The 144,179-nt window shown below is 39.3% G+C and overlaps 1 protein-coding gene across 3 annotated transcripts; it reads right to left on the reverse strand.

The window, feature by feature from the left end:
* Positions 1 to 4,285: 4,285 nt before the first annotated feature.
* ARMC3 (armadillo repeat containing 3) lies at positions 4,286 to 98,160 on the reverse strand (the record flags this gene model as incomplete). 3 transcript variants are annotated; one of them, XM_079700658.1, is made up of 18 exons in its annotated part: positions 4,286 to 4,495; positions 8,473 to 8,635; positions 10,461 to 10,661; positions 25,986 to 26,081; positions 26,496 to 26,597; positions 27,291 to 27,388; positions 29,779 to 29,947; positions 30,764 to 30,900; positions 35,260 to 35,509; positions 59,041 to 59,146; positions 59,248 to 59,400; positions 65,522 to 65,705; positions 67,918 to 68,112; positions 70,722 to 70,897; positions 71,143 to 71,211; positions 82,381 to 82,506; positions 89,584 to 89,701; positions 98,113 to 98,160. In XM_079700658.1, 18 exons carry the CDS (start codon positions 98,158 to 98,160, stop codon positions 4,286 to 4,288), a joined length of 2,601 nt encoding a protein of 866 aa, XP_079556784.1. The 3 variants fall into 3 exon arrangements, with proteins under 3 accessions (XP_079556784.1, XP_079556783.1, XP_079556782.1); XM_079700657.1 differs by having other exon boundaries at positions 25,986 to 26,093; XM_079700656.1 differs by having other exon boundaries at positions 25,986 to 26,102.
* Between the last annotated feature and the right edge of the window lie 46,019 nt (positions 98,161 to 144,179).

The raw sequence follows: 144,179 nt of genomic DNA on the forward strand, positions 1-144,179 counted from the left end.
AAAATTGGCCTCATGAATCACTGAGTTGATCTACTGTCACCTTTCTTATATAATTATAATTAATTATATATATTTTTAACATTTTATAAATTTTGTATCAAAATATATCAATCATCTCTATTTTATAGATGAGAAATTCCATAAAGCCTCATATACTGTAAGAATTGATGAAGCTATTGGGAGATAATTCTCCATGGATCTCCTTCTTTTCTGCATGTCTTACAAACAAAGGCTTCCTGACTGCCCTTTGCTCTAGACTATCTCTTCAAGAATATTAGTGAATAGCCCAGGAAGATATAGTGAAAAGGGCAGATGCTTCCTGCCTATGTATTGTAAAAGCTAGGTTCTCTGAGCTCAGTGTTCCTCTCCTGGAGCACAGCCCACCATGCTTGCAGGCATCCATCTGGGTCTGTCCACATTGCCCCCATGAGACTTGGGAGCAAGGGGACCTGACACAATATGCTGTCTCATGCTGCTTGCTGTGCAGTGAGGAGTAAAGTCCTTTGTCTCTGACCCAGGTATCTTGTGTCTTATGCCAGCAACCATGAAACAGTGGCAGTTAGCTTGCAACTGGGGTGAAATCTCAGACCCTTCACGCTTCAGAAGATAGGAAAATTTTCTTTTTTAGAGAGCTCAAATTTGTCCTCATCCTTACTGAAAAATAATGCATCTGCTCTGGCATCCATCGGATTAATATGAAGTAGATCGATCTTAGAACCCAGAGAAACCAAGGAAGACAAAATGCCCTTGTGAGAGTCTCCCTTCGATGCTTAGTCAAGGTGCCCAGGGACTAGGCTAAGTACAGCCCTCTCCATGTCCATACCCTCAAAGTGCTCATCATTTAAAGCAAGGGTTGGCAAGCTGGCCCGTGAGCCAAATCTGGCCCACACCTGTGTTATTAAAGTTTATTGTCTAGAAGCATCTACTGCTGCTTCTGTGCTGCAATAGCAGGGTTGAATGGTCGCAGTAGAGACTGTATGGCTTGCAAAGCCTAAAATATTTACTATCTGACTCTTTTTTTAGAATATTTTTAAAAATATATTTATTTATTTGGCTGCACCAGGTCTTAGTTGTGGCATGTGGGCTCTTAGTTGTGGCATGCAGGATCTAGTTCCCTGACCAGGGATTGAACCCAGGCCCCCTGCATTAGGAGCGTGGAGTCTGGACCACCAAGGAAGTCCCTACTATCTGACTCTTTAAGGAAAATATTTGCTAACCTCTGATCTAAAAGAAGAGACAGAGACATGAAGAATAAAGAATTCCCTCAAAACATGCTAGAGGCCAAGGTATGAACAGAACATTATGTGAGAAAAGAAAAGAAAGCTATAAATGCGCACATGTACTCACATATAGGCATGTACAACCCCGCCCCTCCATGTACACCCACACCTGTCATTTACATGCATGGTCTTACTTCATCCTTGCAGCAACTTTATTAGGCATATAGATTAGGAGCATCACCTCTACAGAAAAACTAGGTTTAAATTTAAAGATTTGCCTATTACTAGCTTAGTGACTTAGGGGTAAGTTACTTAACTTCTCTGTGCCTCACTTGCTAAACATGGGTCATATCACCTATACATCATAGGGTTACTGGAAGGATTAAACGAAGGTGTAGAATATAGCCTCTGACACATAGTAAACAACATGTAACTATTTGTTATCATTTATCTCCATTTTCCACATGAGTAAATGGAGGGCCAGAGAGGTTGAGTAATTTTCTCAAAATCACATATTAACTAGAAGAAGGTAGATGCAGAACTTAATCTCAGCTCTGACTCACAAATCCGGGCTTTTTGCCACTATTATTCTATTGCTTGTCAATAATAAAGGCTTATTAAATTTATAAGTAAAATCACCACAATAAAATTTCTTTACCTTTTCCAACAATGCTTTCTATTTTTCAAATTGTGATTTGTGGCTTATTGGCATATCCTACAGGTCTTTTGCACTGTGTGAGTTCCACGAGGGTCTTACTTGAATTCACTGTATTAATATATTCATGCCTGACACTCGATAGTTGTCCTTTAAAGTCAAGTCTACTTTTATTATTAAAATAATGATGTTTCTGTCTTTAAAAGCATACGCCTAAGCAAAGGTTTTGCTAGTGATCTATATAATAATAAGGTAATTTTAAATTAAGAATAGTACTTTTAAATACTAAACTCTAGATAAGTGATTTGATACTATTGTATTGCTCTAAAAATATACCCAAACTGGTGATATGTTCCGTATAGTTTTCATATTGTCAGTTTATCTTACCCTTATTATTCAACTGAGCTAAAAAAAAAAAAAAAAAAGAAAAAACCACCAGTAATTGGTTTATAGCCTTTCTAGGAATGGTTCTAAGGGAAAATGTACTGTCTCCTGAAACCCCCTATCTCTTATCTCCAGATTACTTCCTTTGGCACAGGGATAGTATGGAGAAATCTTGCTGAGAAACGTGACTATTTAAAGAACTTCATGTCAATAAAAAGGAAAAGTCAGTATCCATTTGATTTGACATATTATTTTGAGCTTCTAGAAAATATCTTCCATGACTGACAATGCTGCTTCTTTGACAAGGAAATAATACATGTGCAATCTGATGTGTATTTACTAAAAGTGTAGGGCAATTATTACCTAGAACCTAAGCGAGAGAGACACTATACAAAAAATCATCTCTAAGATGAAAAAAAAATGTCTCTTTGGTCTGCACCAGACTAAAAAATGTGGTGTCTACCTGAACAACATCTTAGTGGCTCTGCATGGAACTTTTCCCTCATTCCATTTTGATGTTTTGGCCATTGGCCTATGAAAACTATTTCCAGAACTTGCCAGGAGGTTGTTTTCAAAGATGTTATTTTCTATATTGCATTTGTCATCTGTATGAAGCTCCCAAAGAAGAATTCCCCTGGTCTTTGTTCCTCTTGGGAAGCTGTTTTGTGCTTTTATCTAGTGGACCCTATTACCAATCATGTAACTGATAGCATTCCCCTCTGCACTGGCTGCTAGAAAGTTTTGAGTCAAATTTTCACTTACCTCTAACAAATACGCAGGATTTTCATGGGCTGCGTTTTGAATTCTAAGCTTATTCCTGGCCTTGTCAAACTTTCTTTCCTACACTTATGCCTGTTTTTCATTTATTTTTATCTTGTTACATCTTATGTATCTTTTTAATCCACTTTGAATGCTTTCTGGATCAAGAGAGACTTGGAAATGCTTAGACAGATATGTATCCTATAATCTGTGCTCTCTTCATGAAACTGGGTGATAAATATAATGACCACACCATTTGATGTAAGGAACCTTATTTTGAAATAAAGAATTACACATTCTTTGAAATTACACATTGGTTCATACAGAATAATCTTCACTTTAATTTCTAAAATCAAACTCACTTTTGAAAACCTTCTAGCAAAATGATTAGACGGGTCAACTTTAGACTTAAAGCCTGGCTAAGAAAATGTATACTTCATGAGATTCATTTTCTCTTGCCATTTGAAATGGGTGCTTGCTCCCCATTTTGTGCTCAATGCTGAAAACACAATTCCTCAGCAAAGATTTACTTTATACTTATATTTCAAAATTTTCCAGAAAAGAACTTTTAAGTCATGTAAATTTGAAGTCACATTTTTGTGACTCAGCATTCAAATGTGCAAAAAGCATATCAGAATTGTTTTTGACTGAAGGTATGTTTCCAAGTCAATATAGACAAGTGCAGTGTATGGAAATAGTTTTTGGAAATATTTTTAGTTCAGTGAAGTATACTAAAGTGTTCTAAATGATAAATTTGGGAAAATACAAAAAAAAATTTTAGAAAGGAATTTGTGATACTAAAATAGATCTACAAATATTCAAAATACCAATAATCTTACTTTATGGGAGTGAGACAAGGCTACTGAAGACACAAAAAAACATGGACTTGATTTAACCAAGTCTTCCTGGAGCATCCGGAACATGAAGAATGACAGTCATAGGGCACCGTCCTGGGAACAGTAGCTGGGTGCTTCTACACATGACTCCCAAAGGGCAGAGATGCTCCTTAGGAAACAGCGGGCTGGATTAATTTCGAGAATAATAAGCTTTACACAAGTGTAATCTGATCTCATCAGACTGAATGCTTGCCAGAAGCCTGAACTCAGAAGCACGACCAAGTCCAATCCTAGTGACCTCATTTCTACACAGGGAGAGCATTTCTAATATTTTTATTTAAAGAAATAGTGATAAAATCTACCGGTGAACTTCACAGAAAGCGTATATAATGAATTTCTTGTTTGAACACCTTTTGTGTTCATCTGGAAGTTTAGAGAAATCTGTAAAGGTCTGCCTCTCGGCTTCTTAACTTTATCAGTGCCCCTGGATGGAACATGAGGTCAACTATGTAAGTTTCCAGGGGAGGGAGAGCCCCAGTCACCCCCTTTTGGGATTCATTCATCAGCTTGACTTCATTCCAGGCTCTGCCGTACTCCCCGCGAACCAGAGAGCAGCCGATGCCAATTCTGTCAGCCAGAGCCTGTGGGGAGAAAACGCGAGATCAACCAAGAGTGAAAAGGGGGAGGGGCGGAGAAAAAGCCTTGGTTGAAAGACCCACCTTGGCCGAAGGTGAAATATACACTCTTGCAGAACAACAACAACAAAGTGCTTAGAAAGGAGGCTGGAAAAAAGGTGGAGTGTTGTGATAGGAGTTGGTAAAATGTGATAAGTTCCCCTGTTGCTCAAGATTCTGTGGACTCAAAATCTCTGTGTAGGTCCTGCTGGGAAGGGACATTTTTCAGGCAGTTGCGCTGCATCGTATCAGCACAAGATTGATAACGTAATTGGAGAAAAGCTGTTCCACGGGCTTTCAGCTCTAGTGCATCTATCAATCTTTCCACGCTCCTGGGCTGCTCCTTGGGTGTGATACGCAGTGGGATGGAATGGCAGGACTGGAATGGCGGGGACCTGTTTCTAGCCCATTGGTTCTGTGTGGTGTAGACAGGTGTTTTGGAGCCGGAGGGGCAGAACTGTGAGCGGTTGGGCCTTCTTGGGCCGCCTGATGCCCTGTCCTCAGGGGTTGCATATGTTCCTCGGAAGCTGTCTCTTCAATTTGTCCTGATTTTAAAAGCACTTTTTAAATAATCTGGAAACTTCCTAGCCACGTCATAGTGGATAAGAGAGCTGGCTTGTGGGACCTCAGTTCCCAGACCAGGGATTGAACCCAGGGCTCCAGCAGTGAACATGCCAAGTCCTAGCCACTGGACCGCCAGGGAGTTCCCAGAGTCTGAGTTCTTAACCTCAGCTGAGTTGAATCTGGAAGTATCTATTTTCTTTGTGAAGTAGGAAACAAGGCTTAGGAAAGAAGGCAGATGTGGGGCACAGCTGCTGAGGAAAACAGGAAAAGACCGTGGCCAGGAGCTGGAAAAGATGGCCAGGCAGCACGTACATCCACCACCTTGGACCCTGAATTGGCTGTGGCACGTCCCACCGTCGCGTTCTGCAGCCCGAGTGTCATTGTGGGAAGGGCATGCAGTTGGATTGGTCCAGTGTGGGCATGCAAGGCGGAGGGGCGGAGGGACTGGGGCACGAAGACGAGGGCAATCAGTGAGCAGGTTACACGGTCTGTGGACGATTTATCTAGGCTTCCATGGAGAAAAGGAGCTGGAAGAAAACGGGAAGATGAAGAGTATATGTAGGGGGAGTGAACGCTTTGGGAGGAATGGAAGGATAACACGTTCTACCAGTGAGTGCTGGTGTTCAGGATTCAGTGGTAGGCAAGACCTGGGTGATTAACTGCATGACTGAGGTGAGGTGTGAGGGTAATGAATTCAGTCTGCTGTAACGTTATGAACTGAAATGTTTCCCCTTGAGATTCCTGTTTTCTTTCTGAAGGTGGGTCCCTTAAGAGGCAGTCATGAGGGTGAAGCCCCCATGATGGGAATTGTGCCCTTATTGGAGGAGGAAGGGCCCTCCCCCTACTCTGAAATATAAGGATACGGTACGAAAGCAGCAACTGCCGACCAAGAAGTGGGCCCTCACCAGACACTGAATCTCCTGGCACCTTGATCTTGGACTTCTCAGCCTCCAGAACTGTGAGCAATAACTGTTATTGTTTAAGCCACCCCATGTGTGGTACTTGGTTATAGTGGCCTGAGAAGACTAATGCAGTGCCTACAAGACACACAAGGGCAGCTAGCTACAGGGTAAACAGACAGACCTGGAATCAGGAGCGGCTTGTGGGACAGAGGAAATGATCTAGAAACCTGAGGCATGTAAGTCATATTTAAGGTGATGTAGGAGGATGCCCTCACCAAACGAAGTATGTAAAGGGAGGAAAGAGAAGAGCCTGGGACAGAACCTTGAGTTCTGGGTCAGGACCCCAACATTTAAGACAAGGGTGGAGGAAAAGAGGTCTCCAAAGGAGACTGAGATGAAATGGCAAGAGAGGACAGAAGTTACTAAAGCAAGTGGTGTTAAAGAAAGAGAAGGATCAGTGACAAATTCTTTCACGTATCAAGCAAGACAGAAAACAGATCACTGTGATCCTTCTTGGGAGGGAACAAGGGCCAGACTGCAGGGAGTTGGGGATGAAACTGAGGTCAAGGAGTGACTAGGAGTTGAGACGAATCAGAATTTTGGCTGGGAATGAGAATTATCTTCAGATAGAAGCAGTATGGTAGGTTTTGGCTCAGATAGGCATGGGTTCAAATTCCAGCTGTATCTCTGGTTGTCCTTGGGTGAAATTCCTTCTCTAAGTATCAGTTTTCTTATCTTTAAAACAAAGGTAGTAATTTCAACGTTTGGCATATTTGAGACTCTTCACAATTATATTTATTAAGTGCCTGGCACATAAGCTCAAAATGATGGTGGTCATGGTGATAGGCGCTTATAGGAGTAGTTGTAGATATAATGAGAAAAGATCTACGTTTTCTCCTTAAATGTTTTGGACTTAAGTTTAGATTTTAAAGGTAAAACAGCTAGTAGAGAGAAAGAGATTTAAGATGGGAGAGGAGAATTGATAGAGCAAGAAATCCAAGGAAATAGGAAAGACTGGCATTTGGATTATAAACAGAATTGGCTTGGAACTGGAGGTAAGATGCAATGAGGTCTATAGGTGTTCAGGAGAGGTCAGGAAGTTTATACATTTAAGTCTATGGCTCTGAAATAATTTCCTCAGCTTCTGTTATACTCCAGACACTGGATACAATGGAGGAAAAAAAAAAGATCACCCCCTCCCTTAAACCTGATCCTGCCCCAGTGTCCACATCTCTGTGAATGATGCCATCATTTCCAGTTACCCTGCCCAAATCCTGGAAATCATTTTCTTATTCTCATGCAGTTTCTCACACCACCGCTAGGCAGTCAACAACTCCTTTCAGTTTTATCTCTTACATCTCCTGCCAAACTCACCTCTCATTCACAGCCTCCACCATGGCTTTAGTATCGGGCTCCAGTGACCTTCCAGTCGGTCTTCCCGTCTCCAGTCTTTCCCCCATTCTAGTTCATTCCCCATTCTGTTGCCTGACTGGTCTTTCAAAATCACTTTCCCCTTAACTTTTAGTGGTTACTCACAGATTTTAAGATCAAGTACAAACTCACATGGTGCTTTACTGTCTGGTGCTTTAGCCTTATCCAACCCCTCCCCACTTTTCTGGATCCAGACCAACTACTCTACATCCCTCAAATGGACCACTGACTCTCATACCTGTTATTTTAAATAAAATATTTGTATTGTTTAGAACACCCTTGTCTTCCTTCTTTACCTGCTGAAATCCTATGTAGCCTCTAATTCTGAGGCCACATATCACTTCCTCCCTTGAAACTTTCCCTGACGTCACCTGAGAACCTGCAAGTCTGGCTTAGGTCCCCCTTGAATGCAGAGACTGTCACTTTATTTATTTATTTAAAAAAAAATTTTTAAATTAATTAATTTATTTATTTTTGGCTGCCTTGGGTCTTCATAGTGGTGCGCGGGCTTCTCACTGCGGTGGCTTCTCTTGTTGCAGAGCACGGGCTCTGGGTGCATGGGCTTCAGTAGTTGTGGTGCGTGGGCTTCAATAGTTGTGGCACTTGGGCTCAGTAGTTGTGGCTCGCGGGCTCTAGAGCGCAGGCTCGGTAGTTGTGGCACACAGGCTTAGTTGCTCTGGGGCATGTGGGATCTTCCCGGACCAGGGCTCGAACCCGTGTCCTCTGCATTGGCAGGCAGATTCTTAACCACTGCGCCACCAGGGAAGTCCCGAGACTGTCACTTTAGTATCCATATATTCCCAGACCTTGGAAGAGGCCCTGGCCTACAGTAGGTGTGTGATAAATGTTGAATGAATATGTTTCCAATAGTCTGGTGAATATACGTGTGTGTGTATGTATATACACATACATATATATGCCAAATATAAGTACATCTAAATGATAGGATTAATATCATCCAGTTAATTGTTAGCAGCTGGCTCACTCCACAATGATAAAGACAAAACATTTTTACCTAGTGGGAAATGAGCAAAATATCTTAAATACCTTGAAAAGCAAAGCTCGATGGTAGAAGATTCCTTTTTTGATCAGTCCAATTGGTACAACATTGGATTTAAGTTGAAACTTTAGTTCACTTATATGAAGTTCCCAGCTGAAATCATGTAGTTTTTCTTTTGGAATTTTACCGCCCATTTTTTCTGCCACGTACCTGTGTCAATTACAGTGAGATTGAATCAATCAAGTTTAATATCTCACTTTGGATGCTTTGAGTATAAATATCTCTGTAATTATACTTGTAAAAGATACTTTCCCTCTGATTTTTGTTTGCTTTACTTTAAAAATGTATTTACTATAAGTTAACATTATGTTTACTATATTTAAACTATCTTACATAAACTGAAATTCTAACATTTCATTCAGCAGGAAGAAAGAAATGAATGCTAATTTTCCCAATATTTATAGCAAGATACAAATCAATATCACACTACATTTGTATCAACACAGTTTTTAAATGTTATCTTACTCTTGGAAAGTATTTTCAAATGTTTGAATCTGAAATCCAAGGCATTGTCCTGACATGTGGTCCTTCTTTTAAGGAATTTAAACTCAGAGACAAAGGCAAACATACAGGACCATTGTGAACCCTGAGGTTCACAAATCTTTTCAAGTTTTATCATCTTTTTCTTTTAAATTTTATCATTTTTTTTTTAATTTAGAGAAAGACATGGCATTTACATAACACTGAGGTTAGAGGAGAGAGGAAGAGGCAAAAAGGGGAAAATTACTAACAGTTAGGCGAGGAGGTGAGGTGCGGGGGTGTGCTTTGCCTGTGAGTTTCTCTTAAGACTAGGCTCTCACTGAAGATGTCAGTAAGCACACCTGCAAAAATCCTCTGTCAACTGAGGCTGCTACATCATGGAGTAAAGGCAGGATTGCCCATTGTAAAGAAAGAATTTCCTCTTGCTGTACGTGGAACCAAGCGAAGAAGAACAATGGTGAAAACCAAGAGAAAGGATTAGGCAGAAAACTGACCCTCAGTGCCAGCCAGGTGTCCTGTAACAGCCTCTAGGAGCCAAAGGCATGGGGACACATCTCTGTATCGCTCTCTTGGTGTGGGTTCAGGTTAAAAAAACAATTATTTGGGAATGATGAAAACTGTTTCTGATAGGAACAAAGCATGAGGAAATTTGACAAGTGTTGAAGTGAGCTAAGTCAGAGTTCTGCTTGAGTCATCATTTCTGAAGGACACCAAGGAAAACTTCGGTAGCCAAAAACGCTCCCTTCCAGAGTCGCCTGACAAGAAGTCAGTGATCTGGCGGCTGTGTTTCTTGCAGTTGTCACATCCAGGTTTGGTGCCTGCAATTCACTTCTATTTGGAGAAGGTACAAGCCCCCACGGAGATTGCAGCTGTTGCACAAGCCAGGAGCTCACGACTGTCTGGTGTCAGTCACGAAGGCGAGCCTCCATTTCTAGAGATTTCCTGTCAGTCATAAAGTCAGGTTCTCAGCCTTCTCTTAGCGGAATCAGATTAAATGCTCTCATTTAGAAGGCGACCTCACTGGCTTATACAGCATGCCGAACCATCTCTTAGAATACCCACAGTCCCACTTTGGAGCAATGTGAAACACAAAATATCAGACATATAACATAAAAATAAGGGATGGCTCTTTGTATTAGAAAACAACTTGTGAGTTTACAAATAATTCAAAATAGGATTCCTTCATTCATAACTTCTTTAGGATCACCCTGAAAGATGCTTTTCCTGGTTTAGCTGGAGAATATGACCTAGGCATTTTTCTTTAAGTAATTTCCAGCTCCTAGCTCTGATTCTTGGCAGAAATATGATCTAAAATAGAAATGGAGGATTTATTTCCAATTCATTGTGTTTCCGCTTCAGAGTCAGAGGCAGGGTGCTATACAAGTTCGGTTTTATTATGGTGTAGTTGTTTGAAAATTGGCTAAAAAGTGCAAATCAGTAACATCAAAAACATTTTTCAGAAATTGAAAATGTGTATGTATATATAGACACTTACTTTGCAAGAACCTCAATCTGTTCCTTTATACTGGTGATGGGAAGTATGGATCTGGTCACTTCATACACATAAACACAGAAGTCAGGATCAGAGGGAGGGAGCCATTCTTTATCAGGGCTTCCTTCTCCAGTCAGTTCTGGTGCTACTGCAACCTCTTCCTCCTCCTCCACTTTTTCCTCTTCTGTTTTTCCTCTGCCTTTCCTTAGAGAGTAAACAATAGCAATCAAAATCACAGAGCGAATAAGCACTAACTGTGCTCTGAGTTGATCTGAAGAGCATCGCGGAAATACAGTATTTTATATATACCTCAACAACAATACCATACAGAGTTTTCAAATTTTCCATGACAATGATAGAGTTTTATAGTCTCTATATTTTGCCGGAGAAATTATTTTTCAAGAGATTACTACATGGCTGATATATATTATAAAAATCATTGCTTTTCTGTACCGTTGCTTATCAAGATATTTGGTACACTGTAGGTATGTAATAAATATTTATGAAATTGGGAAAAAATAGGTTGCCTCCTCAGAGAGTCTATGCCAGTCTTATATCATCTCTTGCTTCAGTTGAGACCTTCTGCAAGAACAACTTGGATCCCACTTTTAAGAACAATTATCCAAAACATGGAAAAAGACAAAAACAAAATAAGGATGGCATGGAATTTCCATGTCATGCAGGGGCAAAGACTCATGCAAAGTTTATCTAGGGAAACGTATTTAGTTCTGTACTTAGGGAAAATAGAATGTACTTAGTAAACAGTAAAGATACTGTTTAATTAAAAGATACTCTTTTTTTTTTTTTTTTTGCGGTATGTGGGCCTCTCACTGTTGTGGCCTCTCCCGTTGCGGAGCACAGGCTCCGGACGTGCAGGCTCAACGGCCATGGCTCACGGGCCCAGCCGCTCCGCGGCATGTGGGATCCTCCCAGACCGGGGCACGAACCCGTGTCCCCTGCATCGGCAGGCGGACTCTCAACCACTGCGCCACCAGGGAAGCCCCTAAAAGATACTCTTAATGAAAAGTTCCAGACTTAGAGAAGTTACTAGTTAACATACAGATTTTTGTTTAGTAGAGGTGCAAATTATTTCTGTTCCATGGAAAAGATACTCCCAAAGGTTAAAATCTTTTTCTAACATTCTTAATTAATTAAATTGGATATAAATGCATATATTCTCAAATGATCTTTGAACCAGTATTAATATCTTACTAACTCTCTCATGAGTGGAACAAAACAATGACAGGGGTTCTCATTCCAGGTAACAGGGAGTAAGCACACTTCACCCTGTGTCTCCTACTGAATACAGTCATAAAACCTGGACAGGGTGCATGCAATAGCTATTTGAAAACTCTGAAAAATAATTCACAGCAGGAAGATCGGAGAAGACTGACATTTGAATGACTTCAGAACTGACGGTGAGCTTATATTTTAATTTTCCTCCACTATTGTCCAAGCTGAACTAAACACAGCCCCAAGTCTGGAAGTGGGCATCAGCACAAAGAGAGCCCACGGAGAAGCCTGATTGAGAAACAGGAAAGAGAGACAGTGGAGGAAAACCCTTTTTTATTTATTTATTTTTCTTATTTTTATCCATTATCTTGTACCCCGTCTTCTAAGGAAGCTTGTGACGGTGGTGGCAGCGGCGACATTAAGGTCCCTAAGAGTCTAAAACTGCCTTATACTTGCTCAGTCCTCCTGCTGTTTGGCTATGGACATGGATGCAGTCATGGCAAGAGTGTAGCAGCGCAGGGTAAATAAAGGTTTTTTTGGCTTGAGGACCAAAAGGGAAGCTCCAAGGAACCAAAAAAGACAAGGGAGATCATGGAGAGGGAGGAGCTCAGGAAAGCAACCCTATAAAATGGTTTATATATTCCTAGGCTTACTTCCAAGCTGTGTGTGCATAGTTCTTTTTTTTTTTTTTGTGGTACGCGGGCCTCTCACTGTTGTGGCCTCTCCCGTTGCAGAGCACAGGCTCCGGATGCGCAGGCTCAGCAGCCATGGCTCACGGGCCCAGCCGCTCCGCGGCATATGGGATCCTCCCAGACCGGGGCACGAACCCGTATCCCCTGCATCGGCAGGCGGACTCTCAACCACTGCGCCACCAGGGAGGCCCCATAGTTCTGATCCTAAACGGCACATACATAGATTTTGAAGATGGAACTATGATATAAATTACCGCTCAAGTCCCATACTGGACACTATTTTGCACACATGCAGGGCTGATCCAAATAGCACCGCAAAGCCTTTGAAAATGGGACTAATGGTGGAATGACAACCCACAAAACACTGGTTGAAATTTGAAGACTGAAAGTATCTGGGCCAATTGACTGCTAAAACACACACACAGAAGAAACATTCTTCTTAGAATAAGTGTAAGACCCATAAATAAGAACTGAAGGACTCATAACATAATATCACAATCTATATAATTACTCAACATATGAAGAACCAGAAAAATCTGACCTCGTATGGGGAAAGACAATCAAAACACATCAATGCTGAGATGACTCAGCTGTAAACTGTTCAAACAAGTAGGTCAAACACTCTTGAAATGACTAGGGAGTTAGAAAGTCTTAGAAAGAAATAGAAGATAAAAAACTAGAATTTGCAGCTGAAAAATACAATAACCAAAACTTAAAAAAACACAATTTCCTGAATAGGTTTAATAGCAGAATGGAGATAACAGAAGAAACAATCTATGAACTTGAAGATAAATCAATAAAAATGATCCAATCTGGACAACAAAAGATTGAAAAAGCAACTGACAGAGTCTCAGGGACTTGTGGTGCAATAAAAAAGAGCTAATATTGGTGTCATCATAGACTCAGAAGAAGAGGAGAAAGAATGAAGCACAGAAAAAAAAAATTGAGTAAATTAGGGCTGAAATGGTTTCCTCAATTTGCTTAAAGACATAAATCTACATAGTCTAGAATTTCACAGACTTCCCTGGTGGCACAGTGGTTAAGAATCTGCCTGATGCAGGGGACACAGATTCGAGCCCTGGTCCGGGAAGATCCCACATGCCACGGAGCAACTAAGCCCGTGCACCACAACTACTGAGCCTGCGCTCTAGAGCCCTTGAGCCACAACTACTGAGCCCGTGTGCCACAACTACTGAAGCCCGCATGCTAGAGCCCATGCTCTGCAACAACAGAAGCCACCGCAAGGAGAAGCCCACTCACTGCAACAAAGACTAGCCCCCGCTCACTGCAACTAGAGAAAGCCAACGTGCAGTAACCAAGACCCCTCACAGCCAAAAATAAATAAATAAATATTTTTTAAAAAGAAAAAGAATTTCAGTGAATGTCAATAAGGTACACCTAAAGAAATCCACTCTAGACACGTTGAAATCAAACTATTGAAAACTAAAGACAAAGCAGATGACGTGATTGCCTTTGTAGAAAATCCCAAGGAATCTACTGAAAAAACTCCCAGAACTAAGAATTGAGTTCATCAAGATCTGAAGATATAAGAACAACATACAAAATCAATTATGTTTCTATATAGTTACAATGAACAGGTGGAAACCAAAGTTAAAAACCAAAAAAAATTTGGAGCACTTACAATTATGCCAAGAAAATTAAATCCTTAGGTATAAACTTCTAAAAAACATGTGCAGGATTTTTTTTTTTTTTTTTGCGGTATGCGGGCCTCTCACTGTTGTGGCCTCTCCCGTTGCGGAGCACAGGCTCCGGATGCGCAGGCTCAGCGGCCACGGCTCACGGGCCCAGCCGCTCCGCGGCATATGGGATCCTCCCGGACCGGGGCATGAACCCGTATCCCCTGCATCGGCAGGCGGACTCTCAACCACTGCGCCACCAGGGAGGCCCCATGTGCAGGATTTGTGTGCTGAATATTAAAAAGTGCTGTCAAAAGCAATCAAAGAAGGCCTAAATACATGATGAGACATCCTGTGTCCATAGATTTAAAGATGCAACATATTAAAGATGTAATTCTCCCCAAATGATCTCTAGGTTTAATGTAATTCCTATCAAAATCCAAGCAAAGTTTTTTTGTAGAATAGAATATCTTATTCTAAGATTTATATGGAAAGGCACAGGTGCTAGAATAGCTAAATCAAACTTGACAAAGGAGAATAAAGTGGGAAGAATCACTTTGCTTGATATCAAATCTTACTGTGTAGCTACAGTAATCCAGATGGAATAATACTGGTGGAGGGACAGACACACAGATTAATGTAACAGAACAGAAGACCCAGACCCACACAAATATGCTCAACTATTTTTAACAAAGGTGCAAAAGCAATTCAATGGAAGAAGTATAGACTTTTCAACAAATGGTGCTGAGCAGTTAGACATGAATGATCCTTGTGGTGATAGAACTGTTGATTATCTTAACATGAACCTACCCATGTGAGAAAATTGTACAGAAGTTAATACACACAAAAACACACACATGGGGCTTCCCTGGTGGCGCAGTGGTTGGGAGTCTGCCTGCCGATGCAGGGGACACGGGTTCGTGACCCGGCCCGGGAAGATCCCACATGCTGTGGAGCGGCTGGGCCCGTGAGCCGTGGCCGCTGAGCCTGTGCGTCCGGAGCCTGTGCTCCGCAACGGGAGAGGTCACAACAGTGAGAGGCCCGCGTACCACAAAAAAAAAAGAAACAACAACAAAAAAAAATACACACACACACATGTAGGAGTAAAACTGGGGGAACCTGAATAAAATCATTGGATTGTATTAATCATTATCCTGGTTGTGATATTGTGCTATAGTTTTGAAAATGTTATCACTGGGGGAAACTGGGTTAGGGGTATATGGGCTCACTCTATGTTATTTCTTACAATAGCATGTGAATTTACAATTATATCATAATCTTTTCAATTAAAAAATCCATTGACCATGCTTCTGTCATCTATTATTGGACTCTATTCTGTTCATTCATGTCCCAGTCTATCCCTTCATCAATACCAAACTATTTTGGTTACTGTTGCTTTACAGTAAGTCATAAAATCAGGTAGAATGATTCAATTTTATTCTTTTTCAAAATGATTTTTCACTATTATAATTTATTTACCTTTCCATAAAAGTTTTAGAATGAGCATATCTCTATCTACCAAAAATGCTGCTGGAATTTTGATAGAATTGTATCAAATCTAGATCAACTCACGGAAAACTGACATTTTCACTATGTTGAGTTTTCCAACACATGAACATGGTATATCTCTTCACATATTTAGTGATTCTTTGATTTCCTTTGTGTTTTACAGTTCTCAATATATAAGTTCTATACATGTTTTGTTTCATTTTCTCTTTCACTTTAATTTCATATTTCATTTTTCAGCCCTATTAAAATGGTATTAAAAGTTTTTGGTTTTCAATTTTTCATTGCTGGTATATAAAAATATAATTGATTTTTCTGTGTTGAACTTATATCCTGACATGTTGCTAAACTCACCTATTAGTTCTAGGAGTTTTGTTTGTTTTTAAGTGGATTCCTTAAGGATTTTCTATTTAGACAATCATGTTGTCTGCAAATAGGAACAGTTTTTCTCTCCTCACTTGTCTTGTTCATGATCTTTGCAGGAAAGCAACCAGTCTTTCACCATTAAGTATGGTGTAAATTTTTTTCTTTTTTTCTTGCGGTACACGGGCCTCTCACTGTTGTGGCCTCTCCCGTTGCGGAGCACAGGCTCCGGATGCGCAGGCTCAGTGGCCATGGCTCACGGGCCCAGCCGCTCCGCGGCATGTGGGATCTTCCCAGACTGGGGCACGAACCTGTGTCCCCTGCATCGGCAGGCAGACTCTCAACCACTGTGCCACCAGGGAAGCCCAAGTATGGTGTAATTTTTGTGGATGCCTTTTATCAGGTTGAGGAAGTTCCCTTATATTCCTATTTTGCTGACAATTTTATTTTTTATCATGAATAGATGCTGAATTTTGTCAACTGATTTTCTGCATCAATTAATATGATTATGTGCTTTTTCTTCTTTATACTGTTAATATGGATTATATTGATTGATTTTCAAATATTGAACCAGCCTTGCATTCCTGGGATAAACTCCTCTGAGATGAATTATTTATTCTCTTTATATATTGCTTTGATGTGCTAATATTTCAGAAAGGTTTTATTTTCATCTATGTTCATGATGGATTTTGAGCTGTAATTTTCTTTTCTTATAATGTCCTTGTCTGGTATTGACATTAGGATAATACTGGTATCATAACATGAGTTGGGAAACATTCTCTTTTCTATTTTCTGGAAAAGATTGTTTAGAGTTGGTGTTAATTCTTGAAATATTTGGCAGAACTCACTAATGAAATCATCTGTGTCAGGAGATTTCTCTTTTGGAAGGGTTTTATGAAATCAACTTCTTTAATAGTTAAATGATGATTTTGGCATCTGTTCCATCTTTGGTGAGTTTTGATAGTTTGCAGTTTTTGATGAATTGGTCCATTTCATCTAAGGTGCTGAATTAAAGTTCTCATAGTACTGTTGACATAGTTATTGACATTTTAAAAGAACCAGCTTTTGATTTCATTGACTTTCTCTGCTGTTTTTGTTTTAAATTTCATTGATTTCTGTTTTTATTATTTTCTTCCTTTTAATTGTATTAGGTTTATTTTTCTAGATTCTTGAGGTTAGATTATTGATTTATGACCTCTCTATCTAATACATTTTAGTAAAATAAATCTCCCTCTCAGCATTGCTTTGGCTGCATCCCACAAATTTTGAAAGTTGTATTTTCATTTTCATTCAGTTCTTTGTATATTTTAAGTCCTTTGAGGCTTCCTTTTGTCCCAGAGATTATTTAGAAGTTTATCATTCAATTTCCATTTGCTTAAAGATTTTCTTCTTGTCTTTCTGTCATTAATTTCTAGTTTGATTCTGTTATGGTCAGAGAACATAATCTGTATGATTTCAATTATTTTAAATTTGCTGAAGCTTGTTTTATGACCCAGGGTATTGTAAATGTTCCAAATGCAGCTGAAAAAATGTGTATTCTGTTGCTGGTGATGGAATGTTCCATAATATGTCAATTAAATCCTATTTATTTCTGGTGTTGTTCAACTCGTTTATATCCTTGCTGATTTTAGGTCAAGTAGTTCTATCAGTTGCTCAGAGGGGCATGTTGAAGTCCTCAACTATAATTTTGGATTTTTCTATTTCTCCGTTCTGCTCTATCAGTTTTTGCCTCATGTATTTTGAGGCTCTGTTGTTTGGTGCATATACATTGGATCATTATGTCTTCTTCATAGATAGATTCATTTTATCATATGTAATGTCCCTCTTTGTCTCTAGAATTTTTCTTTGCTCTGAAGTCTACCTTAATACATATTTAAAAAGCCATTCCTGTTTTTTTAAAAATTAATGTTTCCATGGTATCTTCTTCCATCCTTTCATTTTCTTTTTTTTTTTTTTTTTTTTTTTTTGCGGTACACGGGCCTCTCACTGTTGTGGCCTCTCCCGTTGCCCAGCACCGGCTCCGGACGCGCAGGCTCAGCGGCCATGGCTCACGGGCCCAGCCGCTCCGCGGCATGTGGGATCCTCCCAGACCGGGGCACGAACCCGTGTTCCCTGCATCGGCAGGCGGACTCCCAACCACTGCGCCACCAGGGAAGCCCCATCCTTTCATTTTCAACCCACCTATATTGATACATTTGAGTTTCTTTAAGCAGCATGTAGTTGAATCATAACTTTTTAATCCACTCTGCCAATCTCTGCCTTTTGATTGGCTCTTTTCCTTTTTCTTTTCTTGCCTTCCTGTGGGTTACTTGAACATTTTTTATTTATCCATCTTGATTTATTTACATTGCTTTTGAGTGTAGCTCTTTGTATTAGTTTGTAGTGGTTACTCTAGGTATTATAATATACATATATTGCTTATCACAGTCTGCTGGTATCCACGTTTTACCACTTTGAGGGAAATATGGAAACCTCACACCCATGGAGGTCTCTTTACTGCCTCCACTTTTAAATACCATCGTCTTGAGTATCAGATGTTTTTATAATTTTTGTTTCAGTCATCAAATATGATGTATAAAGCTCATGAGGAAATAGTCTATTGTATATACCCATATTTCATCTCTTCCTTCTTTCTTCCTGATCCTTCTAGATTCTTTCATTATTTTCTTTTCATTTGAAGAACTTCCTTAAGCTAGCCAATCTGTAAGGGTAGGCCAGCTAGCAATAAATTGTTTTCCCTCATCTGGGAATGTCTTTATTTCTCCCTCTTTATTGCTGAAGGATAGATTCATCAGATAGAGAACACATGGTTGATTCTTTTAGCACTTGAAAAATGGTGTGCCGTTTCCTTCTGGTCTGAGAGAAATCTACTGTCATTCAAATTGGTGTTTCCCTATAGGTAATTGGAATTTACACCTTTATGAAGTCTGGATCCCGTGACTCAGGTGGGCTTTCTTGGGTGGAGCAATGTCTTATGAGAAGCATCCTATGCTGTGCTAGCAGAGAGACAGGGAGGACTAGGAAGTCTGTGTGTGACTTCTTTCAGCCTTTGCTTATGTGTATCTTTTGCCTGCTGATCTTGCATTGTATCCTTTGCTATAATAAATCTTAGCCGTGATTATATATTTGAAAGCCCCAAAATGGGACTAGGCTAGTGTAGGCAGGTAAATCTCCTAAATTATGTATTTACAAGTATGGAGCATTCTGTTCCACTAGCAGTAAATTAGGGGTGGGAATTATCTTTAAGTATTATTTGAAGCATGTTGTGGGAGGAGGATCAACTAAAGTCCATTTGAGTTTTCCCTTTAATTTAAAGAAAAAAATACAAAAATAATCCAATCAGCTGCTATTGGAGAATTACACAAAACTCTATAATCATAACAAATACTAAAAAAAGTTTTATATTTTCTAATCCAATATTCTATTTACTACAGCCAAGGAAAGAATCTAATCATGCATTAAATGCACTAACCATATATTGTGATAAAATCTCCAAGCAAAAATTACTACTTTCCAGCTATATCATCTTAACCCTTTTCCTTTTTTGTAAGATAAATAAACTGAACATCTTAACATGTGTAGTCAGATGTTAGTAAATTAGGAACTAATGCTGGGAAGGTCAATTAGAATGGCAAGAAAGCATAAATAGGTTTACCTGTTTTCTAAAATTACAGGGTAGCTTTGTAAGATTGGAGATCTCGACCCTGTGATTACTCAGAGCCACCTATGAAACAAAGCAGGTGTAGTTCTCCCTGAGCATGCTGCCTGAAGTGAGAAGAATCATTTGGTGTGAGAAGATGACGTCCAGTACCCTGGGCTAAGCGCATCAGAGAGGGAGATCTGACTGAGTGATTAAGAAGAGATAATTTATGGGAACCCCTGAATTGTAATTTCCTGCTGCTATAAATAGAAGTATTTCACTTGGACTTCTTTCCCATGAGGGCTGCCAAGTGGTGTAAATAAGGGCTTCAGTACTTAAATGAATTTCATTTCTACATAAACATGGAAACAAGAGCTTGAAAATTACAAAATTAACTCCTGTAAAATTAATCTCCAGAAAGAACATCAATTTATGATTAAAGATATAAGAAATTCTAGCTTTCTTGCAGAAACTTTAGCAAAACTACCTCAGAGAACAGAGATTTACTGTGAGAACCCAAAACAATAAGGATATTTTCTATGTTCACAGGTGGATGAGTAGGTAGATAGGCAAGTAGAGAGAGATAATTGGCTCAGAATTGTGTATTGACATTATCAAAGTTTAATCACTTGCTCCTTCTTGATCCCATCAACTATTTTTTAAAATAAATTTATTTATTTATTTATCTATCTATCTATCTATCTATTTATTTATTTATTTATGGCTGCATTGGTTCTTTGTTCCTGTGCATGGGCTTTCTCTAGTTATGGTGAGCGGAGGCTACTCTTCGTTGTGGTGCACGGGCTTCTCATTGTGGTGGCTTCTCTTTGTTGTGGAGCATGGACTCTAGGCCCGTGGGCTTCAGTAGTTGTGGCTCACAGGCTCTGGAGTGCAGTCTCAGTAGTTGTGGCACACGGGCTTAGTTGCTTCACGGCATGTGGGATCTTCCCGGACCAGGGCTCAAACCCATGTCCCCTGCATTGGCAGGCAGATTCTTAACCACTGCACCACCAGGGAAGTGCCAACTATTTGAATATATAAATTATAGAGCAGAGCTGGTGGGAGAGATTTAAGTCATGAATCCAGCCCACTTGTGGTTTCAATTTAGGTGAGAAGATTTTGGTATGTGAAAAATAATCACAATACCATGTAGCATTCAATAAATTCCACAAGGAATAAAAATTAGAAACTGAAGCAGTTCAACACTGAACAAAATCTATTCCAGTTAGGTGTCCTGTTCTACCCAATCTATTCCAAAACGATGAGAAGGGAGTATTGCACAAAGTGGAGATATGATTTATTCTGGTCTTAGGAAGGCACATCGTGTGTGTGTGCGCGTGTGTGTGTGATGTGTGATGTGTGTGTGTGTCTGTAGTTTATTTTGTTTGTTCCACTAGGATGTAAGTTCTATTAGGGCAGAGGTATTTGTTCACTGCTATACTTCCAATACTAGAATAATTCCTGGCATCTAAGTGCTCAGTAAATATTTGTTGAGTGAATGAATAAATTCAAGAAAAGAAGGTCAGAAGGTATTTAAATGTTACCAAGAGACAATATGTGTTTTTGGAAGACTTTTGAAGTCAAGTTTTAAGGGAAGGGGGAAAAAAAAAGGTAAGGTATGGGTAAAAAGAGGGTTTGAGAGAAATTCTTTTATTTTTTAAATTTTAATTAAAAATTTTAATTGTGTATAATTAATCTGTAACATTATATTGGTTTCAGGTGTACACCACAATGATTCGATATTTCTATACATTGTGAAAGGGTCACCAGCGTACGTCTAGCTACCATCCATCACCATACAACGTGAACTTTTAGGATTCACTCTCTTGGCAACATTTACATATGCTCTATATTATTGACTATATAGTCACCATGCTGTACATCACATTCCCATGACTTTAGTTTATAACTGGAAGTTTGACCTCTTGACCCCCTTTACCCATTTCGCCCACTCAACCCCCCTTCCCTCTGGCAACCACCATTCTATTCTCTTTATCTATGAGTTTTTTGTTTGTTCATTTGTTTTGTTTTTTAGATTCCACGTATAAGTGACATTGTACAATATTTGTCTTTCTCTGTCTGATACTTTGCTTAGCATAATTCCTTCAAGGTCCACCCATGTTGTCTCAGATGGCAAGATTTCATTCTTTTTTATGGCTGGTGGTATTCTATCGTATACATATACCACTTCTTCTTTATCCAGTCATCCATTGATGGACACTTAGGTTGTTTCCATATCTTAGCTGTGTTAAATAATGCTGCAGTGAACGTGGGGGTGTAGAAAATTTTCAAATTAGTGCTTTCATTTTCATCAGATAAATACCCAGAGGGGGAATTGCTGGATCATTTTAATTTTTAATTTTTTGAGGAACCTCCATACTGTTTTCCATAAAGCCTGCACCAATTTACATTCCCATCGACAGTGCACGAGGGTTCTCTTTTCTCCACATGCTGGCCAACACTTGCTATCTCTTGTCTTCCCGATAGCCAGTCTACCAGGTGTGAGGTGATATCTCATTGTGGTATTGATTTACATTTCCCTGATGATTAGTGATGTTGAGCATCTTTTTATGTGCCTGTTAGCCATCTGCATGTCTTTTTTTGAAAAAATGTCTATTCAGATCCTCTGCCCTTTAAAAATCAGATTGCTTTGCTTTGCTACTGAGTTTTATGAATTCTTATATTTTGGATATTAACCTTTTTTTTTTTTTTTTTTTTTTTTTTTTGCGGTACGGTGGCCTCTCGTTGTTGTGGCCTCTCCCGTTGCGGAGCACAGGCTCCGGACGCGCAGGCTCAGCAGCCATGGCTCACGGGCCCAGCCGCTCCGCGGCATGTGGGATCTTCCCAGACCGGAGCATGAACCCGTGTCCCCTGCATTGGCAGGCGGACTCGCAACCACTGCGCCGCCAGGGAAGCCCCAATTTTGGATATTAACCTTTTACTGGATATATGATTTGCAAATATTTTCTCCCATTCAGTAGGTTGTCTTTTCATTTTGTTGGTGGTTTCCTTTGCTGTGCAGAAGCTTTTTAGTTTGATGTAGTCCCAGTTATTTATTTTTTGCTTTTGTTGTCTTTGCTTTTGGAGTCAGATCCAAAAATTGATTGCCAAGACTGAAGTAAACAGCTTATCATCTAAGTTTTCTTCTAGGAGTTTTATGGCTTCAGGTCTCACATTTTGAGTTAATTTTTGTTTATGGTATAAGATAGTGGCCTAGTTTCATTCTTATGCATGTGGCTGTCCAGTTTTCTGAGGAAAATCATTTTAAAAACAAAAATGTTTTAGGAAGTCATTGTGATGGGATCAAGATGACCTAAGTAGCAGAAATGTTAAAGTATATGTTGTAAAGATCTAAAAGTCTCCAAAGATGAACAGACTGGAAGGATATGTATTTCATATCCTCCTATTTGGGGACAGAAAAACACACTTCTAAGTGTGTGTAATAAACTCATGTGCAATCAACTTAAATATTTATGAAAACTAGACTGAATAAAAAATATGGTATAGATAAAACTTGTAATTCCTTTCACGAATGGGTATAGTAGTAAATGTTTATTGTAAGGAGAATGGTCTTTACAAGGAAAAGCTTTAGAAAGCATTACACATGTTGGTTTCTGTGAAGCCTAGGGAAGTATCAAGAAGGTGTCTAGATAAACAAAATATAAATTAATCACCTCTCCTTTGAGTGCTGTGCCATAAAAGAAAGTGCAATTAAAACCTTCAAAAACAGAAATAAGATGGTGGCTGGTCACCTAATGAGAGCCTCTTGCTCAATAATTTTAATTTACATGGTGTATGGTAATAATATTCATCAGGAAAAAGACAGAAGTCCGCACTTTCACTTTCCTTGTCTGGTACCTCACACACAGTTGACTGACTTGTCTCCCATCTCTCCTCTCCCTTTCAAAAATTCAGCCACTTTGTGGTTCTAGATGTCTCATTATTCTTTGTCAATATTGCTCAGTATCTTTTTTGTCAACATTAAACATTCTCCGTGACATTTTCAGATGAGTAGAGTTAAAATATTTTACTCTATGTCCAGGGGTCTTTAACAGTCACAAGACAAGAAAGGTTGACCAAAAGATAAACGACAATGAGATTATGACCAATCTATCCCCCAGTGGACCAAGGGCTAAGAAGGGGAAAGAGCCTGGACACACTGATCACTTAAATAAGCCAGGTGGATTCTTCCCCAGGAAGCTGAGGAGTTCAGGAGACCACAGGGAGACACCTGCCTCAGAGCCAGCTTTGTCCTGTCAAGCATGTGAAGATAAGATGGTCTCCCCCACAAATATGCACAAGAGACGCAGATTGTACTTGATTATTGTTGGGCTTTAGAACTGAAAGACTGCCTTGGAATTGGGCCCAGATTTGGTCCCATGGCAAGTCAAAGTCACATATAAGCTACAGTTATGGGTGAGGCGGCAACCAAAAGAAAGTCAAGGAAGGTAACAAAGCAATTGTAAACAGACACTGTGCAGGTGGAGAGAGAAAAAGAGAGAGGGAGAGACGCAAGCAGACTAACGGTTTATCTACTTTCCTCCCAGCTCATGTCGTGCGCTGGATTCTGGGGATTCTTCTGCATCCCTGCAAGGCTGGAGTGGGTGTGGGCTCCCTGCAACTGTTTCATCCGATAGTACTAACATTTGTTGAATGTTGTTTACTCTGGGCCAGGCCCTGCTCTAAGCCCTTTTCATTCATTAACTTATTTAATCTTCTCAAGACACTGTGAGGAACAGACTACAGTTTTTTTTTTTTTTTTGTTTTTTGTTTTTTGTGGTACGCGGGCCTCTCACTGTTGTGGCCTCTCCCGTTGTGGAGCACAGGCTCCGGACGCGCAGGCTCAGCGGCCGTGGCTCATGGGATCAGCCGCTCCGCAGCATGTGGGATCTTCCCGGACCAGGGCACAAACCTGTGTCCCCTGCATCGGTAGGCGGACTCTCAACCACTGCGCCACCAGGGAAGCCCCAGACTACAGTTTTGTTTTGTTTTGCATTTTACTGATAAGTGAACTCAGCCAAAGAGAAGCTAACCTATTTGCTCAAGAGACACAGTTTATAAGTGTGGATCTTGTTGAAAATAACCTTTTTCTGCAAAAAGTTGAGATTTCTATTCTCTTGAATAAACACAAATGCCTTATGTATCCCAGCCAAGCACTGTGCTAAATGCTGGGGATGAAAAGAGAAATTTATTCAAGTCAGAACATGTTCTTGTCCTCAGGGCACTCTCAGTCCAGGGGAGGAGAGACGAGAGAAGCCAAGTGAGGAGAGAAAGGGAAGGGAAGCGGTGATGAGGGGCAGGAGGGCAGAGAGGATGAGGGATGATCAGAAGCAGAGGTCAGAACAGTGAGCAACAGAGACTGACGGGAGAAAATACAGTCAGAAATCGAAAATACACAGCTCTGGGGTCTGCGGAGGAGGGCAGACCACTCCTTAGGAGACCTTAGGAGACAGTCTCGGTTTAGATGCTCAACTGTATACATGTGTGCCAAATAGCCTCCAGCACCCCAGTGTTTTTCAAGGGCTTAAGTCAACAATAATTGACGGGTCATGGAGCGGGGCAGGAGGTCTGAGTGGTTTTTTGAAGAATCCAGGAAAGTGCTGACAAGAGAAAGACTATGTTTAAAAACATGTAAACATGTAGACAGTGTTTTAAAATATGCCAGGCCTAAAAAGCGTGGAACCACATTATAATGGTTCCATCCAAATTCAGAATGTGGTCCTGTTTCCCTTTCCTCTTCTCGTTGCTTCCTGAAGGGTCAGGGGTTTCCGTGGGCAAGATGGGGAGGGGACGTGGAAGCAAGAGGCAGGGAAGAGGGAAGGCTTACATTGCAGCCAGCGCTGCTCATCAGCTGCGAAGGAGCCACCACGGGAGGGCAGAAAAGTTCACTTTAAGTTGATTCCTACACATGGTTGGACTTTTTTTTTTTTTTTTTTTTTTTTTTTGCAGTATGCGGGCTTCTCACTGTTGTGGCCTCTCTCGTTGTGGAGCACAAGCTCCGGACGCGCAGGCTCAGCAGCCATGGCTTACGGGCCCAGCCGCTCTGCAGCATGTGGTATTCTCCCAGACCGGGGCATGAACCCGTGTCCCCTGCACCAGCAGGCAGACTCTCAACCACTGCGCCACCAGGGAAGCCCTAGTTGGACTTTTAAAGGGCTGACTGGAGACTGCTGTTTCCGTTGTTGTCTCTGACTTAAAGTGACTGTAGGACTTTACAGTGAGCATCTCACCCAGAGGCAGGAGAAGAAATTCCCTCTGGGTAAGTTTTAAAGAGACAACAAGAGACACAAATAAAGGTAATTTTAATTATACTTCATGAGTCCTGTTTAGTCCTACATCTGATTCCATAAGAAGAGCTTCCTAGTTAAAAGCCACCCCTCCCTTTCACCAACTCTGTGGGTAATTAAAACTTGACAGGATTACAGTTAGGAGAAGAAGACAGTAAGGAGGTTTCTACCTGGATCCTTTCTCTTCAGTGGCGCTTTTGCCAAGAGCAGTATTGCTTCCCGAAGTAGGTTCTGATTCCTCTTCGGTGGGAGATCCAAATCCAGCACTAAAATGATAACTGTTTTCTCTTGTCATTTGAAAGAAACCACAACCAATTTCAATCATACAGAAAATAACAATGCACTACATTTGCAAGGCATGTTATAATTTATAAGGCATTTTAACTTCCATCGTATGTTTTGATTCCAGTCACCGAGAAGAAGCAGGGCACCAGGCATTATTCCATCTACAGATACGGACACAGAGCCTGGTCATGGACACTGCGTCAGGGGCTCAGGGGCTCACTCTGGGTTCACAGAAGACAGAATGTCAAACCAGGTTTCCTGGCTTTCATCCTGAAATTGTGTGACTGTGAGAAGAATAAAATTTAAGTTGCCAAAGCCTAAAATCTGAATTTCTTTTTTACTCCCAAATTAAGGGAGAGAATTATTTGAGTGTAGACAAAACATCATTTTCTTACTTGGTCTTTTCTTTACTTGCTCTCCTTAAAGAAGATGAAGAAGAAATACTTCGTCCATAACCAACGTCTGATGAGTTATCTTCTGTAGATGGAGTTGGAGAACTAAAATTTTACATATTTGAAATTATGTACAAATTAAAATAATTTGTCAATATTGACTTTGTCCTACAAAATAGACTTTTTTCTGAAAAATCATATTTAGAGCTGACTTTTAACAGTGACACATTATTTTAAAAGCAAAAAGGAGAGGTTAAAATAAGATGAATATTATAAAGCTTTTCATGAGCTAGAACTGGAAATAGTTTTATAAAATGTGTCACATAAAATGTATTATATAGATATATAGGAATACAAGACCATTTTAATGGCTGTTGAAGCTTTCATTTTTAGCTCTACTATTTTCTCCTTATTTTATTAAAAATATTGGGCAGCAGTGGTATTCCTGGATTTAGTTCTGGAGATTTATAAACATAATTCATCTTGGTTTGCTCCTATCTGTTTATACTTTCTTCAGTTACTTCATGTTACCAGAAGGGTAAGAAGCCCTGATTGCAGAAATACCCATGGAATTGACTGGTAACATGGAGTCGAAGGAAAAACCACAGTGGTGACTATTCTGTGTTCTTTATTATGTCAGGCTATGAGGTTATGGACCAGTGTTTACTTTCATGGTGGTGCTAGATACAGGAAGTAAGAAAAGACACCATACTGGGAGCATTTATGTATTCACGTGATGATGGACAAACAAAAAAAATTATGTGCTTCCCCTCATTCCTCCTCCCCGCAAAGACTCACACATCAGATTTACTGTTAACTAAGAGTATAGCACGTTGGTCACTTGGTTCTTGTAAGCAGAGATCCTTCAAAGGCAAAAGTTTGGTGCCAGGATTTATCTGTAGATAATTTAAGAATTGAAAAGTAATATCTGCATGCATTATATATTTTTTTTAATGAATACTGATAGAATAGGTTCTTAACTGTTTGAGGTATCTAATTTCACACACACACACTTAAAAATAGGAAACTGAAGCTCGTGGATATCTTGCCTTTGGGCAGGATACACCCTCCAATCCCCCCTCCCCCGCCTCCCCCAGTCTCTGTAACTTGATACTCAACTGTTTCATACCATAATTATCAGCTTGGCCCTGGAAGTATTTGAGTTTGAAAATCTATCCATATACATAAGGAAGAGCTTATCGTCTGTAAGAGTAACTAATTACCAAACTGATCACTAAAAATGTTGTGAGGATAACTAACAACAAGCTAGACAAAGCCCTATACTAGCAATTTTATCAGCCTGGTGAAGAGGGTGAGACCAGATCACCCTGTGAGCTCTTTTTCCAATCAAGTAATAGATCCTTCTCTCATCCAAGATACTTTTCATGGTTCTTTTAAAGTAAGACAGAGCGTGTCATTCTTCTGCCCAGAACCCTGACGTGTTTTCCCACTTCATTCAGAGTAAAGGCCCAAATCCTTCCAATGGTCTACAAGACTTCCATGAGCTGCTTGCTCTTACCTGCTCTGATTTGGTCTGTTATTCCGCCCCTGGTTGACTCAGTTCTAGCTACACCGACTTTGCTGTTCCTTGAGTGTGCCAACCACATTTACTCACGGTTTCTGCACTAGCTCTTTCCTCCATCTAGAAAGCTCCTTCCCCACTATCCCCAAGGCTAAGAAGTCCTTCACCTCCTTCAGATTTTTTGCTCAGATACTACCCTTTCAGTGGGGCTACCTGACCACATCCACTCCAGTGTCCTCGGCCCCTTTATCCTCCTCCCCACCCACTGCAGCGCTTATCATTTCTATCACGTGATAGAATGTATTGGTGAGATTTATTGTTTACTGTCTGTTTCCTCTCACTGGTATCATGGGAGTAGAGATCTTTGTCTCTTTTGTTCACTGACACATTTAAAGCCTGAAATATTAGAAACTTAATATTTAGAGTGAATCAGAGAGTTCTTCATAAGGACGTTGTCTCATTACGTTTTTTTTAAAAAAACTCATGAACAGGTATATTTTGTCACAGTTTTATCTGTTCCATGGCAACAGATAAGCGCTCTGGTAAGTGCTCTTTGGTGTTTTTTCTGCTCCTTTCCTCATTTTTCTTAAAGCATCTTTGTGCTAATAATGTGGCACCTGTTCTTTTCAAATTACTCATCATTGAACGAGAGCAGTAATTTCTTGGTGGTTTGTGTGTATCTGTTATGGAGGGTATGGTGGTGGCAGTGGCTGGCAGAAGCAGAAGGAAAAGAAGACGTTTTAGGCTAGCAGTTTTGGTTATTCAGCGTGTCTCTAATTCTGTTACCACGATACAGTGTTTCCTGCAAATACGGCTTAGCTGTGATTCTTTTATGGCCCTGTCTCCTCCGCTTCTTTGAACCAAATTCGTCCAAGAGGGTTTCTGCTGCCAGCCCTGCTCACCCCGGTTCCTGAGGTTCTGCTCACCCACCCCCCTTGCGAACCAAGCATATAGCTTTTTTGTATGTCTGAGTTCTCCATCCCCTCGGGAAGTATAGATTTCTGATGGTGCTTTCTGAGATCTGCTCCCACTCTTGTCCCTCTCTGTGCCTTTTTTCCCTTTTCATTCTTCCTCCTGTGTAACTTCTGCCTGATCCCAGGGACTTTTAAATATTTTTGAAGTCTGCAGATCATACCAATTTCCTACTTCTGCCTAAATTGGGATTTGTAGGTTTTTTTAAAAAATTGCCCCATTCTCCTTATTGCTTTTGGTTTCCAGAAGAAGCAGAACATGCTGACTTAGACAGTAATGTCAAAAAGCCCTCAAGACTCTAATGTTTAGCTTCCCATTTCTCTTAACATTAACACTGAATTACACTGTAAGTTGTTTTAAAATCGTAATCACAAACGCAGCTAAGTAAAATAATATTCTTCTACATTACATTTTAAAATTCAGTATTACAATTTGGTTAATTTCAATTAGATTACAATTAATAGAATAAAAACTTATACTTCTATTATTGACATTATCATTAACACTGAGCCCTAGAAGTAATATAAAAGCCAATTGCTTTATATCTCTCTGAAACCTGAGACTAGCAGCAGCAAACTAATTTAAGTTCAGGTCATCAGATTCTAGTTAAAACTGTACACAAATGCAAAATCTTATAGCCAGACAAAGTTTAAGGATGAAGTTCTGATTCCCAAGTTCCTGCCTATAAAAAATAAATTATGTTAGTTGGTTATAAAATTGCAACGTAATGGCATCACGATGCAAGAAGAACTGATCACACATACTAAAATACAAATTAGTGCTGCCACTTACCCGACCATAATCATAGACTCCATCAGTAATTATGTTACTTGATGACAAATAGCCAGTCTGGCTGTATTTCAGAGACAGGTTGTGGTTGAGCAATTTGTTACGAGCTGCCTCACTGAATTTATTTTTTCGACTTACTGATAGATTAATTTCTTCAAGGATATCTAAAGCCCTGTTAATAAAAGCAAAAAAGACATTATTTGCCTTATATAAGCAATCCAACAGTAAGTTCCCATTCATACACCTCACTAAGATCCTGAATGAAGGATTGAGATGGAAAAGTTAAAACCATTCCACCCTTTTAGGTAAACTAATCCTGACAGAGTTATGAAGACAAATCAGCCCTTTTTGAGAACATACATGCCATGTAGAAACTCATAATCAAACAGTTGAAAAGGACACTTTAGGAAGAAAAAGTTCTTCATTTAAAGCAAAATTAGTATCGGACTCCAATTTTTTCAGCTAACCAGGTGACATATACGAAGAACAAAAATGTGTAGAAACAGGGTAAATCTGTCTGTGGAACCTTGAAACCCTCTTGGCTGAGTTGCTAAAGGCAACTGACTCACAGGCTGTTGGTAAGGGAACCAACGTGGTGAGGTTGGTTAAAGGCGTCATTGTGGTGGAGCGGTTTGTGGGGGAGAAAACAGAGGTGGCGCTCATGGCTTGCCCGTTTTAATTTAGCCTTGAAAGCTGAGCCACAAATAGGATTGTGTTTAGCAAAGCAGAGGAAGGTGAAAGAGAAGCGTTTATCAGGATGAAAAAGTAGAAAAGGAAACATTGAAGATGATTTTGTGGAGGTGGCGGGGGAGATCTCTTGGGGGAGGAACGGGGAGGATCCCGCTTCCCTTCAGAGGGACTGTGACCCGCAGAGCTTCTGAACGCCCTGCGGCCTGAGAGTGGGTGTGGAGACTCTGCTCGACCTTCCTCGGGCCTGAAGACTGTGTGTCCTTCATCTGAGCCAGACCCTCCAGACTGCTCCACTCACCCAAGCCTGCACAACTCAGCGGCCGTGGGCTCATCACTGGCACAGACCATTACGGCCCAGCTGGCGTGCCGTCGGACCTCGTCGTTCTTGGAACGCAGGAGCTCTACCAGCGGCTCCAGCCCACCTGAATTTCTCAACTAGAAATGGAAGCCAAAATTTTACACATTAAGAGTACAGAACATAAACATTCATGCTTTAAAAAAATCTCATTTTTTGATTGTTGAAAGGGTTTTGACTATGTAAAAACATTTTAGGATGTGTCCATGTTTAGATTTATTAAATTCAGGGGGAAAGAATCAATTGCAAAAACCTTACAGACAGGAGCGCCGTGTTCTGTTCAAAGTCAAGAAGAGGCCGCAGTAAAGTAACTGAGGGAGGTCATTGTGAGTTTACATGGGGTGCGTGCAGGGCAAAGAGCCTGTCCTCTCCCCTGTACAAGCGGGACGTCCCACGTTCGTTCACTCTGCTGCTCACCACTGCGTGTCCATCTGGCCTGTGGAGGACAGAATCACGGGCCCCCAGAGATGCCCTTGTCCCTGGGAGGGATTTGGTAGATGTGGTTAAGGATCTGGGGATAGGGAGATGGTCCTGGATTATCAGGTTGGCCCAACTTAATTACAGGGTCCTTACAAGAGGGAGATAAGAGTGTGAGAAGCAGAGAAAGGAGACTTGTAGAAACAGAGATTGCAGTAATCTGCTTTGAAGACAGAGGAAGGGGCCACAGCCAAGGAATGCAGGTGGATGGTGAAAGCTAGAAAGGGCCCGGAAACAGATTTCCCCCTCAAGTCTCCAGAAGGATCACAGCTCTGTTGATATCCTGACTTTAACCCATAAGACCCATTTTCAGACTTGTGACCTCCCAAACCATGAGATAATAGATTTGTATTGCTTTAAGCCACTAAGTTGTGGTCATTTGTTTCAGCAGCAATAGGAAACGAACACAGTCTCCAAAGCTAGGCAGGAGTAACCAATGCAGGCTAGTGCCACCTGTGTCACTGGACAGTGCCATGATGTCAGCAGTGTGGACGAAGCAATGCTGAAGCAGTTCACCAGAGGGGATCCATTTTGTTATCACTCATATTGCTTCAAGGAGTGACAAAGAGAAGAAAAAGAACAAGAGGAGAATCGGGGAGAACTACATTAATTACACTATTAAAAGAAATCACACATGTATAAAATTGTTCCAATCAGGGGAAAAAAAAAAGAAGATTTGACAGAGCTCTTGTCTCACTGTTTGAAATGTAATACTGTATTATCTGAGCCCTGAGGACAAAAAAGAATATTCTACAGGTCTCTCTGTGTAGTATCTGAAGACAGGAGCCCTTGTGAGATACGATCCACTTCCAATCATGTTCTTCTCAAACACAGGGACTCCAACGGGGATTACACATTAGCACACGTAACCTGGGCAAGCTTTGAAAAGTTTACTTGAAGCATCTGATGCTTAGCAAGCCAAATTCCTGAACATCTTTATATCTGAGTATAAGATAGCAATCTGACTCCACGTGTTCTTTTGGCAAATATCTAATTCATTTATTTCACCACTCATTCCTCCATTCATGCATTCACTCATTCATTCAACAACTGTTTATTAAGCATATACTGTGTGCCAGGTATAGATCAATGACATGGATGCAGGGAAGGAAAACCTCAGTTCCCTTCTCTAAAGCCTCAAGAAGCTTATGGTCTTTCATGCAAAAACTAATGCAAGGGCTTCCCTGGTGGCGCAGTGGTTGAGAATCTGCCTGCCAGTGCAGGGGACACGGGTTCGAGCCCTGGTCTGGGAAGATCCCACATGCTGCGGAGCAACTAGGCCCGTGAGCCACAACTACTGAGCCTGCGCATCTGGAGCTTGTGCTCCGCAACAAGAGAGGCCGCGACAGTGAGAGGCCCGCGCACCGCGATGAGGAGTGGCCCCCGCTCGCCGCAACTAGAGAAAGCCCACACACAGAAATGAAGACCCAACACAGCCAAATAAATAAATAAAATTTAAAAAAGAAAGCAAGGATGTTTAAAAAAAAAAAATAATGCAAAACAGAGTTCAAGGGAAGCATACATAGGGGGTGGTGTGAGCACAGAGCAGGACGTTTGAAGACTAAAGAAAGCCGTCATGGAGGACAGGATGGCTGAGCTGGGTGTTGAAGGAGAAACAGGCATTTATCAGGTGAACAAAGGTGAGACTAGCTTTCCAAGCAGAGAAATCAAGGAGGTGTAAATAAGAGAATTTTAGAATTCAAATCGTATGGTATTTCTGGGGTGTAGAGTTACACCTGGGAAGCAAGTTCAGGCTTAGGCAGGTAGGGGTGGATCATTGCGAGCCCTTGCATAGCACACTAAGCAGCTTAGCTGTCCCCATGGGGCAGCGGCACACCCCTGGGGACTTGCAATGATGGGATGAGGGTCATAAATTTGAAAGATCAGTCTGGAGGCAGTTTGGGGAATAGGAGGCGGCAGGGGTAGGGAGGGCCGTAGAGTCAGTTGCAATATTCCAGGAAACAGATGGACTGCTCAGTGAGCCGCATGGAGGAATGACCAGCTAACACAGTGTTGTTTATTACCACTGTGTTGCCACTGCCTATTGCAGCGCCTGGCACATGGTAGCTGGTAAAAAAAAATATTTGGTGACTATCTTACTACCTTAATGGATGAATACAAATGAACTGAGTCAACGGGAACAAAGAAGGGGGTAGAAAAAAGAGACAGAAGAGACAGAAGAGATTTGTTAGTTGTCTGAGCAGACAGCACAGTGTGAGGATAGGGGCTCTGGACTCAGAAAGATGTGTTCGCAGTCCCTGATTTCCCAACCCATCAACTCTGCTTTCAGCACATTATTTCTTTAAGCCTCATTTTCCTCCTCTATAAAATGGGGATTGCAAATGTACCTATTTCTTTTCTTTTTTAAAAATTGAGTGTAGTTGGTTTACATGCTGCATAGATTACATATAGTTTTATTAGTTTCAGGTGTACAACATAGTGATTCAATATTTTTATAGATTATACTCCCTTTAAAGTTCTTACAAAATAACGGCTGTATTTCCCTGTGCTGTGCAGTATGTCCTTGTTGCTTATTTATTTTATGCCTAGGAGTTTGTACCTCTTACTCTCCTGCCCCTGTCTTGCCCCTCCCTTCTTCTCTCTTCCTTGTGACCACTGGTTTGTTCTCTATATCTGAGTCTGTTTGCTTTGCTATATTCATTCGTTTGTTTTATTTTTAAAATTCCACATGTAAATGATAACAGAATATTTGTCTTTCTGTGTCTGACTTATTTCACTAAGCATAATAACCTCTAGGTTCAACCACATTGTTGCAGATGGCAGAATTTCATTCTGTTTCTGGCTGAGTAATATTCCATTGTGTATAAATACCACATCTTCTTTATCCATTCATCCATCAATGGGCATTTAGGTTGCTTCCAAATCTTGGCTACTGTGACTAATGCTGCTGTGTACATTGAGGTGCACGTATCTTTTCGAAGTAGTGACAAACATACCTATTTCAAGTGAGGCTTAAATGCATGTTAAGTGCTTAGCACACTGGCTGTGCATAATAAGTGCTCCATATTGTTATTTTTACTGGGGAGAGAGGAACAGAGTCCTAGGCTGTTTGAATGAGTGCCACGCGACAAGCAAACAGGAAAAAAGCAAGAGAAAAAGGTACGTTTGTAGGTTTATATCAAGTCTTTATGAAATGGGCCAAACACACTTTTATATGATGGACTTGTAAAAAATACAATTCCATGTTTTAAATTTTTGAAATACAAGAGAAACAGAAGTGTGTGAGTAACCCATATTTATAATTTTAAGCATCATAGTAAAAGGCACACCTGAGTGTCCCCCACTCAGCTTAAGAAATGGTGCATTTCAATGACCTTGAACCCCCGTGTGCTCCTCTTCAAACACATCCACCCCCTTGATCCCCCAAGAGGCAATCAATTTCTTAAATTTGGGGTCAGTCATTCTCTCACTTTTCTTTATAGTTTTCTATGTATGTGCTTAAACAACATATTGCTTTGCTTTGCATATTTTTGAACATTATATAAATAGAATTCACACATCTGTTTTCTTCTGAACTTGACTTTGCTCAGCATTATGCTGGTTAAGATTCTTCTCTGTTGATGTCTGTAGCTACAGTTCATCCATTTTCACTGATGCAAGATTCTATTTTATGAATATACCACAAATTTATGTATCCATTCTCTTAACAACTGGACAGTTGGTTTGTTTCCAGCTGTTGAGATGTTATAAACAATGCTTCCTGGTGCACAGAGACAAGAGAGTGTCTTAGGTATATATCTAGGTATATACCTAGAATTGCCACATTATAGGGTACACTCACCTTCTTTGCTGGGTGATGCTAATTTGTTTTCCAACGTGTTGCACCAATTTTGAGGGACTTAAATGATGGGTAGGTTCAAATACTTGAAAATATTTCAAATTAATGCACCAGTAGGTATGGACCAGAAGAAAGAGAAAAGGAAAGTGATGCAAATGCTCACCTCTGTCCGGGCCTCGACATCACACGCGGTTGCAGCAACTGTGAGAGCGGCTTTGCTCTGCACAACAGTGTTGGCAGACTGCAGCGGGCTGAGCAGGGCGTGCATGACGTCGTGGCTCTGGATGCTCACACGCAGGGGCTCCTGCATGGCCATGTTCGTCAGCACCGTGGCGGCGTTGGCTATGGCTCCATCTCGTTTGCTGGAGAGGGCATTGATTAACGCATCGATACCATCACCTTCGGCAGCAGCGCTGGGTCAATGAAGGAGAAATGAATGCTGTTCACCCCTGTTCAGGAAATGATCTTTGGAGCATACAACTAAGCTTATAAAACAAACGAGTGCCTAAAGACAATTTCAGAAAGAAATTAATTTACCTGGGTGATGAACCTGGAATTGAGGCTCTGGGGATTTAAATGGAGTCTGGGAGGTTATGAATGAATTTAAATAATCCTTTTCCTACGTCTGCAGCTTTGGGTTATAGGAAAATGCATGACTGCTTCTTAGAAACCCTACTACAGCTATTCATTTTTTAACTCAGCGATACTTACAAGACCAGGAAATTCTATTCAAAGAAAGTCTATTAAAATATTCCTAACCAGTAAGAAAACAAAGGTTTAAATGGGAGGAATGAGTGAACATGGGAATTTAAAATTCTTCAGCTCATCTTCCCTCTTTTTAAGTGAGGCTGTTAACTGTAGGCAGATGTTAGCACGTTTGAAGGCAGCAAATCATTTTGGGGGTGGATGTTGCTTTTACAAATTAAATATCAAGGTCAAAGTCATGATATTGACAAGAATAATTTTAGTAACGTAGGCATATTCAGTTGTTAAATTTCCTATTTCTAGTATAAAAATGTTTGCCCACAATTAGAAATCCTAAACCTCCTTTTAAAAACACTATACCTTCTATAGTCCTTGCTTTGTTATCACTCAAAAAGCTCATAAAATAGTAAAAATTTAAAAAAGAGATCATTTTAAAGAGTGGAAGTTGATTTAATTATGTTCTTTAATGTTTGGAATTGCTTCAAGTAAGAGATGTTTCAAGCAGTAAGATATATAGAGCATCCTGGTTTTAAAGGAAAACCCCAAATTATGTTAAAAATCCATCTAAATCATCATAGAAAGAGTTAATCAAGACAATAAAAATACACTTGAGACTTCAATAATACGAACATCTTTTTCCAGTTTATATTTGCCACTTTTAAAAAATTTAGGATCACAGTAATAACCAACACTGAAAAAAAGAAGTGAGGCTATGTAGTTTAGCCCATCACTCTGTATTCTGATGAGTTCAATTTGGTTCTGTCACTTGAATTTGCTGGTTGTGAAGGAGAACTGACGGTGTCAAGAACAGAAGGTATCACAATTATTCATCAGAGAGCAGAATACAAACACAACCTCAGTAAGGAGACTGCTAGCTTTAGGTGAAAGGAAGCTGTGAATCAGGCACAAACCAGCTCTGAAGGAGACTGAACAGCAGCCACTGGGCAGGAACGGAATGACTAGAGGCAACATCTCTGGAGAACAAAGGGCTTCTTGGTGTTGACCTTGAACGCACCTCCTACCCCTGGTGTATATAAACCCATCCAGAAAACACACCCTACTGATTGATACCAAGTTAAAGTCAGCACTCAGTTCCGTGTTTCCCCTCCTCCAGTTCCTGGCGTCTATTTAACCCTCTATGGCATCTCCTAGTCTTTCTCTGGGATGGTGTCCCTTAAAACTAAAATTTGGTTAGATGACATGTGACCAAAATTGGGAGGAAGCCCAAGAAAAATATTGAGAGGAAGCCCTGCATCTCACTATGGCAGCCTGAGGAACAGCATTTAATTTCCTTTCCTAGAGGATAAAATAAACACTCTTAAGATAATCTCACATTTACGTCTCTCTCCTATTATTAACTGACATGGTGGTCATTTGATTTTATGAATAAGGGAAAATTTGAAGGCTCTAATATATTAGTTCACCAGGAACTTCTCATACTCAACACTGAATTAAAAAAAAATGCCAGGAAGAATTTTTAATTATGCATATATTCTAATTAATTAACATAAGCTTAAACCTTCTCAAAAAAAATTGTTTCCTTTGAATTATTTTTCATGCGCTTGATGCAATCAGTTCCTTAAACCAAATACTCTGTGTTTTTTTAATCATTATAAACACACCTTGGCTAAAATGCACGATTCCTTTGTCACTTAGTGGTTTTTATCTTTGACAATGTTCATTTTTTAACACATCTTGGAGAGTAAAGAAAGAGCACACAATGGGGGGTATTTCAATGGCATCCATGATAGAAGCCAGAAATGCTTTAGGTAAATGCATACTAGTAAATTCTGAAAGGCTTTATCTTTTGTGTGTATCAGGGAGTTTAGGGAAAATTTAAGTATGTAGGATCATACTCCATGGTTTTAGTTTCTCTAGTTTATGTAAAAACAAACAAACCTGGGTCATGGAGACACAAGGATTTTCATCAGGTGTGTCTCTGCTCTCAGCCTTTCTGCTTGGATTTTGCTTCTCCCTTTCTCCTGTACGAAGGCATGTCTGGCCCTGGTTCATTTATACTCTACCTTCTGCTTTTTCTTTGCTCTTTATGGAGGCAGTAAAGGGAAGTACATAAAAACCTAGCTGTTTAAAAAAACTAAAAATTCTAGTACACAGTGGAATATAGCTTTTACTAAATTGAACATAACTGCCAGCACCGAAAGACAAATCATACAGGCACAGCTGGGAGAGCAACGTATATTATATGTGCATATCTGCCCATAATTTGCTATGTGCAGCTCTAAGTGCAAAAGGCATAATTGAGATTAACTTATGATATGAAAAATCAAGCTATTAGTCTTACTTAAAAGAAAAACTAATTTCAGTCATAGAAATAGAGTGCAGAATTTGTACTTTTTTTAAAAAAAAGAATTGCATTAATTTTGTGCTTTCAAACCCAAGACATTCTGTCTTATTTTTCCCCAAGTCTAACATATACACAAGCTGAAGCCTGTCCTATTTTTAAGACACATTTTAGCCTCCTAGATGGTAGAGCATTATCCAAATGAATAGGACAGAAGTCAGACTGCTTTGTTACAATATCCAGAATTACAGGGCCATATATCATCACAACAGTCTGAAACTATTTTCTGATATTTACTATCATTAGTCTCCATCCGGCTGGAGTTTAATCAATTAAGAGTTTAAAATGTAAATTGAAACAGAAATTAACCAAACTACAAACCAAATATGGGAATGTATAAAAACATCTGTTTATGTCATTTGACATATGTAAATAGAAGTGAAGTTCGACATGTCATGTGTATCCAATCTATTACCAAGTCCTGACTATTTCTCTCCTCCATATTTCTCAGATCGCTTCCTTTTCTCCATCTCCATCTCTCCCACTGAATCCAATTCAACATCCTGTATCTTGTGGATTGACATAAGTACTCTCCTAACAGGTTTCCCCTCATCCCCTCCAATCTTTTCTCCATCTTACAGCTTAAGTGATTTTTAAAAAAATAATCTTATTTCTCCCCTACTTAAAACTTCCACGGTTTGCCATTGCTCAGGATAAAGCCCCAAATTTCTCACGTGGCCTCTGAGGCTAAGCATGAGCTGACCCCACCTCCCTCACCAGCCCGTGCACCCCGCCACCTCTTCCTGTTGTCGTGTCCTAGGCCTTTCTGGCAACCTGCCATACGCCAGGCTCCGTCTCACCTCAGCATGTGCCCACATTCTGGTCTCACTCCCGGACGTCCCTTCCCCTGGATAATTCCCATTCATCTTGCCAAGTTTGGCACAAATGTCTGTTTCTCAAGGAAGCATTTCTTGACCCCCAAAACTAGGTTAGGTCTCTTCTTCACATGTCCTCAGAGCATTCGTTTGCTAAACGTATACATTTCCTTTTGTTTTAAAAACTGAGGTTTTGGCACAAGTGTTCACAGTCAGAGAAGAGTCACAATCTCGAAATATTATTTTACGGTGCCTGTTACGGAAAGGAATTCAGCACATTGTTTTTCATATTAAGTCCCCAAGCCCCACAGTTGCAGCATGGGCACTAAGAGCACTAAGGGAAAACTCAATTGCACAAACAGCGTCTATTTATGCTTCCCGGAAAGTACAGTGCTATTTCATGTCTGTGTGCCTTTGCACTCATGCTCCCTTTGCCCCCACATCCCTCCCGAACCTCTGCCTGAGGACCCCGCAAGGCCAGCTCACTCACCGCTTCCTGGGTGAGTACCCACGTCCATCACTGCCCCTCGTTATTAATCACCCCCTCTTCTGCCGTGTCTACGCCTGGTGCCTACTTCTTAGGCAGCATGTGAGTCTTTTTATATCCCCATTGCCGAGAAGATCGATATATTTTAATTGACTTGAATCAACTCAAGGGGAGTGATGAAAACCTCTGCTGGCATCCAGAAGCGGAGAGGGAAAAGTACTTAGCTCAGTGTGAAGTTTGCAAGAAGGGGTGGGATCCAACAATATGGGGATCTCCGCTTGTATCACTTATAGCTGTTCTTAAAAGCAGTTTATTTCCTCCTCATGCCTAGGCTTCTCGGATTATATAGTGAAGTCATTTTCTTTTTAACTGTTTATTTATGTATTTATTTGGCTGCGTTGGGTCTTCGTTGCTGCACACGGGCTTTCTCTAGTTGCAGCGAACAGGGGTTACTCTTCATTGCGGTGCGTGGGCTTCCCATTGTGGTGGCTTCTCTTGTTGCGGAGCACGGACTCCAGGCGCGTGGGCTTCAGTAGTTGTGGCGCACGGGCTTAGTTGCTCCGTGGCATGTGGGATCTTCCCGGACCATGGAACCCGTGTCTCCTGCATTGGCAGGCGGATTCTTAACCACTGCACCACCAAGGAAGTCCCCCCCATGAAGTCATTTTTATATGAAGTTTAATAGATGAAATCTTGCACTTTAGACAATGTCTTTGGGATCTGTCCCTCTCATGTATCAAGGGATGTGGATATTCTTTCTCTGCAAACACAGTTTGTTTGGGTTGTGTCATCAGAGGACACGATTTGGTACCTCTCAGATTTTGATCCTTGCTGCTGTTTGGAGACTCACATTTAACTCCTCTGCAAAGGCTGGTTACATGAATCAAGGGTGACCTTGGGCCGCACAGAAAATCTGTTTAACAGAGCCCATATACAGGGGGATATGTGGAACCCGCTGAACAGATGGTAATATTGGCAATCAGAACCTTGTTTGTTAACAGTGATTACAACCATTCCCACCAGCACGGCTTTTCATATGTCTCCGTGAGGTTTGTCACACCAAGGAAGACATATTGGTGGCAGACACGCTGCAAGTGGTGAAGAGAGGTGCATATGCAGCAGTGACTCAGTGTTGGCGAGTTTAATTGCAGGCTCCCAGCGAGTCTATACAGGTGCAAGGGGGGTGGGGTGCTGGCCGTTATGATAAGCAGATCTCCTGGTTATCACAGCCAGATCTGGAATGCTGTGAACAGGATTCCTGACTCTCATCCCAGCCAGTTTTTCAAAGGTAATGACCCGAGAAGAGAAGTCGAGGGTGTTTGTTAAATTGATCAGTTTCTGAGTCCCAAAGAACCATCACCCCGCAGCAGCCCCACAGTTGCAGAAGACTAATATATGTGCCCCCCAACTCTGGCTGAACCCCAGGATTGACAAAAGTATCCAAGAGTATTGTCTCCTTTGAAAAAAAGTATTATTTAAAGATGCTTATCCATAGTAAGGGAGAGAATCACAATTAACTGCAGGCAAAAAGCTTAAAATGAAGAGTGTAAAGTAACACTATTATTAAAGTGAAACCCAGACATAGAAACAGATGTGGGAAGTTTTGCATCCTATAGCAAAATAAGAAAAAAATGCAAAAAAAAAATATTTAAAAGTATGTGAAACCAAATTGTTTCCATCATATCGATGTGTCCTAGCAGGTATGATTTGGGAACTTCCAGAACATGCTTTTATGCTACAGTTGCTGTGACATCATGATTTTTCAAGAGAAAACTGCTAATTGCAAAGAGATGAGCACATGCCAACCCAGCACCTCCACAGAGGGCATGCGGGGTTTTGTTACCAATTACGAGGCAGTCAATCAAGGTGCAGGGAAATCAAATGTAATTTTCTTACAAGTGACATGGAATCCTTACTGACCTATCTGTTCAGTCACGATACTTCACTTCCATACATGCCACCTTCTGTTTCAAAAAGCTGGAATGCCTGCCAATAATTAACTAGCTGCCATCAGGAAAGAACAACTGTCTTCATTTTACATGGCTGACTTGTCTCCTGATAAAATAGGAATAATGGTCAAGGTGTTAGAACATTCATAATAAATGGCTTCTGCAGTTACCAAATGTTTCTGTTTAGCCTGGAAAGCCGTCTATTTACATAACTGGATATGACAAGGGCCACAATCCCAAAGTAATTAGAGATACCACGTTGTTGATTTTCTTAACTAAAAAAAATAAGGACGCTGAAATCTCTCGTGTGATGGCACATAAAACCCTCTGGCCCTTGCCAGGACTACGCTCATCTCATCAGCTCTAATGTCAGAGAGAGCATCAGAGAGACGGTCATTGATGAGCTGTGTCACTCCTGTGACCCCTTTCACAACACTGGTGTCATGCATGCCCCTCTCTATGACTTCATGCTGTTTTATTTCATCTATACTGTTACCACTTCTGAAATTACCTTAAAATTACTCGTGTGTTGTCTGTCTCCCTGTCCAAACTGTAGACTTCATGAAAGCAGTTTCGTGGAACCATTGTCACGATCCCTACAGCCTAGAGCAGTACCTGGCACATAAAGAACACCCAAGTAACTGTGAAATAGTTACAAAAGAAACCGAAATTCACAGATAATAACTTCCTTAGCCTCTGGGATAAAATGACAAAAATGGTAAAGAGAGACCCCATCTAGTTCCTAGTGAAAGGTATGTTCCAGGCTCCCTGTGATCCTGGGTCAAGGGTAATCGCTTAGACACACAAAATATAATAGGTAATCCAGATTCACTTTTTTTAGAGTTAAGAAAGATAATATTTAGTGAGAATAAGACTTGCTCAGGAAGCAAGTCAGTCAACAGACACAGAATTAAAACCATGATGATCTGACTATTAGTTCACTATCTTTTTTACAATTACCAGTCTCTTAAGCTTTAAAAAGTACTGTATTTTCTAGAAAAAAAAGAACCAGAATCTATTTGGTTCACTTCATCATTCCTCAGGGAATGAGAAATAAGGGAGACCATTTTGATGTATAGCATAGTGAGAAATTCTTACTAACCATTGAATACATTTTTTCCTCTTTCTCATTCTCTTATAAAGAGAATATAAGGAAGAGGAGGAAGAGAAGGGAAAACATGGAAAGGAACCTGGAAGAAAGGAGGAAGGAGGAAGGAAGGAAAGGAGGGGATGGAAATTCAGTTCTCCAAAGGTGCTTGCAGTCTGGAAGAATCCAAAAAGACCAGGAAGGCAAAGGGAAACATTTCGTTGGAAGATTTGGAGAAGTTCAAAGTCGCAGAGATAGTGAGCAAGAGGCAGAGAGAGAGAAAAGTCACGAGCTCCCTCTGGATGTACACAGCTGACTGCCTCGGTGTGAAGTGTCCATCCCACCTCTGTGAACTTGAGCAAAGACGGCGCCTATATTTCCTCATCTGCAGAATGGATGTGATGATAATATTCCCTACCTCACAGGACTGCTTCAAGGATTTAGTGATACATTCCATTTGGAGTACTCAGCCCAACGCCTGGCCACACAGGCCAGGTATCATCATCATCATCATCACTATCATCATCATCATCTTCACCATCACTATCAACATCATCATCACCATCATCCACGCATACTCAGTGAGCCACAGGGGCAGAGATTTTCCTATATCCTGTCTCCATTTCTTGGATCATGGGAAAATAGGATCCTATATCCAGATTTGCATGTGTGTATGAAATTTTCATTTTCAGACAACTTTTCAGCTAGACAGTCAAATCTCCAACCCCTGCAGGGCTAGAGCAGAAGCAGTTTCCTCAAGCATCCCACCCAAGTCTCTTTGTTTAGGCAACAAATGAGTAATAAAGGCCATTTTCAGAGGGAAGAAAAACCAAGGAAAAGGATTAATATTGAAAAGTCAAAGACGAGTAAAAATGGAATTTATGTAGGCTTTAAGCACTGCTTCAAATTTTAAGAGAAAAATCACACAATATAAAGGTATCCAAACTGTTTGATAATTTCCTCTTAAAATCAGTAACCGTGGAAATTAAACCTGAAGGATGTAGCAGCAAATTTAAAATAAGGTTATGCAAATGTTAGTCTCTGCTGTCTAGGTAATAAAAGCAGCATAGATAAGTTTCTAAATGAACATTTCATGGGGTTCACCTAGCCTCACAAAACTTGTAGCCAACAAAATTCCAACTGTTTGTGAAGGTCGACTGGGCATCAGCTGACACAAGATGGGGGTATGGAGTCAACTTGTTTTTATTGCAGAATCCAGCTTTTCATTCTGTATATTCCTTCAAATCAGAGGCATCTATCAACACACGGCAGAGAAGGAATCTAGGCAGTAAGGAGGGTAGGAACGGAAAGTATCCACTCAGTAAACCTGGATGGAAGTAAGGCAAGAATAATCCTTAAATTTACCACGAAGATGCTTCCCATCTATTTTATCTATTAACTCAGAAGGCTTTTAAAATAGTGAAGAACACTTTAAATAAAGTTCTTTGAGGTATCATCCTGAATACAAAAGTTTGAAACATCCTTACTACAAAACTGAACTTTCTAAAAGGAAACTAACTCAAGTTTTCTTTCAGGATTCTCATATTGTGAGCATTCTAATTCAAAGGAGGTAGCATCTGACAACAAAGTGATATGTCAGAATTTTAAAACAAAATAATCTTTTCTATTATGTAAAGTCAAGAGCAAAAATTCAACTCTAGAGTAAATACCTAACAACAAGATTAATTTATGTCGGTTAAGTGTATTATATTTATCCTATATGGTTATATAGCACAGCCGATATTCAGTCACCAGGACAATTAATGTGTCAAAATATTCTGAAATGACTTCACCTTAAAAGGAGACGAAGACAAGCATCTGTTAACACACAGTTAGCAGTAGAATACTATCTCTTTAAAAGCACCACAATGGAATGCTTTCCAGATCACAATCTTTCAGTAATGTTTTAAAATATTATTTTAGACACATTGAAGAGTATTTCAAATTAAATTAGTGTGCGTTTTCACTAAAATACAGAGCAAACCTTCTATTACCTTGTTTTGCCCCTCCCCCAACTTCTTCCTAAACTGCCACTAGGGGTCAGTATGAAGACACAGTTCCTCCACTGTTAGAAGGAATATGGAGCTCTGAAACGTTTTCCCTGTGAAAAACCCTAACAAAGACAATAACCACAGAACTTTAGCGTTATCAAGTCCAACCCATACATCACGTCTGTAACATCAGTTTGCATTTTTCCCGAGACTGCATTTTAATGTTGTAAATCACAGTGGATTATTTCTATGGTCAATGTTTCTTTGATAAAAATAAAGTACTGTAAGCGACAAGATCACTTATTCTAAGTGAATCTGTGCATATTGGCCAAGTATGATCTAGAACGGACGTTAAAGTTTATTCTCAGATGGTGATGGTATACATCTGTAGCCATCTGGGAGGTATGTATCCCATCTCTTCCTGTAGAGGAACGGAGATGCGGAAGTGAATCTTGTGATGTTTTGCCAGCTTTGAGAGGTGGTTTTTTCCCTCCTTCAAAATGACCATCATCATTCACTGCACTACAGCCTCAAGTACACAAGAAAATATAAGCAATTTTAAGGAATAGCACTAGTCTATACTTAAGTCTACAGAATAAAAGAAATTAAAATATTTGTAAAAATAAATATACATGTATACTAACTTCCACTAACTCTGTTTAATGGGGTGGGAATTTTAAAAAGCTTTGAAAAGTGCTTTGTATGCGCACTAGAGAGTTTTAACATTCCAAGAAATCACTCAAGGTCAGGCCCTTCCCTAACAATACTGAATGGATAGGGAGTTGGGTCACTGTGAATAAATGAAGTGCTGTCTTTTCTTAAAGTTCTGTATGTGGAATATCTTTCAAAAATTTTCTCTACACATTACATGGCTTTCTTAGGCATAGTACCCCATGAATAATTCTACTAGGTATTAAAATTATTCGGTCAATGCTTTATTTCTGTGTTAGTGAAGAGAAATATTAATACTGATAATACAAAATGACACGTCATCCATGTAGAATGAGGACGCTGAAAAGTTCCCAAAGCACTCAAAATGCACACCCATATAATTTGGGGGCATTCTGTCTCTTTCTGGAGTCCCCTTGGAGCGTAATCCTTACTCATCTCCCTCATTTCCTTTATTGTGGTCCTGACTGTAGGTTACATGATGGCAGGATGATCCCTAGGGAAGAGTTCTTTGTCTCTGGTATTGTGGAAGCAAGCGGTGGCCCAGCAATCAATCAAAAAAAAATTTTTTTTAAGTAACCACTATATGTGCTGCCATTTAAAACTTCCTTGAGTCACTGTTGTTGTGGGAAGTCAAGAAGGGGTATTAAAAACAACAAATAAAAAAATAAGAAAGAGAAGATAACAAGGTCTCTTAGATTTAAGGAAATCGCGCAGTTCTTTATGGAGAGAACATGAAGTAAGTATGAAGAATGAGAGTTAGTTAGTATGATCTATGTGTAGACAGCAGAGACCTGATTACTTTCTATATCAAAATCACAGTTTTGACTTACTTCTCTATAGGTATTAAAATAATTGTATTGTAAATAATTATTTATTGAATGAAAGATTTAAAAATTTTTATATAGTGCTTTACAATTTCCAAAAGTTTCACACACGTGACTTCATATAAACCCATGATAACCCCTTTTTCCCCACCCCTATATTGCCCACGCCCACAGGTGGTAACCACTAGTTTGTTCTTTTTATCTGTGAATCTGCTTTTTTTCCTTAATATTTTTTGTATTAAAATTTTTATTTATTTATTTTTTTATACAGCAGGTTCTTATTAGTCATCAATTTTATACACATCAGTGTATACCTGTCAGTCCCAGTTGCCCAATTCAGCACACCACCATCCCCACCCCGCTGCGGCTTTCCCCCCTTGGTGTCCATACGTTTGTTCTCTACATCTGTGTCTCAACTTCTGCCCTGCAAACTGGTTCATCTGTACCTTTTTTTTTTTTTTTTTGCTGTACTGTTGTGGCCTCTCCCGTCGTGGAGCACAGGCTCCGGACGTGCAGGCTCAGTGGCCATGGCTCACGGGCCCAGCCGCTCCGCGGCATATGGGATCCTCCCAGACCAGGGCACGAACCAGCGTCCCCTGCATCGGCAGGCGGACTCGCAACCACTGCGCCACCAGGGAAGCCCCATCTGTACCATTTTTCTAGGTTCCACATACATGCGTTAATATACGATATTTGTTTTTCTCTTTCTGATTTACTTCACTCTGTATGACAGTCTCTAGATCTATCCACGTCTCAATGAATGACTCAATTTCGTTCCTTTTTATGGCTGAGTAATATTCCATTGTATGTATATATGTACCACATCTTCTTTATCCATTCACCTGTCGATGGGCATTTAGGTTGCTTCCATGACCTGGCTATTGTAAATAGTGCTGCAATGAACATAGGGGTGCATGTGTCGCTTTGAATTATGGTTTTCTCTGGGTATATGTGCAGTAGTGGGATTGCTGGATCATATGGTAATTCTATTTTTAGTTTTTTAAGGAACCTCTGTACTGTTCTCCGTAGTGGCTGTATCCATTTACATTCCCACCAACAGTGCAGGAGGGTTCCCTTTTCTCCACACCCTCTCCAGCATTTGTTGTTTGTAGATTTTCTGATGGTGCCCATTCTAACTGGTGTGAGGTGATACCTCATTGTAGTTTTGATTTGCATTTCTCTAATAATTAGTGATGTTGAGCAGCTTTTCATGTGCCTCTTGGCCATCTGTATGTCTTCTTTGGAGAAATGTCTATTTAGGTCTTCTGCCCATTTTTGGATTAGGTTTTTTGTTTCTTTAATATTGAGCTGCATGAGCTGTTTATATATTTTTGAGATTAATCCTTTCTCCGTTGATTCGTTTGCAAATATATTCTCCCATTTCGTCTTGTTTGTAGTTTCCTTTGCTGTGCAAAAGCTTTTAAGTTTCATTAGGTCCCTTTTTGTTTGTTTTTATTTCCATTACTCTAGGAAGTGGATCAGAAAAGATCTTGCTGTGGTTTATGTCACAGGGTGTTCTTGCTATGTTTTCCTCTAAGGGTTTTATAGTGTCTAGTCTTACTTTTAGGTTTTGAATCCATTTTGAGTTTATTTTTGTGTATGGTGTTAGGGAATGTTCTAATTTCATTCTTTTACATGTAGCTGTCCAGTTTTGCCAGCACCACTTATTGAAGAGAAGGTCTTTTCTCCATTGTATATCCTTGCCTCCTTTGTCATAGATTAGTTGACCATAGGTCCGTGGGTTTATCTCTGGGCTTTCTATCTTATTCCATTGAAGTATGTTTCTGTTTTTATGCCAGTACCATATTGTCTTGATCACTGTAGCTCTGTAGTGTAGTCTGAAGTCAGGGAGCCTGATTCCTCCAGCTCCGTTTTTTTCCCTCAAGACCGCTTTTGCTATTCGGGGTCTTTTGTGTCTCCATACAAATTTTAAGATTATTTGTTCTAGTTCTGTAAAAAATGCCATTAGTAATATGATAGGGATTGCATTGAATCTGTAGATTGCTTTGGGTAGTATAGTCATTTTCACAATATTGATTCTTCCAATCCAAGAACATGGTATATCTCTCCATCTGTTGGTATCATCTTTAATTTCTTTCATCAGTGTCTTATCGTCTTCTGCATACAGGTCTTTTGTCTCCCTAGGTAGGTTTATTCCTAGGTATTTTATTCTTTTTGTTGCAATGGTAAATGGGAGTGTTTGCTTAATTTCTCTTTCAGATTTTTCATCATTAGTGTATAGGAATGCAAGAGATTTCTGTGCATTAATTTCGTATCCTGCAACTTTACCAAGTTCATTGATTAGCTCTAGTAGTTTTCTGGTGGCATCTTTAGGATTCTCTGTGTATAGTATCATGTCACCTGCAAACAGTGACAGTTTTACTTCTTCTTTTCCAATTTGTATTCCTTTTATTTCTTTTTCTTCTCTGATTGCCGTGGCTAGGACTTCCAAAACTATGTTGAATAATAGTGGTGAGAGTGGACATCCTTGTCTTGCTCCTGATCTTAGAGGAAATGCTTTCATTTTTTCCCCATTGAGAATGATGCTTGCTGTGGGTTTGTCGTATATGGCCTTTATTATGTTGAGGTAGGTTCCCTCTATGCCCACTTTCTTGAGAGTTTTTATCATAAATGGGTGTTGAATTTTGTCAAAAGCTTTTTCTGCATCTATTGAGATGATCATATGGTTTTTATTCTTCAGTTTGTTAATATGGTGTATCACACTGATTGATTTGTGTATATTGAAGAATCCTTGCATCCCTGGGATAAATCCCACTTGATCATGGTGTATGATCCTTTGAATGTGTTGTTGGATTCTGTTTGCTAGTATTTTGTTGAGGATTTTTTCATCTATATTAATCAGTGATATTGGTCTGTAAATTTCTTTTTTTGTAGTATCTTTTTCTGGTTTTGGTATCAGGGTGATGGTGGCCTCATAGAATGAGTTTGGAGTGTTCCTTCCTCTGGAGTTTTTTGAAGAGTTTGAGAAGGATGGGTGTTCATTCTTCTCTGAAAGTTTGATAGAATTCACCTGTAAAGCCATCTGGTCCTGGACTTTTGTTTGTTGGAAGATTTTTTTTTTTTTTTCCGGTATGCGGGCCTCTCACTGTTGTGGCCTCTCCCGTTGCGGAGCACAGGTTCCGGATGCACAGGCTCAGCAGCCATGGCTAACGGGCCCCCAGCTCCTCCGCAGCATGTGGGATCTTCCCGGACCGGGGCCCGAACCCATGTCCCCTGCATCGTCAGGCGGACTCTCAACCACTGTGCCACCAGGGAAGCCCTTTTGGAAGATTTTTTTTTTTCTTGGGGTACACGGACCTCTCACTGTTGTGGCCTCTCCTGTTGCGGAGCACAGGCTCTGGATGCACAGGCTCAGCGGCCATGGCTCACGGGCCCAGCCACTCCCTGGCATGTGGGATCTTCCCGGACCGAGGCACGAACCCGTGTCTCCTGCATCAGCAGGCGGACTCTCAACCACTGCGCCACCAGGGAAGCCCTGTTGGAAGATTTTTAATCACAGTTTCAATTTCATTACTTGTGATTGGTCTGTTCATATCTTCTATTTCTTCCTGGTTCAGTCTTGGAAGGTTATACCTTTCTAAGAATTTGTCCATTTCTTCCAGGTTGTCCATTCTATTGGCATAGAGTTCCTTGTAGTAGTCTCTTAGGATGCTTTGTATATCTGCGGTGTCTGTTGTAACTTCTCCTTTTTCATTTCTAATTTTATTGACTTGACTCCTCTCCCTCATTTTCTTGATGAGTCTGGCTAATGGTTTATCAATTTTGTTTATCTTCTCAAAGAACCAGCTTTTCATTTTATTGATCTTTGCTATTTTTTTCTTTGTTTCTATTTCATTTATTTCTGCTCTGATCTTTATGATTTCTTTCCTTCTGCTAACTTTGGGTTTTGTTTGTTCTTCTTTCTCTAGTTCCTTCAGGTGTGAGGTTAGATTGTTTACTTGAGATTTTTCTTGTTTCTTGAGGTAGGCTTGTATAGCTATAAACTTCCCTCTTAGAACTGATTTTGCTGCATCCCATAGGTCTTGGATTGTCGTGTTTTCATTGTCATTTGTCTCTAGGTATTTTGTGATTTCCTCTTTGATTTCTTCAGTGATCTCTTGGTTATTTAGTAATGTATTCTTTAGCCTCCATGTGTTTGTGTTTTTTATGTTTTTTTCCTTGTAATTCATTTCTAATCTCATAGCGTTGTGGTCAGAAAAGATGCTTGATATGATTTCAATTTTCTTAAATTTACTGAGGCTTAATATGTGACCCAAGATGTGATCTATCCTGGAGAATGTTCTGTGCACACTTGAGAAGAAAGTGTAATCTGCTGTTTTTGGATGGAATGTCCTATAAATATCAATTAAATTTATCTGGTCTGTTGTGTCGTTTAAAGCTTGTGTTTCCTTATTAATTTTCTGTCTGGATGATCTGTCCATTGGTGTAAGTGAGGTGTTGAAGTCCCCCACTGTTATAGTGTTACTGTTGATTTCCTTTTTTATAGCTGTTAGCAGTTGCCTTATGTATTGAGGTGCTCCTATGTTGGGTGCATATATATTTATAATTGTTATATCTTCTTCATGGATTGATCCCTTAATCATTATGTAGTGTCCTTCCTTGTCTCTTGTAACATTCTTTATTTTAAAGTCTATGTTATCTGATATGAGTATTGCTACTCCAACTTTCTTTTGATTTCCATTTGCATGGAATATCTTTTTCCATCCCCTCACTTTCAGTCTGTGTGTGTCTCTAGGTCTTAAGTGGGTCTCTTGTAGACAGCATATATATGGGACTTGTTTTTGTATCCATTTAGCAAGCCTGTGTCTTTTGGTTGGAGCATTTAATCCATTCACGTTTAAGGTAATTATAGATATGTATGTTTCTGTGACCATTTTCTTAATCGTTTTGGGTTTGTTTTTGTAGGTCCTTTTCTTCTCTTGTGTTTCCCACTTAGAGAAGTTCCTTTAGCATTTGTTGTAGAGGTGGTTTGGTGGTGCTGAATTCTCTTAGCTTTTGCTTGTCTGTAAAGCTTTTGATTTCTCCATCGAATCTGAATGAGATCCTTGCTGGGTAGAGTAATCTTGGTGTAGGTTCTTCCCTTTCATCACTTTAAGTATATCATGCTACTCCCTTCTGGCTTGTAGAGTTTCTGCTGAGAAATCAGCTGTTAACCTTATGGGAGTTCCCTTGTATGTTATTTGTCATTTTTCCCTTGCTACTTTCAATAATTTTTCTTTGTCTTTAATTTTTGCCAATTTGTTTACTATGTGTCTCGGTGTGTTTCTCCTTGGTTTTATCCTGTATGGGACTCGCTGTGCTTCCTGGACTTGGGTGGCTATTTCCTTTCCCATGTTAGAGAAATTTTCGACTGTAATCTCTTCAAATATTTTCTCGGGTCCTTTCTCTCTGTCTTCTCCTTCTGGGACCCCTACAATGCAAATGTTGTTGCATTTAATGTTGTCCCAGAGGTCTCTTAGGCTGTCTTCATTTCTTTTCATTCTTTTTTCTTTATTCTGTTCCACAGTAGTGAATTCCACCATTCTGTCTTCCAGGTCACTTATCCGTTCTTCTGCCTCAGTTATTCTGCTATTGATTCCTTCTAGTGTAGTTTTCATTTCAGTTATTGTATTGTTTATCTCTGTTTGTTTATTCTTTAATTCTTCTAGGTCTTTGTTAAACATTTCTTTCATCTTCTCGATCTTTGCCTCCATTTTTTTTTTGGGTTCCTGGATCATCTTCACTATCATTATTCTGAATTCTTTTTCTGGAAGGTTGCCTATGTGCACTTCATTTAGTTGTTTATCTGGGGTTTTATCTTGTTCCTTCATCTGATACATAGCTTTTCATCTTGTCTATCTTTCTGTGAATGTGGTTTTTGTTCCACAGGCTGCAGGATTGTAGTTCTTCTTGCTTCTGCTGTCTGCCCTCTGGTGAATGAGGCTACCTAAGAGGCTTGTGTAAATTTCCTGATGGGAGGGACTGGTGGTGGGTAGAGCTGACTGTTACTCTGGTGGGAAGAGCTCAGTAAAACTATAATCTGCTTGTCTCCTGATGGTTGGGTCTGGGTTCCCTCCCTGTTGGTTGCTTGGCCTGAGGCAACCCAACACTGGAGCCTACCTGGGCACTTTGGTGGTTCTAAAGACAGACTCTGGGAGGGCTCATGGCAAGGAGTGCTTCCCAGAACTTCTGCTGCCAGTGTCCTTGTCCCCACAGTGAGCCACAGCCACCCCCTGCCTCTGCAGGAAACCCTCCAACACTAGCAGGTAGGTCTGGTTCAGTCTTCCCTGGGGTCACTGCTCCTTCCCTTGGGTCCCGATACACACACTACTTTGTGTGTGCCCTCCAAGAGTGGAGTCTCTGTTTCCCCAAGTCCTGTTGAAGTCCTGCAGTGAAATCCTACTAGGCTTCAAAGTCTGATTCTCTAGGAATTCCTCCTCCCGTTGCCGGACCCCCAGGTTGGGAAGCCTGACGTGGGGCGCAGAACCTTCACTCCAGTGGGTGGACTTTTGTGGTATAAGTGTTCTCCAGTTTGTGAGTTACACATCAAGCAATTATGGGAGTTGATTTTACTGTGATTGCGCCCCTCCTACCATCTCATTGTGGCTTTTCCTTTGTCTTTGGTTGTGGGGTATCTTTTGTGGTGAGTTCCAGTGGCTTCCTGTCGGTGACTGTCCAGCAGCTAGTTGTGATTCTGGTGTTCTCGCAAGAGGGAGTGAGAGCACATCCTTCTACTCCACCATCTTGGTTCCTCCGTCAATCTGCTGAACTCTGCTTCTTTTTTGTTTTATTCACTAGCCTGTTGTATTTTTTAGATTCCACATAGGAGTGATATCATACAGTATTTGTCTTTCTCTGTCTGACTTATTTCACTTAGCATAATGCCCTCCATGTCCATCCATGTTGCTGCAAACGGCAAAATTTCATTCTTTTTTATGGCTGAGTAGTATTCCATTATATATATATATATATATATATATATATATATATACACACACACACACACCACTTCTTTTTTTCTTTATTAATTTTTATGGGCGTAGTATAGTTGCTTTACAATGTTGTGTTAGTTTCTGCTGTTCAGCAAAGTGAATCAGTTATACGTATACATATATCCCCTCTTTTTTGGATTTCCTTCCCATTTAGGTCACCACAAAGCATTGAGTAGAGTTCCCTGTGCTATACAGTAGGTTCTCATTAGTTATCTATTTTATATATAGTAGTGTATATACATGTCAATTGTAGTTATGACTTTATATAATTTAATTTTATTCACTGTGCTTTATTTCTTAAAATAATTGTATGTTTTGAAAAATATCTAGTCAACAGTCCTATTATTTTCTAATCTTTTCATTGTTTACCAATAGCCACAATTTAGTTAGTGTTGGCATTGGGAAATGAAAAGCACTGAATTCTTTTCATCCTTGGAATAACTTAAGAACTCTAATTCTGATCAGGTCCAACAGATGGCAGTGATGTTCTAAATTAATAGTTTAAAATATTCTTATAATATGTAGACTCTGCCCCTCAGAACATGTGAACCAAGAATAAATTCTCTCAGCACTTGCATAAATAATATAAAACTTTGATATGACTACTTGGATAAAAGAGTACAAGGTAAATATAACATGAAATTTAGCTGAAACAGTACTTCTTTCAAAAGCGAACAACTTTCTCCTTTCCAAAAAGTATTATAAATTGAGAATTGTCAGAAAGATTAACAGTGAACCGAAAAAGATAATGGTGTCCAAATTAACTAATTGGATTACATTTTTATTTAAAATTCATTATTGCTTCTTGGTTTCCTTTTTTATCTAGTTCTTTCTATGGGGGTTGTTTTAACCTCACTTTTTACTTATTCACTTAAAAATGATATTACTTGTTTTTCCCCTGTCACTTTAAATAAGTGAATCTGGCTATTCTTGTCTTCTTTTCCTGTACCCTCAAATAGTTATTTTTATTCTTATTCTTTGCCTTTTGTCCACTTTGAGTGACCTTTTTCTGCAGATAATAAAGAACGAAAAGTATGGCTAGAAGACTCTTAGAGCTAAGTTGCTCTCCAGTTTGTGATCCAAATTATGTGACAACAAACAAACAACACAGTACAGATGATCACTTTCTGTTTCAAGTTATGGGCATTGTCAGATAGACCTTCTGTTTTTCACTGTCCTTTTCCTTTTGGTTGTATTTCCCCCCGAAAGCCTGCTATGGGATGGGCACTATTCTAGATGCTTGGTGTGTGTCCGTGAATTAAACAGACAAAGGTGTTGGGTGCTGGTCAGAGGACACAATGAGTGAGCTGTATGGTATGTAAGAAAATGATAAGAGTTATGAGAAAAGGGCAGTAGGAAAGGAGGATGGAGTATGTGTGTGGGAGGTACAGTTGTAACCACTGTGGTCATCAGGCCTCCTTGAGGGGACATTTGGGCAGACCTGAGGGGGTGAGGGACTGAGCGGTGGGCATCCTGGAGTAGAACATTCCACGCAGAGAGGATGGTCATACAAAAGGCCTAAAGCAGAACACTTCTGGGAGGTGAATGTACTTTCAGAATATATTTTATTATCTATTTTACGCGTCATCATTTTACTCTCTGACATTGGCTTGTTTGTAAGTAAAGGGATTTGTGTTTGTTAAATTATTTTTTTTAACTACAGTTTCACTTATCCATAACTCAATATCTGGAGACTTCACATATCCAGAAGACACATGAGAACTATCAGAAAAAAAAAGAAAGGTAGAAAGAAATGGCCTATAAAGACCAAAACACCCCTTAGAGCAGTGGCCTCAGGTCCTCCCTTACTGCTTTTATGTAAACTTTGATAAAGCTTGGTTACCTGGTATCCAAGCTTTTCACTGACTGAAGGGAAGGGATCTGAAGAGAACCTTGGCAGCGTTGTGCCTGCCAATCAGATCTGCAGACAGCAGTGAATATTAACACTGCCAGCCTGTCAGTAGGAGTCAATAAAATGCACCAACCCCAAAGGCACCCCACCTGGAGGCTATACTCAGAGAGGAGGCAAGCACCCACCTTCCCTAAGGGGCCCTGATGACACCACCCTGGAGCGTACAATAGCCACTTACTCCAAATGATAACCATACCCCACTCCTGCAAAGTTTTGATTCAAACTCATTACAAATTTTTAAAAGCTTTGTTGATTATAGAAGTAAATTTTCAAGTATCTAGAAGACTTTATCTAGGAAGCTTCATTCACAGAAAATAACAATTAGGCAAGATCTTTTGGTACCTATTAAAGAGGTACTTATAATTCAAGTTGAAAATCTTCCACAAAGGGGTATGGATGGCCTGGTTATTTATTTATTTATCATTGCTACCAAATTTCTCATTATTGTACTATTTTATTTCATTTGGGTGTGTTTTCTCTTGCAAGAGCGCAAATCTGAATCCAGGTATTTTAGATTATAAATTATGTATATTATAAAATTATGTTTTTAGATTATAAAAATACTTTGACTTAAAAAAGCATTTGCCAGTTTTGCAAAGAGAGTCACAGCAAAGTATGTTCCTCTTTCCTCTGGTTGATTATTTTCTTTACTTCAGAAAATTCTGATTTACCCACAACTTTCCAAGCAAAACTCAGTTACATAAAGGAAATTATACCAGCATTATATGTTGTCATAACATGCCAGTTATTACTCAGTTCATGAAATGAGTCTCCAGCTCCAGAAGGTACCCTGAGTGTAAGAATTAGAAATCCATTTTAGGCACTTGAGATAGAAGTATAGGGGAAGGGGTTACATTTTAACAAATAAAATTAGAATTCTCAGGGCTTAACTGCATCTTAAAAAAAAAAAGAAAAAGGCTAGCAATTATCAGGTATCCAAACAGCTACCAAATGCACCTGGAAGACAATAACTCTGGGTTTTTGCCTTCTTCTCTTACTACTTAGGTGTGGTGGAAAAGCAACTTCTAACTATTTCTAACCCCGAGCTCCAGCCCCCCAGCAGCAGAGGCAGGGACTCAGCCTTGCTCCTATAGCTAGCACTTTGCTAGGAAAGCTGATGAAATGGACTGCTTCTAAAAATTGATACTGGAAACACTCACCAATGCCGAGTTTAAGATAATTTTTAAAAAATGATCTGAGTAGGAAACATTTTTTTACTACAAATAACCAATCATCTTTGTTGTCTCTTCTGCTGTGGTTAGCTTCAGTAAGTACCACCCTAGAAGGATCGACAATGGGGCTTGTTTGTGTTCATTCCTTTTGATTGACTATAGAATCTTTTTCAACCCCAGTTTTCAGCATTTGGCACAAACAGGTCAAATCTGACTCTATTTCCTCCTCAAAACCATTAATTTTCAGTATCTTTTAGCTCAAAAAGTCCAAAGTAAAAGCTATATAGACCTCAAAAAAAATCCATAAAACACTTTCATTCATGTCCCATTTCCTTCACCAAACATAAGTTGGAAAAAAGAAATCACAATGTACGGTACATAATAGGTTAAAGAAATAACAGCAATTAAAATTTATAAAAAATAAAATTAAATTACAAAAATAAGGTTGATTGTCATAGAGGAAAAGTCAGGCAGCATTTAGTCCTAATTGGCCTCCCTGTGTTGACAAAATGGAACTATACTGGCAGAAGACAAAAATCTCATAACTAGGTAATTGAGAGAGAAGATCTGAAGGCAGCTTCTTTTAGAACTACTTACCATCCTAATTTTCTATGATTTTATATAAAACGATGTAAGCCAGGCAAACTCACATCAAATCAAGAGGGCTATATACACTGGAGGCCTTTTAGAGTATGTTAGGTAATAAATCTAAATGCACTGGAGATAGAAGTGTTTTTGTGTCATAAGATTTTTTTTTTTTTTTGCGGTATGTGGGCCTCTCACTGTTGTGGCCTCTCCCATTGCGGAGCACAGGCTCCGAACGTGCAGGCTCAGCGGCCATGGCTCACGGGCCCAGTCGCTCCGCGGCATGTGGGATCTTCCCAGACTGGGGCATGAACCCGTGTCCCCTGCATCGGCAGGCGGACTCTCAACCACTGCGCCACCAGGGAAGCCCGTGTCATAAGATTTTTGCACCGGCATGACTACACTGTAAAAATCACTGAATATGTTGTTTTCAAATTGCTACTTACTATGACCCAATATTCTAGAAATGTGTGTGCTTTCACACAGATGATGATGGCCCTGAATTTAGGAAATTGTCATGTCAAAGATTGTAGCTATTAAAGGAACATAATTTTGTTTTGATGCTTATGCATTTCAGCTACATTTTTATTGGACATTGTTAGATTTTTAGTCATTCCATTAAGGTCTTATAAAATATTTGTGTGGGAATATAGAAAAAGAAAGAAAGGGTAAGAGACAGATGAACTATATGATGGGGATGGAGGAGGATTCATTTCAAGTAAGAAAGGGGTAATTTTAGCCACAATGCCACAAAACAGTAATAAATGAGTGTTAAAAACTAACGTACTGAGATGGTTAATTTTATGTGTCACCTTGACTGGGCTAAGGGATGCCCAGTCAATAATGGTGAAACATTATTTCCGAGTGTGTCTGTGAGGGTGTTTCTGGAAGAGGTCAGCATTTGAATCCGCAGACTGAATAAAGATCCCTCTTATCAATGTGGGTGGGCATCATCCAATCCATTGAGGAACTATACAGAACAGAGGAGGAAGGGTGAATTTGCTCTCTGCTTGAGACGGGACAGCCATCTTCTCCTTTCCTTGGACATCAGTGCTCCTGGTTCTCACACTGGGACTGACCTTTACAACCTCGTTCTCCACGTCACAGACAGCAGATCGTGGGACTTCTCAGCCTTCATAAGCTCATGAGCCAATCCCTATAATAAATCTCATATATATATCTCCTATTGGTTTTGTTTCTCTAGAGAACCCTGACTAATACTCATACCATATTTAGGGAAGGTAAATAAAAATTTTTTTACTCTTCTTTATTTATTTAGATTTACTTTTTATTGAGGTTACATTGGCCTATAACATTATGTAAGTTCATATGTACAGTATATTTCTACTTCTGTATACACTATGGTGTGCTCACCACCAAAAATTTAGTTGCCATCCGTTACCATACAGTTGATCCCCTTTACGCATTTCCCACTCCCACGCCCACCACCCCGCCCCTTCCCCTCTGGTAATCACTACTCTGTTCTTTGTATCTATGCATTTGTTTTTGTTTGCTTGGGCTTGTTCATTTATTTTGTTGGTTTGTTTTTTATATTCCACATAAGAGTGAAATCATAGAATATTTGTCTTTCTCCATCTGACTTACTTCACTCATTATATCTTCAGGGCCCATCCATGTTATCGCAAATGGCAATAATCATTTTATTTATGAAAGTTGCCTTCTAAAAATTCTTACTGTTTTATAAGGCAACTGTATCTTCTGTAGAGGAAATAGCAAGGCTTTGGAGTCTAACAGATCTGGCTTTAATTTCCAGCTCATCTAGTTGAATGAATATGTGTACCCAGGAAAATTAGGGAAACTTGCAGAGCTTCAGTTTCCTCATTAGTAGATGGAGTATCTAGACAATTAAAATTTTAAATGAATAGAAATCACATTTCACAGTGTTTGGAATACAGAGGACATTCCTTTTCAACCCTTCTCCATAAGTATTTACCCATATATGTTGTTTTCAATGGACTTTTTAAATGTTTCTCAATTTATCTAATGTTTATGTCCTTTTAAAATTGGTTCTTTAAAAATTTTTTCTTGATTTACCAATATTTGTAGACTGTCTTTTAATATTTCCAGCATTAGCCAGTTTTCTCTGTTCTGGAACCTTCTACAAGATTTAGCCTGTTACCTGCATCAAATGGCCTGCACATTTTCCCAGCAAGCCCAGAAACTGTCAAGATTTTGTAATGTCTTTGGAAAACAGGCTTATCTGCTGACTCTTATTTTCATAAGGGTTCCTGAGGAATAAATAACTCAACATAGAAGCATCTGAAAGAATGTGTAAACTGCCTTGAAAGCCAGGAGATTACGATGAGCACATCTTGGACTGTTAAATATCCCATAAACAAGTCCCTGTTGAATGAGTCTTTCTGTACTTACTTTGCATTAGCGGGATTACAAGTGGTCAGATTCGCCAGGGCAAGGGCGGAAGCTTCCCTTACCTCTTCATTGTCACTTTTTAGTAACTGAATTAACTGTGGGATCCCTACAGAAAAAGGAAGGTAAAATGTAACTTTACAGACATCCGTGTGAACTAGAATATGGCAACCTAAAAATGTTCAAAGTGGCCTTTTCCAGTTTGCTTACCCTGATTATTGAAAAATTCTTTGCTGCCCGAATTCTCACACATTGCCGAAATAGCTTGGGAAGCGGCGATTTTAGTTCCATCGTTTTCAGAACCCAAAAGGGTTACAAGGCATTTTTCAACTTCTTGTTCGTGAAAAAGTTTTCTGTTTTCAGCTTTCATAAACCAAAAGGGAGAAAAAAAATCAGAATTTTGCTGCAAAAACTGTGCAAGTGTAAAGACTTCCCCATCCAAAATATGATAGGAATTCAAACTATTTGTTAGCTTTAGTCACAGTCTAAATATATACCTATTTATCCTTTAGAACACAGTGATTATGCAAAATGAATTATGGGCATTGCATTTTTTTCATATTCCCTCATATGATATCAATACTATGGCAGAGAAAATTCTATAATAAGAAAGAGGCAAGCTTCAGACTTAGCAAGAACTTATTTAACATCAGTCATGTGCCTGTCATGTTGCTGTGTTCACACGCGCTGTCTTCTCACTGAATACAAAAACCTGTTTATTTTAAATACAAAGCCCTATATTTGAAGAATGCCTAAGACGCACAAACCTGTGAGCTGGATGCTCAAGAGCAGAGCAGAGAGGAGGAGAAAGTCAAAATGAGAATAAAGTATTGATACAATCCCAAGTCTTAAGGAATTTATGATCATCTTTTATCTTGTTACAATACATGCTGACATAGCAAAAATTATAATAATTACTTAATTGCTAAGTTGCGATAAACATAAAATAACATAAACATAGCACAGTTTCATTTGAAAACAAAGTTATGACTCTAAGTACATACCATGATATTAACCCCACTATAAAACACTAAATTAAAACCAAAACCAAAGTATTTTTAATGTTCTTTTTGTTCCCGATGTCCCTCTATTTAGTTTGATTTTTTAATAAATAATGATCTCGTCACTATACAAAAGCAAATACTGCATTGAATTAAGTTAGTACATTAAACAATTTTTGCTTTGTGTTCTACAGTTAATTCTAAATAAATTACTATTTATTAAAAGCATGTACTAGAAAAAATATATATTAAACTGAACTCAGTTTTAATGCTATAATAGAACCAGAGACAAGTGGGAAAAGAAACAGCTTACAGATAATTCCTTGCTAATTTATTTACAGTTCCTAAGAAAATTTTGTCATAGGTTTGGTTCTCATTAATTAACCTTTATAAAGTCAATGTAAATGATTAAAATGGAAGAATGTGTGATATGTGCTCTTAGGATGTTGATATACAAGAGAAGAATATTTTGTTAGAATAAAGATCTCTGCAAAAAATGCTGATACTACCTTAGATTACATCAACATGTGGAAATAATTCACTACTTGTACTTTTTTTTTTTTTTTTTTTGCGGTACGTGGGCTTCTCACTGTTGTGGCCTCTCCCGTTGCGGAGCACAGGCTCCAGACGCGCAGGCCCAGCGGCCATGGCTCACGGGCCCAGCTGCTCCGCAGCATGTGGGATCTTCCCGGACCGGGGCACGAACCCATGTCCCCTGCATCGGCAGGCGGACTCTCAACCACTGCGCCACCAGGGAAGCCCTACTTGTACATACTTTAATTAACTTTTTTCCCAGAGATATCTTCAGAAATTATAGCAACTAGGTTTCCACTTTTATTGATTTTTGTCTTCTTTCAACAATGATTTTTAAAAATTACCTTTTTCACAGAAGCGGTATCATGGTCAGATGTCACCACCTTTGCATATACTGTTTTGGCCTTTGTTCCTCTGATACACAGATGTATGCCTGAGCAATCTGGCCATCACTGGCACAAGCTAAGTCACTAACACTTCTGTTCATTCGTCTTAAAGCAATCATGAACCATGTCCTGTAATCCTATCATTTTAATCCCTTCTCCTTTCATTTAAAACTGGAATTCAGTCAGGCCATAACTGTTTCATTAAAAAGCTGTGATTAATACTTAAATCTCAAGTATATGGCCCCTAAAATGTTTTAAAATATATGTAGTCCTTATTAGTTTTCCCTGAATAAACAAGATCTCAAACTTTTCCAGAATCTCTGACTTAAAATGCTCAGATTTATAATTAAGACTTCCGAGATGGGCTTCCTTAGTGGCGCAGTGGTTGAGAGTCCGCCTGCCGGTGCAGGGGACACGGGTTCGTGCCCCGGTCCGGGAAGATCCCACATGCCGCAGAGTGGCTAGGCCCGTGAGCCATGGCCGCTGAGCCTGCGCATCCGGAGCTTGTGCTCCGCAACGGGAGAGGCCACAACAGTGAGAGGCCCGCGTACCACCAAAAAAAAAAAAAGACTTCCGAGATGATGCTAAATCAACTTTACTAAACAGAACACTCTGAGTGGATTCTATCAAGAAAATCGACCAAAAGAATTAATTTGAAAAGACTATAACTTTGGCGTATGTGATGGTTACAATAAAAAAACAGTGTATACACAATTATTGGAACAATTAAAAAAAATAATTTAAATACTGTGGGCAGTTAGTTTCTCAACCCTGCTGGGAGTGTTCTCAAAATCCAGCTGTGTTCACCAAACCTCAAAAGTGCTGACTGCAGTGTGGCTATAATGGATTTAAAAGATAAATTAACATATTAACCAAGTACCTTCATTGAATTGCTACACTGAGAAGTATTTACGTGTTAATTACACAGAAAATAAAGATGGCAAGGTAATTATGCTACTAATAGAATAATGTCCTTTAGAAATAACATTTGTTCAGTAAATTTAAAAGCAGGAGGTTTTGCATCTGAAAATAAATCTGTATGTAATGATGCTTTTCTTTACCCATTCTCAGAAGTTGCTAGTGGGCCACCTATGCTCCTGCTGAGATGTTGATGCAGTTCATAAACCTCATGGGAACATGGCAGTTAACACCTTCCTCCTCCTGGTGCCAGGTCAAAGGCATACTAACTTAGGGGTGCATGTTAAAACTTTACTCAGCAAGCAAAACTTAAAGAGTGTATATTATGTGGTTTTGTTTCAACTGTGTTTTTGACATGCAGTGACAATGCTAACCGTAACCCTAGCCTACAAAAAACTTTTTTATGATGATGGAAAGTAAAAAGAGAATGTTATAAATGAATATGGAACAGTATAAGGAGTGACATTTGTAAAAACCTACTTATGAATGGAGTTAAGAAAATATAAACTGGATTACATCAAAGTTTAAAATGTCTGTGCATCAAAAGACACAATCAATAGAGTTAAAAGGCAACCCACAGAATGGGAGAAAATATTTGCAAGTCATATATCGGATAAGGAGTTCATATCTAGAAAATATAAAAACTCCTACAATTCAATAACAAAAAAATTTTAAACCCAGTTTAAAAATGGGCAAAGGATTTGAATAGGCATTTCTCCAAAAAAGATTTTTTTAAATGGCCATTTAGCACATGAAAAAGATGCTCAACATCACTAACCATGAAGGAAATGCAAATCAAAACACAAAGAGATACCACTTCACACCCATTAGGATGGCTACTATTAAAAAAAAGAAAAAAAGACAGAATATACCAAGTGTTGGCAAGAATGTGGAGAAATCGGAACCCTTGTGCCCTGTTGATGGGAATGTAAAATGGTGTAGCTACTATGGAAAACAGTATGGCAGTTCCTCAAAATAGTAAACGTAGAATTACCGTATGACTCAGCAATTCCAGTTCTGGGTATATACCCTAAAGAATTGGAAGCGGGGGCTCAAAGACATACTTGTACATCTGTGTTCACAGTAGCATTATTCACTGTACCCAAAAGGTGGAAGCAATCCAAGTGTCTATTAGCGGATGAAAGGATCAACAAATGCGATATAATCATACAATGGCATATTTTTCAGAGTTAAAAAGGAAGGACATCCTGACACATGCTACAACATGAATGAACCTTGAGGACATTATGCTGAGTGAAATAAGCCAATCACAAAGGACAAATATTGTATGATTCCACTTATATAAGTACTTGTAGTCAAACTCACAGAGACAGAAAGAATGGTGGTTTCCGAGGACTGCAGGGAGGGAGAAGGGGGAGTTATTTATTCATGGGTACAGAGGGTTAGGCTTGTGAGACGAGGAGGCCTGCAGCTGGATGGTGGTGATGGTAGCACAACAAGATGAATGTATTTAATACCACTGAACTGTACGCTTAGAAATGGTGAAGTCGGTGAATTTTACTATGTGTATTTTACAATTTTTCAAAAAAGAACAGAACTCATCTCCTTTCCTTCAATCAAAACCTGCTCTTCTTCTTGAGTTCCCCATTTCTGTGAGTGGCACCATTCTACGTCCAGCTGTCCAAGCCAGAAGGCCTTGTCCTTGGCATCACCTCCTTCTTCCCCCAACCCACAGAGTCATTCAACAAACCCATATGGACCCTCAAGCACTGTGCTGCTGGGTCTCCTTGCAGACGCCTCCGAGTCCATCGCGACCACCTCAGCTCGGTTTCAGGACAGAGCCGTCACCTGTCACCTCGATCACCACAGCAGTCCCCTTCCCGGTCTTCCTGCATCTGGTCCTGCGCATGTCTAATCTCTTCTCCACTTTGCAGCAAGAGCGCTCTTTCTCTAAACAGTGAAAATCTGCAGGGTTCCCTCCCGTCTCTAAGTCACTTGAGGGGTGCTTTGTTGCCATGAAACTAAAGTCCGAAGCCCTTAAACTTGGCGTGTGATGCCCGTCAGCACGTGGCGCCTCATTACGTCTCTGGCCTGGACTCTCAGTTTTCTGCTGCACCCTCTTCACTGGCCATTCTGAAAACGTTCAGCTCTGGAACTCACCACGCTCTGTCCCTCTCTGGCCACTACACACTGTCCCTTCTCCTCAGAGCACTGCTGAGCCTCCCCGACCCACCAGGACCTTCTTTGCCCAGCTAGTTTCCCTCATCTCCTCTAGGTCCGAGCCTGTAAATCACCTGATCCAGGAAGGCTTGTCTGACCCGAGTCTGTGTTAGGTGGACCCTCCTGGGGGATCCTGTTCCCCCATGATCAGGCACGTTTAACACGGCATCGCGACTGCCTGCTTACTTGCCTGCCCTGGGTTTGTTGATACAAACTGGGGGCTTAATAAACATTAATAAATGAATTCATAAACAGATCCAGATAGGCTGTAGCTCACTCACAGACACATCCCTAGGTCACTGCAGTGCCAGTAGCGTAATTAGTAGTAGAACCAGAGTGCAAGAGCTCTCCACCCTGTGCTCTTTTCACTACTGTATCGCGTGATGGGTAATAAACTCAACGAAACTTGTATCACAAGAGGGGCCGAAACCCAAAGAGAAGTTGAGATACGTAAAAATTTTAGGTTAGACATTGCTCATGTCTTTCCATTGCCCTCTCATCTGGTCTCAAATAACTAAGAAGGCCTGGGATAGATGGAGAACAGAACTGACCAGGTTATGACAAGGCCTAAGTTCCTTTTGGGAGAATTCTGAATTAAGCAGTTTCGCCAAAATTAATTTTACAGGCTGTCTTTAGATTTGGCCTGTATGATGTAACTCACGAGGCCCCTCTCTATTGACTTTGTACTGGGAGGTGAAATTTGGCATACTGCATTAAAACTTTGAAGAAATCCAGTATGGGTTGAAAAGGAAATGTTTCCCATAATATACACATAGACATATATACAGATGTGAGTATATATGTTTAGAATATCAATCACTTAAACTAGTCAAAGCTGTCATCATTTATAAGAGGGGTGATGTGGAAGGGGGGAAATAAAATCACATCTTTTATTAAATAAAATACTCCAAATATACATAAATTGAAACTATAATTTTATCTTCAGTGCTCATGATGTAATTAATCTCTCATATTTTACAGATTTATGTCAACATAGCTTGCCAATGAAATGAAAATTGTATTTTGTGTATAGTACGAGCATATTATTTTTCACAGCTATATAACATGGAACAGCTAGACTCCAGCTGCAACTCGAAATTACTGTATAGATATCATTCCAAATGTGGATTTATTGAAATGACGTTTTCGGGATCACAGAGAGTGCATACATTCTGTAAAATTTCAAAATCAGGAGAAATAAAAGCTTAAAACTTAATTTAGGAATGAACTATTTAAAAATAAGGTTATAATTAAATCATATTGAGCTTATTAAATCCTTGACAAAGCAATCTCTACTTTTACTTATTAGCATTGAGATGAATTTTGATCTTAAATAGTAAGTATAGCACTATCCTCAAGTGACCATCTAAAAGCAGACAAATGCTGTAGCGTTTGTTAGTACTAATTGAAATCAAGACTACAGGAGGAAATAGGTATGCTTAGTTTATACAAAATGAGACGTACGATCATAAGCGGCTTTAGTAATTGCTCTTGCTGCATTCTTTTGAATATCAGGAATTGTAGAGTTTTCTGCAAATGATAGGAGGTTCTTAAGACCCCCTGTCTGCTGAATCATCACCATGGTATCCATATCTTCAAGGCAATTGGCCAACACGGAAAGCGCTTCTATATGAAGGTCACTCAATTCCTAATAATAAAAGCAAACACAACTTTAGAAAATTGTAATAAAAGCAATCCACACTTTCCAAATTTTATTACAAGAGGGACTCAGATCAGTCAGAACATAATGTAATTAATTTTGTTGTGACAGAGGCCCAAGGAAACAGTTCTGTTTATTAACATGACATCTCTCTCCCTGACCATTAGTCCCATCTCTTCTCATTTCCCCTATTCCAAAATGTTTTACAGATAAAAAATAGTTGCTGGAAACTTCTAGTAATGGTATCCAAGTGATGTTGCTCAAACAGCCTTCCACCGACAACAAGTTTAAAATCTAAAGAAAATATTTTTTGAAAAAGCAGACAGAAGCTGAAGGAAAGTATATTCCTTAAAATCTCCAATTGGTAGAGGGAGGTATTGTGAGTGTGTGGCTTTCTTGCCTGAGGAATCTCCAGAATCCCCATAGCAGTGGAAAACTGAAGCCTTTTCTGAACAGTTAGAAATTTAAGGTAGAAATCACAGTAAGGATGCTCCACTGCCATGGTATTCTACACAGTAGTGGTTCTGATCAAGAAACTCACTTCACAGCAAAAGAAATGCAGCAGTGGGCAGATGGTCACAGAAATCACTGGCCTTCCCATGTTCCCTACCATCCTGAAGCAGCTGGCTTGATAGAATGGCCTATGCAAGACACAGTGACAGCGCTAGCTAAGTGGCAGTAACTTGCAGGGCTATATATTCTCTGGAACAGCATCCAATATACATTGCTGTTACTCCCAGGAACCAAGGAGTGGATATGAGAGTGGCACCACTCACTATTACCCATGGCAATTCAGTAGCAAAAGTTTTGTTTCCTGTACCTGTAACCTTATGCTCTGCTGATCTAGAAATCTTAGATCCAAAGGGAGGGATACTTCCACCAGGAGACACAACAATGAATACACAGAACTAAAAGCTAAGACTGCCACCTGGCCTCTTTGGGAGCCTCATGGCTCTGAATCAACAGGCAAAGAAGAGAGTTAACTGTGCTGATTGGGGTGATTGAGCCCATCTATGCAAGGGAAATTGGACTGCTACTCCACAACAGAGGTGAGGAAGACTATGCCTGGAATACAGGGGGTCCCTTATGGCATCTCTTAGTAATACCATACCCTGTGATTAAGGTTGATGGAAAACTATAATGACCCAATCTGGGTACCACTGCTAATGGTCCAGGCTCTTCAGGAATGAAGGTTTGGGTCACCACATCAAGTAAAGAATCAAGATGAGCTGAGGTGCTTGCTGCAAGGGGAATATGGAATGGGTATCGGAAGAAGGTACTTATAAATACCAACTACAACCATGTGATCAGTTACAGAAAAGACGACTATAATTGTCATGAGTATTGCTCCCTTATTTTGTTATGAATGTGTGTGTGTGTGTGTGTGTGTGTGTATGAAATATCCTTTTCTTCTCTCTCTTATCCCCTCAGGCAACATGAGATGTACCGCCTTTACAATATGGTATTTAAGTACGGTTAATTTTACATCTTATTATGGGATGTCAAGGAGAAGAATAAACATCATCCAAGGACTTTGCATCCTCCTATGGGGAAGGGGACAGTGTGTTTTTGGTTGTACACAGGACAGCTGGACCATGTTAAGTGGAAGTATGATCTTGTTTTTGTCTTTATTTGGAGATTAATGATTTAGGAGCTGTGTACGGATGCCAGATTGACTAGCGATGGACTTGTGATGGTTAATATTTATGTTTTAACTTGGCTAGGCCACAGTATCCAGATATTTAGTCAAACATCATTCTAGATGTTTCTGTGAAGGCATTTTTTTAGGTGAAATTAATAGTTAAGTCAGTAGACTGAGTAAAGCAGGTTACCCTCCATCATGTGTGGTAAATGACTCTTCTTGTTTTACCCTAGAGAAAACTGGGGCAGACAAAGGTTAAAAGACTAATTCTAGGTGTTTCAAGAAAACATAAGATCACAAACAAAAATTTAAAAATCTTAAATCTTCTAAATCAGAAGATTTTTAAAAATTAAATTATTTTAGCATGCCCTCTACCATTAGTCTGATTTAATTGTGCTGGTAAACTATGTAGCAATAAGCAAATTACTGCATTCTGCTTAGCATCATGCTTAAATATAATAAAATTTCATTTAAAAAATATTCTATAATTTGTATTTTATAACAACACTTAGGAGAGATACATCTTCTCATAGAGAGTTGAATGAATGTTACAGGTACCTTAGTTTCTAGGATCTTAATAAGGTGGTCCACTCCTTGACTGTCTCTTAGCATTGCCCGGCACTCCTTATCATTTGTAATAACACCTAAGGTTTTGAGAGCCAACAACTGAATAATTGGGTATTCTGACTTCAAGAGATCTAATATAGGAGGGATTGCATTTAGTTCTTGAAGTGTTGCTCGGCACTGAAAATCCTGCCAGGAAATATAAATGTTCAAAGAAGTGATTTTTAAAGCAAAATACAGTCTCAAGAATGGAGAGATTATATTTTCTAACAAAGAACGTTATAAGTTATAATGTTCCCATCTTTTATTCTGGATTTGCTTCCAAAATAACTCACAAACAAATATAAGCAAACCCTGGATTGACAACACCAAAATATCCTTTTTTTTTTTTTTTTTTTTTTTGCAGTACGCGGGCCTCTCACTGTTGTGGCCTCTCCCGTTGCAGAGCACAGGCTCTGGACGCGCAGGCTCAGCGGCCATGGCTCACGGGCCCAGCCGCTCCGCGGCACATGGGATCCTCCCAGACCGGGGCACGAACCCGTATCCCCTGCATCGGCAGGCGGACTGTCAACCACTGCGCCACCAGGGAAGCCCCCAAAATATTCATTTTAACTATACAGACCTTGTCAATAATAGGAAATAGGCATGATCTATGACTTCTCAGCAGCTACTGTTTTTTTATTATACAGCAAATTCCTCTTACTACAAACAGCATCACAATAAAATCTATGCATAATGAAATTCTTTTCACACGCTATACCCTCTTTCAAATAGTAGTCGATAAAATGAAATGATGGTATCAATTCCTTATTATCGTCATTCAAATGGCTGGTTTATAAAATGCTCATCTGCATGCAGTGCTGTTGGCAGGACCTGTGCATGCAAATTTACATCAGGTTTAGTTCTGACACATGACCTTAATTTAAGACATTTACAAGATCAAGGGGTCATTAGAGTCCAGACAAGTCGCTCTGCATGGTGTGCCTGTAATCCTGGGTGAGTGGTGGAGGGAGGGTCGTTGGGGTGAGCGACAGAGAAAACAAAGCAAAAAAGTCATAAAAAGCCCCCAAACTCTGACTACTAAATCATGACATTTTAAATCAAAACAGGGTAAACTTAAAATAGAATTAAAGACAGAAAAGGCCCCACTTCCAGCTTATCTTCCCTCTGTCTATCCTTCAACTGGCCTCTCATAGTCAGCTTCCTTCAGACATAAAAACTGTAGGTTGCTGCTTGCTGTGGGTTGAATTGTAACACCCCCCCCCCCGCAAATATATGTTGAAGTCCTAGTCCTCAGTACCTCAAAATGTGACCTTATTTGGAAATGGGATCATTGCAGATGTAGTTAGTTAAGCTAAGGTCATGGGGGAGTAGGGTGGGTAGTGGTGTCTGCATAAGATTGGTGTCTTTACAACAGGCGGCGAGAGAGCTGACAGAGGGAGAGATTGCAGTGATGAGGCTGCAAACCTAGGACCGCCAAGGATTCACAGCCGCCACCAGAAGCTGGGAAGAGGTAAGGGAGGATTCTACCTAGAGTCCCAGACGGAGCATGGCCCTGATGACACCTTGGTGTCAGAAGTCCAGCCTCCAGAACATTGAGTGAATAGGTTCCTGTTGTTTTAGCCAGTTTGTGGTACTTTGTTACAGCAGCCTTAGGAAATGAATACACTCTTATTAACTAGTCCTTCTGTTATAAAGAATAGTGGAGGTAAGTCTTTTCATTTCTACTTGATAAAAAATATAGAGAAGTAGACTTAATGAGGAGTCTTGGCATGAAACACACAAACACGTTTGCAGGATTATTTAGGCCTATAGGATGAAGTCAAGTCACCAGAGAAGGGATACGGCTGCACCTGCTCTTCAGGAAGAGTAAAGGTAGCACCAGTGGGTGCCCAGCTACATGGCAAGGACATGCCAGGGCCAGGGTTGCATGCTTTGGGTGCCTTTTGGCATGAGTGCCTTTGTCCTCTTTTTCTATATATTTTGTCTAGATACTTTGCTTATCAGTGAACCCTCCTTCACCTTTGCTCCCATATCTCTTCTTTCACATTCTCTTGACGGTTATTTAAAATGGTGTCTTGTACTTCCAGTTGCTCTAAAGCTTATCAAACGTGTGTGGGAATTGTTCAGGAACCTGAGCAGGAAAAGAAACAAAGAAGGCTGTCCAAAGTGGCAGCAAGCTGACCTGCTGGGGGTGTGAGGGTGTGTGTGCTGGGTTGGGGATTGGAGGGGAGGGGCCAGAGGACAGGACAGGTTGTGGGCGGAGGGTGGGGAGGGTGTTTCTTCCATTATGAAGGAAAGCAGCACAGTGAGGTAGCATCTTGCAACTGTGAATGATGAGTTCTGTTCAGCAAAACTCAACTTTTCACCAACAAATAAGCCGAATCCAAAATCTTGGTACATTGCGTAAGGCAGATGATACAACCAATTGGATCACCAAGATTAGGTCAACAGGTAACTGCCTAGGTCAAAATTAGTTCAACACTAATATTAGATTTCCTGTTTTGGAAGAAATAGTACTTACCTAGTATAATCCTGCCTTAATTTGCAAGCCATTCTATTCTTTTAAAATGCCCTTTTATGGGGGACAATTACTTACAAAACGTGAAAACTGAAAGGTATCGACTCTAAACTTCCATTTTTTTTTTCCTCTGAATGATAACTACTAAATAGTACTGAGAAGGAGTGATTTTAATTAAAACTGGACCTTTTTTTTTAAAGCTTTGTCCTTTTTTTAATGGGAAAATAAATTCTATAACCAGTTTTTGTCAAAACTCATTGTTAGAAATTAATCTCACCTGGACCAAGTTGTAAATGCACTCGATAGAATTCTTCTTCACGTCCGGGTCTGGGCTGCTTAGCAGCCTGATGAGAGGCTCTAATCCACCTTGTTCAAATATTTGCACTTTGCTGGTATACTCTGCAGACATGTTTGCTAGGCAAAGACTAGCAAACTCGTGGATAACTACTTCCTCTGTGTATCAAAAACAAATAACACAAGTATGTAAAGGCTTATTCAACCATTACGTTAAAGCACGCTGTGAAAACCAAAGCTCCACAGATCTTAACTTGGTTGGAGCCCATCTTAGTTTGAGAGAGTTTAATGACAACACAGAATTGGTGTTTCATAAACTATTTTCAATCGGTACTTTAATCAGATGCAAAAAATAAACCATTCCCCATTTTTGAAATATTGATAGATGGAGGATGCAGAGTTACCTTCTGCGGCCAGCTGAGCAATCACAGAATTCACGACATCTAACTCCCTTAACAATTTTTTGACATCATCTACAAAAGAAGAAACAGAATATTAATGTTTATTAATTGTAATAATAATGGCAATGTCTAAGGAATAGTTCCTTATGAGATAGGTTCTATTATTACCTAATTTTACAGATAAGTAAATTGAGGTTCACAATCACACAGCAAGTAAGAGGAGGGGATGGGTTTCACACCCAGGTCTGTCTGACCCCAGACAGACTCTAGCCCATGTTCCTTGATTGCTCAGCTGTACGACCTTCCAAAACACTAGAAAAGATAACCATAAATGTATGAAAGTGCCTAGAACACCATCAGTAAAGTTGAGTTACTGTGCCCTACACTTGCTTATAACAGTAATTCTTTTTGTTTTGTTTTGTTGGGAGGATATTTTTAAATTTAGATTTTAATAAAACTAGTATAAAATGCAAATAAGAATTATCCTCAGCCTTTTCCCATAAATATATCTTGTATATGTTCCATTTGCTTATCAGAAATGCCAAAAATGCTTAAAGATAAGTATATTAATTTTTTAAAGTTCACTTTTGTATTATTTACAGGAGCCTAATTAAAGCTAGACAATTATGCCCCTACTTCTTTCTTGCCATCCTTAACCCCCTTTTTCTGAGAAATAAGGCATAGCTGCTACTTCAGTTTTGCAATTTCTCTTCTTGGTCGATTATCTCTTCTGTAAGCCAAAATTAGTGTTACCAGAAGTTTGGAAAAATTCACTTTGCAGCAGCTGAAGCAGATGGTCTCGGGAATTAACTGCTGGATACGTTTGCCTTTTCTTAGACACCTTTTCCTGTGGGATATAGGGATGTGGCTATTCCTCAACCTGTCAAAACTTCTTTCTCTCTGTTCTGTTCAGAATGGCTCAGAGAGGGCTAGCGGACTTACAGCTAGCTATATATGCACATGGATAGGCTTTCAGCACAAAAGAATAATTGAGTTTTGGGGAAGTGTAGGACTTCATATTTTACAGTTGGAACTCCTCTGAAAAACAGATTACCTCCACAGGTCAAGACATAATAGCCATGGCATAATAATCAGATCCTTCCAAGTGCCCTGGTAAACTAGGCAGAGGTGCCCCCTCTGGAAAAGCGTGCTGTCATTCTCTTCTCACTCTTATGAGTCCACTCTATGTTGTTTGCAATGATTTTTTGGAAGGTTGTACCAAAGTTCCCTATTTTTTTTTTTTTTTTAAGCAGAGTTTTTCTTAGAAGCCCATATGATTTAAATTTATTTATTTATTTATTTATGGCTGTGTTGGGTCTTCGTTTCTGTGCTAGGACTTTCTCTAGTTGTGGCAAGCGGGGGCCACTCCTCATTGCAGTGCGCGGGCCTCTCACTATCACGGCCTCTCTCGTTGCGGAGCTCAGGCTCCAGACGCGCAGGCTCAGTAATTGTGGCTCATGGGCCTAGTTGCTCCGCGGCATGTAGGATCTTCCCAGACCAGGGCTCGAACCCGTGTCCCCTGCATTGGCAGGCAGATTCTCAACCACTGCGCCACCAGGGAAGCCCCAAAGTTCCCTATTTTTACGTGCTAGAAGAAAAGCATTTCTGGGCTTTTAGATCTCCAAGTACATTCTCCACTTAGTATACAAAATAATCTTCCATCTACTTCAAAGTTTCTACTACAATGCTGACCATGAGGTCAGGAAGATTCAGGCCCTGTGTACTCTCTGCTCCTTGTGTGTCCCTGCAGGAAGCATCTGCTCCCACAGGGAGAGGCCGCCTTGCTGCATCTGTATGTGCCACCACCCCTTGGTGTGCCTAAACAAGTTAAAAGTTTTCATCAGAGGATTCTCTGGGCCACGAAATTCTTTTCTACATATGAATTTAGCCCAGGTCTGTTCAACAACAGATATAGTAGGTTTATCCACTTTCTTAAGTTTCAATGGATCATTCAGATTTAATGGCAGCTCTTGTAAATTGGTGGCATAGCTGATTAACTTGTTATTCAACTTTCTGACACCAGATTGTTCAAATAGTCCTTCTGTTCTTGAGGTTAAATCAGCAGAAATAATGGATAAGCTGCTACTTCTGTCACTTTAAATATAATATTGATCTCTGTCCCCTTCTTTCTCAGCAGAGAACACTCTCAGATATGGCAACTTGGACTTGTGGTTGGGCCACATGAACACGTTCTAGGCAAGCAGTGGGTCACCTACAATTTTAGCTTGTTCCAGAACTGCCATTGCCTTCCTTCCCGGAGTATCTTCATGCCATCTGATGTTTTTTGGGGTTTTTTTTAGTCATCAATTTTATACACATCAGTGTATACATGTCAATCCAATCCAAATCGCCCAATTCATCACACCACCATCCCCACTGACCCGCCACTTTCCCCCCCTTGGTGACCATACGTTTGTTCTCTACATCTGTGTCTCAACTTCTGCCCTGCAAACTGGTTCATCTGTACCATTTTCCTAGGTTCCACATATATGCATTAATATATGATATTTGTTTTTCTCTTTCTGACTTAACTTCAATCTGTATGAAAGTGTCTACATCCATCCACGTCTCAACAAATGACCCAATTTCATTCCTTTTTATGGCTGAGTAATATTCCATTGTATATATGTACCACATCTTCTTTATCCATTCGTCTGTCAATGGGCATTTAGGTTGCTTCCATGACCTGGCTATTGTAAATAGTGCTGCAATGAACATAGAGGTGCATGTGTCTTTTTGGATTATGGTTTTCTCTGGGTATATGCCCAGTAGTGGGATTGCTGCATCATATGGCAATTCTATTTTTAGTTTTTTAAGGAACCTCCATACTGTTCTCCATAGTGACTGTATCAATTTACATTCCTGCCAACAGTGCAACAGGGTTCCCTTTTCTCCACACCCTCTCCAGCATTTGTTGTTTGTAGATTTTCTGATGATGCCCATTCTAACTGGTGTGAGGTGATACCTCATTGTAGTTTTGATTTGCATTTCTCTAATAATTAGTGATGTTGAGCAGCTTTTCATGTGCCTCTTGGCCATCTGTATGTCTTCTTTGGAGAAATGTCTATTTAGGTCTTCTGCCCATTTTTGGATTGGGTTGTTTGTTTTTTTAATATTGAGCTGCATGAGCTGTTAATATATTTTTGAGATTAATCCTTTATCTGTTGATTTGTTTGCAAATATTTTCTCCCATTCTGAGAGTTGTCTTTTTGTCTTGTTTATGGTTCCCTTTGATGTGCAAAAGCTTTGAAGTTTCATTAGGTCCCATTTGTTTATTTTTGTTTTTATTTCCATTACTGTAGGAGATGGATCAAAAAAGATCTTGCTGTGATTTATGTCAAAGAGTGTTCTTCCTATGTTTTCCTCTAAGAGTTTTATAGTGTCCAGTCTTACTTTTAGGTCTCTAATCCATTTTGAGTTTATTTTTGTGTATGGTGTTAGGGAATGTTCTAATTTCATTCTTTTACATGTAGCTGTCCAGTTTTGCCAGCACCACTTATTGAAGAGACTGTCTTTGCTCCATTGTATATTTTGGCCTCCTTTGTCATAGATTAGTTGACCGTAGGTGTGTGGGTTTATCTCTGGGCTTTCTATCTTGTTCCATTGATCTATATTTCTGTTTTTGTGCCAGTACCATATTGACTTGATCACTGTAGCTTTGTAGTATAGTCTGAAGTCAGGGAGTCTGATTCCTCCAGCTCTGTTTTTTTCCCTCAAGACTTCTTTGGCTATTCGGGGTCTTTTGTGTCTCCGTACAAATTTTAAGATTTTTTGTCTGTAATTTTCTTTTTTTGTAGTATCTTTGTCTGGTTTTGGTATCAGGGTGATGATGGCCTCATAGAATGAGTTTGGGGGTGTTCCTTCCTCTGCAATTTCTTGGAAGAGTTTGAGAAGGATGGGTGCTAGCTCTTTTCTAAATGTTTGAAAGAATTCACCTGTGAAGCCAGCTGGTCCTGCACTTCTGTTTGTTGGAAGATTTTTTATCACAGTTTCAATTTCATTACTTGTGATTGGTCTGTTCATATTTTCTGTTTCTTCCTGGTTCAGTCTTGGAAGGTTATACCTTTCTAAGAATTTGTCCATTTCTTCCAGGTTGTCCATTTTATTGGCATAGAGTTGCTTGTAGTAGTCTCTTAGGATGCTTTGTATTTCTGCAGTGTCTGTTGTAACTTCTCCTTTTTCATTTCTAATTTTATTGATTTGAGTCCTCTCCCTCTTTTTCTTGATGAGTCTGGCTAATGGTTTATCAATTTTATTTATCTTCTCAAAGAACCAGCTTTTCGTTTTATTGATCTTTGCTATTGTTTTCTTTGTTTCTATTTCATTTATTTCTGCTCTGATCTTTATGATTCCTTTCTTTCTGCTAACTTTCGGATTTGTTTGTTCTTCTTTCTCTAGTTCCTTTAGGTGTAAGATTAGATTGTTTATTTGAGATTTTTCTTGTTTCTTGAGGTTGGCTTTTATTGCTATAAACTTCCCTCTTAGAACTGCTTTTGTTGCCTCCCATAGGTTTTGGATCGTCGTGTTTCCATTGTCATTTGTCTCTAGGTATTTTTTGATTTCCTCTTTGATTTCTTCAGTGATCTCTTGGTTATTTAGTAATGTACTGTTTAGCCTCCATGTGTTTGTGTTTTTTATGTTTTTTTCCCTGTAATTCATTTCTAATCTCATAGCGTTGTGGTCAGAAAAGATGCTTGATATGATTTCAATTTTCTTAAGTTTACTGAGGCTTGATATGTGACCCGAGATGTGATCTGTCCTGGAGAATGTTCCATGTGCACTTGAGAAGAAAGTGTAATCTGCTGTTTTTGGATGGAATGTCTTATAAATATCAATTAAATCTATCTGGTCTATTGTGTCATTTAAAGCTTGTGTTTCCTTATTAATTTTCTGTCTGGATGATCTGTCCATTGGTGTAAGTGAGGTGTTAAAGTCCCCCACTATTATTGTGTTACTGTCGATTTCCTTTTATAGCTGTAAGCAGTTGCCTTATGTATTGAGGTGCTCCTATGTTGGGTGCATATATATTTATAATTGTTATATCTTCTTCATGGATTGATCCCTTAATCATTATGTAGTGTCCTTCCTTGTCTCTTGTAACATTCTTTATTTTAAAGTCTATGTTATCTGATATGAGTATTGCTACTCCAGCTTTCTTTTGACTTCCATTTGCATGGAATATCTTTTTCCATCCCCTCACTTTCAGTCTGTATGTGTCTCTAGGTCTGAAGTGGGTCTCTTGTAGACAGCATATATATGGGACTTGTCTTTGTATCCTTTCAACAAGCCTGTGTCTTTTGGTTGGAGCGTTTAATCCATTCACATTTAAGGTAATTATCGATATGTATGTTCCTATGACCATTTTCTTAATCGTTTTGGGTTTGTTTTTGTAGGTCCTTTTCTTCTCTTGTGTTTCCTACTTAGAGAAGTTCCTTTAGCATTTGTTGTAGAGGTGGTTTGGTGGTGCTGAATTCTCTTAGCTTTTGCTTGTCTGTAAAGCTTTTGATTTCTCCATCGAATCTGAATGAGATCCTTGCCAGGTAGAGTAATCTTGGTTGTAGGTTCTTCCCTTTCATCACTTTAAGTATATCATGCCACTCCCTTCTGGCTTGTAGAGTTTCTGCTGAGAAATCATCTGTTAACCTTATGGGAGTTCCCTTGTATGTTATTTGTCATTTTTCCCTTGCTACTTTCAATAATTTTTCCTTGTCTTTAATTTTTGCCAATTTGATTCATGTCTTGGCACGTTTCTCCTTCAGTTTATCCTGTATGGGACTCTCTGTACTTCCTGGACTTGGGTGGCTATTTCCTTTCCCATGTTAGGGAAGTTTTCGACTATAATCTCTTCCAGTATTTTCTCGGGTCCTTTCTCTCTCTCTTCTCCTTCTGGGACCCCTATAATGTGAATGTTGTTGGGTTTAATGTTGTCCCAGAGGTCTCCTAGGCTGTCTTCATTTCTTTTCATTCTTTTTTCTTTATTCTGTTCCACAGCGTTGAATTCCACCATTCTGTCTTCCAGGTCACTTATCCGTTCTTCTGCCTCAGTTATTTCGCTATTGATTCCTTCTAGTGTAGTTTTCATTTCAGTTATTGTATTGTTCATCTCTGTTTGTTTATTCTTTAATTCCTATAGGTCTGTGTTAAACATTTCTTGCATCTTCTCGATCTTTGCCTCCATTCTTTTTCCGAGGTCCTGGATCATCTTCACTATCATTATTCTGAATTCTTTTTCTGGAAGGTTGCCTATCTTCACTTCATTTAATTGTTTTTCTGGGGTTTTAACTTGTTCCTTCATCTGGTACATAGCCCTCTGCCTTTTCATCTTGTCTGTCTTTCTGTGAATGTGGTTTTTGTTCCACAGCTTCAGGATTGTAGTTCCCATGCCATCTGTTTTAACTGCATTCCTTTTTTAAAAAAATTATTTTATTGAAGTATAGTTGACTCACAATGTTATGTTAGTTTCTGTTGCACAGCAAAGTGATTCAGTTACACAAATATATATGTATGTTTTTCCATTATGGTTTATTACAAGATATTGAATACAGTTCCCTGTGCTGTACAGTAGGACCTTGTTGTTTAGCCATTCTTTACATAATAGTCTGCATCTGCTAATCCCAAACTCTCAATCCATCCCTCTCCCACCCCTACCCCCTTGGCAACCACAAGACTGTTCTCTATGTCTGGGAGTCTGTTTCTGTTTCATAGATAAGTTCATTTGTGTCATATTTTAGATTCTGCATGTAAGTGGAGTCATATGATATTTGTCTTTCTCTTCCTGAATTACTTCCCTTAGTATGATAATCTCTAAGACTCCACACAAAAAACTACTAGAAGTTAGCGATAAGTGAACTCAGCAAGGTAGCAGGATACAAGATTAACATACAGAAATTGGTTGCATTTCTTTACACGAGCAATGAAATATCACAAAGGGAATGTAAAAAAAAAAAAATCCATTTTAAAATCGCATCCAAAAAATAAAGTACTTAGGAATAAACTTGACCAAGGATGTGAAAGACTTATATGCTGAGAAGTATAAAACATTAATAAAAGAAACAGAAGATGATTCAAAGAAATGGAGAGACTTCCCTGGTGGCTCAGTGGTTAAGAATCCTCCTGCCAGTGCAGGGGACACGGGTTCGATCCCTGATCCGGGAAGATCCCACATGCCGTGGAGCAACTAAGCCTGTGTGCCACAACTATTGAGCCTGCATGCCACCACTACTGAAGCCCATGCTCCTAGAGCCCATGCTCCACAACAAGAGAAGCCACTGCAATGAGAAAAGCCTGCGCACAACGAAGAGTAGCCCCTGCTTGCCGCAACTAGAGAGAAAGGCTGCGTGCAGCAACGATGGCCCCCAAAAATAAATAAAATAAAATAAATAAATTTTAAAAAAAGAAATGGAAAGATATCCCATGCTCTTGGATTAATTCTTATTCACAATTTTTTTGTTGCATAATATTGACCACCTAATTTACTCTTGATCTTGTATACTCTTTTACATCAACCTTTTCCTAAGATGGCAAGCTCTTCAGATTGCCTTAAGTCAGGCGTCTCCAACCCCCAGGCCACAGAACAGTACCAATCTGTGGCCTGTTAGGAACCGGGCTGCACAACAGGAGGTGAGTGGGGGGTGAGCGAAGCTTCTTCTGTATTTACAGCCGCTCCCCATCACTTGCATTACAGCCTGAGCTCCGCCTCCTGTCAGCATTATGGTGACTTGTATAATTATTTCATTATATATTACAGTGTAATAATAATAGAAATAAAGTACACAATAAATGTAATGCGCTTGAATCATCCCAAAGCCATCCCCTGCCCTCCCTGCCAGCACCCCCAACCTGGTCTGTGGAAAAATTGTCTTCCATGAAACCGGTCCCTGGTGCCAAAAAGGTTGGGGACTGCTGCTTTAAGTAATGTAATGCCTGGGCTTCCAAGGCTACTTCTCCTCACGAGGATCCTAATGAACTCTCTCTTTAGCTGAACTCTCTCTCTTCATTAAATGAGTCTCTGTTGTATGGCCTCATTGAACTAAATACAAACTGGAAGGTGAAAGAAGATAGCAGCTCCCGTTTGATAAAAAGGTTTAACAAAGTAATTTAAATTCCTATCTTGAATGACCCAGGCATGGCACAAGCACATAGCTCAATCACTCTAGCAAAAAAAAAAAAAAAAAAAAAGAATTTATTTGCAACTGCAAAAGGGAAAAGATGGTTCTCATTGCAATCCTTTTGCACCTGGAATGTTGGAACTTTCTGTTTGTTCATCCACTATGAGCATAGTGGTGGAAAACCATATGAAAATACAAATTTCTGAAGAAGCATCAGTTATTTTAAGACTGTCCAAAGATGATGATTTAACCATGCAGCTTCAGAGGTGCATTTATTTACATATTAGTCTGAAAACATGACTTTGCATTTAGGTCAAATGACTTGTTGCTTATTTTTTATTCCAAGTTTCCTTGGACATGTATGAAAAGTGAAGCACTAGCTATTGTATTGGCTCTCTTACCAAAAAAGGAGCTCCACAAGCAGTTGAGGATGCCATGTGTTTTATCCATGTCATCAGATAGTTCAAATAGAAAATTAGGTAAGTTAATCCCAATAATGGTTTGATTTTTTTTCACCCACTTCACAGAATCAAAAGAAGGTCCTTATAAGTTCATGCAGTATACTTGAGACCCAGGCACTCAGTGGAGACCTTGAAGACAGCAAAGCTCTTTCCATGGTTAAGCTTTGCAGTTGCAGACTGCAATGATTCTAGCGCTGGTTACAGCCCAGCCAGCCAGCTTACAGATTGTGGTTTGACAGGTCTAAGGGAGCCATCTCATTTAGCACCCAAATGTAACAGTATTGTTAACATTTGGGGGCCACAGACTCCTTTAGAAACTCATGAAATTCAACTTAAAAACCTACTCAGAAAAATTTGCAAACAAATTGTAGGGTTTCACAAATGATAAACTCGTATATATTAGAAGATGAAAGAAACTACAAAATAAAATGAATAACAGAAATTAATAACATAAAAAGGAAAAAAATCACAGAGACCTACATATTAAATTGAAAATATAAATGTAAACAGGAAATTATAACTCTCCTTTCTAAATCACTTAGATGGAGAATCTGACTTAGCATGGACACTAATATTAAGGATTGTAAAAGATTTAGTGAATAGAAGGTCTACTGAACTATGAGTCAGAGAGTAAAGTTGTAATTTAGCTCTCATCTCAGTTCTGCTACTAGCCACCTGCATGACTTTGGGCAAGGAACCCAATCCTTCAAGGGATCTTTCATATGTTTAAAATAAGGGGTTGGACTTCGCTGGTGGTGAAGTGGTTAAGAATCTGCCTGCCCATGCTGGGGACATGGGTTCGAGCCCTGGTCTGGGAAGATCCCACATGCCGCGGAGCAACCAAGTCCATGCGCCACGACTACTGAGCCTGCACTCTAGAGCCTGCAAGCCACAACTACTGAGCCCACGCGCCACAACTACTGAAGCCCGCGCGCCTAGAGCCCGTGCTCTGCAACAAGAGAAGCCACCGCAGTGAGAAGCACGCGCACCACAACAAAGAGTAGCCCCCGCTCGCCACAACTAGAGAGAGCCTGCGTGCAGCAACCAAGACCCAACACAGCCAAAAATAAATAAATAAATAAATTACAATAAATAAAATAAGGAGTTGCACATGGGGTGTTACAAAGCACCTTTAGTTTTCAAACTCTGTGGTATGCATGCAGAGTAAAACAGAAAAAATTTAAATATTTTCCCTGTTTTGGTTATAAATAATTCTATATGGCACATTCAATATGGCAGAATTAGTCTACAGACAACCCCAGAGACAGATTTATGAAGGCCCCACAATACGAATGATTACTACTTTATTTTAACTTCTCTGTGCCTCGGTCACTTCATATGTAAAGGAAATAATAGCACCCACCTCATTAAGCGATTTAATATATAAATACTATGTACGACAGTGCCTGGCACATTGTAAGTACTTTGTAAGTGTTGACTAGTGTTATTGTAATCTACATCGGTGGAATATCCACTGCCCGCTGACTGTCCTCATCCTGCTGTCATTCCCGGAAACACTCAGAGAGCCCCTGCCTTGCAGCACAGCCACCGCTGGAGCTCCTGGAGTTCCCACCAGAAACCCATCCACTAACTGTAAAGTGCCCCTGCCAACCCCATGACACTGCAGGTACTGTTCACGTGGTCTCCATAGCTGAGGCTGTGATGGCACAGATGCCAGAGAAGGCTCTCCTTCCCCTCCCTTCCCCCTTCCTCCACTCATAACTGTCTCTGAAGACACCAAGGCCACAGTCCCTGCTGGACACCATGGAATGAAGGGCCCCCACTGCATCACAGAGGGTCCAGGGTATGTGAGCTGGGACAGTGCAGGAAGCTGGAGGAGGAATCTGTGCTTGTGTGCTCGCTGAGACCATGGTAAAAAGGAGAAGGTAGGATGATTTTAGCCGCGTGCCATGATAGAGACATGTTTATTCCTATGAGCCCGAGTTTCATGACAGAATTCAGCCTCCACCAAGAAAGTCATTTTTTATTATAAATAACAAGGCTTTTGTTGTCCAACTCGAAAATCTACCACCATAACATGAAAATGACTTACAAATGGAAAACACATCCTGTTCACTAGTCAGGGACTGCCTGTATTGCATGGTTTTAGTCAAACTGATATTCTAATAGAAGTGACAGCATATTTTAAGTAATACTGTTATTCCACCATATTAAATATGTGAAAATATTAAAGCAAGTAATAGGTCTGATTTAAAGAGTAAATACATATCTAAATTTATTTTTGGCAAAATATAGCTTGCAGCTCCAAAAAATAAGTGTATCAAAACTTTTTACTCTGGGCTTCAGTTACAATGAAATACACATGAAGTGTAACTTACACAGGCAGACATTCAAATTACATTATCCTAACTCAAGAAAAAAACTATTTTAATTTTAAGAGACAATGATTGTTCTCCTAACTTGTAAGACTGGAACATACTACATCACCAACTCTTGAGAGTTTTTCCATGGATATATGTGCACATATTTTTATATTTAAAAAATCACTTAAAATATGAAATCATACATTTGTTGCACATTACACTTATTTAACTTTCTTGTTAACATTAAAGTCAGCTTAAATAAAATTAAAATGAGTCCCTCAAGGTTAAATTTAAAAGTATAATGCATTATGTGAGATTATTTGATTAGTTTTAAAAGCGGATACTTACTATTAGAAGCCAGAATTCCAAATATCATAGTAGCGTTTCTTCTCACAATTTTGTCTTTGTGGTTGAGCAGCTTAGTTAACGGTTCCACAGCTCCAAGTTCAAGGAGGGTTGCTTTATTTTCTTCACCTGACATCACAGGTAAAATAAAATCAGACATGGATAGCAATCTCATCAAAGTTCTTCTTTGTGTCATTCCAATTTCTTATTTGCCATTTGTCTTTCACATTCCTCTGCTTCCACACGTATTTCTCTCAGAATAAACCTTAGAGCTCAGGTATCCTGGACTTGCTACTCTCCCTTTCCTGGATGTTTACAAAGCTGGCTTCCTCATTTGGTTCTTAGCTCACACTGAACCTCCTGGGGGATCTCTTCTGATCACCCTACCTAATGTCATTACTACATCCCAGTCTTTCTGATCTCTCTTTATCCTGCTTTATTTCCTTCATACCACTCAGCGATCTCCGTGCATTGTTCGCTTACACCCATTACTTAACTTTCCATGAAGACAGATACCCTTTCTGTTCTATTCTCTTATAACCTCATGCCTAACACAGTGCCAGGCATATAATGGGCACTCAATAATACTTACTTGCATAATTAATTATAGAAATTAACACACAGAGTCCCCACTTCAAATTCAAGTGTGGTGGAGTTTAGGGTGCTCATTTTTCACCCAGTGGGTTTGCCTGCAGCCAGCATGGAGGCACACACACAAAGCGGAGCCACCGGGGTTACTGGGATTCCTTAGCTGTGGCAAGAAGCCCCAGAACCAGAAGGTCAGTGAAGGCCAGCATCTGGCCTAACTGTAAAAGCAGTTTATCCCTACCCCAATAAGTGGGATATCATTCTGCAAAGTCTGGAATAATATTTAAGTCCTGATTAATTTCAGCTTTTCAGTTTCACCAGCTATGAAAATGCATATTTCATTTTCAATATTAATTTAGTAAAATAAAGTCTTTTACACTTTTTTTGCCTCAGTTTTCATATAAAATTAAAATATTTTATACTTGAAGTTATAGGTTCATTCTGATAACTCAGTTCTCTGAACACAGACGGTACCTTCCTATAGCTTGTGGAACTGCCCTGTATCTAAATGGTTAAATCTATCACTTGATAAGAATATGCTGAAATATGCATTATTGACTATTACAAACATCCTTCTCAAACCTTCCATAATGTTTGTATTTTATTGGGGTTCTAAAAGTGAATTTCTTAGATGAAAATATTTTGTCAAATAAATTTTTTTTTTTTTTTTTGCTGTGCCACGCATCATGTGGGATCTTAGTTCCCTGATCAGGGATGGAACCCTCACCCCCTACACTGGAAGAACAGAGTCTTAACCACTGGACCACCAGGGAAGTCCCAAATAAATTTTAATTTAAAGGATAAATTTTAGGATACTTAAATAAATGGTGGCTTCATAGAATCAATAGAGAAATATTCCATCTTTTTCAATTTTCTAAAAGAGTTTGTGTATAATTGGTATTATTTCTTCCATAAGTGTATGGCAGAGTTCAGCAGTGAAAACATCTGGACCTAAAGTTTTCTTTGTGAGATTTTAAAATTACAAATTTCCATTTCTGTAATAGATAAGGGGTTATTCAGACAATCTATTTTTCTTTAATGAGCTTTGAGAGTTTGTGTCTTAAAGTGAATTTGCCCAATTCATCTAAGTTGTAGAATTTATTGGCATTAGATTGTTCATAACATTTAGATTATCCTTTTAATATCTATAGGAGCTATAGTGATGCTCTCATTCCTCATATCAATAATTTGTCTTCTCTCTTTTTATTTATCAATCTGGCTAGACATTTTCATTTCACTGCTTTTGTGCACTGTTTTTCTGTTTTCTGTTTCATTGATTTTTGCTCAGGTATATATTATATCCTTATTACTAATGCCTGGGTTTAATTAGCTCTTACTTTTCTATTTTCTTAAAGTGGAAGCTCAGGTCATTGATTTGAGAGACGTTCTTGTTTTCTAACAGGCACTTGGTGCAATAAATTTCTCTCTAAATACTCTTTTAGTAGCATCCTACAAATTTTTGTATGTTGTGTTTTCATTTTTAATTCGGATTTTCCTTTTGATCTCTACTTTCACTCACAGGTTATTTATTAATTATTATTTTTTAAACTTTATTTATTTATTTATTTTTGGCCGTGTCGTGTCTTCGTTGCTGCACGCGGGCTTTCTCTAGTTGCGGTGAGCGGGGTTTACTCTTCATTGCAGTGCACGGGCTTCTCATTGCGGTGGCTTCTCTTGTTGTGGAGCATGGGCTCTAGGCATGCGGGCTTCAGTAGTTGCGGCATGTGGGCTCAGTAGTTGTGGCTCACGGGCTCTAGAGCACAGGCTCAGTAGTTGTGGCACACAGGCTTAGTTGCTCCACAGCATGTGGGATCTTCCTGGACCAGGGATCGAACCTGTGTCCCCTGCATTGGCAGACGGATTTTCAACCACTGCGCCACCATGGAAGCCCCCCCTACTCACAGGTTATTTAGAAGTGTGTTATTTGCTTTCCGACTATTTAGTGATTGTCCAGAGTTCTTTGTGTTATTGATTTTTAATTTAATTCCAATGTGGAATAGCATATATTTTGTATGACTGGAATTCTTTTAAATTTATTAGGCTTGTTTTATGGCCCAGAATATAATCCATTTTGATAAATGTCCTGTATGCACTTGAAAAGAATGTATACTCTGCTGTTCTTGGAGTGTTCTATAAATATAAATCAGGTTAAATTAATTTATATTGCTGTTCAAATCTTCTATATCCTTACAGATTTACTGTCTACTGGTTCTTTCATTTATTGAGAGAAGAGTATCAAAATCCTCAGCTATAATTGTAGATGTCTATTTCTCCTTGCATTTTTAGCTTCATGTAATCTGAAAGTCTGATATTAAGTACATTAATTGTTTAGGATTTTTCATAGCATCTTGATTAATTGACCCCTTTATTATGATTATTATTATTATAAAATGGCCATGTTTTCCTCTGGTACCACTCTTTTTTTTGTCTATTTTTGTGATATTAATATAGCTACTTCAGCTTTCTTTTGATTAGTGCTAGCATAGGATATCGTTTTTCATCCTTTTACTTTCAAGTTATTTGTGTCATTGTATTCTAAGTGCATTTCTTGAAGGCATCATGCAGTTTGGTCTTGCTTTTTTTCTAATAAAACACTCTCTCCCTGTAAATTGATGAATCCAGACCATTTACATTTAATTTCATTATTGATATGGTTAGGTTTAAATATACCATCTTGTTACTTATTTCTTATGTGTTTCATTGTTGTTTTTCTTTTCTTCATTTCTGCCCTCTTTGTATGAATTGAATTTTTTATGATTCCATTTTGTTCCTTTGTTGGCTTATTTGATATCATTGCTTTGTTATTTTTGTGGTTGCATTAGGGTCTGTAGTGTATGTCCTAGCACAGTCTTCTTTCAAGTGGTAGTATACTACTTCACATATAGTACACTTACAATAGTATACTTCCATTTTTCACCTTTCTACCTTGGTTCTGTTGTCATATATCTTACTTTTACATGTTTCAGACTGCACAATATATGATTATTAGTTTTGTTTAAAATAACCAATTTGCTTTTTAAGTGATTTAAATAATAAGCAAAAAAAACCTTATATGTTACCATTTCTAGTGTTCTATATTTATTCTTTTGTGTAGATCCATATTTCCATCTGGTGCCATTTTCTTTCTGCCTGAAGGACCTACTTAATATAATTAGTAGTGTGGGTCTGCTTGCAGTGAACTATTTCAGTTTTTGAATGTTTGAAAAAGACTTTATTTCACTTATGTTTTCGAAAGATATTTTTGAAGGGTGTAGAAATCCAGGTTGAAAGTTTTGGGTTTTTTTCCGGTACTTTTTTTTTTTTTAACTTTTACTGTAATATAGTTGATTTACAATGTTGTGTTAGTTTCAGGTGCACAGAAAAGTGATTCAGTTTAAAGATAGTGCTCCACTGACTTCTTGCTTGCATCATTTGTGATAATAAATCTGTTGTCATCCTTATTTTTGTCCCCCTGAATGTAACATTTTTCCCTCTAGATGCTTTTAAGATTTCCTCTTTATCAGTCTTTTCAAGAAATTTGATTATAATGTGCCTTGGTGTAGTTTTCTTCATATTCATTGTGCTTCAGTTTCGTTAAGCTTCTTGGATCTGGGGGCTTAGAGTTTTCATCAAATTGGGGGAAATTTTAACCATTATTTTTTCAAATACTTATTCTGCTCCTCACTCCTTTATTCAGAGACTCAAGTTACACATACATTGGGTCAGTTTTGATTTAAAAATTGAATTATATCCTCATTATGCATTGTATTTTTCTGCTTTTTGTCACACCTGGTAATTTTTTACTGGGTGCCAGACATAGTGAATTTTACCTAGTTGGGCAATGGATATTGTTGTTACCTTGAAATTTGTTCTGGGACACAGTTATCTGGAGAAAGTTTGATCCTTTCAGGTTTGCTTTTAAAATATTTATTTGATAGTACTAGAACAGGGCTCAATCTAGGCCTAATTATTTCTAACTATTGAGGCAAGACCCTTCTGTGTACTTGCACAATTCTCCATGAATCTTGAGGTTTTGCAGTCTGGCTGTTGCGAACAGGCACTACTTCTGACCCTGTGTGAGCACTAGGCACTGTTACCTCTAATCCTGTTGGGGGCTTTGTCTGACTTCAAGTAGTCCCCACACATATACATGTGGATCAAGCTGAACACTTGAGTGGGACCCTTTACAGACCTCCTGAGTTCTCTCTCTGTGCAACTCTTTCCTGTCTGTTACTCTGTCCTGAAAATTTGTTGCCTTCATCTTCCTGGATTTTCAGGTCTATCGTCTCAACTCAGAGGGTCCACTAGGCTCTGCACAGGTTACCCCTTCCTGGGCTATGGCCTGGAAACTCTCTGAAATCAATAGGCTGGGGCAATCAGAGGGCTAATTTCCTTTGTTTCCTGTTTCTCAATGGTCGCTGTCCTTCATGGCCTGATATTCAGTGTGTTGCCAACTCCTATTTCATATATTTTTCTGTTTTCTTACTTGTTCTGGTAAGGAGGGTAAATCTGGCCCCTTACTTCATCTTGGCAAGAAGGCAAAGTCCCATCATTTAACTTAAGAAAATATTTCAGAAAATACTGCTAGTACTGAACATCAGGCTTACAATATAAAAAGAGATGACATGCGATGACGCTGTGCTATAGATGCATGATCCAATGTCTCCCTGAAAATTGACCCAGTATTCTACACAATCTACTCATGAACCATACCTTCCAGAACCATTCTGGTTTTTATCAGAATTCCCAATGATGACTAGAGTGAGGTGATGGTGATGACTAGCCAGGTGAGTATTTTACCATTTGCTAATTGAATGATTTGTTGTTCTCTCATATAAGTCCCCCAAACAATGTTTTAATGTACCATTTCTTTAAAATCAAATTGCTCCCATTTTAGTTTAAAAAGGTTTTGTTAAAAATACCAAGCTAGGGCTTCCCTGGTGGCACAGTGGTTGAGAGTCCGCCTGCTGATGCAGGGGACGCGGGTTCGTGCCCTGGTCTGGGAAGATCCCACATGCTGCGGAGTGGCTGGGCCCGTGAGCCATGGCCGCTGAGCCTGCGCGTCCAGAGCCTGTGCTCCACAACGGGAGAGGCCACAACAGTGAGAGGCCCATGTACCGCAAAAAAAAAAAAAGCTACACTAAACTCTTCAAATATTTCCAATTTCAATGTTACACAGTATAATAAAAGTCTGATTTTATCACCACTTGGAATGAACTAAAATGTGACTGTCTCTTATGTTTGTAAATCCTCTATGAACAAGTCTTTCAATAGAATCTAATTTGTAACATTTACAACATTTTAGTAAACTTTATATTTTACAACAGTTTTAGTTTTACAGAAAAATTTCAAAGATAATACAGATATTTCCCATGTGTCCCACACCCAGTTTCCCCTGTTATTTTACATTTTACATTAGTAGGGACATTTGATGCAATTAATGAACCAATAATGATATGTTATTACTAATGAAATTCCACAGTTTATTCAGATTTCCTTACTGTTAGTTTTTCTTTTTCTGTTCCAGCATCCTATCCAGGATCCCCCATGACATTTAGTCATTGTGTGTCCTTAGCTCCTGTTGGCTTTGAGAGTTTCTCAGACTTTCCTTGTTTTTGATAGCTATGACAGTTTTGAGAGTACTGGTTAGGTAATTGGAGGATGTCCCTGAATTGGAATTTGTTTTATTTTTTAAAAAAATCATATTTAGACTGCGGCTGTAGGTTTGGGGGAAAATAACATAGAAGTGCCATTTTCATTATGTCATGTCAAGAGCATTTATTATCAAATGACTTATCTCTGTTGATGTTGATTTTGATCACCTGGCAGAGGTAGTGTTTGTCAGGTTTCTCTGCTGCAAACTTACTCTTTTCCCCCTGTGTCCATCTTGCACTCTTTGGAAAGATGTCACTATGCACAGCCCCTAAAGAATAGAAGTTGCTGTGGTTGGGAGTCCGCCTGCCGATGCAGGGGACACGGGTTCGTGCTCCTGTCTGGGAGGATCCCACATGCCGCGGAGCGGCTGGGCCCGTGGGCCATGGCCGCTGGGCCTGCGCGTCCGCAGCCTGTGCTCCGCAGCGGGAGAGGCCACAGCAGTGAGAGGCCCGCATACCGCAAAAGAAAAAAAAAAAAAAGAATAGAAGTTGCATCCCACCTCCTCAAGGGCAGGGTATCTGCATAAATTGGGATACTTCTGCATTGGAGATTTGTCTTTTCTCTCCCATTTATTTACTTATTCAATCATTTATTTGTCTGTATAGACTTATGGATATTTATTTTCTTCTTTAATATAAATTATAGAGCTATAAATCTAATACTTTGTTTATTTTGTTGCTCAAATTATTCCAGCTTTGATCCTTAGGAGCTCTTTCAGCTCCTGTGACATTTACAATTTTTTAAACTGCAATAAAGCCTTCAAAATGGCTCTTCTACCCATTGACTAAATTGCTCCTTAAGACTGGGTTAGGCACATAGGGAGATATATTACTTTCAGGTGATGCATTAAATGATATTCTGATTGTCTGAAAGAATTCATCAGACAGGAAGTAAGTTAAAGACTGGGGAGAAAAGTGCCCATTATGTAGCAAATATTTTTAAGAAACTAATGAAATAGAAAGATAAACTGAAAAAAATCCAAACCTTTTAAAGCAAATCTATAAATGGCTTCACATGCTTTAGCCAAAATTTCTTCTTCTGGAGAATTAAGCATTAACACCACGGTTGCTGCTTTTTTGCTTTCAATTGTTAATGGATCAAACTGAAATTCAAAGAGAAAAATATCAGAGCCACATACAAGCTTTAAAAGCACATAAAACATGAGTGGTGTCTTGAAACTTAAAGAGAACATAATCTTACAAAAAGGATGTGATCACTGCCCACAAAGTGCACTGTAAAATTTTTATTTAAAAACCATCACAGTTGTCAACATTGGCGGCTTTGGAATTCCTGGAGTATGGAGGGAAGAGCAAAGTATTTTGGAATCCAGCAGGTGTAGTCTCTCATTTTAGCCATGGGGAACCAAACTAGTTACTTAAGCTGTTAGAATTTCAGTTTCCTTCTCTGAATAATGGGTATAATAATACCTATTGCAAAGGATTAAGGAGTGGATTAGAGATCATGTATGTAAAGCACTTAGCACATTGTCCGGCACTTAATAGATGCTCGTTAAATAACATATATGAGTATAATTCTTAGCCAATACACAAGAATCCTTGAGAACCTGTATGTATTAGATGCCCTGACAGTCCCAGTGATCAGTACTTGCTTTCTAACCACTACACCCTCTCTTGAAAAGCAGGAATTACATATGTGAAACAACTAAAAGGCAAAAGATGACAGCATATCACAAAATGTAAAACTGGATAAAATCTGGAACAGGGGAAAAGGTAATATAGTATAAAGAAAAATTATAGGACTCTAAGAAGTCCTGTATCTTGCTGTGAGATCTTTAGAATTCATGTGGAGCTGAAATGAACAATAACAAATGCATGACCCCCATGGGTTTTGTTTGGTCAAGGAGAAAACAAATTATTACACTATTTTTCTTCCATTTCCAGAGACCATGGAGGAGGAGGTTCTGCTTATGTTAAAGGAAAGAAAATTGAATTTCAAAGCTTTACCTGGTTCTTTGTGTTGTCCCTTTCTAAATGGACATCTTAATGTGTTTTGAGATATAGCAAAAATTGATGTTCAGTTTTGGGTAGAGGATGGAGAGATAGATTATTCTGAATAAGGAGATATAACTGTGTGAGGTTAAAAGAGTGAAGATAGAGAAGATGGCAGAAAGCAATGACCCGAAAGGACGTGTCTGGGATAAAAATACCTCTTGGAGGGAAAATGGCTGTTGGATTTTAGGTCAGCATTATCTAACATCCAAATTGAAGCTGTTGTTTGTGCATATCTAGCTGTACTAGAAGCTGAAAGAGTTATCAAAGCCTCAAGCCTCTTAGACTCTTTGGGAGACAAATCTTCAGTAAAAGTCTGCCATATGCACCAGGCTTGTGTCACTTACGGGTTCCAGTGACATGAACCAGTGAGAAAAAATGGCCTCTAGAAGAGCCTAGAGCAATGGCTAGGATGCTGTCTGCAACGCTGACCAGGAGAGCATAAGGGCCTGGAAATACAGAGAAATTTTAAGGAAGAACTTTTAAAAGTACCCGGTGATTGAGGCTTGAGAAACATCTTAGATAGGCATTAAGGGGTAGCCCCAGAATGCCAGAGCACTTGGAGTCATCACTAGCTCACTAACCACATCTTTTTTAATCTGAAAAATTAGGGAGTTGAATTATATCTCCAGATCTCTTCTAGATGTAAAATTCTAGGATACTATGAAGTGCAAAAACATATGGCAGAGACAATAAATGTTGTGATGCGGAAGGGGGAATTAATTTGAACTGGGATAAATGGAGAAAGGTCCGCGGTGGTGGTAGAATTTTAGATGTGATTTGAAGAATGGATACAATGAGGTAGGCTGAGATAAGGAGGAAGGATATTCAAATGGGGAAAATGACACCAGGAAGGTTTAAAATGGGAATGAATGCTGCATTTATGGTGGATAAAATAGGAGTTTGACTGAATAGAAGATATGTAATAGGAAGCAGAAATATTACCAAAAAATAAGGAAAGATGAGGCCTCAGCAAGTGACCTAGACCTTCCCTTCACCAGCCCTCTGTTGAGGATAATCAACAAAGTTCAGAGGAAAGGATTGTGACTCTAGAAATTTATACCTTGCTAAGTTACCATTCATACATGAAAAAGACATGTTCAGGCATTCACAAACTCAACAAGTATATCAACTGTACACGTAAACAAATTACTTGGCAAATACTTAAGGCAAGATTGGGGAGGACAAAATATAAACACAGTAGTGGTGGATCAATAAATTGATAAAATGATATTTAAACTGGATGATAATGATGGTCTGAATCACAGTGTAATTCTTTTTTTTGTTTTGTTTTGTTTTTTGCGGTACGTGGGCCTCTCACTGTTGTGGCCTCTCCCGCTGTGGAGCACAGGCTCCGGACGCGCAGGCTCAGCGGCCATGGCTCACACAGTGTAATTCTTAAGAAGGGATTTCTGAAGTAATGACAACATAATAAGGAAAACAAGTTAATGATTTGGAATTAAAATTCTAGATTTTTTCAACAAAACTCAGGGAGAATTTCATTGATCTTATCATTACCTGAATTACATTATTTGTTAATTGACTGTTTCTGCTGCTAGAATGTAAGTTGCCTTGAGGCCTGATCTGTATGCCCAGGATGTAAAGAAATACTTGCATATGGTATGTACTCAATATTTGTCCAGTAAATGAATGACTTTCTTCAGACAAAAGATTATGTTATTTCTCTATCTCCACTACCTAGAACAATACCCAATATATGGAAATCCTCAAGAAATGTCTATAAAGGAATATATTAAAGTGCCTCTGGAAACTTCTTTTTTTATATTTGTGGCCTTGAAGTGCCTTAACTGTTGTACTGTCTGTTGATGCCAGAAAAGAAGATTCCAAATCTGAGGTTCACAGAGCCATCAGTGGGCTCCAGGGACAGCTTGTCTCTCTGAAATGGTGTGCAGAACTTTTGGTGTGCATTCTACAGGGAGAGAGTCCACAGTCACCATCCTACCCTTGTAAGGCCCCCAACCCACCACCAAACCCTTGAGAATCAAAGCCTTAGATCACCTTTTCCACTTAAGTCAGTTTCCCTAGCATCCTGGCTGGTTACCTTTCCTTCCATTTTAGAACTTCCACTTCAGAGACTTCTGATATTTCAGTATTTTTAAAGCTGATTTTACTAGCACGTGAATGAAAAAACTATGCTGAAGCATAGATTTGTCGTGATCTCCACAGAGTGGCTACAATTCTCACAGGAGCAGGGTAGGTGGAAATACATTTAAATATCTTTTAATGCTCCTTCAGTGGTTCAGAAGACGCTTCAGTATTTTGCCATATCTTCTGGTCATCCTTAGGAAAAAAGGTGATGGGGTTACAAGAAGCTTAAGAGGAAGTTTGAGACCGTGAGAGTTACCACTGTAAGGGCTGTCAAAGGAGGAGAAATACCAGTGTTTGGCAGACAGTGGAGAAACTTGGCATGACATATGTTTCTCCTACAGAGCCTGCGGCATTATAGTAATTTTTTTATTAAAAAGGGCGCCAAGAATAAAATGATAGCTATAACAGAATGCCACATGACTAAATATATAATCCTGTGCTGTAATTACAGATTCCATCTGCTTTCCCATGAAGAACTCATAGTCAGTCACCAACAAGCTGGTTGTGAAATTATAATTTCGTGCTCTGTACTGAATAAATGATTAACTAAAACTATTTACAAAGAGAATGAAAGAAAGGGGAAGCGTTTTGGCTAAGCTTTGAGTTTTAAACCCAGTCAATTAGAGAAGCCATAGACTTGTAGAGATGCTTTTCTACCTCTATTAAGGAAATAAAGAGTATTTAGGATAAGGCTGCCCAACAGAACTGCAGCGATGAAATGTTCTGATCCTGCATTGTCCAATGTGGCAGGCACAAGCCCCATGTGGCTCCTGAGCACTTGAAGTGTAACTGATGAGACTGAGGAACTGAATTTTTCATTTTATTTTTTATTGTTGATTTTAATTAATACAATTTTAGTTATTTTAAATGTAAATAACCACATGTGGCCAGTGGCTACTGTATTAGACAGCACAAGTCTAAGGGAACATACAATTATAAAGCTGAACTCAGTGAAAAGAGATGAATCATGAGAGTTGAGTGATTTTTATGCTGCCGGTAAGTGCAAATAAAAGGCTTTTTTGATTTCTGTTGGAATGTGTTTACCAAGTCAGTGGTCTCCGATCACGAGAAGCCAATTGCACAGGAAAAGGGAGACAGATAAACAGAAGGAAGTAGACTGCACCACTCGAGCATGGACTTTTAGTACAGACTCTCTAGACATCACTTAAAAGGGTAAAGGTTAAAATGAAAACCGCTAAAATGGCCTTTCATTTGCTTTACAACCTGAATCAAAATAGCAAATCTTTAGAGCAAGGTGAGCAAGCCGATATTTATTCATACAGTTTTGTATATGTATGTTATTTATACATACATCTGTGATGAGGGAGAAAGATAGGAAAATAAAGTCCCTAAGAGGCTTCATTCCTAGAAAAAAGTCTATGGCAGTTTTGGCAGTCTATGACAGAGTTAAAGGTTGAGTTCTGAGGCTGATGAAAAGGGTCCAGAAAAACAAGACCCTGGGGACATCCCACTCTTCAGGGAACTGGGTTTGGTTGCCCAGGTGAGGGAGCAGTTTCCACTCTTGCCCGTTCCTCTGATTCAACACCCACCATGCTGGTTCCCTGTATGCACCTCAGAGGAAGGTGTTGACCCATTAACATAAATGTTCAGTTGACTTGATACTTAACCACTAAGATTCCAAGGCCAAATCATAGTCTCTTGTGAGTTTAAATACTGTGGATTTACCCACTAAAGTTCAACTGCCTCTGAAACATAAGAGAATAAAATTGCCGTGCTCTTAAACTCGAAGACCTGACCGTGAATCGTGATGGCTGTGCTCTAGGCCTCTGGGAACTTCAGTGGCCGGATGGGCTTTCACAGCTGATACCCCTGCGTTCTTGGACAGTTCACGCAAACTTCAACAGTTTTGTACAATGATGGACAGCACCCTCAACTACATCATTAATAATTACATTTACTAAGTTCTTATCTAATGCCTGGCACTGTTCTAAGCATCTTTTACTTCTCTAACCTTGCCCCACTGCTGTGAGTGGGTATGCGGGGGACATGATTACATCCTCACTGGGGCATACCGAGGTTAGGAGATTTGCCCCAGATCACAGATGGTGGATGATGAGGTGAGGATTCAGACTCTGACAGCATAACCCTGGAGCCCATACTCAGTTACTGAATATCACGCCTTGTACCAAACATTGCCTACTAACGCTGTTTCTGTTAATAATTCTTTCGTGCAATCAGTCCACAGAAAAAGTCTGCCTTTTGTTAAAGCATCACAAACAACCTTTCAGCCAGACTTGGAAATGATTTGGGAAAGCATAATATAGTTGTGTTGGTTATTCAAGCCATATCTTCCCCCCATTTAGGCATCTTCTTAGCTAGTGTTCTCCTTTATGAGAAGAAACGGAGAGCAATTAAACCATAAATGCACACATCGGTATGTGCTTTGACAATGAGAATACTAACACAAGCAAAGGGAGCATTTTGTTCTAACCTTATCACCAAACACTCTCTTTTTCTGTCCCCGTTACCCATTTTAACCAGTAGATGAAAAACTAATAAAACTAAAAATCTTTGGAAACAATGTTTTAGGAGATATATAAGAAGCAAATTGCCATGACTTGACACAGAAAAGTTTGTTTTCTCAAGCGCTTATATATCCCTCTTTTACATCTGGTTTTTATTTCTAATTTGTACAACAAACCTTTCACAGACTTTGAAGAGGTATACCTCAGAACAAATTCCAAGTTCAGATGGTTTAAACTGTGCTATAGTGTTTTGAAGTATTAGAATTTATAAGACAGAACAGCAGTTAGATACTTTAATACTACTCTTTATACTCTTTAATACTACTCAGCTTTATGAACATAAAATCAGAGTAGGGGAAGGATGGAAGGATCCTCGGGATTGTCAGAGAGCAACGGTCACTGTTACACCTGCCTTTGGCTGCCCTCAAGACTGCTGTGACCCAAGGAAGCAAAAGCTAGATTTTTGTTAACTTGAGGATCGGAATTGTTTCTCAGTCCTTGATTGTGCTCCTCAAGGACTGGAGTACAGAGGACGACACCAGCAAGACATTATAAAAATATGGAGAGTGTATTAGACAAATATATCTATTGTTTAATAGTTCCTTAATTCTGATTTTAATCAGAAAGTGTTTGTCGTCAAGTACTGTGTTCATGACTCCACTTTTTGGTAGTCATAGGATGTCAATGATGCTATTTTGCAGCAAAAAGAAGGGTAATGCAAATAAGATGCAGTGAAAAATTAAGAGAATTTAGAACATTTTAGGGGGTGTGTCCAAAGGAGAGCAGCCAGACTGATGAACTATATCAGGAGACCGCAGTGACCTTCTCTGCAAAGCTTTCCTAGACCTGGGCAGACAGGTCTTCTGTAGCCTCTCTTTCCAGCTGCATTGAAGGATCATACAGAAGTTATATAGGGATGTGTGTGTGTGTGTGTGCATGTGTGTGTGTGTGTGTGTGTGTGTGTGTGTAGCAGAATCTAAAGAATTCGCAAGGCAACAGATCTTATTTACTGAGTGTTTTCTATGTGCCAGGCACTGTGAACTTCATATACTCTCATTGTAATCGATAGAACAACCAAAATGACTTGGACATGACAATTCTCATTTAAGAGATTAAAAAAAAAAGCTGAAATAACTTGGCCAAATTTGGCAACTTCACCAAAATAACAGTTTATGAGAAGCAGAGCTGGGACAGAGGTCACATCTGTAACCACAGTGTTCCAGTGTTGTCAGGAAGATCCCTGCACTAACCTCAGATTCTTTCAAACAGGAAAATCCTGCGAGTCTTTTGACTATACACAATTTTTTCCCATTCACATTTTATTTGAAGACAACCACACCAAATGTCTGTTTCAAAGTAAGTTTTTAAATTGAAAATTGAGGACATTTTCTATTTTTAACATAATCAGAAGTTCATAAACTTTAGAGACAATAAAACCCTGCTTTAATTTTTTATCATAGCTTTTTTTTGTAATTAGAATAGGTTCTGTATCTCCACTTTCTGTAGAACAACTACAGTTCAAGAATAGTAGTTTCTTATAAACTGATTAACTCAGTATCCCAGTAAGCATAGCAGAAACCAAAAATTGGTGAGTTTCCATTTTTTTCAGATGGGTTCTTTTTCTTTTTTTTACATCTTTATTGGAGTATAATTGCTTTACAATGTTGTGTTAGTTTCTGCTGTACAAAAAGGTGAATCAGCATATGTATACATATATCCCCATATCCCCTCCCTCTTGCATCGCCCTCCCACCATCCCTATCCCACCCCTCTAGGTGGTCACAAAGCACTGAGCTGATCTCCCTGTGCTATGCAGCAGCTTTCCACTAGCTAGCTATTTTACATCTGGTAGTGTATATATATGTCAGTGCTACCCTCTCACTACGTCCCAGCTTCCCCTTCCCCCACCCCGTGTCCTCAAGTCCATTCTCTACGTCTGCGTCTTTATTCCTGCCCAGCCACCAGGTTCATCAGTGCCATTTTTTTAGATTCCATATATATGCATTAGCGTACGGTATTTGTCATTCTCTTTCTGACTTACCTCACTCTGTATGACAGACTCTAGGTCCATCCACCTCACTACAAATAACTCAATTTCTTTCCTCTTTATATCATAGCTTTTTAATTCAAATATTGTGATCATATTCCTATGCTATCAAATATTCAGTGACATCATTTTATCAAAATGGAATAATTTATCTAAGTTTTTATTATAAAACATTTTTGTTACTTCTATAATCACTACCGCTATGGAAATAATTTTTTGTATGATCCATGCTTATTTACCATGATCATTTAAATTATTTTACAACTTCTAAGATCACCTTGTCCCAAATGACCAACCTATTGGACATTGTTGAGCCCTGCTTTCAAAAGGGAGAGACAAGGTTTTGTGTTGTGGGGAATGCATTATTCAAGCACTGGAAAGAGAAAAAGGTGATGAACACAGATTTTTCTCTCCATAGAACTGGAAAATACAGGACTTCTAATGTCCAAATAGTCATCTTAAGACAACCTCACATACATACCTAATAGCTATAGCATAACTTCCAGTCATTTTTTAAAATTCATTTGGATAATTAACATTAATGAGAGACTGGCAAATGTAAATTTAAAGTATTTGAAAGAACAAACCAAAACGATTTGTTCATTAACTAGGCTTATAAACATGCCATCCACATACTGGAAAAGCTAATAATTACTCTCTAATTGTGCTAATCAAGTAATGACAATGTTGTAAATGTTTGTTTACATAACGTTAGATTTCTCTGACTAATCTTATCATTAGTCAGACTTTGGACTTCTGCCACCATGCACTGATATACATACTGGTACATGCCAAACTGTTTCAACAGTTTATTTTTAAAACTGGTTGTTAACATGCTGCTAGTATTCAAATCAGAAACTTACCACATCCTTGGGAGGGGGCTCTGATTCCTTCTTTATCTTTTTATCCATTCTGGAAAAAGATGCCACAAATGTTTAAAATGTCATTTGTACATTGTATATGTACAAATCTCTCAGTTACCTGCATTCCTAGGAGGAGATGTACTTTGTCCTCTAAATTTTACCTAAAAAGAAACTAGGCAATACATGTAGAAATTATTGCACATATACAAATATGTTACCTGCATCCCAAACTTCACAATTTTAAAGGAACTTATTGATAAGATTGTTGGGCATTTGCCCTGGCTTCCAGTTTGGAAAGAAGGAGAATACGTTAATGCCATAAATTTTACTTACATAACAGGTAATGGTTTACCATGCTTATAGCTCACTTGTGTAGGGCTTGGGAGACTAAATCTAAATTACTTTTGAGATCTGCAGGAATGTTCTGCCACAAAGGGAGGGATTTTTGTCTGCTTTCTTGCACTGATCTATCCCAAGCACCTAGAACAGGGTCTGGTACATACTGGGCATTTGACATTTATAAAAATCATTAACTCTCTTGTTCCTGGGGGTAATTATTTTCTGAATGATATCCAAGATCTACCAAGACCAAGTGAACATTTGTGTCATTTTCCCAGATAAAAAAATGTTTTCTCAATGTATTCCATAGCTCAATAAAAAAGTAATTGATAATCTCAAAAGATGTATTCTAGGGAAATTGGGGTTACTAACTCCACCTGGGTACAGAGAACTTTCCAAGATGCTGGTGACTGTTAAAATAACCCTAGATGGGCTTCCCTGGTGGCGCAGTGGTTGAGAGTTTGCTTGCTGATGCAGGGGACACGGGTTCGTGCCCCGGTCTGGGAAGATCCCACATGCCACGGAGCGGCTGGGCCCATGAGCCATGGCCGCTGAGCCTGCGCGTCCGGAGCCTGTGCTCCGCAACGGGAGAGGCCACAACAGTGAGAGGCCCGTGTACCGCAAAAAAAAGAAAAAAATCCTAGAAATCTTTCATGTTTTCTCCAATGAGAGTTTGTGGGGTTATGTTTGGTATTAGGGCAATCTCAGATGGTATATTCTAGTCTCAAGGAAATTACGATAGTCTCAAGGAAATTACGATAGTCTCAAGAAAATTTTGGGAAGTAGGAAATCTTTGGAGAGAATCTACAATGTCAGGGTTAGTTCAGATGGCTTGCCAAGGGACAACAGCAACTCCAAGAATTGATCACATAAGTTAAAAAGCCACATGTTCATAGAAACTCATAGTGACTTCTGAAAGACATCTATTCCAGGTCCCTAACTTGAAGTCACATAAATTTCAATATCCTTGAGGGCCTGGGCAAGCTTATGCTGTGCAGTACCTCATGCTATACCTAATATGTTAAAACATTAAAATACACCCACATCCCCTGTTAAATATAATTTTCATCATAAAAAAGATTTGAAATTTTGCATTTGAAATGACTCATCAGTTTGTACACCTGGAAATTCTTGCAAAATAAGAAAATTGTTTTCAAATGTAATTTTAATATTAATAAAACACTTAATATTAATTTTTGAATTTTCTTTTCATATTTTAGACCAAATGCTGTTTTTCAGGTCCCAAATATCCTTCTTTCACAGATACTTGAAAAGCACACAGATCCCAGACTTTGTGCCTATAATGTTTCAGGCAGACACACAGACTATTCTGGACAGATGAAAATCTGACCTATGATTTCTCTAGGAAAAAGAGATTTCACAGCTCTTTATAACCAATTCCAAGATATAGCAGCCTTTGCTTTACAAAAGAATTCCTTATGAATAACATTCAAGAAACAAGTAAATTACACCCATAGAAAGTTACTTGAAGTCATCTGATTTTCACTCAGGAACTTATTTTTCCCATTTCAGGATAGTGGTTTTGAGTAATTGCACACTGAAAAATACAGAGGCTGGAATAGCCTAAACATACAGGATTACAGAGAACTGATCCTCGGCAATATGGTGAAGTAGGAAGCATTTCGGGTTTTTTTTTTTTTTTTTTTTTTTTTTTTTTTTGCGGTACACGGGCCTTTCACTGTTGTGGCCTCTCCCGTTGCGGAGCACAGGCTCCAGACGCGCAGGCTCAGCGGCCATGGCTCATGGGCCTAGCCGCTCCGCGGCATGTGGGATCCTCCCGGACAGGGGCACGAACCCGTGTCCCCTGCATCGGCAGATGGACTCTCAACTACTGTGCCACCAGGGAAGCCCCTGTTTTTTTTTTTTTTATTATTATTACCATATTGGATATAGGGGAGAAATAGGGGAGAAAATACACAGCTGACATAGTCCAGGGGCAGTGAACCCCAGAGTGACCCTAAGGTTTTTTTTTTAATTTGTAAGTTAAACATTTCACTTAAAATCAATGTGATACAACTAAATTACCTTATTTTATTCTTTAAAGACTCATTTCCCTTTAAAGCTACAGAGACGTCAAATTAAGAAAATAAATCTCTTTGACGTTTTGAAGCAAACTAAACCTGTCTTCCTTGACTAGTTTACCACCTGCCCATTGATTTTTTTTATTGTGCTGAAATATACATCACATAAAATTTACCATTTTAACCATTTTTAAGTGTATAATTCTGTGTCTACTGTTCACTTATAAAGGTATAACATTTCATTACAGAGAATTTGGAAAGCAATGAAGGGAATACGGAATTTTAAAAAAATCACTCATAAATAAGTTCAGGGAGATCAGCACTATTTGGATATAGCTCATTTTTTGTGTATTTTCTATAGTGATTTTACCATCTTACCTGGATTTCTATCTGCTATTCTCAACTTCCCTTCCTGGGACCTTTTTCTTACTAAATTCTTAAACTAATGGACAAGTTCATGAAATCTCATTCTCCATTTATTGCTTCAATCATCATTAGTGGATCAGCATGTCATTTAAAATAATATTTTAAAATCCACCATCTAGCCAGTCCCCTGTTGTTGAGCATTTGTTTCCAGTTTTCTGGAATTATGGACAAGGCTGCAAATGAACATTCTTAGACAATAAAATTTTCATCCACATCTGCAACTGTTTCTTTAGGAGAAATTCCTAGTGGTAAAATAACTACTAGGTGAAAAGGTATGAACTTCACGGCACTGGACATGAAAACAAATCTGCTTTGAATATGCATCTTCTTGGTTATTGGAAAGGAGTCACATTTTGTCACGAATTTATTGATCTTCTTTGTGAACTTTCAGTCTATGCGATCTTAAACATTTTCTAACGAGATTTATTTTGAGGAGAAGGGCTAGAGCAGTTGGGGACCCACTTTTTGAGTTGCTCAGAGTCAAGTAACGGAATCTTAGACCCTCAGATCCTCACTCTGGGCCTCAGTTTTGTCACCTCTTTGTTAAATAGGGGGCGCCGGCACGCTTACGAAATCCACAATCCACGGGGACCACAGTCTAACACTGCGGGCGTAAGGCAGGGACCCAGAGGTCCTTACAAGGTGTTCTCTCAGTTGCCCCAGATGCCCCCCACACGCAGGGCACTATCTCCTTCCCCAACGGTTGCTGGGGCCTCTACCCTGGGCCTCTCTTCAAACCGCAGGGGTAGTGGTGCAGCCGCCCTCCCGCCTTTACCTGCAGGGAGATCCCGCCGGGCAGTGGCTTCTCAGACCTGGCCAACTGCAACGGCTGCAGCCAGCTCGCGTCTCTCTAGTCCACTGTTGTGCCTGGTTGCTAGGCGACAGCGGGCCGCGCCTGCGCAATCCGCGCCCGCGTGCGCCGCGGCCGTGGAAGCGCGCGCTCGACTTCCCGAGGCACTCCTTTCCCCTTCGCGGGTAGAGGTAGGTAACCGAGGAACCGTGTGCGCCCTCTGTACCTGAGTCCCGGGCTTCGGGGCAGGATAAACACCGGGAATCCTCTCCTTCCAGTTGTTGAGGGCCAGCCCTAGAGACAAGTGTAAATCGGAAGGCAGGGCAGGGCCGCCTCAGCAGCTGGCCAGAGATTCACATACTCTGAGGTGCGGATGCGTTGTCCCAGCGACAGGCTTCGGCCGGAGTCTCTGTGAGGTGACTTCCAAATCTCCACTTTCTGCCCGGACTCCGCCGAGCTGCCGACCTGCATTGCTAACTTTCCATGCCCGAGGGTGTCCACCCTGTCCCCACAGAACGTATCACGTCCCTTCAGAACCTCCTCCTCTTACACCTGTTTCCTGTTTCTGCCATTACTCCCAGTAGCCTAGAACTTCAGTTTCCCTTCTTCCCTCTCCACCCCCAACTCCAATCAGCACTTAAATCAATCCGCCCTCCACTTTTTGTCCCCTGTCTATTCCCTCTCTTAAATCTTTACTGTCACCACAATCCAGGTCATCATTTTTTGCCTTCTAAGTGATGGTTTCGGTTTCTCTTTCCAGTGCTTTCTTGGTACCACAGATCAACCTTCCGGAAATTATTGCTCTAGTCATGTCACTCCCCTACTCAGTCTTGAGCGGCTTCCTAAAGTAAAATCTAAGCTCGTTAGCCTGTTCTTCAAAGCCATCTGCCCCCGCCCCGTTCTATCTGTGCAGCCCGCCCCTGTCCCAAACACAAGCCCTAGCCAAACTTACTGTTCCCCCAAACTTTTCCACGCTTTTCTCCTTTAGATTTTTGCCCACTCTGTTCCTTCATCATTTCATCTATTCAACAAATATTTATTAAGCATCTACCATTTGCCAGGTCATGGGCAACTTGCACAACTCCTGGAATATTCTTTCATTTCTGTATAATGAAGCCCAGCTCCAATGCCATCTTCATAAGATACTCTTTGATCTTAGCAAAAAATCTCTCCCTCTCCTGAATTCCCCTCAGGCTTTTTGAACTCCATCTGCTACCTGTCTCTGTTGGCCTCCCAGTCCTAAGAGTGTTAGATGCTTCTTACAATTGCTTATTTCCTATCCCTTTATGTCCTCTTCTTACCTTTTCAATTACCTGATAAACAGCTTTATACATATTTAACAGTTCTTTATATTAGATTTTGTATGGTCAAATAACATGTGATTTCCGTCTCCTGATTGGACCTTGAATAATACACTCCTGTTATTTTCAGCCTCTCTCTCTCTCTTCCCTTCAGTATATGAATACTGTGAAGTCTCTCATTTGCCTCATACAAAAAATAAAAAACAAAAAGCCTCCTTTGAACCTGTAGCTCCTTCTAGCTATCATTCTGTTTTTCTCTTTCTCTTCTTGACCATGAATTTCCCCCAAAGTAGCTTGCATTTGATACTTCCACATTTTAACCTACATTCACTCTTCAAACATAGTGATCTGGTTTGGTCCTGCCACTAAAACTACCCAAATCCATTGTCTGTTACTTAGACTTCATCTTTTTTGACATCGCTGCTGCAAATAACACTCTTGATGATACCTCATACTTGAAACACCTTCCTGGGTTTCCTTGATCCTCCTAGTTTCATAAGCATTATTTAAGGTCCTTTCTGTACAGCCTTAAATGTTGATATTTCCCAAAGATCTGTCCCTGGTTCTCTTGTTATATTATAGCTTTTTCAGGGTGATTTTACTTATTTTTGTGACTTCAAATGCCATATATATAGCTCCCCACCAGACTCCAGTACTGTGCTATAGGCTCATATAGCCTTCTTTTTTAAAAAATTGAAGTATAGTTGATTTACAATGTTGTGTTAGTTTCAGGTGTACAGCAAAGGGATTCCCATATATATATATATATATATATATATATATATATATATATATACACATATATGTATATATGTATTCTTTTTCAGATTCTTTTCCCTTATAGGTTATTACAAAATATTGAGTATAATTCCCTGTGCTATACAGTAGGTCCTTGTTGGTCACCTATATTTTATATCATGTATCCTTCTTTTTATGGAAAGCTCCACCTGGATGTCCACAGGTGTTTACCACCTAAACTCATTATTTTCCCAATATAAACATTTTTCTATTTATCAAGGGGTACCACCACCCACCTAGATACCCAAGCATGAAGTGTGACAGTCATTCTAGACGTATTCTCCCTCGTATGCAGTTATTTGGATTCCCTTAAAAGTCTCTTGACTTTATTCTCACTTTTCCATTCCCATAGCCTGGGTACAGAGTGTCACCATCCTTTGCTTGATTTCATCAAACAAGCCTGCTGACACATCTCCCATCCTCTCATTTTCTCCTGGCTTCAGTCCATCTTCTCCAGGATGACCCAGGTAATCTTTGTAATTTGTCTCTCTCCTCGCTGATCCCCAGTCACTCCACCACATACATGATGAGATGCAATAAGATTCCTAAATTTGCATTCAAGACCTTGTTCTGGCTGACTCCTCCCTACTGCAATAGCTTCTCTAATCACTCAAAAAAAAAAAAAAAAAGCAAACTGCTCATAATTCTTCAAGGACACCATGACATTTTATGCCCTTAACTCTCCTAATCAACCTGAAACCTATCTGTCTTTCAAAATTTATTTTAGTCATGATTTCCTCCAGAAAGTCTTAATTCTCCAAACATGATAAACATTTCTCATTTTGTACCTTACACCTGCTCTATTTCTGCTATTTTCACATGATATTGTAATTCGTTTGTTAATGCGTGTGTCTCCCCACCTTGGCTGTTTCTGAATATTCTTCAAATAACTCATTTATTGAGTACTTATCGTGAGCCAGACAATTATGAAGTGGTTAAAATGCAGCATTAAACCCCCACCATAACCCTGTAAGGTACAAATGAAGTAATTGACATAGGTCACTCTATCAATAAACGGCAGAGCCAGGAGTTGAGCTGAGGTCCGCTTGACCGTCAGTCATGTTCTGAACCAACACGTCATACCAGCCCATCCTGAAAATTCAATGTTATAACAAATTGTAAAGGGTTTTCATGAAATAATTAAAACTGCTGTTTTGATTCTGTTTTTCCCCACAGACTTAATCTTTATTGCACATGTCTATTTTTTTGAGGTCCTATTTATACAGTTGGATGAGTTTTGGCAAATGTTTACAGTTGTGTGACCACTACCACGATTAAGATATAGAACATTTCCATCATCTCAATTTCCTTCATGCCCATTTGAAGTCAAATCTCTCTCTCCATCCCACTTCCGTGGGAACAACTGATCGGTTTTCTCTCCCTTTAATTTTGCATTTTTATGAACATCTTATATATGGAACCACACAATACATTACCTTTTCAGTCTAACTTCTTTAACTTTGCAAATACTTTTGAGATTTGTCCATGGTGTTGCATGTATCAATAGTTTGTTTCTTTCTATTGCTGAGTAGTGTTGCACTCCATGGATGTACAACATCCATTCGCTGGTTGATGGACATTTGGGTTCTTTGCAGTTTTGGACTGTTATAAATAAATCTGCTCTAAACAGTTATACACAGGTTTTTGTGTGAACATATGTTTCTCCTTCCTTGGGAAAATACCCAAGAGTGTAATTTCTGGATCTTATGCCATGTGTATGTTTGATGTTATGAGAACTTGCCAAACTGTTTTCCAAAGGAACTATACTATATTTGCATTCCCATCAGCAATGAGTCAGACATCCATTTGCTTTATATGCCCTACAACACTTGATATTGTCAGGCCTTTTAATTTTAGTCTTCCTATTGGGTATGTAGTGCTATCTCCTTCTGGTTTTAATTTGCATTTCCTTCATGACTAATCATGATGAGCTGATTCTCTGTTAACCATTTCTGCATCTTCTTTTGTGAAGCATCTGTTCAAATATTTTTCCTATATTTAATTGGGCTGTTTGTCTTATTACTTGTAAGAATTTGCTATACATTCTGGATACAGGTCATTTATCATATATATAATTTGGAAATATTTTTGGATCTGGTTCATTACAGTGGAAAATGAAATTTAGAGACCATAATCTAAACACTCGCGTTGCTCATTGCTCCTAGGTTGGTCATTCCTTCTAGGCCTTCTCAGAAGCCTGGTGAAGCTCTGAATTCAGCACACATTATAAATCAGATATCTACAGATCCAGACTATGGTTATAACATATAAGATATCATTGTGGGGCAGTCATAGGCACTCTCTGGTTCTCTAGCCATGGCTTCTACTGGGATCTTAAAACTGTCATTTTCTGTCTCAGAACTACTAAATATAATTAGAAGTAGTTCACCCTCCCCACATCCCTTGTAACCCTTCTGTCCACCACACTGTGCTATGGCAGTAGTCATTTATTCTGTCAGAACTCTTCAATAGGTACTTCTTTTTAGGAGACCACAAGTGACTCCCAATAAGCCATCCTCTCAAAGTAAGCAAATCTTCAGTTTTCAAATTCAATCAGGTCAATAATATAGCCAGTCCCAGATTTACATCTTTGAACTTCTAAGATCAATAATCACTTCTCGTTTCAATTACTGTGTCATTTGAAGTCCCATTGCAGACAACAAAATCTATTCTAGTTAGCAGGGAATTAGAGATTTATAGCATTGTTGCAAAGGCTGGAGAAGCAGGTTCTAGGCTGATATTTCAGAGATGACTTTCAAAACAATACTGCAGAGCATAATTCACAATAACTATGAAGTGAAAACAACTTGTGTCCACTGACAGATGAATGGATAAAGAAAATGTGTATCTATGTACAATGGAAGATTATTAAGCCATAAAAAAGAAGGGACTCCTGCCATTTATGCCAATGTGGATGGACTTTGAGGGCATTATGCTCAGTGCAATATGTCAGACAGAGAAAGACAAATACAATATAATCTCACTTTATATGTGGACCCTAAAAGCATCGAACTTATAGAAACAGAATAGAATGATGTTGCCAGGGGCTGAGGGTGCTGGGAAAATGGGCAGATGTTGATCAAAAGGTATAAGCTTTCAATTATAAGATGAATAAATTCCAGGGATGTAAAGTATAGCATGGTGATTATAGTTAACAATACTGTATTGTATACTTGAAAGTTGCTATAAGAATGGAGCTTTAATAGTCTCATCATAACAACAACAACAACAAAATGTTAACTATATGAGGTGAAGGATATATCAACTAACCTTATTGTGGTAATCATTTTATAATACCTACATGTATCAAATCATCATAGTGTACACTTTAAACTTATACAATGTCGTATGTCAATTATATCTCAATAAAGCTTGGGGAAAATACTGCAGAAGTGGCCAAACAAGAAAGCCAAGGAATCAGGAAGTTTAAGTCACTTGCATGCAGAATAAGGAGGATTTTCTCCAATTAGCACTTACCTTCTTCATTAATTCTTTTCCTTCTCAGCCAGTTTTTTGGTTGTTGCTGTCATGGAAAAGTTATCAAGTGAAGCAATAGTGCCTAACGAATCAGGCCAGCTCCATTCCACACAACTTAGACCTTGAAGAGAGAAAGATTTAAACTTCTTAAAGTGTCTGCAAGCTCAAAATAAAAAATGAAATTGTTTTATGAAAATAGTTATACCTTTATGAAATTAAGCTCAGTTTCATAGCTAAAGCCAAGTCACATGCGCACAATTGCAGAATCGTTCAGTTTAACAGCCTCTGTGAAAATTGTCTGTGTTTGGGACCAGCAAGGCAAAGGCAAGGAAAAGATGTCATTTTTGAATAGCACCATAAGTAGATGCATTTATGGCATGTGAGGTGCCATAAAGATAACACTAATCTAGAAGATAATTAAATCAAATAATTGATGAATCCACAGACATTATGAAGTGTGACGAGTTAATAGATCTAGTTACATAACCTGAAGAGTAATGCTTCAAAAAAGATGTTATTTATTCTGCAAAGAGGCATCAAAACAAAGACCTTAAGGTAAAATATTTAAAGTGCTAATGAATATTTTGAAACAAATAAGATGTATTAGGAATACTGCTTAAATGTATTGATGGTTTAATTGTAGGTTAAAGGGTTTACATCTATAGTTTGTTCCCAAAATCCTATCAGTGAAAGAACTCAATGTTTTAATTACAGAGAAATGTTGGTGTAAAGATTTTCCATGGATCCATATTCTACATTAAATGATAGTCTCAAAATGTTGAATCCAAGCCACTGTAGTCATACGTGTTTACAGCTTTATGCAAAAATTAAGATTAAAAAAACACTCTGCCAGTTCATACCAAAGAGGATGACCAATGAAAAATTTTCTCAAGAGTTTCTGATCTAAAAGAAGAATTGAAATTTTGGCTGTAAGTGTGGGTATAGATAATTCTTACTTTGAAAATTGGAAGGTTGGTTTGTTGGCTTAAAAGATGTATGAACTAGGACTTCCTGGGGGCGCAGTGGTTAAGAATCCGCCTGCCAATGCAGGGAACACAGGTTCGAGCCCTGGTCCGGGAAGATCCCACGTGCCACGGAGCAACTAAGCCCTTGTGCCACAACTACTGAGGCTGCGCTCTAGAACCCGCAAGCCACAACTACTGAGCCTGAGTGACACAACTACTGAGCCCGAGTGCCACAACTACTGAAGCTCGCGCACTTAGAGCCTGTGCTCTGCAACAAGAGAAGCCCCCACTCACCGCAACCAGAGAAAGCCTGCGTGCAACAATGAAGACCCAGCACAGCCAAAAATAAAAAATAAAATAAATTAATTTTAAAAAATGTATGGGGCCTCCCTGGTGGCGCAGTGGTTGAGAGTCCGCCTGCCGATGCAGGGGATACGGGTTCGTGCCCCGGTCCGGGAGGATCCCATGTGCCGCGGAGCGGCTGGGCCCGTGGGCCATGGCTGCTGAGCCTGCGTGTCCGGAGCCTGTGCTCCGCAACGGGAGAGGCCACAGCAGTGAGAGGCCCGCATACCGCAAAAAAAAAAAAAAAAAAAAAAAAAATGTATGAACTAATATTTTGAGTGTGTTAATGAACATGATCCAACATTGGAAAGATCACAGGAAATATAATAATGTATACTGCCTTGAGGATTAGAACTTGGGCTTTCACTTCCAGGGTAGGTTTGATCCCTGGTTAGGGAACTAAGCTGCATGGCCAAAACAAAAAAACAAAAACAACAAAAACAACAAAAATCAGTGTCTTTAGGTATTATCACTGTCATGCTGCACCCACAAGTACTGTGGTTTTGGAAACTAATTAAACCTCACAACACCATCAACTCTCCCATGTTAACGACTTGAGAGTCTTAGCATAACAAACTTTATTTGATTCAAGAGATATGTTCCAGAAAATATGTTTTTGAAAAGAATTTTTGCAATCTAATTATACTTTAAGAACATTGAGAGTTCACTATTTAGAGAAATCTGAGGATGAATCATTTTATGTAAAAAAAGAAAAGAGCCCTTCAGTAAAAGAAAGCAATTATATATTATTTATCTACTTTATAAATCTAAATTCGCTTAAAGTGAAAGGGGTACCTCTGTATAATATTAGGTAATTTATCATAATATGTTCCTTTTAATGTATTCTTTGAATTCATTTCCATTCAAATTGACTTAGTCAGATGGTTGATTGTTGTAAATCAATTGAACTTGGTTAAAGATAAACAATAAAAATGTAAGACTTCTGTTTGTAACATTCAATTCAGTGTTAGCGGTGTAAGGAAACGCATAAACAGTATGGTAACCCTTCACCTTTTCTAGAGCTTAAACAGATAGTTTGCCAACATGTACTGTAAATAGTTGCTATTTTCCTCCACTGTAGACTGCCACAAGGCAGTTTCTTCCACCACATTGTGTTATTTAAAAGTTATCTGCTTTTTTGGCTGCTGTTCAAGGGAGTTCTTTGCCTGTAAATCCTCTTTATGTCATGCTAGGGTTGAAGCGAAATCTTGGCACAATTTCAGTGCATTTGTCTTGTTGTACCAGGGGAGAAAAAAATGAAGGGCCCCAGAGACTGACACTGTTCTGCAAATGGTCATGAAACAGTGGGGAGCCCTGCTGGCCATTCAAAAGGGTAATAGGACTAAGCTCCCACTGCTAAAAATAAGATCCCCTCACATTAAAGGCAGCCACACCATAAAAAAGATCATCGAAAAGCCTGAAAGGTAGAATTACAAAGTAAACATTACTCATCATGTACTTGACTCCAGGCCTTTAAAATCAGCTTAACTTAGTGGACTGGTTCCATATGTAGTAGTCATTTAGTTCTTAGTCTAGGTTTTACATTCTTGGACTCTGAACTCAAGTTTCTATAATTTGCACTATGGAGATAATCTTCCTGTTTGTTACAGGTTAGAGGTTTAAGAGAAAAAATAGGATGCATCCCACTTACAGAAAGTCTGAGACAACTTATCCATTTGAGATAACATCTCATTTTGTGAAGGATGCCCCAGAATGACTTCCCCACCACTGACCAGCCCTCTACACAGGATGTGTAACCTATGCTGGTGGATACACAGTAGGAACTGCTGTCAGAGTAACCCTTGCACATGAAGACATTCCCCGAGTTGGCTTCTGGTGTTTAGCCTGTTCTTAAAAAGAAGTTGAACAATTGTGTCTGTTTAAGGAAGGATCCCTTGAACTGAGAATAAGTGGGTTGATCTAAAATACAACCCAGATCAGACTTACCAGAATAAACTATATTGAATATAATGTGGTTTGGGGACTTCCCAAGAAAACAAGTGCATTAGTAGGAGAGGGTTGTCTGAGCTCTCTTCTTGGCCTGTTATGGTGAGATGTAAGGTAATACAATAGCACATGGTACTATTGAGGCCAGGCTGCTGGGTCTGATCCCTCCTTGGCTTTCTTAACCAAATTGGGCCAGAGATTTTAGCCGGATCATGACTGATACATGATTACTGCTAGAAAAGGAGGTCTGAGCTCATGCTTTTCCAATGACAGTTGGTGACTATAACCTTGACCCAAGGATGGTTCTTGAGCCTGAATTTGGAAGGCCCTCCTTATTTGAAGGAGTGGGCCACCCTGCATGTCTCTGGTTCCAAAGCAGCATCATTTCAGGTATAGTAAGTTTAACTTCCACAGACTGTTGGAGTTTTGTGTTTAATTTTGGGCAGAATCATCAGACTTTCATTTCAAAGTTGTTATATTTTCCATCACTTATTTTAAGAAATGCCAAGTAAAACAAGTTTAAAAAATAAATAGAGCAAAAAATCTACAAACGATAAATGCTGGAGAGGGTGTGGAGAAAAGGGAACCCTCTTGCACTGTTGGTGGGAATGTAAATTGATACCACCACTATGGAGAACAGTATGGAGGTTCCTTAAAAAACTAAAATAGAACTACCATACGACCCAGCAATCCCACTACTGGGCATATACCCTGAGAAAACCATAATTCAAAAAGAATCATGGGGGGCTTCCCTGGTGGCGCAGTGCTTGAGAGTCCGCCTGCTGATGCTGGGGACACAGGTTCATGCCCCAGTCCGGGAAGATTCCACATGCCGCGGAGCGGCTGGGTCCATGAGCCATGGCTGCTGAGCCTGTGCGTCCGGAGCGTGTGCTCTGCAACGGGAGAGGCCACAACAGTGGGAGGCCCGCGTACCGCAAAAAAAAAGAGTCATGTACTACAGTGTTCATTGCAGCTGTATTTACAATAGCCGGAACATGGAAACAACCTAAGTGTCCATTGACAGATGAATGGATAAAGAAGACGTGGCACATATATACAATGGAACATTACTCAGCCATGAAAAGAAATGAAATTGAGTTATTTGTATTTAGGTGGATGGACCTAGAGTCAGTTATACAGAGTGAAGTAAGTCAAAGAGAAAAACAAATACTGTATGCTAACACATATATATGGAATCTAAAAAAAAAAAGAGGTTCTGGAGAACCTAGGGGCAGGACAGGAATAAAGACGCAGACAGAGAATGGACTTGAGGACACGGGGAGGGGGAAGGGTATGCTGGGACGAAGTGAGATACTGGCATGGGCGTATATACACTACCAAATGTAAAATAGATAGCTAGTGGGAAGCAGCCGCATAGCATAGGGAGATCAGCTCGGTGCTTTGTGACCACCTAGAGGGATGGGATAGAGAGGGTGGGAGGGAGATGCAAGAGGGAGAGGATATGGGGATATATGTATTCATATAGCTGATTCACTTTGTGATACAGCAGAAACTAACACAGCATTGTAAAGCAATTATCTTCCAATAACGATGTTAAAAATAATAATAATAATAATAATTCTCTGAACAGTTATTTCAGGGTGTAGGGCTTATTTTAAATATGACCCCTTTGTAAGAATCAAAAAATTAAGGCGAGATAAAATATTCTGAAATCTTTATTTAATGGAGGACAGACCAAGTTCACACAAAAACTAAATAACAAAACAAACTCTTATATACAAAAAACTTTCTCTATCACATTAATCTAATTTAATTTTTCATATTAAATTAGATTTAATATATTCAAATAAAGTCCAAAAAGAAAATGCCAAAATAGAGAGATTTTGTTTTCCTCTATTCAAAATAAGATGAGTTCTTCACTTCAAATTTAGTCTCTATCTCTTATAAACACATTCCTACCTCTGCAGAAAATGTAGTTCTATGTATATTCCACTTACTAAGCAGTTTGTTTTCATTGCAGTCACAGGATACTATTGGAGAAAGTAAGCATAAACCAATGTTACTCTACTGGTCTTACTATTTAGCATTAAATTCTAACAGTAATTAAACACTAGTGACTTTTTTCTTTGAACCTATTAATGTTCACCATACACATTATATTTCACACGAACCTTGCAGTTTTGGATTATGTTCATCACATTTTTGAGCATCTTAATGAACATAATCCAAGTCAAAAACTATCATTCTAAGCTTGGCAATACTAATTACAGCACCTGAAAACTAATTCAAATAGAAAGTTAGTATGCTATATATTTATTCAAAGGAATTTTTAAAAAGAATATTACAGTTTTGGTGATTAGAAATATTTGCAATTTCTATTGTCTAACTACAGAAAAAAATTTTCAGTTGATTCACCAGAGTGGACAGTAGCAGCTCAGATGGGAAGTTCTATTATCCACTAGTTCTGAGTACTGCAGTTTATGATTTGAAAGTTCTAAGATGGTTCTCCAGTTGGCTTCAATCAAGATAAAACTCATATTAAGGGCCAAAGTCAAGGAAATGATGCATATCTGCTAAAATAATCAGCTGCCATATATTTCTTCGGCCTTAAAAACACTAGATGACAATCTTGCCCTATGACTCAAGTAAAGCTTCTAGTGTTTGGGGAAGGTATGTAACTGATGCAAATATTTAGGTATATATTTAATTATGAATGTGGATTTGCTAGTATTATGACTATTGAGAAAACTATTTGATGGCCAAAGCTACTTTATAGAGCATTGTTGTACATTAGTAGACAGAACAATTAGGAATTTTTAAAAAAAGAAAGAAAAGAAAAAGAAGAAAAAAGAAATAAAAGGTATCCAAATCAGAAAGGAAAAAGTAAAACTGTCTCTATTTGCAGATGATGTGATATTATATGTAGAAAACTCTAAAGATTCCATTAAAAGTCTGTTAGAGGGCTTCCCTGGTGGCACAGTGGTTGAGAGTCCTCCTGCCAATGTAGGGGACATGGGTTTGTGCCCCGGTCAGGGAAGATCCCACATGCCGCGGAGCAGCTGGGCCCGTGAGCCATGGCCACTGAGCCTGGGCGTCCGGAGCCTGTGCTCTGCAACGGGAGAGGTCACAGCAGTGAGAGGCCCGCGTACCACAAAAAAAAAAAATCTGTTAGAACAAATAAATTCAGTAAAGTTGCAGGATACAAAATCAATATACAAAAATCAGTTGTGTTTCTATACACTGACAATAAACAATTAGAAAGAGAAATTAAGAAAAATTCCATTTACTATAGCATCAAAAAGGAGTAAATACTTAGGAATAAATTTAACCAAGGAGGTGAAAGCTGTGTACACTGAAAACTATAAACCACAAATGAAAGAAATTGAAGAAGACACAAATAAATGGAAAGACACTTCATGAATTGGAAAAATTAGTATTGTTAAAGTGTCCACACTGCTGAAAGCAATCTACAGATTCAGTGCAAACCCAATCAAAATTCCAGTGGTGTTTTCTACATAAATAGAAAAAACTAATTCTAAAATTCTTATGGAACCACAAAAGGCCCCAAATGGCCAAAGCAACCTTGAGAAAAAAAAACAAAGCTAAAGGCATCACATTTCCTGACTTCAAGCTATATTACAAAGTTAGAGTAATCAAACCAGTATGGTATTGGCATAAAAACAGAGAAATAGATCAATGAAACAGAATGGAGAGTCCAAAAATAAACATATGTATATATGGTCAATTAATTTTGACAAAGGTGGCAAAATATACAACGAGGAAAGAATAATCTCTTCAATAAATGGTGTTAGGAAAACTGGATATACCATGCACCATACACAAAAATTGAGTCAAAATGGACTAAAGACTTGAATGTATGACCTCAAACTCCCAGAAGAAAACCTAGGTGATTAGCCACTTGACGTTGGTCTTGGCAATAATTCTTTGGATTTGACAACAAAAGCAAAGGCAACGAAAGCAAAAATAAACGAGTGAGACTATATCAAACCAGAAAGCTTCTGTACAACAAAGGAAACCATCAACAAATGAAAAGACAATGTATGGAATGGGAGAAAATATTTTTAAACCACATATCCATTAAGGGGTTAATATTCAAAATATTTAAGGAGTTCATACAACCCAATAGCAAAAAGAAACCTCAGTTTAAAAATGAGCAAAATACCTGAATAGACATTTTTCCAAAGAAGACATACAAATGGTTAGTACGTACATGAAAAGGTGCTCAAAATCATTAAAAATCAGAGAAATGCAAATCTAAACCACAATGAGATATCACCTCACACCTGTTTGGATGTCTATTATCAATAACATAAGAGCTAACAAATGCCGGTGAGGATGTGGAGAAATGGGAGCCTTTGGACACTTGATGGGAATGTAAACCGGTACAGCTACTGTGGAAAACAGTATGGAGGTTCCTCAAGAAATTTAAAATAGAACTAACATATAATCTAGCAATACCACTCCTGGGTATATATGCAAAGGAAATAAAATCATTATCTCAAAGAGCTATCTGCACTCCCATGTTCATTGCAGCATTATTCACAATAGCCAATATATAGAAACAACCTAAGCATCTATCGATGGATAAATGGGTAAAGAAGATATGGTATCTATACAATGGAAAATTTTTCAACCTTAAAAAAAGGAGGGAATTCCCTGGCAGTCCAGTGGTTAGGAGTCAGCACTTTCACTGCTGGGGCCCAGGTTCAATCCCTGGTCGGGGAACTAAGATTCCCACAAGCCCCGTGGCATGGCCCAAAAAAAAAAAATAAAAGGAAATCCTTCCATTTGCCACATCATGAATGAATCTGGAGGGCACTATGCTAAGTGAAATAAGCTACACAGAGAAAGACAAGCACTGTATGGTCACTTATATGTGGAATAATTTTTGAAAAGTCAAACTCATAGACAGTAGAAAAGTGGTTGCCAGGGGCTGGGAGGTGGGGGAAATAGGGATAGGTTGATAAAAAGGTACAGACTTTCAGCTATAAGATGAATAAGTCTGAGGATCTAATGTATAACATGGCAACTATAGTTGATAACACTGTATTGTACAATTGAAATCTGCTAAGAGAGTAGAACTTGAGCATTCTCACCAAAAGAAAAAAAAAGTTAAATATGAGAAGTGATGGATATGTTAGTTAACTCAGTGGGAATCCTTTTGTAATATATACATATATTAAATCATCACATTGTACACTTTTAATGTTATATTACAATTTTATTTGTCAGTTATACCTCATAAAAGCTGAAAGAGAAAATATTCATTCTAGCATTTGCAGTTGCTAGGGAATGAAATTCATTTACTGATGGAATAATATGCAGTTGTTAAAAAAAGAATGAAATATATGTATTGATTTGAAATAATCTCAAAAAGATATTAAGTAAAAAAGCAGGGTGCATTCCAGTGTGAAATTATGCTATCATTTATAGAGAAAAAACTCTAGAAGACACACAAGCAGGGGATAACAGTTTTCGAATCTGGGGGGAGAACTGGCTGGCTAGAAAACAAGGGTGGGAAGGAGACTTATTCTTCATGGTATAACATTTGATACCTTTTGTGTAACGTGATTATATTACCCATTTAATTATAATTTTTAAGTGGAAAATTAAAGCAAAAAGAAAGAAAAGAATAACAGGTAACGTGTCTGGGCAGCCCACATCCAGGATGACCTGTTGGGCTTGACAGAACCATCGGTGTATCCAAGAGTTCATGGTCCCTACCTATAGGGACAATCTGAGGTGACAGGATGCACCGCCAGCCCATTCCACTACTGTTGAGACTGCCAATGCCAGTGTTCTCCTGCTCTAACCAGTGGAGAAGAATCTAGCTGCTTAGAAACTTAGGCATTTCAGAAACAAATCTATCCCCCCTCTCAAGTGACAGTGGACACTTACCCTCTTACCATCAGAAATGGTAAGAAACTCTAATGCTGAATGAACACCCTACATTATCAAAGGCCATTCTTGTTTTTCCCTGCTGTGTCTCAGGAGATGGGAAACTTATTGGTGTTTTACCCATACTCCATCTGTGGAACTAGAACTAGAATGTTAGGTTTTTTTGTTCTTTTTTTTGGTTTTTTGGCCACACCTTGAGGCTTGTGGGATCTTAGTTCCCCGACCAGGGATTGAACCCGGGCCGTGGCAGTGAAAGTGCCAAGTCCTAACCACTGGACTGCCAGGGAATTCCCTAGAATGTTAGTTCTTAATTAGACTAATAGTTTCAGAAGCAAAATTTTGAGATTGCTAAGAAGAATCTATTTAAAAACTATTTGATTACTTAAATTTCTACCTCACTCCTCTGTTGAGATTTTGGCCCATCATATATTTCATGAACTAACTATAAGGCCCTCTTTTTCAGGAATATGTACTAAAGAATACAGCAATCGGGATATCTATACTAGTGATTTATTTTAGTAAGTTATTATATTTTAAAACTATTGTTGTTTCACAGATGTTTTCTACTTCAATTCATCTGAATGATATGAACAGGTTTAGAAATAGGTGTACCGTATTTACAAGAAGAGTTGATTAGTGGCCACAAAATCTTAGTGTTTTATATAAACTCCATCAATAACTCATAGTTCTCGGTCTCAGTGAGTAGATATAAAAAGGATCAGAGAAAAGCAATAGGACAGGACACTGCCGGGTCCAGGAGAGAAGGAAGAAGGTGCAGGCAGGCTCCAAGGAGCTGAATTTCTAGAATTGGTTACATTTTAGCCAGATAGACAATGGGGTGGATATCATTTCAGAGAGAGGAAATAATATGAACAAAATATCTTTTGCCGACTGCAACAAAGTTATCATGACATGAGCTGACAGCCCATGAGAAGGAACAGGAGACGATGCTGGGATATAGGAAGAGACCTCATGCCCAAGAGGTTTATGCAAAGCATTTTGAGTTTTATCCTGTACATTTTGGGAAACCACTTTATAAAAAAAGACAACTACGGAGGTTCATAGAAATAAAATAGATCAGTTTGCACCCAGGAAATTCTACACCCAGACCGATCATCATATCACCAGTATGATGGGAATACTTTCTCATTCCACGGGGGTGTCCCTTGCGACCCTCAGGAGGGAGGGATCATTAAGAGAAACCAAGGTTGTCTCAGCCAATGACCTACCAGGTGATCAGGAACAGAAACCGCCCCTTCCTAACATTGCCATGCCTCACTTCCCAGATTAAACCACACTAAACTGGGATGGAGGTAAAAGCAGCCTGTGTAAAAATTTAAAATAAAAATGTCATCACTGAATGTTCCTGTAAGCATCCTTGAGCAGCACAGTAGCACTACACTGCTGGTCAGGATTTTACTGCCTACGATCCCTTTACATCACCTGTTTGGGGGGAAGGTTGGTAATCCTGCTAGATAAGGAGTGTCATCTCCAGCCGCTTTTGGGGGGCTTACAGAAATCCACCAACCTAGACCTTGCTTGGGTGTGGATGGGTGTTCCTCTGCCCAACTGTGGCCTGGCTCTGAAAGAATGGAAAAGGGGCTCTGGCTCCTGGATGCTGGGAGAAACAGTTTGGCCTCTCTTCCCAGTGAGATTGCAGCTGGCTTCCGCTGACTCTATCAGGAATTAGTATTCTTCTGAGACCACAGACAGCCTATTCCTCCTATGACTGAGGCCATGTATCTTACACAGTAATACCTCTTACTGTGCTAAAAAAATTTTTCCTTCTACCTGGGTCTGTTTTCATTAAAACGTGCTCTCAGTTTAGCAGGAAGTATCCCTTTGTGAGTCAAACCAGAAAAATTACCCTTCTCGATTTGTCTTACTTTGATTTCCAAATTCCTCCCTTGATGCCATCAAGTGGGGTGGAGGGTTAAGATGAGGATCACGGTTGGATTCTCCAGGAAGCAGTCGTGGTCATGAAGTCAGAAGTGTAAATGTTTTATTGTGAAGTAGAAGTTACAAAGGAAACGGGGAGGGAGCGGGACGGGGCAGGGGGAGCTGTCAGACCACAGGGCAGACGGGACAGAGTCTCTGCCACCGAAAGACAGAACTCTGGAGCAAAGGTTGCCCTTCCGAGGAGTTCTGCATGTGCGGGAATGACTAAGCCCTTGCTATATTGCCGTGCTTGTCACCAACTAGGGGCCATCCTGAGGATGGTGGGATGTTGGCTGGAAAGCTGAGGCAGATCCTGCAGAGCCATCACCTTTATGACAGGTACCTGGCACGGTCTCCCAGAAACACAGTGAATTTTGTGTGCATGAGAAGTCTTTTTGCTTTCAGCCCCTGAGATTTGATGATCTTGAATATGTGGGTTTAAGGTTTTCCTCAATTTTGGAAAAATTTTGGCCATTATTTCTTGAAATATTTTTCTGCCTCCCCTTCCCTCTGGCTTCTCCTGACTGATGCAAAGTACTTGGATTGGTGCCTAGTAATTGGTCCTTCTACTCACTACCTAGTAGATGCATCATAGCACTTATGAGTCCTGGAGAAGCTTTATTCCTTCCTCTGTGCTACATTTTTGCCATGTGCTTCCACCATTGTGTGTATAAAACTGTATTAGTCTCCTTGAGCTTCCATAACAAAGTACCACAAACCGGGTGGCTTAAAACAAGACAGATTTATTCTTTCACGGTTCCGGAAGCTAGAAGTCCAAAATCAAGATGTAGGCAGGGACGTGCTCTTCCTGAATGCTCTGTAGGACAGTCCTTTCTTTGTCTCTTCCTAGCTTCTGGTGGTTGCTGGCAATCCTTAGCATTCCTTGGCTTGTAGATGAATCACTCCAGTCTCCGCCTCTGTCTTCATGTGGCCTTCTCTTGTGTCTCTGCATTTCTGTCTTCACATGGTGCTTTCCTCTCTGTGTCTGTGTCCAAATGTCCTCCTTTTTATAAGGATAAGCAGTCTTTGGATTAGGGCTTACTCTAATTCAGTATGACCTCATCTTAATTTGATTACCTCTGCAAAGACCCTTTATCCAAATTCTTAAATTCACATTCACAGATATCAGAGGTTAGGACTTCTACATATTTTAGGGGATACAATTCAATCCACAATAAACTGTATTGTCCTTATTTGCTTATATGTAAACTCCCCTTAGTAGACTGTCAGCTTCTTGAGAGCAGTAACTTTATCTTTACACTCTTGGTATCTAGCATATCATCAAATTATATTTAGGTCAGTGTATGTAGACACATTTCAGTAAATGTGTGTAGAAGTGTGGACTTAAAAAAAAAAAAGCACAACATGAGAGTTGTGAGTTAAGTTTTATCTGGGGCAAAATGAGGACTATAGACCGGGAGACAGCATTTCAGTTAGCTCTGAGAAACTGCTCCATAGAGGTAGGGGGGAAGGTCAGTATATATGTGAATTTGGTGAAGGGAGAGTACATGCAATCAAGCACATTTTTTTTGCAGGTTTCTGCTAGTCTTGTGAAGGTTACTGTTAGTCATGAGGTGCAGACGTCACCATGAAGGATTTTAGTGCTTTTCTAGGTATGAGGAGATACAAGAATTGGGCTCATAAAATCGGCTCCTGAAACTGTCTAACTATCTGAAGACCTGTTCTGCTCATTTTTCCCAGAGCACAGAGTGCCTCATCTCTGCTCTCCACACTGAACTCCTTTCAGCGGGTGTTGAAAGTCAGCAGCTGCAGCAGGACATGGTTTAATTCTTGTAGAGGTAGATGGCAAATGCCAATGTCAAGTGCCAATTTGTAGTTGACAGAAGGCAACTGAACTGAATTAGAACAATGCTTGCATTGCTAAAGATCAATCTGGGAAAAAATGTAGGAGAAATAATAAAATACTAAATAAATATTTCACTTTTTAGCTATGAATCCAAGTCTTTATATAGTGTATCACTTAGGATACAAATTTTGGTTGTAGGCAACAGAAAAATCCAACTCATACTGTCTTAAAATAAAAAGGAAATTTATTGGCTCATGTATCTAAAAAGTACAGAGGTAGGTAATTTTTCATGTGATTCATTGGTTCAATGATACAAACAAGAGAAAGTGTAGAGGTTTTCTTCTTTCAGCCATGACAGAATACCTGGTACTGAACTAGCCATAAACAACTAGAAAATTGGACAAAATATCTGAAACAACAGTGTTTAGAAATTGGAAACCAGTCAGGATTGTAACACTTGAAAAAATGAAACAAAGTGAAACTGATGATCACCATTGGTTTCTGCCCAGAGGTACTTTCCATATTGTAGTACAGTAAGGGGGCAGCAGGCAGATGACAGTGGTCTCACTGAGCTAAAGAGACAGGGATTGGAGTTTGGGAATGCCAAGGTGAATGGAATTTACAAGGCAAAATATTGGGGAAGAAGGAACTGTGCAGAGTTAGAGCTCCAAAAATGTACAAATCTGCATAAGGGTCTGTTGAGGTTTCGGCTGAATACTAAGCTGCACATGTATAGTGCAGAACTCCATAAGGCTTTGCAAATGAGCTGTAAACTGGAAAATTCCCAGAGCTCACATTGGGCTGAGAGATGTTTTATTTTCTAATTAGTTACAATGGAGAAACCATATTGAAAAGCTGGAGTATTCAGCAGAGACCATAGAAAGGTTGCAACTTAGTGCTAAAATAGCCTAGAGTAAAGGCCACTGTCTGCCGACCCTAACAAAGCTTATAAATAAACATCAAAAGGATCAAACTGATCTGCAAATAATTTGCCAACCAGCCATAGCAAAATTCAACACTCTTTAAAGAAAATTTTTTTAAAAATTCAGACACTCAACAACATAATATTCACAACATCCAGCATCCAATAAAAAAATTACCAGCTGTGCAAAAAAGCAGAATATGCGACATATTCAGCAGGAAAAAATTAGTTAATAACAACAGAACCAGAATGATGATGATAATGTCAGTAGAAATGGACTATAAAATCGCTATTAAAAATATGCCAAGGAATGAAAGGAATACATAAACATAATGAGAGAAATGAAACTATATAAATGTAACTTCTAGTGCTGAAAAATACAAAATCTGAAATAAAAATTTACCAGGTGGACTTAACAGCTGATTGGATTCTGCCAAAGAAAAGATCAGTGAACTTGAAGAAGGCATAGCAAATAGAAACTCTAATATGAAACATGAAGAGAAAAGTAGCTGGAAAAATAAGTAAAGATCCTTTATTATCTTTGAGACACGTTTACATATGTGTAATTGGAGTCCTAGAAGAACGGGGAAAGCAGAAAAATGGCAAACCGTTTTTGTGAATTTGAGGTCAAGTATAAATCCACAGATCTAAGAATCTTAACATCCTAATCAAGATAAAAACAAAGAAAAATGCCTCAAGACTTAGCATAATTAAATTGCCTATGATTAAGAGCAAATTCTAAAAGCAGACGGGAAAAATAAAGGCACATTATATACAGAGGAACAAATATAAAAAAGAGAAAGACTTTTTGTCTGAAATTATGCAAGCCAGAAGACAGTATTAATGTAGCCATGTCAGTTTTCTTTTGTTATGGTTTATATTTATCTTTTTCTGTCCATTAACATTCAACATTTCAGTGTCTTTCTATTTAATATGCATCTCTTTTTTTTTTTTTTTTTTTTTTTTACTGTACGCAGGCCTCTCACTGCTGCGGCCTTAATATGCATCTCTTTTAACATGCATGTAGTTGGCTTTTGCCATTTTATCCTGTCTGGCAGGCTTTTTCTTTTTTTTTTTAATTGAAGTATAGTTGATTTACAATATTGTATTAGTTTCAGGTGTACAGCATAGTGACTCGGTATTTTTGCAGGTTATATTCCATTATAGGTTATTACAGATAATGGGTATAATTCCCTGTGCTATACAGTAAATCCTCGTTGTTTATTTTATGTATAGTAGTTTGTATCTGTTAATCCCGTGCTCTTAACTTGTCCCTCCCCCTTCCCTCTCCCCTCTGGTAACCACAAGTTTGTTTTTCATGTCTGTGAATCTGTTTCTGTTTTGTATATACATTCATTTGTATTATTTTTCAGATTCTCTATATAAGTGATATCATATAGTATTTGCCTTTCTCTGACTTATTTCACTAAGGCGTTGTCTTTTAATTGGAGTATTTAGGCCACTTACATTAAATTTACTTTCTGATATAGTTGGATTTAAGTCTGCCATCTTGCTCTTTGCTGTTTATTTGTCCCATATATTCTTTTCTTCCCCCCCTTTTTTTCTTAATTCTTTTGACTTTTTTTTAGTATTCCACTGTATCTTCTCTACTGGCTTTTCATTAGAGCTATATCTCTTTGAATTGCTTGTTATTTGTTTTTTGAGGGTACCAGGGGTTGTTGTAGAGTTTGCAATATTCATCTTTACTTATCACATTCTACCATCAAATAATATTGTATCACTGCACAATATAATAACCTTACAATAATATACACTAATTCCCCATCTCCCTTACTTTGTGCTATTATCATGCGTTTTACTTCTATATATGTTATAAACCCATAAAGTATTATTAATTTTGCCTTAAGCATTCAATTGTCTTTTTATGATATTTTAAAATGAGAAATAAGTATTTTATATTTACCCACATATTTACCTTTTCCAGCACTCTTTATTCAGTTGCATAAATTTAAGTTTCCATCTAGTATCACTTTCCATCAGTAAAACAGTTTTTAGCACTTCTTAAAGTGTGTTTCTATAAGCAAAAAAAATTCCTAAGCTTTTGATTGTCTGAGAAAGTCTTTATTTCACCTTTTTGTCTTTGCTTCCATAATTTTAAACTGCATTCTTAGAGTCACTTTTTTATTGTTGTTAGAATTAGCCAATAGCTCTATCGTTTGCTTAATCAGCAGAATCTCAGAAACATTTTGTTGTTTCCTTTCCCTCTACTCCTTCCTGCTTCACTCCTACTGTTTCATATATTGAGTTCTTCTAAAATATTATTTGTGGGCTTCCCTGGTGGTGCAGTGGTTGAGAGTCCACCTGTCGATGCAGGGGCCACGGGTTCGTGCCCCAGTCCGGGAAGATCCCACATGCCGCGGAGCGGCTGGGCCCATGAGCCATGGCCGCTGGGCCTGCGCGTCCGGAGCCTGTGCTCCGCAACGGGAGAGGCCACAACAGTGAGAGGCCCGCATACTGCAAAAAAATAAAAATAAAAAATAAAATAAAATAAAATATTATTTGTAATTTTTATTGATTTTGCTTTACATTTTTTTTAAAAAAGTCAACACATTTAAGTGTATTTTTCTCCTTTTTTTTTTCCTAGTATTCTTTTTCTGTATCTCCCTTCAGTACCCAGTTTTTCCTAATACATTTTAGGAAACTAAAATAGTGTTGAATTTTAGTTTTTGTTTGTTTGTTTTCTCTTCCAGTTTTATTGAGATATAATGGACATACATCACTATATAAGTTTAAGGTGTGTGGTATAATGATTTGACTTACATATATCACGAAATGATTACCATAATAACTTTAGCATTTAGTTTAGCATAATAAGTTTAGCATTTATCTCATTTAGATACAAAATTAAAGAAATAGAAAAAAATTATTTTCCTTGTGATGAGAATTCTTAGGACTTACTCTCTTTTTTTTTTTTTTTTTTGTGGTACGCGGGCCTCTCATTTTTGTGGCGTCTCCCGTTGCGGAGCAAAGCCTCCGGACGCACAGGCTCAGCGGCCATGGCTCACGGGCCCAGCCGCTCCGCGGCATGTGGGATCATCCCGGACAGGGGCACAAACCCACGTCCCCTGCATCGGCAGGCGGACTCTCAACCACTGCGCCACTAGGGAAGCCCAGGACTTACTCTCTTAACAATTTTTATATACAGCATACAACAGTGTTAATTATATTTATCATGTTGTACATTACAACCCTAGTACTTATTTATCTTTTAACTGGAAGTTTGTACATTTTGACCACCTTCATACAATTTCCTCTCCCCCCCACTCTTGGCCTCTGGTAACCACAAATCTGATCTATTTTTCTATGACCTTCTTTATGTGTTTGTTTTTGAGGTGTAATTGACCTACAACACTGTGTTAGTTCCTGTTACACAACACAGTGATTGGATATTTCTATATGTTTTAAAATGATCACCACAATAAGTCTAGTTACCACCCCTCACTGTACAAAAGTATTACATAATTATTGACCATATTGCCCACACTGTACATTTCATACCAATAACTGGAAGTTTGTACCTCTGAATCTCCCTCACTTATTTCTCTCATTCTGCCACCACCACCCCCCCGCCGACTCCTCTCTGGCAACCACCTGTTTGTTCTCTGTATCTATAACTCTGTTTCTGTTTTATGTTTGTTCATTTGTTTTGGTCTTTAGATTCCACATATAAGTGAAATCATACGGTATTTGTCTGTCTCTAGGACATTTAGCTTTAATAAGTTGTTTCACTGATTTCCTTTTTTTTTTTCTTGCATTCCAGCTTTGTCATGTGCTAACCTTGGCTAGTAGGCTGGACTACATTTCCTAGAATTCCCTTTCTTGTATGTTTCTGGTTAGGATGCTCACATGTTGTTACCAATCTGCTGATATATCTTACAGGCACAAAGCAATTGCAGCTAGGCCTGCAATTGTTCTCCCTTCCCCTGGATCACCCTTCCACTTCTCTGACCCCTGAGTCAGGTTTGCATGTTTAGCTCTATGACACAATGGCACCAATGACACCAATGTCAGGAGTAGCAAGAATGAGCACAGGTTTCAGTGTGTCCTTATGGAGTTCCAGTTTGCATTTGTGGGTTCCATTCTGCTCACAATCTTTCCACCTGACTGCCTGCCCTGTGGACTTCAAGCTCCAGCATCAAATGCAGAGACAATAGCTTCATAGAGACCACTTAACTAGCTCCCACAATTGAGCAAGTGGTAACCCTGTAACAAATCTCTTTGTACATAGGGATGTAGATATCTCCACTACTGGTCCTGTTTCTCTCCTTCCCTAACGGGTACACTGGAATACATCTATCGATTCATAAATGGTCTTTTATAGTAGTTCCTCTTGAATTTCCAGCTGTGGTTTTAAAATTTTGTACCTATCTGCTTTCCATACTTTAGAAGAACGTTATAGTTTTTGGTCTTCAACTGCTATTCTTATCTTCTAGAATAGTTATAGATTTCCTAATTTATTATATTTATTTTATCTTATTTCTAGGGTTTGGGAGGCATAGAATAAGGCTTTGGTGTGAGCTCAGTCTGTTATCATGACCAGATCCTTTAGTTAGTTGTTTTTTTCTAAAGTGTCTGGAACCACTTTTCAAAAGATTTAGAAAAATATCATCATTTTAGCTAAGCCTCCTTAGTTCGGTCAGTATGAATTTGTGAAAAGTTTAAATATAGAAAATTTGAAAGAAAAGGGTGAGGGCATAACTTTCTGCATCTGAAAATTACTGGTAGGTAGGTTGATATTATATCAGAAGTAAAGAACTTTCACATATTCTCAAAAAGAGACATGAGTTTCACCCTATTTAGGGGAAAGGGGGAAAATATTCTGCTTAAATGACAAACATCTTCCTTCCAAAAAACATTTCGTCACCTACTTCTTTTTTAATAAATTTATTTATTTATTTATTTTTGGCTGCGTTGGGTCCTCATTGCTGTGTGTGGGCTTTCTCTCGTGTGCTCTAGGCGCGAGGACTCCAGTAGTTGTGGCACGCAGGCTCAGTAGTTGTGGCGCATGGGCTTAGTTGCTCCGCGGCACGTGGGATCTTCCCGGACCAGGGATCGAACCTGTGTCCCCTGCCTTGGCAGGTGGATTCTTAACCACTACTGTGCCACCAGGAAAGCCCCTAATCATCTACTTTATGTTAATTTTTTCATGTCACACTAACACAAGTTTGGTTTTAGAGGGAAAAAAACTCAAAAAACTATCGCATATGAAATTCTGAACTTTCAAATTAACAAAATATCTTGAACTATATTAACAAAGGATTGCCACATAACAGACTTCCTAGAGGAATCTAAATTAGCATATCAACTGTTAGAAAAATGAGTTAGAAAAATGAATTCTAGCACAGCTTAATTCTTAAATGAATTAAGTTGAATAATCTTTTTGTTCTGCTAATTGTCACTCAGTTCTTTAAATTTTTTATTTATTTATTTATTTTTGGCTGCGTTGGGTCTTCGTTGCTGTGCATGGGCTTTCTCGAGCTATGGTGAACTGGGGCTACTCTTCGTTGCAGTGCGTGGGCTTCTCATTGCAGTGGCTTCTCTTGTTGCAGAGCACGGGCTCTAGGCACCCGGGCTTCAGTAGTTGTGGCACGTGGGCTCAGTAGTTGTGGCTCGTGGGCTCTACAGCACAGGCTCAGTAGTTGTGGTGCATGGTCTTAGTTGCTCCGTGGCATGCAGAATCTTTCCGGACCAGGGCTCGAACCCGTGTCCCTTGCATTGGCAGGCAGATTCTTAACCACTGTGCCACCAGGGAAGTCCTGTCACTCAATTTTTGAATTAATTTTTATATTCTTTTTACAGTATGACTAACAATCCAAGGATCAGGTATATAAAGCACTTTGTAAACTATAAATAACCAGAAAGAGGTAAGCCAAGATTATTGTAACCTTTGGTTTAACTAAACCTTAGTATAGCGGTCATTGTTTGGGGGTATATCTGGTAATATTAATTCTTCCATGTCTATACCATGAATTTTTAGCAGCTGAAGACAAAATAAAGTGTGCTGATGGCATTTGTAGACTACAATCTCCCTAAGCCCCAATTTGCTTATTCTTGGCCTTTGGTCTCTTATATACAGTTAAGAAAAGAATGCAGCCCGTCTGTCCTGAGCACCAACCTGCCAGTTCTAAGATGCGGACAGTGATGAATTAACTTTACTCAGAGAGAGGGCTGGCCTTGTCCCTGCTCCTGGGGGTTAACTTTATACCCTTGGAATGTCCCAAGTGATAGGAATGTGTTGTTATTCATGGTGACCCCTCAAAGCACACCTAACAGTTTATGCTGGTAAATGACTCATGGTGGACATTCTGATAGGTTATGCTAAGAGATGACTCATTGGCGGGTTCTTCCTACACCAAAAGTCTTAAAGTGAGGACTGGCCACACCAGAGAGATCAATCATGTGATTAGAGGGTTGGGACTTTGAGCCATGTGATGCCAGTCTGACCTCCAAGAAGGAGAGAGGGCTGGAGATTGAGTTTAACAGAGTAGGCCATGACTCAGTCAACATGCCTACTTAATGCCTCTGTAAAATCTCTGGACACCAACATGTGGACATGGAAGCTTGAGTTTGGAGCCCTCTCAGTCCCAAATTCTGACCCATGCATCTCTTCCTTTGGCTAGTTCTGATTTTTACTCTTTGCTGTAAAAAATCATAATTGTACATATAGTACTTTCCTGAGTTCTGTGAGTCATTCTACCAAATTATCAAGCCTGAGAGTGTCTGTGTGGGGACCCCTGTATTTGTAGGCAGCTAGTCTGAAGTGAGGGTAGCTCTGGGAGCCCCCAAACTTCCGGTTGGTGTCAGAAGTCTTGGGCAGAGTTGGCAGTCTGGAGGACAGTGCCCTTCACCTTGAGCTGAAGTGGATGGACTTAAGATTTGAAGGAGCTAGGGCTTCCCTGGTGGTGCAGTGGTTAAGAATTCCCCTGCCAATGCAGGGGATATGGGTTCGAGCCCTGGTCTGGAAAGATCCCACATGCCACGGAGCAACTAAGCCCGTGCACCACAACTACTGAGCCTGCGCTCTAGAGCCCGAGAGCCACAGCTACTGAGCCCGCGTGCTACAACTACTGAAGCCCGGGTGCCTAGAGCCTGCAACAAGAGAAGCCACCATAATGAGGAGCCCATGCACCACAACGAAGAGTAGCACCCGCTCGTGGCAGCTGGAGAAAGCCCGTGTGCAGCAATGAAGACACAACGCAGCTAAAAATAAATTAAATTAAAAAAAAAAAAGATTTGAAGGAGCTAGAATGAAAAGGATTTGGTGATTGACTGGAAGTTGGAGGACTAACCTGGGACGTGTCATGGATGACTCCCAGGTGTCAGCCTTGGGCAACTAAGTGCCATTCACTGAGTCAGAGAACACTGCAAGAGAACAGGTTTGTCAGGGAAACATCCCAGGCTCAACTGGACTTGCTGAATTTGCCGTACCTATAAACCATGTATTTGGAGGTGTCTACTATGAAGCTCTATTTATGTGCCTGAAGCTCAGAGGAAAGGTTTGTGCCATGGATATATATTGATAGATCTAGGAGTTGTTGGTATGAATATATAGAAGGTATGCAAATTCAGGAGAATGATAAGCTTATCTAGGGAAGAATGTGCACAAAGAAAAGTTCTAGTACAGCTTTAGCTATGTACTCTGCTCAGATTAACCATTTAGAGCTTTATCAGGGAGTAAAATGTAGGTTGGGACAGGAGGTAGGTGGAAGAGCCAGAGAAACTAAAACTTCATGGTTTCTCTTACACGTGGTTGCCGTCTTTCTCTTCTTTTTCTCCTTCTCAAGCTGCGTTGTAATGGAAATGGGTGGGTTTTAGGCATTGTCCAGGGTTATCTGGCGATCAGACTCTTGCTGCTTTAAAAACTGCCTTCACAGAGCTAGATCTCCACTCTTTTTGCTAAATACAAGCAATAACTATGTAGCTATCACTGACTGTTTTGGTGAGGTGAGAGATGTGTTAATTAACTGGTGTAGGGGATCCTTTCACAATGTAGACATCTATCAAATCTCCCCGATGGACACTTTAAATATCTTAAAATTTTATATGTCAGTTAAACCTCAACAAAGCTGAAAATATTTTTAAAAAGTAAATTTAGAACTCCCGTTATTTTGTCTTGTGGTTTTCTTTTCTGGGAATGAGATCTATTTTGCATGTAATTATTAAGATTATACTAACTTATTTTATTCTTGAATGTTCTAATGCCCTTATTCATCTGGGCAAAAAGTTTCTTGGAGGTACTCAATCAAACAACAACCTTTCCAAAAGTCTTGCGGGAAATTAGACATGTTTCATTCCTTGGCAGATCTAGTGTTGCCAGCCCATTTCCTGGCCAAGCCCCAAGACCTGATAATGATATGGATTTCCATCATGTCCAGATACATAAAGGGTTAAGTCATATTCTATGAGATAGAACAAATTATATAACATGGAATCCTCAGCCTCCTTTCCTCGACACCAATATTATAAAATGATTTCACTCTCTCCAGAATAGGTTATGACAAAATAGTCACTAAGCTATGGAAAGACTGGGTTTTCGCCAATACCATTTTCTATCTTTAACCGCTTAAATAGCTCTGTGGTCGACCGGCTCTCATTATGATCTTCATTTGTCAGGTGCTTGAAAATAGCCTAGACACTTTATTCCCCCAAAGAAAGTCACCCTACTGGGAAGGATGTGCCAGAAAGGAAGAGAGAGACATCACGCTCACAGTGGGAGCAAGGTGTTCTATTTCCTGGGAGAGCCATTTTGATCTGTGCTGTTGATGAGATTGCTCTCTGCTTGGGAAGGGCCTTTAAGGCGTGCAGCTCTCCTGTCCCAGGCAGAGGGTCCTAAAAGAGAGGGCAGAGATGTGTGATTTAATCTCTAGCTTGGCTATGTTTGCTTCCCTGCATTCATACTTATCCTCACTCTGACCCTTTGTGCCCCAGCCCCCAACCTGGCTCTAGAAAGATTTTACATCTATAAATCTCAGACATAGCCTTCCAAAAAAACTTTTTTTCAGAAGAATACATAAAATGCTTGGATGCTTGCTCTGGCCTCTCATGCTCCTAGTTACACCAAGTATTTCCAGAGCATATGTTGTATACCCAGCTCTTCTTATGCGAAGAGAGAATTTTGCCTCTGATCAAAAACATTTATGGTCATCACAAAATTCTGTGCAAGTTGGTATAACTGAGAATAATTTTTTCATCATTACCCTACTCTCATATGTAATGACGATGTGAAGCAAGAAAGCAGATTAAAAAGCTATTTGAGGGCTTCCCTGGTGGCGCAGTGGTTGAGAGTCTGCCTGCTGATGCAGGGGACACGGGTTCATGCCCCGGCCCAGGAAGGTCCCGCATGCCACGGAGTGGCTGGGCCCGTGAGCCATGGCCGCTGAGCCTGCGTGTCCGGAGCCTGTGCTCCGCAACGGGAGAGGCCACAACAGTGAGAGGCCCGCGTACCGCAAAAAAAAAACAACAAAAAAAAACAAAAAAAAACTATTTGAGTCTAAATCACCTTATATTTGAAACTAAATGAGAGCCTAGACAAATACAGATAAAGCCAATTTTTTTTTATGTAGTCAGGGATGTCCTGCTTTCCCAAGCCTGCTTTCCTGGCATGATCCCATGAGGATTTCTTCACATTTGTGAGGGCCCATAATCCAGATTCATGGCCACTAAGTCATGGCCCTGAGCACCCAAGGATTGGCTTTCAGTGCGTCAGCAATATCCTCTTCCTGGTTGTATAAGTAGATCCACTTGAGGGAGGGAGGGCAAGGAAAGCAATGTCTTCATATTTGTGATATTAAAAGAAAATCTGGACTTCCCTGGTGGTGCAGTGGTTAAGAATCCACCTGCCAATTCAGGGGACACGGGTTCGAGCCCTGGTCCGGGAAGATCCCACATGCCTCAGAGCAACTAAGCCCGTGTGCCACAACTACTGAGCCTGCGTGCTGCAACTACTGAAGCCCTCAAGCCTAGAGCCCATGCTCCACAACAAGAGAAGCCACCGCAATGAGAAGCCCGTGCCCCGCAACGAAGAGTAGCCCCCACTCACCGCAACCAGACAAAGCCCGCGGGCAGCAACAAGGACCCAATGCAGCCAAAAATTTAATTAGTTAATTAATTAATTAACTTTTAAAAATCTAAGGGGATTTTGAGGGACCTTCTGTGGTTCTCGTAATGTTCATCTCATGATCTGGATTATAGTTAAACAGCTATGTTCTTCATGAAAACTCATCCAAATGCATTTAGGATTTGTGCATTTTTCTGTACTCTTTATTACTTCAATAAGAAGTTTACATTTAAAAAATTCATCAATCTAATTTGTCTTCCCAAAGTCTGAGAAGCAGATGATATCAATCCTTGGCAACCCTACCTAGAGCTGGGTTGTCTAATATGGTATCCACCAGCTCCATGTGGCTCTGGAGCACTTAAAATGTGGCTGGTCCAAGTTGAGGTGTGCTGTTAAGTATAATACACACTGGATTTCAAAGACATAGTATGAGAAAAGCAAAATATATTATTAATAATTTTATATTGATTATATGTTACATATATTAGGCTAAATAGAATATATTACTAAAACTAATCTCACCTGTTTCTTTTTGCCTTGTTATATGGCTACTAGGAAGTTAGACGTTACCTATGTGGCTCTCACTATATTCTCTTGGACAACGTGGCTATAGAATCTCTTAACTCTCCCGCTGGGCTGGGTATGAGGTCAGTTATTGTAGATCCTGCCTTCACCCACTCACATTTAGTTTTTCCAATTCCCACTGAAATATCACAGAATATTTTATGTTCTAGGGAAAAAAGAATAATTATTTACTTTGATTTGTAAACTTGGTTAAATATATACACATTATACTTAGCATTTGAAAAAAATTAACACTCAGCTAAATTGTGAATTATTAACAGTGAATAGTGTGAAATGTTTTAATGTTAGAAATAGTAAAAGTAACATGTCTAAAATGGACAAATGTGCAAAGTCAGTATTCAGGGAATCATTAGTCCAGACCACTTATAGCTAAGGGAAATAATACATCCTTTCTTGGGTTTATAGTCTTCTCCTTTGTCTACTATTTCTGCTTTCTCTTGGGTATTTTTTCAGGATTGATATTCAAGCTGTGAAAACATTCTTCCATCAGTGGAATCTGGCACAATAGCAGGCTCTTCAGATAGCAGGGTTGGCATTTTTTAAATTCACTCTGGATTTGTTAAGTGGTTTGCAGCTGAGAAGCTAGATGATCTGACTTTCTACTGTATGAATTTTTAAAATGCTCAGAGACAAGCCTCTCCTGAAGAGTTAAGATATTTTGTGGGCCATGTAATCATCACATTATCAAAATATATGCTCTTTTGATTATTATAGTAATCTAAAAATTGCTAATTATATAATAGCATGCTAACTGAAACATAATTGCAGACAATATATTATTTGATGTGTATTCCTGTTATTGGCAAACTCTGAAACTAGTTAATTATTATTCCTAGGAAAATCGAAATTTGTCCCAAAAGTGTTAGATGCAGTCAAGGCTAGAAACAGTCAAGCCTAGAAGCACTTAAGCAGGCTTAGGAAAATGACAGTTTTCTTCCATGGCAGTCACTGGGGAAACATCTACCAATGAAGGTTTGAGAAAATTGGGTACAGTAAGCAAGAGTGAGGGAAGACTCTCAGTAAATGCATTCTTCTGTTTGCAGAGGTTCTAATCCTCACTCTTAAACGGATTATTCCCAGTGGAAAGAGTTCACAGTTAGAACATTTGTTCCTTTTATGTGTAACACTAACCATTTTTACATTTCATAGCCGTTGGAAAAATCAAAGACGCAGCATTGGTAGGACAAACTTATTCTTTGAAAGCAGCAGGGCTTATCAAACTAATTTCGTTTGGCATGGCACTTGACTCAAGGATTTCTCTACCTGTGTTACTGTAAACATGGTGTTCAGAACAAAAAGAGTGGGGAAAATAAGAGAAGGAGGAAAAAGAAAGAAAGAGTCTGTCAAGTAGAGGAGAGAGGAAAGAGCATGGAATGGTGTGTCTTCTGGAAGTCATGAAAATCACTGAGTTGAGTTTATCTAATATTTTATCTAAATGGTATTACCTAGTGTAAGCCCATCCAAATTCTTTGGAAATTTCTCTGATTGGGAAAAGCAAGTAGAACGATAAAATAGCTGTAGTTAAGCAATGCTGATAATTAGTCTTTAGAGCCTCTTAGGTTGGGAATTTAACATGTATTTTGCTTATAGCAACCCAGAAGCCATCTCTTCCAGGCATTTGTTGGCTGCCTCCCCAGCATACATTTCTTTCTATCATTGTCCGAACAAAACCCTAACTTTCCCAGTAGCGAGGTTTAGATGTGACTGACGCCACCCCCAGCTCCAGGGTGAGCCCTGATTGGCTTTCGTAATTCAAGATATGCTGATTTCCAGGCCACAAGGCTCTGTTCAGGAGTAGGCATGTGACCCAGTCAGTGCAGTGAGATTATAAGATGTTTAGGGGCTCTCTGTGAAAGAATTATGGGAACTTCCTATAAGGTGCTCACCCTCTTCCCTGATAGACGTGATGAAACTAGCGGTCCCAGTTGCAGCTGGCAGAAGTCTTGAGACCTTTATGGGAACCACCTTGGAAATGAAGTTGACTCTATGACACACAGAGAGGAGACATAGCTGGATCATCTTTGTTAAAATCAACGTTTTTGAGATACAATTAACATAAGATCCAATGTACCCAATACGTATATTGTTTCTTTGTAACTTTTTATTTTGAAATAATTTTAGACTTACAGAAAAGCTGCAGAAGTATTCGGAGTTCCCACAGACCTCTACCCAGATCCCTGATGTTATCACTGCTCAAGGGGTTATAATATCCATCTTTAACTTGCCACTGTCCACCTTCAAATAATATTACACTTTACATAGAGTGTGATTTCACTTAATCCCTTCCTATCCTTTGTGCTATTATCATCATATACTATTTCTCCACGTGGTAAAAACCACAAATACATTGGCATTAATTTTGTTTTGCATAGCCAATTATTTTTTTCCTTATTTTTATTTTTTAATTAATTTTTATTGGAGTATAGTTGCTTTACAATGTTGTGTTAGTTTCTACTGTATGGCAAAATGAATCAGCTATACATATACATATATATATATATATATATATAACCCCTCTTTTTTTGGATTTCCTTCCCATTTAGGTCACCACAGTAGAGTTCCCTGTGCTATACAGTATGTTCTCATTAGTTGTCTATTTAATTATTTTTTAAATAAGGGGAAAAAGTCATTAATATTTGCTCATATATTTACTCTTTCCAGTGTTCTTCATTCCTTTATGTAGATCTGAATCTGTATTAGGGATCATCTTTCAATGGCCTGAAGAATGAACTTTCTTTAATGTTTTTTGTTGTGCAGCTTTCCTGACCATTAATTTTCTGTTTCTCTGTTTGCCTGAACATTTATTTATTTTTGTCTGTCTTTTTGAAGGATATTTTTCCTAGATATAAAACTTTAGGGTCTTTTTTCCCCTTTCATCACTTTAGAAATGTTCTTCCTCTCTCTTCCAGCTTGCATTGTTTCTGATGTCAGTGATTATTCTTTTTTCCTCCTGTGTGTAATGTCTTCCCTCCCCTTCTCCTTCTTCTGCTTTTAATAGTGTTTTTCACTGTTTCTCAGCAAGTTGATTATAATGTTTTTATTTGATTTGAACATTGGGGGGCTGTTATTTCTTCAGGCATCTTCACATGACTTCTGTTTTGTCCTTTCCCCTCTTCTTCCACACTCCAATTACAGGAATCTGGACCACCTGATATTCATTGTCCCACAGGATACCAAGGCTCTGTTCATTTTTATTTTTTCTTTTCCATGATAGTTTATGATGAGATATTGAATATAGTTCCCTACTCTGTTCATTTTTTTTACCCTTTTTTTCTCCTCTTCTTGCTTCAGTTTGGGTGGTTTCTTTTGCAGTGCTTTTGCGTTTACTGATCTTTTTCTCCCTGCGTGTCTAATCTGCTGCTAATCCTATCCAATTAAAATTTTATTTTAAGTATTGTATTTTCCACCTCTGGGAAGTTCCATTTTGTTCTTTTTTTTTTTAGTATATTTATTTTTGGCTGCACTGGGTCTTAGTTGCTGCGCGTGGGCTTTCTCTAGTTGCGGAAAGTGGGGTCTATTCTTTTTTTTTTTTTTTTTGCGGTATGTGGGCCTCTCACTGTTGTGGCCTCTCCCGTTGCGGAGCACAGGCTCCGGACACGCAGCCTCAGCGGCCATGGCCCACGGGCCCAGCCGCTCTGCGGCATATGGGATCTTCCCAGACCAGGGCACGAACCCATGTCCCCTGCATCGGCAGGCGGACTCTCAACCACTGCGCCACCAGGGAAGCCCCAAAGGGGTCTATTCTTCATGGCAGTGCGCAGGCTTCTCTTTGCAGAGGCTTCTCTTGTTGTGGAGCATGGGCTCTAGATTGCAGGGTCAGTAGTTGTGGCGCACGGGCTTAGTTGCTCCGCAGCATGTGGGATCTTCCCAGACCAGGGCTCGAACCCGTGTCCCCTACATTGGCAGGTGGACTCTTAACCACTGCACCACCAGGGAAGCCCCCATTTTGTTCTTTTTAAATATCTTTTTTCTCCTCACTGTGTTCCTGCTTTCCCTTAGATACTTGAACATATTTATAATAGTTGTGTTAAAGCCTTTTTCTGCTGATTTCATCACTGCTATCATTTCTGGATCTTTTTCTATTTTTTTTCCAATATTGACTGACTCGTTTATTGGGTGCTGGATATTGTATTATGTTGTTGAGTATCTGAATTTTTTCTTCCTTTGTTTTGTTGACAGGCAGTTATTTGCAAGTCAATTTGACCCTCTGAGGCTTGTTTATAAGCTTTTTTCAGGTATGTCTAGAGTAGTCTTTAATCAAGGACTAATTTAATTCTACTACTTAACATGTGACCCTTCTGGGATCTCTACCTACTGCTCCAAGTGTTCAGCAAGGTCTCAGCATTCTGCAAAGTCAGAACCTGAATATCTCCCAGCCCTGCATGATACCTGCGAATTGCTCAGCTTATAAAATGTGCAGATTTACACATTTCTGGAACTCTGCCTGCTGGTCCTCTCCCTGCACCGTGGTCTGCGAGAAGATGCTAGTTCCCAAACGTGCCATCTCTGTTAAGCTGGGGAACCTGCCCCACAGCTACCAGCTTCTAATCTATACCATCTCTATGGCCATCCTGACAGACAGATGCTTCATTCCTGCCTCTCTCCCCAATTATGTCAGTTCCGATTAAGTTGTGTTGTTGGAATCTAAATCATACCTGGGACCCTAGCTAGAAGAGGGTCTAGTTTTTCACTTTCCAGTCTGTGAGATCAGGGAGGCACACCCGGAGGAGATTGGTGTGGATGTTGAGCAAACCAATACATATTTGCCACATAAAATATTTAAAACCATCATAAAAAGACACAGTGAAATTCATTTAACAATCCATAAGTAAACCAGCTTACCGAATGTTCAAGTTTGTCATCCGTGCTTCAGATTATTTTTAAAGACATGACATTTAACCAGAATTATTTAACAACCTATTTGTACTCCTTTGCAGATTTTATTCCCTTCCCCAGGGGTAATCACTCTTTTGAATTTTCATTTATTTTATTGGTATGTTCCAGGAAGATATATCAAGAAAATACAACATACAAGTGTGACTAATATCTCCAATGCCTCATTTTCCATTATTTCTTATCAAAAAAGATTTCTACATGTGTGTAACTCTCACAGTGCACACCTTCTTTTGGTCTCCTGGTGCATAGCCCTAGCTCTACTCTGAGAAGAGGAAATTTGGGGAAAAGACCTTTTTTTAAATTTTATTATTATTATTTTTTTTTTGCGGTACGCAGGCCTCTCACTGTTGTGGTCTCTCCCGTTGCGGAGCACAGGCTCCGGACGCACAGGCTCAGCGGCCATGGCTCACGGGCCCAGCCACTCCGCAGCATGTGGGATCTTCCCAGACTGGGGCACAAACCTGTGTCCCCTGAATCAGCAGGCAGACTCTCAACCACTGCGCCACCAGGGAACCCCGAAAAGACCTTTTTATTTCTCCAGCTGTGTCATTTCTCTCAGGTACCTGTGGTTCATTGCCCACAGACCATGAGGGGTTTGCTGCCTCTGCCCATCATTGACTGAGGTGAACAGGGAAGTGCTTCCACCTACTGTCCCGTCTCTCACCTCCCTGGACCTGCTCTGAATACATACAGGAATCCATGCAGGTTGAAGCAGTTCTTGACTAAGAGGTTTGAACAACTACAGAGTTGGGATATACTGGGACTGGTGTCTGGGAAGGTACATTCACTCACTCCATAGGTTCCTAGAATATCTAAAATCAAACAGTTCTCACCACTCAAGAGAATCCATTTCTCCTGAACCTGCCCTACCTGTGAAATTTTTCTATTTTTCCATTAACATCCTTTTGACTTTATTTCTTGTAAATGAATGCCCTGACTTTTTAGGCACAGAGAGCATTCACAGCTTCCCTGCCCAGAGTTACTTCACAATGGAGAACCTCAAATCCAATTACTTCAATTCTGAGAGAAAGAGGAAGATGGACCAATGATAGGGAAAGGAAAATCTCAGTGCACAAACATTTCACAAGCCACATCAACAACCTAGACAAGAGGATGATCTACTTTATTTTTTTTAATTTTTTTTTGCGGTACGCGGGCCTCTCGCTGTCGTGGCCTCTTCCGTTGCGGAGCACAGGCTCCGGAGGCGCAGGCTCAGCGGCCATGGCTCACGGGCCCAGCCGCTCCGCGGCATGTGGGATCTTCCCGGACCGGGGCACGAACCCGTGTCCCCCGCATCGGCAGGCGGACTCTCAACCACTGCGCCACCAAGGAAGCCCGAGGATAATCTACTTTAAACTCAAGATTTTTCCAGTATGTGAATCATGGGACCTCCCCACCGCCCTTTTTTTGAACTTCTTTTCCTATATAATTCTATAAAACATACTGTGTCAATTGACAACCCCCAGCAGTAGATTATAGCATATTTCTGTCAATAGGGAACTGTTATAATATGGTTGTGCTCTATGAAACTGGAGATATGCTTCTAATTACCTCATTTTTCTTTTATTCGGTGTCACACTTATCTCTCCAGATCTGGTTTCTCTGTGGAAGGAACTGATATTATGCTCCACAGTGATTTTCTCTATGTTTCTCTCTACCTTTATCTTTGTAAGAGACAATGGTTTGTCTACAAAAGTGTGTTGCCCCACTATTAAATTTTAGAAACCAAGACCTCTTAGAGACATCTAATATGTGTCACTTATTTTTGGAGCTGCTTTATCCCTGAGAGCAAAAAAAAGAGAGAGAGAGATAGCTGACCTAGGCCCCTGAATAGCTGGGGAAACCCTAAATGGTTTTTCTTTTTTTAATTTAAAAGAAGGTGATTTATCTGTGATGAATGGTCAAAAAATAAATGATCAGAGGCCATGTACAATCAACTTGCCCAAGAATCTGGGTAAAGCACTGGACAAGCACAGAAACTGAGAGGATTGAATCCTGGCTCTTAAACTGAATTTATATCTAACTTTGGGCATAACATTTTACTTCTCTGATCCTGTTTCCTTACCTGTAAAAGGGAATAATAATGTATAACTCATAGATTTTTAAGGGTCATGTGAGATAAGTTTTAGATGCACCTGGTACATGGTATTCATTTTTTCTGTTACTTTTTCTATTCATGTTTCCCAAAACATAAATTATTTTGAAGAATAACCTTATACTAATGCTTACAATGATTAATTTTTAGCCTTTGGGGAAATCAAGTTGATGAAAAATTTGCAATAGAAATATTTGACATGGAATTTTTACCATTAGTATTGAAATAGAAAAAATTTATGTTGACCAGATAGATACTTACAAAATATTCAAAACCAGAAGAAACCTACGAAGTATTATTTTAAATGTTTTATTACAAATTTTTGCTGCTTATAACATGGGAAATAACATGAAAAGAACAAATTTTCTCATTCATAAACATTTGCCCAGGGATGTCGATATTTTAAGCAGTAATAGATAACTTTATCAGAAGTTTTGTGGAACATCTTTTCCCGTTGACTTCAATTATAATTTCAAGGAAAAAAATTAGTAGCATCTCTTAAATTTTGTTTCAGGCACATTCTATTTCAAGTTCATGTCATCTTCTGTTTAAGACTGACTGGGCCCAAATAATCATCAATAATTAGTTAGGAGTCACTAAGTAAACTATGGTACATCCACACAACAAATGCCTACAGTTGAAAAGGACCCCTATGTGCTAATATGGGAAAGCTCGCCCCAGCATTAAATGAAAAAGCGAAATGTAAAACAGTGTATGGTGTACATATATGTGTAAGGGGTGGGGGGTAAGGATATAAATCTATGTCTGCTGTATGTACATTAAGTAATATGGGCAGGATACAGGAGAAGCTCCCTTGCTTCTATTATGGAGGGGAAAAGGGTGGATAGGCACAAAAATAGGAGTGAATTTTGTAATGTATATATGTTAATAACATTTTGATTTTTAAAAATGTGATGGAGTACCTATGAGAATATAGTTTTTTTAAGGCCATGAAAATGACAGAAAAAATACTATTTAGTGGAAAAGCAGGTTATAGAGTAGTACATACAACATGATGCCATTTTTGAAAAATTGCAAGTTTCTGTGTTCATATACATAGAGATACGGAGTGGAATTGTCACCAAAATTGTAATGCATGGTAAAATTTCAGGTCATTTTGGATTTCATATTTATACTTTTCTGAATAATTTAATATCCGTGTTCTAAAATCAGTTAAACTATTAATAAACGCTGACAAAAATCAAAGAAGCATAGGCAAAAAGAAAAAAAAAGCATAGGAGGAAGAAAAGAGGATGGAAGAGGAGATGAGGAAAAAGCGTGGCTATAAAAATACACGTCTTCAACTCCTTCAGGTCTTTGCTCACATCTCCCCTTGTCTGATCTCACAAGTCTATTAACAGTGCGATCTGTACCCCTCCGCCTACCTATCTGATCCCCTTTATTCAGCATGTCTGTTCTATTTTTCCATAGCACTTATCACCTTGCAGCACAGTATTTTTAACCAATTTGTTTAAGTACATTTTAAAAAGCCTGGCGTATAGGAGGTGCTCAATAAATGTTTGTTGAAGGAGTAAAGGAGGTCTCTACTGAAGGTTGGTGCTCTCCTTAACTGGTTGATAGAACTTCCTTCATTGGGTGATATCCCTGTGGCAGAAGCCTGAGAATTTTTCTCACTTTGAATTTGCAATTCTGTATACAAAAATATAGTTTGTTAAGTCTTTGGGGAATGGTTCAAGAATAAGAAAATTTGTAAATACATCTGTACATTATCATAAGTCACTAAGGAAGTGGTGGTTGAGCTTTCAAAGAAGAAAATTGTCACCTGTTCCCTTCTTTTTCATTCTGTTCCTTGGTTCCTATCATCTTACTCTTATTTTCTTATTTGAGATGGATCTTGTTCTTGTTGTGATTGTGACCTCAGCAACATGAGGTCTTAGGGAGAGGGGTGTGGGATCTGAATGGGCTTGGGGCTGGAAATTGACCCCTTTAGAGAGATCCAGAGGATTGCAGCAAAATCCAGCTTGATCCAAGCAGTGTGATATCCAAAAGGATACAAGAACAAGAATGGCTGGGTAGAAGGAGTCCAAAAATTGAGACATTTTTGAGAGAAGAACTTAGGAAACGTTCTGAGTCAACATTTTTTAAGACATTTTTGCAGAATATAAATTCCCATGTAAACAAAAAGGGTTCTGTATTCAAATCAGTTTAAGAAACACTGACTTAGGTGGTGTTTCTTTAATGCAAGACTTCCCAGAGGCTTTAAGATGCTGCTTTAAAATGTGAATCTCCAAGAGGGACTTCCATTTGCAGCATTTCCCTTTTTTTTTTTTTTTTGCTCCTGGAATCCATTTCTCTGCAGATCATCTTGCAGGACAACTCTTTCATCAAGCACATTTGATAGAGGGGACTGGTTAGAACTGGTCCCAGGTTTTCTGCCAAGCCGTTTGGGGTTTATGTCAGGGCTCCAAAGCCACAAGGTCAAAGTGAGCCCTATCTTCCATGGAATGGCAGCAGATCAGAGTGAACAGTCGGGCTTGAAAATCAGGTAGATGTGGTTTGGAAGGCTCCCACAACCACTTTCTAGATGGGCAGTTTGGGGTAATACACTTAATCTTCTGCAATCTTGCATTTCTTTATCTATGAAATGGGGCTAATAATGCCCCCCTCTAGGGTAGTGGTGAGGACTTAAATGAGATATTATATATAAAGCATTTAGTATAATGCTTAACAGGGAGAAATTTCAATAAAAGAATATAGTTGTATTTAGTATTGGGAAGGGTCTAGGTTTTTTTTTTGTTAATGTTGACGCTCTTTAGGCTGGTCCAGCTCTTCATTGGGGTAGGAGTGTTTTGCAACGCAATGGGCACCCCTATTTCCAAATTTCTCTCTTGACCTGCAGGGTCTGCAATGGCAGAAATGATTTCAGACGCCACAAGACAATGGGCTCAGGCTGTTGCTTTCCTCTAGATCTGGTTGGAGAAGCTCAGGATTGGGTCCTGGTGAGCTTGTGAGTACGGCAGGAGACTGTGGCGCACAATACCTTATTTCTTTTTCCTTTATTCTGCCTTCACATGACATGTGAAACATCAACACGGAGGCTGACCTTTAGTTAATGTAACAAACTATATTAGAATAGGGAGTTGAGCAGGTGATTATTTCTTACACATTGCCATTTTTTTTCCCATCACAATGTTGAAGATTCATTTTACATTAGCTAAGACTTTTTATAAATCCATAGAGAAAATGCCAGGCTGTAAACATGAATAGTCCTGTGATGCTGCTGCATCCTTTTGGGCCCAGTGCATTAGACTGCCTGACACATAAAGGGCTATTTATTAACAGGAATTCAATATTACCTACAATAATCATTATCACAAACAATAGCATTCTTGGCCCAAGTCTAGATGACTCTGCATGGGTAGTGACAGTATAACAAAGCATCTGATTTACATGTTTAATTCAATCTAATTTTTTCCTAAACTGCCTTGTTCATTTTTAATGTGTGCTTTATCCAAAAATACTCATTTGCATTTGCTTTTTCTGCTCATAATCGGGTTGTTTGGAGCTAATAGGATCCATGCATATGGTTCTCTCTGATTTGCTGTAATAGGGGACTACTGGAGCTACACACTGGGTCCATCCAAACATTTTGTCGAGATTTGAAAGGGGCAGGTGAACACATGACTTCCTCTTACATTTGCTTATGAAAATTGATATGAGTGCTTTTTAAAGAAAATCCACAAGCACTTACTCTTTTCTATAAAAACATCTTTATTTCTAGCTTTCAATTGATTTTTTTCAGTCTATTTACCATTTAAATCAATTAAAATTTCGAATAAGAAAGAACAAGGAATTTGATTAGAATCAAATTACTTTGCTGAAAAGAAAATCCAACTTGGATCTGAACTCTCCTAAATTGTTCACTCAGTCAACAAATATTTATTGAGCACTGGCTGTTGTAAGACATTATGTAAGATGCCGTGAGTGAAATAAAGATAAATTAGTCACCATCCCTTTCCTCAGCAGGCCTATAGTTCCATGGATGAAACAAGACTTAGACACAAATGTTTGTAATAACACCTACAAAGGAATCATAAGGATGAAAGAAAAGGAAAGGAAATAAAACGCCATCCATCATAATTCAGACAAGGAAGAGATTAATTCTTCCTGAGGGAGGATTTGTACATGCTGAGGTGTATCCTTTCCAACATTTTCTGACTCTTTCTATCAATTCTTGATGATGCCCTTGCTGTGTGCAATGGTTGGGTTAAAAATTAGAACGAGACATCTCACAGGCCCACGTGCTTCTTGAGGTACACAATATATACAAGAACTTTAAAAAAATACTCATCAAGGTGCTGATTTTGAATGTAAAAGTTTAATTTCTTGTTGCACATATTAACTAAGAAATACCTCTCTTCAACATCAATATCTACAAAAGTTTGAACTAAGCTTTGAAACACTAGGGAATTAATTCTCTTAATGTTGATGAAGAGCAGAAAAAAGATGATCAAAGCCTGACCTATAGAAGCCACAGGAGTAGTAGATAACAATGCAGGCTGAAAATGTTTGCAAACAGATGCCCTAGAACACAGCGCTGCCATGAAGGAAACTCGGAACACATGAGTCACTTCCTCACCAAGGAGTGGGAAGGCCAACATTAGCCTGCTGATGAAGAACAAAATTTAAAATAACCTTACTAAATTGGGGAAGTGGTCAGAATTCTTTTTTAAGTTCCCTGAAGATAAATGCAGGGTGGTACCTTCGGGAGAGGGAAATGAACTCTGCAAAAAGAAGAGGAAAAGTGACTGGTTACAGGCAAGGATGTCTAAACAGGAGCCAGCAATGGAAATAGATAAGGGGGAGTCTGTCATAACACCAGCTTTTTAAAAACTGCATGGTGTTAGGATGCAAAAACAAGAGCCTGGAAGGACAGCAAGATCATCCTCCCTCATTGCTTGGGTTTCGCCAAACTTTTCCTAGAGCACTGGGTCCCTTCCTGAGTTCTGTAGTTAGGACACCAAGAACATGGGGAACATTCTATCCCTAAATTCAGCCAGGATTAGAAAATAAGACCTATGCAAAAAAGTAAGGGTCTGAGGTTGTTCAGAAGGGAAAGCCAAGAGGTAACTAGATTGGCGTCTTTAATTGGCAAGCTTGTATATATGTATATATAATTCAGCTGTTCTCTACTTTCACTAGGGAGGAAACACTTTTTAGCTGCACTATGAATATTTGGGGTTAAGTATTCAGAGAACTGTCTCAAATGGGGCCCAAACCCTAGTTTAGACACATTTTTCTCTAAGGTGGACGTCCTCCTTACTTGCGGGGGGCGGTCAGGGACCTACTGGGGTGGGGGTGTGAGGCAGTCCTTCTCTTCCTGGTTTGAATTAGCTTAACATTGGTTGAGATTAGCAGCTCATCGTTTCTTTTTCTTATGATTTTTAAGTCGCCCTTCCTCCCCCAGGCCTCCCTCCT

The sequence above is a fragment of the Hyperoodon ampullatus genome (genome assembly GCF_949752795.1).
Source record: "Hyperoodon ampullatus genome assembly, chromosome: 3".
NCBI classification, from domain to species: Eukaryota; Metazoa; Chordata; class Mammalia; order Artiodactyla; family Ziphiidae; genus Hyperoodon; species Hyperoodon ampullatus.